We start from the raw sequence: 144,179 nt of genomic DNA, 5'->3' as shown, positions 1-144,179 counted from the left end.
CCAAGATGTGTGCTTGATCGCACGTACCCCCTTTGCCAAATCATATGTATACTGACCTTCCCTGCAACCTCTTCAGAGTAGCTCCTCAGAGCTTTCTGAGAGGCTGCCTCCCATGCTATAGTCCTCAGGAAGTCCCCAAATAAAACTGAACCCACAGATCTCACATGGTGTGTTTTTTTCAGTCGACTCTTCACATTTCCCAAAACGTTTCCTGTAGTTAGGAAATTGTTAAGGCAGTTCTCATAATGGCTTCAGCCTTCATTTTTTTCCTTATTCTCACTTTGAGATCCACTTACAGAGGTCTCCCAAGTCCCAGAAAGAACAATCTAGTTTTTTGTTTCTAAAACCATGTCATATTTATAAATGTGTTTATGTCTACACCTTATTGAAATATACAGAAATGTCTGCAAGGGACTGAATTTTACACATTTTATACAGGTGGTTGGCACCTACTCTACAAATCCATGAGGGAGGATTGTGTTTAAAATTATTCTGGTTCTTCTAAAAATGCTGTGGTAAATGTATACAAAATGTGTTTGTCTCAATAACAAATATTTTCATGTGTTTCAGTCCTTTTATGATTATCTTGTCTTTTTCTATTAGTTATTTTTGCTTGTTGTCCAAGGACCTACAATTCAATAGTTAGAAAACACAAATTATTACTGCTAAGAAAGCAGTATTTTTAGTTTACATTTCTCCAAAAATTTGTATTACCTCATTTAGGATACAAAACTTCTTTGACATTGTGCCTGAACTAGAGGGTTTTCAGTTTAGTTTGGAAGACAATACACACTAATGTTAAGCCATAAAGGTGATAACAAGAGTATCCAAGCAGGTTGTTAGGGCACAAGGAAAATACAAATGGATAAGGGAGTGTCCAGTGATCCCTTGTTTATTTTTTTAATTATTAAGTATTTCAGGTCTATTTACAGAGATAATGATATAACCAAAACCTATGTTTCTTCCCTTAAATTTTGTTAATTTGTAACATTTTTGTATCTTAAATTTAGATTACTCAAAATAATAAGAATACAATATTACAGATACATATTAAATCTGTTCTGTTAGTGTTTGCAATCTCTTTTCCTTACTTAGAAGTGACAACTATCCTAAATGTTTTGTGTATCATCCAAAAGCATATTTTTATAGTTTTACTATACAGGTATGTAGACACACACACACGCTCATACACAATGCATTACACACACAAACACATATACAGTACATATACATTTATATGAATATTGTACATATAATTGCATGTACATACATATTTATAAACTGCATAACATGCTACCATACTATACATCTTTCTACAACTCGCTTTTTTTCACTTAACATTTTGTTTAATCCCTATCCATATGTTTAAACTATACGTGAAGATCTAGCACAATAATTTTGTCTGCTATGTGGTATTCTAATAGATTATTAATATACAATCTATTTAGCCATTTTCTTTTTAATGTATATTTGAGCTTTTTTCATTTTTTCCTATTACAAACAAAATTACAATAAATATGTTTGTATATAATGTCCTTGTGCACATATGTGAGTTTCTCTAGGGTATATTCCCAGGATTAAGCAGAATTATGGAGTACTACCACATGTGCAGCTTAACTGTTATTCAATATTGCAAATTATGTTCTAAAGTTCTGTCAGTTTATAATTCTACTATTAGTATGTAAGTTATATTTTTTTAACAAAAAATATAATTGAAATTAATTAAGGAAATATCCAATTCAAGAATTTAGAGAATATACACCATCATAAACTCAAGGAAGTAGCAAAGAGAAATAATAAAGAAAAGAACAGAAATTAATAAATTAATAAAATAGAAAGCATGAAAATAATGTACATTGCCTAATCTTTTGGTGTCAGGTTTTGTATGTCTGTTAGCTAAATGTTAATAAGCATTATTCAGTGTTAATCAGCATTATTAGTTAATGGCATCATTTAAGTATTTTATAGCTTTTTTCTTTTTGTCTGCTTTGTTATTAAATATTGAAAGAGGTATTGAAAATATTTTATTGTGATTATGGGTCATCCAATTTGTCTTTGTAATTTCATTCATTTTTACATTCCTCTATTTACCTTTAACCAAGGTAACATAAGAAAAACTTTGTCTAAGACAACAGTAGATCCTGTAATTATGGAAATCAAAACTAGGTATACTATTATAGAAATCAAAACCACGTATACTATTAACTTTACGAGATTCTTTGAAACACATGGGTTACGTAAATAAAATTGAATTTGATTCTACGTGTGAAAATCTAAAAGGGCTCTTGTGTGTGGGTGCATGTAATCAAGTAATTGTTTACACCAACATCATTCATTGCATAGTTCTTCTTCACACTGATGTATCATAATTTATTTTTATTTTGTATTTATAAATTATTCTTGATACTTCACAAATATAACTAATGCCAAAATAAACAGTCTTTATGGCCAAATATTTATATAAGGATTGTTTATTTAAATTCTTAAAAAATATAGTACATAATCATGAAAACTTGTACAATGCTTGATACACATTGCGAAGTTGCCCCTACGAAATGTTGCATCGTTTTATATTTCCACCTCCAAATTTTGAAAGTATATAATTTTCCTACATACCCTCATCAGAACTAAGAATGGTAATTTTTAACCTTTGACTATGTAAGAAGTAAAAATTTATTTCTCATGGTTGTACCACTAAATATCAGTGGTATGTAAGTACTTCTTTTTAATTGTTTATCGACCATAAATTGTTTTCTTGACTGAAATTTTTGTTCATAGCCTGTCCTCTTTTTTTCTAATATGATGGCAATTATTTCTCAGTGATTTAATGTGTTTTTATTTATGATATTAACTCATGTAAAATTGTTTCCTTATTTTCTCACTTGGCTTTTAATTTTTCTATTATATAACTTGATACATGGAAGTCCCATACATCCAAATGAGTTCCATTCTGAGAGTGCATTCATAAGTCCAGTTTGTCCGTAAATCCAACAAAGTTAGCCTAGGTACCCAACTAACACAATCGGCTATATAGCACTGTACTCTGATAGATTTATACTACTTTTCATACAAATAATACATAAAAAATAAACAAACAAAAAATAAACATTTTTAATCTTACAGTACAGTACCTTGAAGAGTATAGTAGTACAGTACAACAGCTGACATACAGGGGCTGGTAGCAGTACCAGCTACATCTGCTGCTTTTACGCTTGCTTCAGACATACTGAGCTTGAAATAAAGATACTGTACTACTGTACTCTATACAGTACTCTACAGTAAAGTACAGAGAAGCCCAGACACTTGTAGAAGGACACACGCATGTGACAATGTATGCCAGACACATGAACTAACTTATGTGATTGGACATACAAACGTTCACATCTTTGAAAGTTCTAACTTGAAGGTTTGTATGCAGGGGACTTACGTATTTTAGCCTTTGATTGTGATGTTAAAACTCAAATCTTTTAAAAATTTCTTCAGTATTCCTCAACATTTAAAAAATATACATTAAGGTTTTTTTTTAAATTTTTATTGGAGTATAGTTGATCTACAATGTTGTGTTAGTTTCAGGTGTACAGCAAAGTGAATCAGTTATACGTATACATATATCCACTTTTTTAGATTCTTTTCCTATATAAGTCATTGCAGAGTATTGAGTAGAGTTCCCTGTGCTATACAGTAGGTCCTCATTAGTTATCTTTTTTATATATAGTAGTGTTTATATGTCAATCCCAATCTCCCAATTTATCCCTCCACCCCTTTACCCACCTGGTAACCATAAGTTTGTTTTCTACATCTGTAACTCTACTTCTGTTTTGTAGATAAGTTCATTTGTACCCTTTTTTGTAGATTACACATATAAGTGACATCATGTGATATTTGTTTTTCTCTGTTTGGCTTACTTCACTCTGTATAACAGTCTCTAGGTCCATCCGTGTTGCTGCAAATGGCATTATTTCGTTCTTCTTTATGGTTGAGTAATATTCCATTGTATATATGTACCACATCTTCTTTATCCATTCCTCTGTTGCTGGACATTTAGGTTGCTTCCATATCCTGATATTGTAAATAGTGCTGCAATGAACATTGGGGTGCATGTGTTTTTTTGAATTGTGATTTTCTCTGGATATATGCCCAGTAATGGGATTGCTGGATCACATGGTAGCTCTATTTTTCGTTTTTAAGGAACCTCCGTACTGTTCTCCATAGTGGCTATACCAATTTACATTCCCACCAAGACTATAGGAGAATTCCCTTTTCTCCACACCCTCTCCAGCATTTCTTGTTTGTAGATTTTTTGATGATGGCCATTCTGACAAGTATAAGGTGATACTTCATTGTAGTTTTGATTTGCATTTCTCTAATTAGTGATGTTGGGCATCTTTTCATGTGCTTTCTGGCCATCTGTATGTCTTCTTTGGAGAACTGTCTATTTAGATCTTCCACAAATTTTTCTGATTGGGTTTTTTTGTTTGTTTGTTTGTTTTTGCTATTGACCTGTGTGAGTTGTTTGTATATTTTGGAGATTAATGCCTTGTCAGTTGCTTCATTTGCAAATATTTTTTCCCATTCTGTGGGTTGTCTTTTAGTTTTGTTTATAGATTCCTTTGCTGTGCAAAAGATTTTAAGTTTTATTAGGTCCAATTTGGTTTTTTATTTTGTTTTGTTTTGTTTTTATTTTCATTATTCTAGGAGGTGGATCAAAGAACATCTTGCTGCAATTTATGTCTGAGAGTGTTCTGCCTATGTTTTCCTCTAAGAGTTTTATAGTATCCAGTCTTACACTTAGGTCTTTAATCCATTTTGAGTTTACTTTTGTGTATGGTGTTAGGGAATGTTCTAATTTCATTCCTTTACACATAGCTGTACAGGTTTCTCAGCACCACTTATTGAAGAGACTATCTTTTCTCCATTGTGTATTCTTGCATCCTTTGTCATAGATTAGTTGACCATAAGTGCATGGGTTTATCTCTGGACTTTCTATCCTGTTCCATTGATCTAGATTTCTGGTTTTGTGCCAGTATCACACTATTTTGATGACTGTAACTTTGTAGCATAGTCTGATGTCAGGGAGCCTGATTCGTCCATCTCCATTTTCCTTTCTCAAAATTGCTTTGGCTATTCAGGGTCTTTTGCGTTTTCATAGAAATTGTAAAATTTTTTGCTACCACATGCTGGGAACTCTTCTAGATACAAAAGACAAATAAAATAAATACAAGTCCTGCATTATTGGAGCTAACCTTCTATTCAATTATATTTCACTTATAATCACTACATCATGTCACATGACAATAAAAAATAGAAATAATTCACTATTTTTCTCGCTATTTTCTACTTTTAATTTTATTTTTAATTAATTGGGAATTTATGTTCTTATATATTGTGAAGATATTGCTTATTTTTTCTGTAAATATCTAAACAATTATTCCCAAAGCTCTTCATTTCCACATGGTTGAAAATGCTATATTTATCATACACAAAATGTTAGTTTTCCTAGAGTCTAGGACAGTTAGGTCTTATTGATCACTCTTTAACTATTTCTTATTTGTTTAGATTCATCTTTTTAGAAGATTTATATTGTTTTAGTACATTGCAGTGTTCATTTAATTTTATAATAATTTTCTGTTTACTATAATGAAGTTCATTTATTAAATGATCAGAATAAAATAGTCATTAAACATTTTAAAATGTGCAAAGAGTTTGATTATGAATATCATTGTGGGTTTTTATATGTCCCCAAAAAGGTGAGAGATGAAAAGTTTAGCTGTTTCTTGGTAACCTAGTTTGAAAACTTTTGCATTCTGCCTAACACCTTACTTGCAATGTGCTTCAGATAAAAATTTATTTAATGTTATATTACACTTGTTAACATGTTTGTATCTTAATTTTCTCATGCAAAAATGCTTAAGGTTACATTAGATATTTCCATGTCTTATGGTTTCAATTTTTCAACACTGTCACATTAAAAATACAATTAATCTCAACTAAAATACTTCTGGAATAATTATTATTACAGTAACAATAGTCATGCCAAGATGATTTATACTTTCCTTTTATCTGACACTTCCACATCATGTATCATACTCCTATGGCCTTCATATACATTAGACATTAATCACAAGTCATAAATGACTTCATATTATCTACACAAGAAAATTTAACATGCTTTTCAGAACTTTTGATGTCCTCCACGATTTTTTTCCCATTTTATTTCCCCAGCCTCACCCATTACTATTGTCTAAAATAAGTCATCTACTCTAGCCGGTGTGACACATATTGACTTATTCCAAGCTACCTAAATGTACCATGCCTATACCTGCCTTCTTTGAAGTTGTCTACCTTCCTCAAATCCATTGTTGATTGTGAAGGAATATTTTCTTCTACAAACCATCTAAACGTACCCCTGTTTTGAGACAGCCCAAACATCACCACTAACATGACACCTGCTCTGTAATTTCCAGTATAAACTAGATTCTTTCTCTTCCAGAATATCACCACCCTTCCACCCCACTTATTTAATGCCTAGCCACATGCTGCCTAATGATATACATATTTGTTAAATAAATTAATGATTGAATCATGCCATATATTGTCATCTTGTGTTGCTATGTCACAAGTATTTTGGAAATAAACTTTCATTTCTTACATTCATAAATATTTTTCAAGCTATACTATGAGGGAAGAGTGCGAATATTGTTGTAATTAGTCTCTGATAGTATCAATCAACTTTGTTAGATAATTGAATGAAGCAATGAATCAGTGACACTGATAGGCTGGATCTATGCTTTCTACTCATCAATATTTACTTTTCTTTGCCTGAAAGCCATGCTGTTTGTACTGTGCCTAAAATTTACTTTTATTTCTGAGGGTTAAAATGAAATTTTAAGTTCAGTAAAAACCTCTCTTGTAAGTCCCATTTCGCTTGTCAAATTGGATGAAAATTGTCTGCTTCTCTCTAAATTACCTGAGAAATCTAAACTCAGTTGACATGACCACACGATGGGCTTTTCCCTTGTAATTTTTAGTTTTCTTCTGGTCAAGAATGTTTATGGCTGCATTTTTATATATTCAGTAGTTATACAGATGAGTTTAAGTTCAGTTTGTTGTCCAATTTCATTTTAAATTTATTCTCCATTTTGTTTTCTTTCAGAAGAATCACCAATCTTTTTCAATTCGGTGATCCCAATTAGGAAGTTTCATGTTTGCTTAAAAGTGCATAGTGATATTTAGAACAGCAATAATAAAGCGGCTATTTACACTTTGTAAAAATATCACAAAGTGTTGAAAATGCATAGAGAGTAAATATTATATAATTTCTATACCAATGAGGTGATAACATATGAGAAGAAATTTCCACTTGTGATTTTTTTTTTGAATTTTTAAAATATATTTTATCAATTCTTTATAAATGAGAAATAACTGCAGGTCATTCTTCCTCTCAGTAATATTGTAAAAGTATTTTAAACCACTGAAATTTTATTTTCTCTTCATTGTTATTGATAATGCATGTGACAAACTGAGATTAAAGCTATGGACTAGAAACATGGATTTAAGAAAAGTAAATCTTCTTTGCTTTTAGCCAAGGAATGGAAAAAAAAACCCTCAAACTGTTCTATAGTACAGTCATATAAACAGATTGTTCAAAAACATGTTTGAAGATTTTGCTTCCTCTTCCCACATCCTTGTTTTAATTCTCTGTCAGTTGAGAGGACTCAAATGCCTTTGCTGACCAGTATTTGCTGATTAAATACAATTCCCCCTATTTTTATCTTCTAGTTAATATACCTTAATTGTGTTCCTCAAGCATTTAGAAAGTAATTTACCTAGTGTTGTACCCTGGGTGATCATGGATTCAGTAAGGGAAAGAGAGTTGAATATAGGAAGTTGCATTTCATTTAGCAAGTGTGTTAATATGAGTAGTAGTCTAGACATGGTGATTAGGAAATTAAGTACTATGCAAGGAATGTAATGGTTGGTCAGAGGACAAATTCAGGTTAAATCTGGGATAACTAGAGAAAGGAGAAGATCAATGAAATTCATCTTTTGACCATGTTGTTTACTTCTTGAGCTGGAACATTTTCCATCATGTTTCATTCTCCTTTTAATTATATTCTGATATTGAATTATATCTTTATTTATTTCCTATTCACTTTCTTTCTATTGAAATGCTTATACAAGGAAATCGTCTATCAACCACATTCTCTTTCAATGCAATCTATTTATGTAAAATTACTTTTAGTTATTACAAAGTAATAGTTTCATCATGTAATGTCTGGAAACAACATAACAATAGCAAGAAGAAAACAAATCACTCATACATAATCTCTGTTAACATTTTGTCATATTTTTTTTGTGTAATTTTTATGGAATTATGATCCTATATACATTTTTTGTCTTGCCTTCTCATTTAAAAAAACATTAGCTATTTCTCTATTTTACAAACTTTTTCTAAATACATTTCAATAATGGGATGATATACATTTGTAGATGTCTCATTAGGTAATCCAATTTGGAGAGTGTAGGGTATTCTATTTTTCATCCATCCTCATAATTATCTATACTTTAAATTTCTTATCTTCCCTCTTACATAATCTTCTCAATTCTCTCTCTGTACTAAAAGGTCAAATAATATTTAATCTTATAATGAACTAGTTAACATCAATGAGAAGATATTTATACATTCTTAACTCCTCTGTTTCTCCAAAACTTCATCCAATCTACCAACAAATTCTTTTGTCTTGATCTTCAAAATATATCCAGAGTCAGACTTCTAGTGTCTGATTAGGATGTAGAAAGTTGGAAAGAGTATTACTCTCACCATAAAATAAGAAAAAAAGGTAATCAAAAAGACTATAACTTTTGCTAAATCTTTCAGATAGCTGAGGTCACAGAATAATCAACTAGTCTGAAATCTAAGTAAAGTCAACTATCTCCATGGAGTGACAGGACACTGGCTTAGCTGGGCCAGAGAACAGGAGGCAGGTAACCCTGCCACGCTAAACTATTCAGCCAAGTATGTGCTAATGTTAAGAGTACAAAACCCCTGGGAGACTCAGACATAAGGAAAATAGTACCTCCTTGCATGTTCTACTTCCTGTACCTCACAGTGTACATCCAGAAAGGTGTTTTTTTTGGAGGGAAAAGGGTAGAAAACTACAGAAAGCCTCCTTTTCTGATGCAGATAAGATAGGAAGTCTATACAGTATCTTTCTCCCATATGGAACAAAGGAATTACCCCTCGAAGGAAAGGTAGGAAACCCTAAAAGCACAGGTAAAGAGCCATTGTGGTTCGAGTTAGGGGACAGAAAACACAATTAAACTCTAGGGGAAAGACAGGAAAAGGGCCTGGCTCCATCAACTATCTCCTACGAGTGAGGAGGAAAAATAAAGTAGAGAAAGCCAACATCAAGGCAGAGGAACACACAAACTGTCTAAGACTGTGAATGGATGAGGACAAAGAGAATGTCCCACATTCCTCACCATAAAGCCAGCAAGAAGAGGGCCACAAGTACTAGCCATTTACCTCCAGGGGAGGGGCAAATGCAAGGATATGCAGGATCAATACGGAAAGATGAACACTAAGAATGGAATATAAACCGTGTGAAAAATCCTCCAGGAATCCAGACTACACCTTAAGCACAAGGTGAAATTAGAATAATCTGAGGATATGGTACAACAAAAACCAAACTAAAATTAATTTCTAATTAGGTTAACTAAATTCCCAGAGTAAAGGTTTAGCAGAAGAGGCATGCTTATTTCCAAGCATAAATATAACTTCATCCTACGCACAGTGACAAACTTCCAATCACAAACTACAAGACATATCAAAGAGGAAAGGGATGGGGGCAGGGGTCAACTATCAAGAGAGAAAAAAATCAACAGAACAAGAATCAGATATGATTAGTGTAGAAACACTAACATAAATGAATCATGTCTTTGGCAGGCTTAGTAGTCTCAGCATTGACTACAGAGGGACAAAAGAAAATTTTGAGGTGGGGGGAGTGATGGAAGTGTTCATTGTGCAGTTACTTGTATGCATTGGTCAAAACTCTTAGAAATTTATGCTAAAAAGGGCAAATTTTACTGAATTTAAAGTGTGTATATGTGTCTGTATATATCTTCAAATTCTGACTATTTCTTAGCAGCTCTGCAGCTACCATCCTTGTCCAAACCACATCACTTCTTTCTGTAATATATAAATAACTGGACATTAATGTTACTGCTGACAAAAATAAAAATTCCAGTTCTAAACTGGGAGCTAATTTAGGTGGAATGGTTCTGAGTTTGTTTTAGACATCTTAAATTTGAAACATTTTCAGGCACTTATAACAAGACATCTGGCCTTTCTTCATCAAGTTCATGAAGAACTAGATCTTCTCACTTAAGTGTCTCTCAGCAGGAAAAAATTTCCTCCTATTGAATTAATAATAAATGAATTTTAAATATGTAAAATTGGTTAGGGGTAAAAAACTAAGCAGTTTTCTATTCTTTTCTATGCCTCTAAGTCTGAGAAACAACTTTACTGTAAACTGCTAAGACATACATTTGAATTGAGCAGTTGGGGACCTAGATATGGTGATGTTTTAATTAGATGAACAAGGGAGCCTTATGCACATTCAATGTGTTACCAATGTTAAAGGCAGAGAACCACAAATTGGATAAATTTGTTACAGTGTGCTTTCCATTTTTATAGCAACACCCACATTAGCATGGAAGATGTGAAGGCATTTATAGGCCACTTGCAACTCTATGTAAAACTTCTCATAATGCTCATATATTTCTGGCTAAGCACATTTTAAACTTAAAGAAGTTTTACATGAGATGCAAGTTGTGCAAATATTTCTAATGGGAGTTTTGTCACTTGGAATTCAAATTTCAAATTCAACTATTGCAAATTTAGTGACTCATTATATACAGAAAGAATTGTAGGTGTGTATTTACCACCTTGACAGAATAATTATGTATAATGAGAAAAAAAATCAAGTGCACAAATTAATGACCATTTTAAATCTTTTTGAGGAGAATGTAATTAGTTTATTTTCAGGTAACTTTTAAAATATCATTGTCAGATAAAATTGCAGCTTGTCAGTCGTAATGAAGATTTAGTTGAATGTACCTTCGGGATTTTAAATGAGTTTATCATGTTATCAAGAAATTATATGGGTCTATAAGCTAATGAGAAATATGGTTAATATCAAAATAAAGTTATAAAAACATGTGCCACTGATTTAAAGAAGCTTAGAAATCAATAAAGCCTAGTAAATTGAAATTTCTAAACTATATAATTTGAATAATTTGCAGAAAACTTTTTTTTCAAGTACTCCAAGGGTGCTGTCAAGCCTCCTCAGAATTAAGGCATCATCCACAACATCTTGAGTTAGCTGTAAAATTCATAAGTCTGTGCTCTTTTCCAAACACTATCAGTTAACACTGATACTCATTACTTTCTGCAGATTTTCTGTAACAGATTAGATTTCATTAAAAATCGTTTTGTACATTTCCCCCAAACAACTGTTATTGCCAAGCAAATGAGGTAAATGGCCACATTTGCCACTAGGATTCTGAGTCATTCAATACGATGTTTCTTTGAAGTGTCCTTCCTTATGATCTCAAGAACCACAATTCCTATAATGCACCAAATTCTCTTGCATTCCTCCTGACAGTAAACATCACTTGTCTTTGCCCTCGCATAACTGCAGGCCGTTTTCTACCTTTGGAGAACTTCTTTTCACACCTCTTTTAACCTAAGTCCTGGCCTGACACGTTCTTTCAATACTGGTCTCAAGATCTATTTCCTCTAGAAGCATTTACTATTTAAACTGTATTACTTTGTGGACATTCCAAATATTGTTTGAAACAACTTTTGGTAGAAAGTTTTAAAAAATCACCTGATATATGTATGTTCTCAATTCTGTTTGCATATATGTAAACCAATTATTTCAGATTAGAGTGCAGACGTATCTTACTTTTTTTTTTTTACCTTCTTAACAAATATAGACTTACTCTCTAAATAATTGAACACATAAAAATTAGCATAAGTATATAATGCATGTACAAAAATGTTTTAGGTAAATTTCAGAGAAGTGATGTTCCTTCTAAATGACATTGAAAATCATTAAATATGAATTTATATTGAATTTGACATGTTGGAAGTCATACAGAGGAAAGCTAGGTGATATATAATATGTTTTTAATAGATTACTATTGCTATATATATGAATACATTGAGTTGGAAAAATAAAGGATTAAAGTAATGACAGTTATTTGATTCTCCACTTGATCCATTCCAATATTTAGAGTAGTATTCCATGGCATAATTGTATAAATTATTAAACTATTCCAGCAAGGTCATATAATTCTCTTCCACCCTCCCAAACTCTCCTCCCACTCATACTTTTTCCCTTTTATGTACTTTAGCATATATATCGTCAGCATATTTTTTAATAGTGGTAAATAGAGCTTGCAAAAACTATTATACCCCCCAAAAATGATAACATATAGAAGGAATGGGAGAGATGAAATGCGAAAGATGTGAGAAAAAAACTTAATACTGAAAGATTAAAAAAAAATTTTAATTAATCTTCCGCTGTAATGAGTCTCCTTTAAGCTTGCAAAACCTTTGTTTTCTTCTTTTGTTCTTGCTAGTGTTTCTTCCATTGCTCCTCCGTGGTCTGGAGATGAGTTTGTTTGTGTAAGTTTTCTTGTGGACGCTAACTCTGTTTACATGTTCCTTCAGGGAATTTTCTTTAGATGGTCCCCATGGTTTCATCTTTCCTTTGTGCGTGGCTCATAGTTCAGGAAACTAGACAAACTTGCTTTGAGATCAAACACAGGTTTCCTATGGGAGACCAGAGTGTGCACTGCCTTGAATGTTTCAAAGATAGACTCAAAGTTAGATGCTCTTTTTTTTTTTTTTTTTAATTTTATTTATTTATTTTTGGCTGTGTTGGGTCTTCGTTTCTGTGCGAGGGCTTCCTCTAGTTGCAGAGAGTGGGAGCCACTCTTCATCGCGGTGCACGGACCTCTCACTCTTCATCGCGGACCTCTCACTCTTCATCGCGGTGCGCGGGCCTCTCACTATTGCAGCCTCTCTTGTTGCAGAGCACAGGCTCCAGACGCGCAGGCTCAGTAGTTATGGCTCGCTCAGTAGTTGTGGCTCACGGGCCTAGTTGCTCCGTGGCATGTGGGATCTTCCCAGACCAGGGCTTGAACCCGTGTCCCCTGCATTGGCAGGCAGATTCTCAACCACTGCGCCACCAGGGAAGCCCCAGATAGATGCTCTTGATTGTCTACATGATCTCTATTTCATCCTTCCTCTGCCACATTTGAATTCCTTTTTCTGCTTAAGTTCAATCTCTACCCCATGTGACTAATGGGAAAGTGATCTCCATTCCTAACCTCAGGGAGATTTTCTCATAAATCAAAGCTAATCCTAGAAATCTCATTTTCTTGACCACTGTGGTCTTACAATTGGACATTTTACCAAATTCTGGCCAGTGACCTGCAAGCAAAGTCTATGAGGAATTCTGGGAATAGTTCCCTCTATTTTTCCCTCTGGACTCATATCTGAATATGGTACCTGTAATGGCTGAAAATTCCCTAATACAGCCTGAAATAGCCCTCTGGTGAAGGGCAGAGCCAAGTAAACCACCACTCCTGGATACCACACTTCCTCTGGACTATTTTTATGCAAAAGACTATCCTTCTCACTCTTGAAATCATGTAAAAATAGTGTTTTTGTCTGTTACAAGCAGTAGAGGGCATTTTAACTGATACAAATGAACAACCCATTAATTCCAAACCTATATAGTAAATTTTCAGAGTTTTTATTCTTATCCAAATCGTAATGGCAAGAATTCCCAGGAATCTAATTTCTGAAAATTAGAACCTCTCAAAGTGTCCTTATTTTTTCTGGTTGTTCCCGAATAGCTTTCTCACATGATGGATTAACATGTCAGTCTTTCAACTACAGTCATGACACAGCCTTTGCTCAGGACTTATTCTTCTGCTCCCCTGTCTGCTTGTCTCATTCCTCTTCCTGCTAAGTTGCACAGAGAAGCATCCACATTGATGGTGCCCATCTGGAAATCAACAATATTCATGCAAAGCTTAGCATCATTGAATGTTGCCAAAGTTTTCAATTCTCCAGCTGCATGCTGTGTTCCATACAGAGAGGCAAAAAATCATTCTCCTCCTCAATTCTGTAACATACTTGGTTTCCTTGTTTCCATGCAGTTCTGATTTTGCCCAAAATTATTCTACATGTTTCTGCCTTTAACTTCTCCCTCAATCAGGGCTCAAAAGCTGACCACGTAGGGAAACAGAATGCATCACATCACTGCTGCCATGATCTCATTTCTCTCCTTTCCTTATTCAAAAGGAAAAGTTGCAATGGATTCAAGCAGATACCATGAGGAGGGAAAGGGTGCTGATGCTGGCTGTTGGTTGTAGTAACTGTGAATAGATCCCATCCAAACATGCTCTGTTACAATCAAAAATTAGAAAAATAGTCTTCATGGCTGAGTGTTTTTCCCATTAAAATAGCTATTTGCTTTTTCTTGTTTTTACAAATACTGCTCGCATAAGTACCTTAAGGCAATTTCCAAATCTGTCTTGAATTTAATTAGATTTTTAAAACACTCAAAATAGCAATACTTATGGAGATAATTTCAATTTTGGACACATTCTGAATTAAAAGCTGGCCACAAACTTCATGTTTATAGACCTAAAATGGTCATAACAACTGAAATATAGTCATTTCACTCATCCTACTCAATTTCTCTTTATGCCCTAAGTCAATTATTGTCATCTCAACACCATGGCAGTTGAACATCAGAATATTTATGGACTAAATCCAGATGAAAGTGTATATTGTCTAGGATGCTTGATGACAGGGAAGGTGAACATACTATTTACAGGAGCTACGAAAATATGAATGCACCATGTAGGGTGGCCTGGGAAAAAGTGATCTACTTGGTATAGGAAAGCATATGTCCTATCTAAAGGTGGCTACCATGTCTCAGCTCCAGCTCATAGCTGCTAGGTAGAACTGTTTATTATCACAACTTCTAGTTTTTCCAAAGAAGCTACAATCCTAGGTTTCCATGTAAAATCTTTAGATTTTTCAATGTTGGCTACTTTTTTAAATGTTTCAAAACATTATGTAGGAATGCAAGTCAAAACCACAATTAGATAAAACTTCAAATTCATTAGGATGGCTCTTATAAAAAAAATACAGAAAATAACAAGTGGTATATACATACAATGGCATATTACTCAGTCTTAAAAAGGAATGAAATTCTGATACATGCTACAACATGGATGAACCTTGAAAACATTATGCTAATTGACATAACCCAAGCACAAAAGGACAAATATTATATGATTTCACTTACATGAGGTATCTAGAGTAGTCAAATTCCTAGAGACAGAAAAGTAAATGGTGGTCTTCAGGGGCTGTGATGGGGATAATGGGGAATTATTGTTTAATGGGTAGACTTCCCTTGTGGGATAATGAAAAAGTTTTGGAGATGGATAGTGGTGATGGTTGTACAACAATGTGAATATACCTAATACCAGTGAATAGTACATTTTAAAATGATCTAAATGGTAAACTGTATGTTGCTATGTGTATTTTACCACACAGAAAAAGTTATGTGTACCTAACAAAACACATCTGCAAGTTGGATTTGGTCTAGGGTCTGTTCTTTTCAGAAACAGAATTGTAGCAAAAGATGTAACATATAACTATTTTTTTGTGGAAGATTAAACAGTGAAAGAATAATGAGGACATAAAGAACCAAATTGTCATATACCGAATATATGGAATATTTTCTCTATAGAAAATTTGCTTTTTTTAAGGTATTCAATACACATTTGCAGAAATTCACTCTCTAATATTATCGGATCTTGGACAAAGCTAGTTAAACTAGTTCAAAATCAGCTCCTAACTCTGATATAACATTCTTGAGGTGATATATATCATATATATATATATATATATATATATATATATATATATATATATATATATATCTCCTCTCTTGAGGGAAACGGAGATCTGATATATGGAGCAGACTCCAACTTCTGATGTTAGGCTCAGAATGTGCAGGGATGGGAAAGGAAACAGTAAGAGGATGGGACTCCAACTTCAAGGTAGTGCCGCTGGAGTTGGCACATCACTTCTTTCAACCTTTTCTGATGACGTGGGACCTGATCCTTTGACTTTCCTAGGGCAGGAGTCTTCATGGGGAACCCAAGAAGTTATGGTCTAAAAGGTGTCACTAATATTACATCTACAATATTAGTATCAGCTACATTGTTCCAGAGCTGGCATAATCAGAGAATCTCTTCTGGGAATCGGAAATTTGGAATCAGTTACAAGCCACAGAGTGGATGAGTCAAAATCTAATTAAAGCTTTGACTTACTTTCAGGATGGCAAGTCTGAATATCTTGAGGCTGACTTATCAACAGCTTTCCTGTGTCTTGATTGTCCAAAACTCTGAATTCTGAGAGAGACTCTACTCAACCATTAAATTATGCATATCTTTTTTTTTTTTCTATGAAACTCCTGTTTTTTTCCTTAAAATAGCTCAGTTCTGTTTTTGCTCCTTGGAACTGAAGAAAGACTGCTAACATTAAGTTAAAATAGAATTCTTAGCTGAATTGTTTTTCACCTTGACAATGACTTCAAAATTTATTAGGATTCAAAAAGGAGAAGTAGCATAATTTAGTATCTTTAATGTTACACAACTAAATACAATTGAGCCTCCACATCCATGGGTTCTGCATCCTCGAATTCAACCAACAACAGATCAAAAATAATTGGGAAAAAGAATCCAGAAAGTTTCAAAAGGCAAAAGTTGAATTTGCCATGTGCCAGCAACTATTTAATAGCATTTACATTGTATTAGGTATTGTAAGTAATCTAGAGATAATTTAAAGTATAAGGGGGGATATGTGTAGGTTATATGGAAATAACATGCCATTTTATATAAGGGACTTGAGCATTCTCAGATTTTGGTATCCTCAGGAGTCCTGGAATCTATCCCCCACAGACTCCAAGGGATGACTGTATTAACATTTGTTAGGTCACAGTAACTAAAACTTAAACAGATATTACAATTATTTTCAAATAGAATAAAAATATATGAAAATATAAATTTTATGATTAATCAGAGATACGAATATATGGTTTTTTCAAACATCTCAGACAGATGTCTAAACTTAGATATTTCATAGAATAAATTAAAATCAAGTAAAAGGCCCTTTTTTTCCTATTACATTAACGAAGATTTAAAATACGATAATACAAATCCACATAAATGTTCAAGGAAAGAAACATACTCAAATATGTTGTAACCAGCAGAACCCTTTTGGAAGCAATTGAACAACTCCTACACAGATTCTTTTAAAATGTCTGTAACTTCTACCCATCATGTCAATTTTAAGAACTCTATCTTAAGGATATAATATAAAGTATGAAAAAAGCTGCATTCCCAAGTATATTCATTCCCCAAACAATATAAAAATCATCAATAAGAAAACAATCTAACTAATCTCTTCCCAAAATGTGTTCCATGGTACGTTAATTAATGTTATTTGAACAAAGGGTTCTATGACCAAGAATATTTAACAGATTCTTTTAAACAGGCAACTTCACTCTAAGCCTTCTAAAACATTAAATGCTAATATGCACTATAAGTCCCCAAGAGAGACATGTCTTCAAAAATCTTATCCCTAGGGCATTAAAAGATGGTGTCTATGAAGAGTAACTAATTCTGTGGAAATTGCTTATAATTAATTTTCTATCGGAAAAAGGGATGATAGAGTTGGAAAGAGAAAATGTTAAAGGTTAGACAGGAATGTTTCAATAAGATAATGTTTTTCTGTTTTTCGGACTTTCTGTGTTTACAAAGCTATCTGAAGAAAGCAATAAATAAAAAATTTAAATGAACCTTTATTATGAATTTTAATAAAAAATGATAATTACTTAAAATGATCCTTCAATATAATCTTAATTCTGGAAATGGCTGAAAAAACATTCCAAATGAAACAATGTTAACCAGCACTATTTTCTGTATATACTGTGTGTGTTTTGTGTATGTGTATTGTGTGTGTGTGTGTTCATGTAAGTGTGAAAGAGAGAGAAGGTAAAATATATTCATATGCATGTATCAACTAAATAAAGGAAGACATGTGTTTTCCTGATCCTGACATATCCACCATTTTGATTCCTTCATGAGGCAGAAACTATTTGAATTTCATTAAGGATGGCAATGTACTATAATGAAAATAATGATTTTTTTTGCATCAAGATGTATGAAATTTACCACAATTTAGTCCTCTCCCCAGGAGAAAAGGTGTAAGACATTGCATATTTAAATAGATGCAAAGAAACATGTGTTCTGGAGTGCATGTGAGTAGACTGATTCTCAAACTGCTCATGAATCTAGACTCATTAATTGGCAGTCACACTTTCATGTTGTACTGATGACCCAGAGTTAGTTTTATCTTTTTGTTTTTGTCTCAGTTATAAACCCACTTTGTCTCAGACTGAGAAGGAGGTAAGTCACTGGAATAGAGGATATTTCGAACCACAAAGATTCCTCCTTCATCCATCTTTTAGGACAGTTGCAAGAGAAAAGCTGAGGTATCATTTGAACACATTAAAATTATTAAATTAATTGCTACATTAGTGAGTCATTAATTGTTATTAATTATTTAATCATTAAGTTAAATTAACCATTAAAACACATTAAAACCCATCAGGTTTCTTTTTAAGGTGATGAAACTGTTCTAAAATTGACTGTGGTGATAGTTGCAAATATCTGTGAATATACTAAAATCCATTGAATTGTACACTGTAAATGGGTGGATTTTATCTGAAAAAAGCTGTTTGAAAGAAAAAACATGATTAGAGCACTGAATCTTGAGAGTCATTCCTGAAGTTTTGTAAACAGAAAAATGTCAACCTTGGAAACAAAGGCACAGCAGCATTAAAACTATTTATTTTACTCACTGGCTTGTTTACTGAGAAGCTAACTCTAAAATCACCCACCAGTGAGACATCTGCTCGGAGTGGTCCTAAACAGTTTTGTCCAAGTTTGTTGGTCTTTTATTTGAAACCAAAGAACAATTTTGTGGGTACATGTAGGCAATCTTTAAATAAAACTTTGTCTTCTGCTCATACTAAAGTAACTTTATTATATTAAGGCATGAGATACTTTAAAAATCACTTTTAAGGGAGATTGTTTAAATTTTATAATTGGACTGTAGCATCATACTTCTCAGATACTTTTCTCTTATATCACATACCTAAAATGCTTCCAAAAATCTCATACTCTTAGTTATCTCATTTCATGTACAGCCTGCCCATCCAATCCTCAGCATACATGGAAACAGCTGCCCTGACAAATAAGTTATTATGTTGCTATCCTTCTTTTGTTATATTAAATATATCCATTTTATATATTTATTTTATATATATTTATTTACATATATATAAATATATATTTATAAAATATAAAATTTATTTAAATATATATAAATATATATTTATAAAATAAAATATATTTATTTTATATATAAAATATATAAATATATTTATATATATAAAAAATATATACATTTTTTTAACCTGTGTATTGATAATCTTATCAAGTAACAATTATGTACTTCTATTAGGAGAAAACAACTTCTTATTTGTAAGAAAACAACATTCTAAAATAAAGAAAATATATTTTATGATTTAAAAATATGAATCATAGTCTATAGTTTTTGAGACTCTGAGTATTCAAATCTACTTAATAGAGACAGTAGGCAGAAAATATGCTGAACTAAGATAAGTATTTTGGTTAAGAGATAGTTTGACCTCTCTAAGTCTGTTACTCCATATCCTAAATTTTATGAAATTACTACATAAAATCCTGGATTTCATAGTAATTAAATCAATCAATCTTAACTTTTTGTCAAAAGTAAGTGTCTTTATTAATAACTTGGTTCCCAAATTTAGCTGCATTTTACAACTTTTAGAAATCAAATCAATCATAGGGCTAAACCAATATATGAATGTATATTTTCAAAAGATTGTATGATTTAACACTGTTTTCTTAAAGAGATATATTCTGAATCTTTGCTAAAATAAAATATATATATATATATATAATTATTTATGATCTAACCTAGAGTTTTAAAATTACAGAAATGTGTGCTTTGCTGGTAGTAAAATGATTTTACAGTCAGAAGAATGTACAGCTGTCTTGATAATGGCAGTTCTCACCAAAGAAAACTTTGGGCCTCATAAATCCTAAGGAGTCATGATAGGTCTATTTCATGGATCTTCAAATGATGACAAATTAAGCTTGTTAATAACTAGACTTAACTTGAGTGTTCTAGATCCAGTCTATCCAGGGCTCACCCATTCTTTCTGTGTCTACATTCTTAGGTGGTCTTCAGCCCTACTTAGAATTTCATGCACACTTAGAAAAAATCCATTCTATTAGCAAAAAGTGTAACCACCTGTGATGGTTAATTTTTATGTGCCAACTTGACTGGGCTAAGCGATGCCCAGATAGCTGGTAAACCATAATTTCTGGGTATTTCTGTGAAGGTGTTTCTGGAAGAGATTAGCATTTGAATAGGTAGACTAAGAAATAAAGGTCAACTTCACCAATGAGATTTGCCATCACCCAATCTGTTGAGGGCCCGAATAGAACAAAAAGAGAAGACTGGGTGAATTTGTTCTCTTTGGTTGCGTTGGGGCATCCATCTTCTCTTGCCCTCAGACATCAACACTCGTGGTTCCTGGGCTTTCAGACTCAGACTGAGACTTACATTATTGGCTTCCCTTGTTCTTAGGCCTTCAGGCTTGGACTGGAACTACACCACCAATTTTCCTGGGCCTTCAGCTTGCAGACGGTAGATTACATAATCTCTGCCTTCCATAACTGTGTGAGCCAATCCCTCATAATAAATCTCTATCTATCTTTATCTCTTTCTCTATCTCTTTATCCCTTTGCTTCTGTTTCTCTGGAGAACCCTGATTAATACAGCACCTAACAGATACAAGGCATGCTAGCAGTAAACATGACCAATAGGACATCAGGAATCTTACATTCTGAGGTGGTGAAGCAAGGTGGACAAACAAGTAAACTAACACATGTACAACAGTGTGTCAGAAAACTTGAGGAAGTTATGTGTAATGGAAGAGGTTGTGTTTAGGTAAGGAAGGTTGCTTCAGCTAGGATGTCAGGGAAGACATTTCTGAATGAAGTAAAAGTGTTAAGTTAGGCAAGTCTGGGAGAATAGCTTTCCAAGCAAGAGGACAAACAGCAAAAGCTTTGAGGTAGTATTTTTTAAGAACAAGAACTGCAATCCAGGCAGAGAATAGTGAGCTAAACAGAGAGAGTGTAGGGAATGAGGCATATTATGGGCTGCATGTATCCTCCAAAATCCATATGTTGAAGTCCTAAACACTAGTACCACAAAATGTAATTGTTGTTGGCAGTAGAGTCTTGAAAAGGTAAGTAGTTAAAAGGAAGGAAACAAGGAAGGAAGGAAGGGAGAAAGGAAAGAAGAAAGGCAGGAAGGGAGAGAGAGAGGGAAGAAGGGAGGGAGAGAGGGAGGAAGGAAGGAAGGGAAAGAAAGAAGAAAAGAAAAGAAAAAAGATAAAGGGCAAAGCCATTAAAAGCATGACGTTCATACATATTTTTATGTATATTTTTAAGACATTTCAGTTTATTTTTAGTGATCCTAAATTGGGAAATCATCCTCTACTCAGTGTTTGAAATTACTACTAGAGAAATATGAACAATCTTTCTTAAGTAGTATTTTATTTAAACCTTTTGAATGCCATTTTCATGGAAATAGATAGTTAGAGATTGTTTACAAACATTTACTAGGCATAAAAAAGCAAAATATGATTTTATGTTATTTAATATGAGCTTTCATTAATAGGCAAATTTCTCAAAAATTACATAGAATTGGAAGTATTCTATTAAAGAAAATAAAATGACACTGAACAAAACATGCAAACAGAAGCTGATTTTATTTTGATACATTGACAGCAATAGGAGAGAAAGCTCAGATCAAGTTTGGATAGCCTGCTTTGTCTTGAGACAAAGAGCTTGGAGAGTTTTTGGGCTCTGGGATGGGCTAATAGAAAAGTACTAGAGAACAGAGGTTGTTAGATGTGAGGATAATCAATAGGATATGTTGAGTACATTGAGTTATTCTTGAGTTTGCAAATATTTGGGGGGGGGGGTGGTGATCCGGCCATTTGTGTTTGCTAATTGGTGTTCATGGAAGTTAGGCTCCTCCCCTCTCAAAGACACCAGGAGATAGGGGCTCTCTCTTCCTTGATGATTACATTTCAAAGGAATGATTCCTAGGTCCTTGAGGAAGAGGTTTCTGGGTTATAAAACTGGCAAGAGTCTGGGAGAAGATTTATATACATTTCAGAAAGGGCAGAGAAAGAGTTTACAATCACAAGTTTTCTAAAGTCAATATTCTAAGGAGAAGGAGGTCAGGGACATATAGTCAGTTAGAAACCTGTCTAAACTTAAGTCAAACTGATGGGAACATTAAGGCTGTCTTGGTCAATTGTAAGTTGAGTCAGATTAAGTGCTTTAATTGAACTTATTATTTAAAATATTCTATATTTAATATTCTATAACTGTATAATTTTAGGTTATGGTATGTAATTTTCCTAAAATTAGATATATCTGATAATTCTATATGTTTTTCAATTCTTATATAGAACTATTCGGAAGGGAGTATCTTCAGATAAGAGTCTTCAGGTAAGGGATTCATGGGCTTCGAAGCTCAGGCTGCTTGTGACCCAAATCTGACATTTAATAGCTATGTGACCTTAAGTGAATGACTTAGTTCTTTCTTGTAAAATGGAAATAAGAATAACCACCTTCTACAGTCTTTAGATAGATCTGACAAGGTACTACTATAAAACGTCGACCACAGTGACCAGCACACAGAAGACTGCCACCAAATACCAGTCCCCTCCTCTTAGTATCCATGAAACTATTGTAAATAAAGATTAGAATAGAAAATATAACAATTTTCTGACAAGGAAAAAACAGCTGTATTCTCCCCTCTTTTTCCCCTCAAACCCATATAATTATATCCTGTACAACTGAATGTTTAGAGCAAGGGCCTTGGGGTTGTCAGTTTGGGAATTCCATGTCTTAGCACACTTCTGTGACTGTGACTTCTTGTGACAAATGACTCCTCCATTTGTCAATTAGATATAATATTGGAAAACATCTCTCCTTCACAAGGGTGCTTTTAGCATTACTGAAAAAAAGAATCTTTTTAAAGCACACAAAATGAAAGTACCGTTGTTATTAAATATGTGATGAATTGTTGATAATTCGTAGTCTGTGATGTTGTAAGAGTCCATAGCTTTAGGAAGCAAAGACTCTCTTGAGAATCTTAGCCAGAAGAAACTGTTTAATGACAATTGAATTACCTGTAAAATTGAAAAAAATCATTACGAAAACTCAGTATCCCTATGGAGAGAGAAGAAGCTATTATATTACACCTTAATAAAATACATATAACACTGGAAGGGAATTTAGATACAATCTCATTTCTTAGCCATGTCTATAAGAGGTAAGCACTACATTGGGACATAGCCAAGACATTGCCTTGTCTGAGCAATACACTGTCAAAGAATATATTTTAAAAAGCATTTAATTTAGTGTTTGGAAAGTCAGGACCTTTACCCACATTAAGAAGTTAACACTTACTAATTAATTTGTGGCATGCATATTTTATACATTGATAACTTATGCAATCTATAAATGTTTTAAAATATACAAGTGGTCAACTGAATATTGAATAAAAGCTTTCCAACATTTACATGGTTCCCTTTTAAGCTATAAAATTTCAACTTGAGAAGATATGGACTTTTTGTCTAGGATGCAACAGGTTTTGATATGAAAATTCATGTTTTAAATAAGATCAATACTTACTGAAAAGAGAATGAAGTTTAAAATCTTTGTAGCAGGTTATAGTTCAAATACTGAAGGCATTAATTATAAATGATCCTTAAAAATTCTTCATGGTGTCATAAATTTTAAAAAGCTGGATACTTTCACCTAAAAGTGATAAGGACAGATTTTAATCAGTAATAAATATTTCGATAGAGAAAAGAGTACAACAGGAACTGAACTCAACTTCTATTTGTACAGAGTTGACTGGGTGTTCTACAGGGAGAATGTTTCTGCAGGAAAGGGGTTAAACAGAAACTTAGCAGAGTTAGGCCGATTCCGCCCTAATTTTTCACTTACCTATGTGAAACACATCTGGGTTTGCTAAGTGACATTTATTGAAGTTAGGCTCCTAACATCCCACAGAAATTGGGAGATAGGGTCCCTATCTTCAGATGTTGGCTGAAACAAACAGTTAAATTATGCTGGCAGCCTTGACTTTTCTCAGGCAAGCACCTTAAGGAGGATTAGGGGCATCCTATAGATTCAGCCTTGAGCTTTTAGATGTGGTTTTGCCTCTTGATCAAGGAGTCTACAGTCTAGATGAAAGTAAAAGCCATAAAGAAAGAGTTAAACTAATGTAGCTGCTATGATAGAAGTCTGTACAATGTAAAGTGCAAGCATAAATAGAAGTCAACTCTACCTGGGCAGTGAATATTAATAAAAGAGGTAATATTAGAGGCGAACTTTGATGATGAGGCAGATGTTCTTCAGGTAGACAGGGACAGGAACAGTAGTGCTTGTAAAGGAATCAGAATGAGAAAAACTACAGATGTATAAAACCTTCCAGCATATCTGAGAAATGAAAGTGGAAAAAAATAGAGTCCATGAGTGGAATGGAGGCTTAAAGGGAGGGGAGACAGTTTTTAAGTTAAGCAAATAAAAGTAGATGATGAAGAAAAAAATATGTCACTTGTGTCACAGTACCCAAACTGTGCACCAAGTCACCCCAGGGTGCCACAGAAAACTCACAGGAGTGTCATAGGACACTTTAAATTTCAGGAGGAAACACTGCAATATCTATATCATACCACACAGATTACCATTATTAAGTTGTCAGAATTAACTACTTAATAAATCATACTGTTGTATATTTATTTTACCTGAAGAGTGCTTTGAAGAAAATAACTGCGATATGAAGGGTTCCAAGAGTCAAGAAAGTTTAGGCAATAGCCATAATGACTTTTTTTTTTTAATTAATTAATTAATTTATTTATTTATTTTTGTCTGTGTTGGGTCTTCGTTTCTGTGCGAGGGCTTTCTCTAGTTGCGTCAAGTGGGGGCCACTCTTCATTGCGGTGCGCGGGCCTCTCACTGTCGCGGCCTCTCTTGTTGCGGAGCACAGGCTCCAGATGCGCAGGCTCAGCAGTTGTGGCTCACGGGCCCAGTTGCTCCGCGGCATGTGGGATCTTCCCAGACCAGGGCTCGAACCCGTGTCCCCTGCATTGGCAGGCAGACTCTCAACCACTGCGCCACCAGAGAAGCCCTTGACTTTTAATTTTATTTTATAAGAAACAGAAAACTAGAAGAATTTTAAGGGGAACCAAATGGACAAACTTGTATTTTGGGAAGATTGTTCTAATAGCTGTGGGAAGCATACATTAGAGAGTTGCCATTTTGGAGTCATGGAGACAATTTTGATATTATTGTAATTAGACAAGAAAGAGTCAGTGAGATGTCTAGTGAATGGGGGATCCATAACTAAAGGAATAACTACTATTACTTAGGCGACTGGCTCTTTGCTTCCTTGTTGTTCCTTTAAAATGTTAGAAGTCTTTGGCAACATTCTTGTAATCATTAAATTATATTAACTATTGCTTAGCTGTTCTTTTAGTCACATTTCTTTTTTATGTTTTTTTAAAATTTATATTTCATTCTCTGATAGATATTTGAACAAAATCATTTACAGTCTTACACAAAGCAGTGGTCTGACACAGAGGGACATTCTTACTTGCATGTCCTAGTAAATACGGTATATTTAAAATGCTTGGTTGACATCATACTACACCTTTAACTTACTTTACAAAGAAAGCTAATATTCTACTAATTAAGAACCACTGACCTTGGCTGATCAGCCAAATGGAAGCCAGTACCAGAAGTATTTCCTTAGTACATATGACTCATAAAATGTTTTCATTTCTGAGCACAATTCCTGGTTGCCTACACACTGAATCTTCCCTTCCCTCTGAGGACATTTTTTTGCAAGATCATTTTATGCCCTTAGTACTTGAGTCCTATTTTAAAAGAGAGAGTTCAAAATATGTTATGGCTGGTATTTATTGAGTGCTTTCCATGATCCAGGGACACTTTTCAACACCTAACATGCATTATTTTACTTAATTCCTACACCGACCCTACGATGAAGGTGTCATCATTATTATCCCCAGTTTACACACGAGGAAACTGAAACATAGATTCAAGTGTGCCAGGTCACATGGGTATCATGGTGGATCTAAGATACAAACTTAGATTTTATGACTTCACAGTCTATAGTCTTAACTACACTATAACTCTTCCATGTGGGAGCAATAATTACAGTTTTTGTTTCTTTGTATTGATTTTTAAAGAATATTTAGTTTTAGGTTCACAAGATAATTGAAGGGAAGGTGGAGTTTTACCACATACCCCTGCCCTGTCCTATGCATAGATTCCTTCATTATAACATCCCCCACAAGAGTGGTACATTTGTTATGACTGATGACCCCACATTGACCCATCCTAACTACCCAAAGTTCATAGTTTACCTTAGAGTTCACTCCTGGTGTTGAACATTCTATAAGTTTGGACAAACGTAGTGACGTGTATTTACCATTAGTATCTTACAGAGTTTCACAACCGTAAAAATCCTCTGTGGTCCTCTTCTTCATCCTTCCCTCCCCCTAAGCCCTGGCGAACAGTAATCTTTTTATTGTCTCCATGGTTTTGCCTTTTCCAGAATGTCATATAGTTGGAATCACACAGTATGTAGCTTTTTCAAATGGGCTTTTTTTCACTTAATAATATACATTTAAGGTTCCTCCATGTCTTTTCTTGGCTTGATAACTCATTTTGTTTTAGTTCTGAATGATACTCTGTTGTCTGGGTATACCAAGGTATATGTATTCATTCACCTATTGAAGGACATCTTGGTTGCTTCCAAGTTTTGTCACTTACTAATAAAGTGGCTATAAACACCCTTGTTCATGTTTTTTGTGGACATAAGTTTTCACCCCCTTTGGGTAAATACCAAGGAGCAGGATTGCTGGGTTGTATGATTAGAGTATGTTCAGTTTTACAAAAAAAAAAAAAAAAAAGCCAAACTCTTTCAAATTGGCTGTACCATTCTGAAATCCCACCAACAGTGTATGAGTGTTCTTGTTGTTCCACATCCTCACCAAAATTTGGTGTCATCAGTGTTCTGGATTTTGACCATTCTAATAGATGTATAGCAGTATCTCATTGTTACTTTAATTTGTATTTCCCTGATGATATATGACGTGGAATATCTTTCCATATGCTTATTTGCCATCTGTATATCTTCTTTGGTGAGGTGTCTGTTAAGGTCTTTGGACCCATTTTTTAATGGTGCTGTTTGTTTTCTTAGTCTTGAGTTTTAGAAATCTTCGTATATCTTGGATAACAGTCCTTTATCAGATATATCTTTGGCAAATGTTTTCTCCCCATCTCGTGATTTATCTTCTCATTCCCTTGAGTAATCATATATTTTAGCATCAAGTCATATGTATCAATTTACAAAGCTCTCTTTGGCCTAGGTTGATTGGATAAAACATTATTAGTTTTGTTTTAGAGAAAATATTGTTGTGACCGTGGAGAGATACATTAATAAAAACAAACTTGGTGACTGCAGTTAGAGGAAGATCACATTAGAAAGGCAGCCTCACTAGATGCAATGCTTTGGTGTCAGTTGCATAGTCCTTAGGTTTATGGATAAAAGAAACTTGAATTTCTCAGTTCTTTCATATTTATAAGGTCCTGTGGTGCTGACTGACATTAATAAAGTCATGAAACACTGATGTGAGCTTGGACTATTACTGCATAGACACTGATATACTAGCCTAGTCACCAGAACTCAAGTACCCACCATCTGGGTTCTTCTTTATTACATCAAGGTGCTCAGGACAAAGATTTGAAAAATAAATAAAAATTAAATTAGAAGATTACATGATGACCATATAATTAGATCGAAGAGAAACAGAGGGTCTTGGGATATAATTCATTCATGCCATGATAAGGCCTGAATAATTGTCACTGTCTTATAACAAAGTACATCCTTTAAGACTGAGGTGAACGGGGGTGGGGTGAGGTTCACGGTAATTGTAAACAAAGGAGAAAATGTGGCAAATATTCAGGGATAAGAGAAAATTACTTCTTGGAAGTACAAGTATTTTAAAATATCTATCTAGCTATGGTTAGTAGGTATACAAAGATGAGGAATGAGAAGTGTAAGAGAGGATGAAGCAGGGTCATATAATGAATGGACGTCTCACTAAAGAGTCTGGATGTTTTCCTGAAAACATCAATAGGTTTCATGTTTATTTAGCTTTATGACAGGATACAGGCCAGGAAATACAGAGCTATAGCATCTTCAACTCATCTTTTCTTTCAGCAACTCCATGTACATAGGTTCTTTTGTCTATCTCACCACAAGGATGTTTGGGTTCCACTAATGAGAGCCAAGGTGTATGTGGGTCTCCTTGTCACATAGAAGCTACAGGCTGTATTTTCTGCCAGTTCTTTATACTATTTCATCCCTGGGCCCCAAACCTGCCTGGCAACATGTTGTTCTCCCACACCAGGGCTGACTTCACACAACAAACAGAAGTACCATTTCTCATTTTTCTCAGCTCCACTCCTTCCAAGGAAAGAGTGCTGTGGGCAACTGAGATCGTTCTCTGAGAGGCTGCATCAGATCAGGCTGATGTTAAATTCTTTCTTGAAGTTTCACCCCCATATATGACCTCAAGTCCATATTTTCACAAAACGTAGTCCTTAAATGTTTCTGTGATATTTTTTCTGACAGACGCATCTAATGTTTTTTATGCAGGAAAAAGCAAGCTAGCACATCTGCAGCTGCTAAGATTTGTGCTATCCAATAAAGTGTAGGTACCATTTTCCTAAAACATGTTAGTCCTGATCAATGTGCTTCGTAAATCTTTAGATACCTTTTTATCAGTTGCATGTTGCCCTCACATTCACTAGCACTTGTATCTTTTAAAAATTGTTGGAGACATTTGTACGTGTATTTAGTCTCACTAAGGCCTAATTTACTCTTTTGTCTGGACAATCAGTTTCCAAGGGGGTAATGTCAATTGAGGGTTTTAAACCAGTTTCCCAAAATATCTTTTTACCCTGGGGGTCATCATCAGTATCCATTTCATTTTCTTGGATTTCCATATGTGAGCCCATAAAATACTTTATTATGCCAAATAGCAGTAGATGAGGCATTAAAGTAATGTTTAGCACGCAAACCACTTGTTAATATTACACCAAATAGTAGTCGATAAGATATTACAGTAATACTTAGCACACCAAACATTTGTTTTTAATGCAGTGTAATTTCCCCAGCCTTCCCAGCAGAATCATCTCTTACCCATAGACTATATATTTTCAGTGACAGGGATGGTCACTAGAGTGTTCAATAAATTCAGGATTCCTTCTGGCCTGGAGACCTAATCATACTCAGCTGTGAAGGAATAGGTTTTTATTGACAGTGATTCCCACATATTAACGTAGAGTACAACTCATTTACCCTATAGAGAGAATACAGTGTTGGTCTTTTATCTACTCAATACCCACTAACTGTATAGCAAGAAATGGCACCTCTTTTTAAATTCATGGCACACAGGCAACAAGGGAATGATAAAGAACACGTGTTCCAGTGACATCCTACTATAATTTAGATGGCCTTTAGCATTTCAGTAGGTGCAGCTCTCTGGCTTGGACTCTAAAACACCCTGGCATTGCCCTTGAAACACAATAGCCATCAATCACAGTAGAGAGCCCTTCCTGGGTGAGGATACAACCTCTTCCCAGAGTTGTTGCTACGCCTAACGTCCCAAGTGGCTTTTTCTTCCCTTCAGGTAACAGTAGAACCTCACCAGGTCCTTCTTTCCCCATTCCTGGAAGTAGATGGTAGGTTTGCAGAGATAAAAGATAACAGGTCAGTCTCTACCACTGGGCAATAAGGCTTTATTTAGGGTGAGTCTTAGCTTGGTCACATTAGGCAAATTGACCATCTAATCTAGGATTACCTTAGGAATAAATATAATTAAATTCAAAGGAATACAGTATCTTAAGGAGTAATGCTCCATTCAGCTGGAAGGATAAATGCAATCCTAATCTAAACCAGTAGATCAGATAAGCCGAAAGAAAGGAAAGCCTTATGAGGTGTGAAAAACAAAGATTAGTGCCACAGCTTCATTTCCCACCACCTTATCCCCAGTACATAGTAACCTTCCCTAAGGCCATTCTTCCCTCAATCCTTCTCATATTCCGATGAAGCGCACACCCACTGAGCTGCTAGCCATGCTTTCTCATCCTTCTTATCCTTTGCACCCTCTGTCATTCAAACCTAAATGTTTTAATTGCCTATTCTAATTTTCAGTTAAGCCACTCCTGTGCAACTGATAGGAATACATGTCCATTGTATATTGTACTTTTTGGTCCCATTTTGTTAAACTGGCTACGGTGAAGTGCATTCCCTATGAAACATAAGAAGGGTACGCCAAACACTTATCTATTCCTGAAAGACTCATTGGAATACTCCAGGAGCCATGAGCAGCGTTCTATGTAATCCATTTGTCACTGACGTCCTTGATCCCATGGAATTCTCCCAATGCCATTTTGGACATTTCTTTTTCTCTTGATATCATTTAGGACGGTCTGTCACCATACTAGTGACTTTTCTGGGTGACACTGGTATATGCCATTGTTTCATCCACCATGGCATTGCTTGAGCACTACTGTGCCAGCTCAGCTCATGTACCCAACTATTTTTCCCCAGGGGCAGACCAGGTCATCTGCCTTGGCTTTCCAGTGCCATAAATGGGTCCTCTTGGTGAGCATCTACAAAGGCAGTTCTCCCTAGGAGTTTCTGTAAGGTCATCCACAAATTCACCCTTTCACACCAGGCTTCTCTTATGTATGTGTTCATCAAGGAACCATTTGCCTGCCTGATTATGCAGTACAGCCCTGGGCTGTATATGCATCTATATAGTCAAACATGTCTCTGAGGCCGAGAACCCAGTTTTTCCTGCACTGTCACATATACAACTCTCAATTCAGCCCACTGTGTATACTTACTCTGCAACTAGGACTTTTATAGACCACTTTCAGATAGCAACAGCCTTCCATACAAAGTTCCACCAATCAGTAGGAGAACTCCCATCATTGAATCTGGCAGATGTTTTGCCTCAGCAGATTTCAGCCCCTATGGCAATGAGTGGGTAGAGCTTCAGGAGCTCCACCGTAGAGGCAGAAATACTACCTGCTTGTGAATGTAATGCACTTTGTATATCCCAAATTGTATATCCCAAATATACCATTTATATATTATCGGGAAGCTTGTACAGCTCCTTCTTTCTGGAATCTCTTTCTGATATCACCCATGGCATCATAGGTAACTCAAGCCTCAGTATAATCTGATGCTCTTCAGGTGTGAGGGCTGTTTCTGCTGGAGCCAAATAGTGTGCATTAGCTCATGTCTCTCACATGAGCTGGTTTTAGACATAGTATCAGGGAGTACTTTTGTCTGGAAGTCTAGCAATCACCTTTAAGCAGCGTTCTAAGGCTTTTGTCAGGAACTCGAGTCTGTGTGTGTTTTAGTAGTGGCCTTCTCTAAAAATCCTGGCACTTGTTATGACAGGATTATAAATCCCAGAGGGGCAGCTCGGGCTACCCTCTGCTTGGGACCACATTCAAACCCATTTCTTTCACTAGTCTCTTTGTATATCAAGGCCAACAGGATTCCCAAATATGGTATATGTGTCCTCCAGAATTCAAACAACCCTTTGAGGCTTTGCACCTCTCTCTGACTAGTAAAGACCAGAAGGGATAGCAGTTTGCTCTTTACTCTTTGTGAAATGCCACTGGTAGTCCTAGCCCAGATCATTCCTAGAAAAAGGACTGACTGACCTGGGCCCTGAATCTTAGCCAGATTATTCAGGCATTCTCGGCGAGTCTCATCGCAACTACAGCTTTTAAATTACCCTCCCTCCAGTCACAGCTTCCTTTCTGAGAAGGAAAATATACTATATTATCAACTTCATGAATCAACAGAGAGGGCAGTAACTGAATCCTGCAGAATGTGAGTAACCTTAAAGGAAGACAGTAAAAGTATATATAATGGAATCTCTCTGGTGGAGATACACACAGTGCTTGACATTTTTTTGGAGATTCTGAGTCTATGACCACATGCCATCACCATTGGCCTGCTTAACTTCCTGATAGTTTTTACCATGTCTGGCACAGTAGAAGCTTTGGGGAGAATTGTTTTCTTTTTTTCTGGATTTTCTCACAGGCCAGACAGGACTAAGCTGGCAAGAACTGGTGTTCAGTAAGGACACTTGATTTTAAGACTTCTTTAATCAGGACAGAGACTTCCTGTTGCTCTCCTGGAAGATAGTTTAGCCTTTACTACAAAACGTTAGGGGCATTGTAAAGGCTCCCAATTAGCTGGTCCAAATAAAACCTGGCAAAGGGCAGATGTCCCCAACATTCAGCTATAGACCAGTAAGGGCAAGACCTCTGTTCATGTATCACATCCTTTCTATTTATAGATTCAAGCAAAGGGGATGGCACTACTGGATATCTCTTCCTTTATCATGTTCCTATGCGGAGTTTACTAGGACCATGGTACCTCCTATCACAGCATCTTCATCTCCCCTTAGCTTATTTTTTGGCCTCTTAATATTGTCCTCTTGCTCCCTGGAGATTGACAGTACATTATGTAGCAATGCCCACTTATCTCAGAAAGTTTTACCAACCCTAGGATATTCTCCTTTAACCAAAGCACATGGCCTTGGAAATTCCACTGGGGGTAGGGCAAAATGTCCTTGGCTTCAAGTCAATCCTCTCTGGTTTCTACTGCTTCAACCTACAGAGTACATTTAGCAGCATGAGTCAAGACATTTTGTTATTGTTTCCTAACAGCATCATTGGATTTAAATTCATCCAGACTGGGTTAAAGAGAGCATATCTCATGGGATTTATTAAGGAAGGCAGCTGCCAGGTATGGAGCAGATTCTCCTCTTTCCAAATGCTGTTAATGAGCTAGTAAGTCTTTTGAAAGAATACCTTAAATTTCTTCACTTTTTATCCCTTATCCTAACTGCCACCTAATAATAGGTCTATCCAGTTTACCTTTCCTTAATTCTTTAGATGCTACTCTCTCAACCTGTCCCATTTTGCCTTTCTTGACTATTTTACCAGTAATCCAGGAGATAAATCTATGTAATTCAGCCACCCAGGCACCAAATTCTCAACAGAATCTCTTCCCCACTTGTACCCAGTTCTCTTTCCTGCATCACAGTGTTTTGACTCAAGGGTCTGAAAGCCAAACCTACTTCCAACACCATTCTCTAGCACCACAGTTGTGGTTGTGGGTATGAGTTGGCAACCAGACTCAAGAGACATAGGATTTAGCACAGTACCATGCTTGCTTGGTATTAAACAAGGAAATAAAGCAGCACATGCAGTAAGTTCAACATCTTTATCTCATGCTCATCTCATCTCAGCAGCTACTCAAGTACACAGAAGAAGGCGTTTCATCTGCAGCCTCAGCCACATGGACCTGCACAGGCCACAGATGTGAGCCAAGGTCCATGTGGGTTACCTTGACACTAGGAAACCTCAGCCTCTATTCCCACCAAACTTTAGATCATAGTTATCACATAGCCTTATACTAAATCACAGCCCCCCTAACCCAAGGCAGATGCGTGTTCCACACAACAAATGAGGAAGACAAAATATTCCTTATTTATCTTAACTCTACTGTTTCCAAGGAAACAGTGTTATGAGAATTAGAAATCTTTCTGAAACAGGCCTGATATTCAGGCCTGTTAGTAACCTTTATTCATAAAAATTACAAATACATATATGTGTGTATATATATATATATATATATATATAATAGATACTTATATATAATATATTGTCAATGTGTTATTCATATTTTCCTATTTCTGTGCCTACATTTAGTTTTCATTTATTACATTCATTTTATTTAAACTTTTCTAATTTGTAAAATGTAATTATCATACAAAAATACATAAAATAATAATCCACACTATAATAGATAGCAGTTATATAGAAATACTCATGCAACCACCTCCCAGATTGAGAAAAAAAACACTGTCAGCACCTCAAAAGCCTCCAGATTATCACTTCCCAAACCAACCTTCCTCAGTATTTATTTTCTGGCCCCATTGACTTCTATGGTAGTTACAACCGTGTGTTTCCCTATGATTTTACCACTATGTACACATCACTAAACAGTACAGTTAAGATTTCCCTGTTTTAAGTTTTATATAAATAAATAAATGCTGTATGTATTGTGTCTTACCTTTTTGTGTGTGAAGGGGCTCAATAATATCTTTCTAAGATTCAATCATGTTGAAGTGTGCAATTGTAGTTTCCTTATTTTCATTGCTATGTAGTCTATTACATGAAAATATCAATATTGCAATTTACTTAATTCAGTCTGTTATTAATGGTTGTTTGTGTTATTTTAAGTTGAGGATAATACAAAAAATGCTTCTCTTGTAATATTCTTTGCAATCCTCTAAGGTAAGCATGATCATTTTTGTTTTTCAGACTGAAAAAGTGATGGATAGAGAGAGGAAATGTAATTTAGCCAATATCATTCGCCAGGGAGAATTGAGGTTCTACCCAGCTCTCTGTGACCCTGTAGTTCATGTTCTTCGTTTCTTAACTAGGCTCTTGTAATTAGAGATATGGGATTAAACTAAGAGTGGCAACTGAGATGAAATTGAACACATTCAACCAATTCTAAGAACACAGATTCACTATGATTGGGTGATTAATTTGAAGTGGTCACTGTAGGAGATGGAAAAATCAATGATAACATCAATTAGTTTGGACTTGAACCTACTCTTTTTGGTAACTGGCAAGATAGCCTAGTGATTAATAGTAATAGCTAACATTTATTGAGAACTTACAATATGCTAAGAACTGTTGTAAATTCTTTACATGCATTAACTCATTTAATTCCCACACAAATCTACGAGGTAGACCCTATCCTTGTATCCATTTTGCAGATGAGGAAACTTAAACAAAGAGAGAGATTCGGGGTGGTATTGTTGCAGGAAGGGGGCCCAAGATTGGGCTCTTATCTAACACTCAAAAATGAATTATCTGAGGAGACACAAGTGCTGACATAGCAAGAGACTTTATTGGGAAGGGGCACCCGGGCAGAGAGCAGTAGGGTAGGGGACCCAGGAGAACTGCTCTGCCACGTGGCTCGCAGTCTCAAGTTTTATGGTAATCGTGTTAGTTTCCGGGTTGTCTCTGGCCAATCACTCTGACTCAGGGTCCTTCCTGGTGGCCCGCGCATTTCTTAGCCAAGATGGATTCCAGAGAGTAGGATTCTGGGAGGTTGGTAGGACGTATGGACTGGCGTCTCCTCTCTCCTTTTGACCTTTCCCGAATTCTTCCAGCTGGTGGTAGCTTGTTAGTTCCACTTTCCTTACCAGGACCTCATGTTTTAAGACAACTCATGCAGGTGGTTATTATCATGCCTGGCCAGGGTGGGCACTTTTGGTCAGTGGTTCCCTAACAGTATCCCAACATTACAAAGTGGCCAGGTGAGTCAAAGTACTTACATAAGCTGCTGCTTCCAGAGCTCATGTTCTTACACACAAAAATAAAATGTCTCCTGATAAAAGGATCCAGCCAATAGGCAGCTAATTATAGAGATTTGATGCTTAGCCAAGAGATCTGGGCTGGAAATATGAATCTGAAAGCTGTCGGTATATGCATGCCCATGAATGCTTAGAAATGAATGAGTTAACCCTGGAGGAGTGGGTAGCATGACCAGAGTTATGGGCATCATATGGAACTCAGTGGGATATGAGGAAGAAAGAATGACATGTTAGAGCTGTCCAGACAGAATTAGGATGAGTGGGTGAGGCTTTACACTCTTAGGTCAGTATTTTTTAGCCAGAGGTAATTTTGCCCCCTCCTGGCCCCCCACCCGAGGACATTTGGCAGTGTCTGGAGACAGTTTTGATTACCATGACTGAGGATACTACTGGTGACTAGTGGGTAGAAACCAGGAATGCTGCTAAACATCCTACAAAGCACAGAACAGACCTCCATGATAAAGAATTATCCTGTCCAAAAGGTCAATAATACATACCAAGGTTAAAAAACCCTGTGCTGGATCACAGATCAGTCATTGAATGTGGGCCAGCCTGGAAAGAGAGAGCCATGCAGGTGAGGAAACTCTTCAGCTAAGAGGTGTCTGCTGGCAGCACTTCCAGTAGCTGGGATAAGTCATTTATTTCTAACTAGGAATGCAGCAGTGCATCACAGCATCTGCGATGGCTGTGGAAGGGAGATAAGGAAGCCTGTTTTGGAGCACCTGCTGGGATCAGCAGTGTATTACTCATGCCTTTTTATTTTTTGTAGTTCCAGTGCTTTGACATCTTAGAGTCTTGCTGACCCTGAAGAGATTGCCCTTTCTAGGTACTAGCCAGTTCTTAGAGATGGTAAATGATTCGCCCAGGAGCACACCTTTCATAAGCAAACCAAGCAATCCAGAGCTCTCACACCTCACCACACCTCTTTCACTCTCAGGGACTATCCCCCAGCCCTAATCACCCCAGAGTTAAGTACTAGACAGTCTAGGACAGCCCCTACACAAAAGACCCTGCTGAAATTATTCAAACAAGCCAATCCTAAGCCTGCTTACCCTGCCATGCCCATTTCTTCCCACAGACACCAAAGTACAGGCTCTTGCCCAGGTTTTCCCCTTGTAACCTCTGCATCCAGACAAACCCTGGTGCTTCCCCATGTGGCCCTGTATGTCATGGCATGTGCCCTCTTCTTGGGAACCGAGAGTAACAAACTATCTTTTCCATGGTAATCATCTCTTTTTCTGTTGGCCTCAGCATAACTAAATAATAAAACCTACATTTTAAAACAAGCAGGTGATTAGAATGATTAATGTATTTTTATTCATTTTTTTGGCTTATTTTCTTTCTTTTCCTGTTTTATTTATTTTTTTGTAGTGAAAGCATTTAAAAAACAACTTGGCTTTGGCTGCAAACAGAGTATTACAGTTTTTACTATACCCATGCACATTTTTCTCTTTTAAAACCTGCTTATTCGCCATGATAAAAGAATATTCACACCTGGTTTTTGGCCATAAATATTATAGTTGAATTGCCCTAGTGTTACTGACTGCCTTTGTAGTTGCTAATACTTCCCATCTTCTGATTTTAAGCCAAAGAGTTTATGGACATAGAGCTTCTATCAAATAGTTAATAACATATACTGATTAGTATTGCCTTGTAAACAATCAGTAATCCCCCTTGATACATGTTAATGAGCCATGCATTTTTTTTCCAAATAATTAATTTTCAACATTTGTTATTAATGGCTATTTTTGTATTGTGATCTAATATCATAATATGAACAATTTCAGCTTTTCTGTAATTTAACTTTTTTGTGGCCTATTATATGTCCAGTTTTCTGTAAATGATACATTAGCTTTTAGAAGAAAGTGTATATGCTGCTTATTTGGAACATACTTGGTCTGTCATTTCAATAAATTATAAATTAAAGTATTATGTAGCCTTTATATTTTAAACTTTTTTTTCTACTTTGTTCTTTAAAACCTGGAAGCTGTTTCTCCAAAGCTGCATTATTTTTTTCTTTTCCAATTTTTCCTTATAAAGTTTTATTGCATAGTTTTTACTTTAAATATTTTGTAGCTATGTATTTGTCATATAAAAGTTTATGCCTCTAATATCTTCATGGTGAATGTATCATTTTCCAATATAAAATGGCAGTCAATTTTATCTGATCCTGTGATGATTTATTTGCCTCAAAATCTAATATAGCTGATTTTAATATTATACTCTTTCTTTTGTTTGTCTTTACACAGTATATCTTTGGCAGTTTTTTTTCCCTTTGTTCTTGTCTTTTTATTATTATTATTTTTACTTTCCTAAGTTATATTCCCTGAGGTATGTCTTTTGGAAATAACATCTAATTGGACTTTGGACTTTGTCTTTAATAGGAGAGTTTAACCCATCCAACTTCAAAACTTTTAAGCCTGTTTTACCTGAAAAGTTTGTCCACTTGCCCTTTCAGTTTCAATTAGTTTTGTTTTTTTTTTCTTTATCTTTCTCTCTCCTCCTTTTCTGATTCTTCACGGACTATAATTTTATTACCCTTTTTGCTAGTTTTTTGTAAAACATCTTAGTTTCAAATTGAACAGATACATACAAGTTAAAAAATAAATTCCAATAATCAATTTCATAAATAAAATAGTGTTTTGATACTACCTGATGTAATTCTGAATATTAGTATTATTTTACTTTGCTTCCTTCATCTCTCATTCACTTCTCAGATGGATAATAGGGGATTGTTATAATCTGGAATTTGAGACCTAGATTATTATTATTATTTTTACATGTTATATATTTTATTTCAATAATTACTTTTGTATGCTGTCTCATAACATATTTATAACATTTTATTCAACTTATTTTGTACCAATGTTTTTTATTGTTTTTTTTAATATCTTTATTGGAGTATAATTGCTTTACATTGTTGTGTTAGTTGCTGCTGTATAACAAAGTGAATCAGCTTTAGTCTTTTATTTGAATTCATCTCTTAGCTGGATTTATGCATATCTTTGAGTAATTTTTTTTCATGGAGACTCTTTGTTATTGCATTTTTATTTTAAATTCTACCTTCCTACTTTCCTCTAAGTATCCCTCCCTTGTCAATCTGTTGAATTTTCACCTCATATATATTTTTTTGCACCAGAGTTAATATTTTCTTAAGTTATATTAAGCACACAAAACAAATGCTTTAAAAGAAAGTGCTTTAAATTTCTGACAATAAACTTTTCCAAAAATACGTCCTTGCAGCTTAACTACTGTTATTTTTCTCTTATGTAGCATTTGTTACAATACCCACATATTTTTATATCTGCTTATCCTGATAAGGAAAATGTATCCAAACATGGTATTTGTCCATGAACACTGTGAACCATCTGACTCTATTACAGTCTCCCCTCAGATGGGTTTTGAGCCAGAGGAATTCTGTATGGGCAGAGCCCAGCCTCTATCAAAATTTCTTACGTCCAAAAGACATTTATCTTTTGTGGCTATCTTGTCTTTCGAAAAGGATCATTGAAAATATTCAATCTTCCCTTGGTAGACACAGTGCAAACAACAACAACAACAGCATGCAGCGTACAATGCTCCATGGCTTCTGATCACAATTCCTCCCCACTGGTACTTCCATATCCCTGAAGGGCACCAGCACCTTCCATGTCTGCCACTGGCTGGCATGGAATAATAATCATGTTATTTCTAGAATGAACAGAGAGAAAGAAAAATGGGAGAAATTGGAGGATTGAGTGGTCTTGTACGTTCTAGAAAGCAGCTCTTTCCTTCACATTACAGGAAAAGAAGTTTAGTGCTGTAGTTGGTACAGACATTGGGCATTGAGGACTAGAGGCTCTCTCTGGCAGAACAGCGAAGGCTAATGACCTTTAGGTTTCCACGTTAGTTATCCCTTGTGGTAGTTAATTATATGTGTCAACCTGCCTGGATCAGGGGATGCCCATTTATTTCTGGGTGTGTTTGTGAGGTTGTTTCCAGATATGATTAGCATTTGAATGTGTGAACTCAGTAGAGTAGATGGACTTCCCCACAGTGGGCATCATTCAATCCATAGAAGGCCTGAATAGAACATAAAATAGGAAAGAGAAATTTGCCCCTTCTTTTCTGACTCAGTGCTTGAGCTGGGATATCTCATCTCATCTTTTCCTACTCTTGGACTGGGATTTACATCACCAGCTTCCCTTGAGTCTTAGGTCTTCAGACTTAGACCAAATTACACCACTTACTTTGCTGGGTATCCACCTTGTAAGATGACTGATTGTGAGTTTTCTCCGCCTTTGCAATCTCCTGAGTTTCCTACAATCAATCTATGTATCTACATCTATCTAACCTACTGGTTCTATTTCTCTGGAGAATACTTCCCTCAAAAAGCTAAGTATCACTCATTAATTATATTTCCTATTTCAGTTCAAAGAAACCTGTAATTTGTGTAGGTAATACTGGTTGTCTTGATTTGGGGGGTTATGAATGCCCATATTTTAATATTTTTGTGGATATCATACTTGGAAGTTGGGAAGACTTGATCAAGTACTGCTAACAGAGGTGATTCTGATGCTTGTACTCATCACTTTTACGTGCAGCACAAATCCTAGGCATGTTTTAGGTTTCTATAGTAACACTTACTCCATAGTTCACATTGCACTATCATCATCCAGTGCTTTAAAATGGGATGTGTTTTCAAAAAGAAAATGTGGTATTTTCCCCAAATAAGACTACACGACCATTTTTTGCTTAGAGCATTTCACAGCGCTAGTATTATTAGGGACACAAGGGTAGATTTTGATAACAAATTTCCTAATGTGATCGTTTTTTCTTTACATCATATAACACATTTGCCTTTTGTAACTGATAAGTAACATCTTCTTAAATATAATTCCATTTTTAATTGGGCAATGATTTCTGTGTTCTGATTGCTCTGATACTTTTGTGGTCACATGAAACAACTGTGGTAAAGAACTTGAGAACTTTGAGATATAAGGTTTTTTGCTTTTTGGTTTCTAGTTGTAATAAAGTAGCATTTTACTGAAGTCATGAGTAAATTCCAACAATAAAAATAATGCAATATTAAAAAAAAAAAAAAAAAATGGGATGTGTTTTTTACCTATTGGTACCTACCAGCTTCTGGTCCCTGTTTTCCCACAGCTGGTGTTCCTTAACCCCCATCCACAGCACAGCAGATTCTAGGACAAGCTGGATCTAATGAATTCTAGCCCAACCTTCTGACAGTAAGCTTTGTCACCTGTGCCACTGGTCTTGCTATAGTTTTGAAAAATTTGCCTTTGTTTCATTCTCACATGTGAGTTATGGCAACTGGGCCTCTGCCTTTTCCTCTGTGGCTTCAAATCCCTCTCTTGGTTACCTACCCAGTACTTTAAATCCTCTGGGTTTACTTGTCTCCTAAAACAAGGAAGGGATTGTAATTCTGCTCTGTTCAAAGCCTGCTCCTTGGTCTAAGGAGGACATTCAGCTGCTGCCTGGTTGCCCCTCTTCCTCTGCCTTCCTGCTAGAACTTCTAAACCTGGCCCTCTCAGCAAGCTTCCTCTGACACCGCAGCATCTAAAACTACCGTCTATTATGATTTCTTTTCAACATTGTACTCTACTCCCAAAGTCCACTTTTCCTAATTTCTGGCAGCAAGCTCTATTTCAAGATTATGGTTAGACATGGGTCAAGGTCAAGATTTTTCCAGGATTATCCAAACCCTATTTCCTGGGCCATACCTGGTCATATTAAAAAATGAGAACATAAAAAAAATGAGAACATATGTGTCACATAAACAAGACATTCTTATCTCTGGGTTATGCTCGATGTTTCCTTCCGCCTCATTCCAACCAAATCCACAGCTAATCCATCCCTAACGTAGTGGTTGCACATCTAAAATATATTTCTAATTTCACTAGAAGACCCTAGATGAAGTCACCATTACCTTCTACCTAGAATAAAATAGCCTCTAATGTGCTCCCCAAGTCTACTATTGTCTGTGCCCCCATATCTTCTCCAGGGAGCAGCCAAGAGGATCCAGTCACTCCCCTGCTTCAAACTCTTCAGGCCTCCCCCAGCCCATTGTTTTAGCATATGCTTCTAAGCCTTTGCTTTGACTCATGTCTTCAGCTTCAACTTCTTTGCCAGTTTCTCTCCCTCTCTCATTCATTACGTTCCAGCCATACTGGACTGCTTTCTAGATTTTGAAGATATGATTTATATCTCTGTCTGGAACTCTTTCACCTTCACTCTTGTGGACAAATGGCAGCAAATTTATCATTTAGGCAACAGTACCTCCTCAAATAGGATGCCCTCAAAGACATCCTTACTGACCTCCCTGTTAGATTACTGTTATATTCCCTGAGAGCATCCTGTGGTTTTTGTTGGTAGTATTTCTAACTTTAAAAAAATGTATTAGTTTAAATACTTGTCTGATATTTGGTTCCTCCATTATCCTGTAAACTTCATGATGGTGTCTGTTTGGTTCATCACTCCCTGACTAAGGCCTAGCAGTATCTTGTACTAGTAGAGGCTCAAACATATTTGGTCAATCAATGAAGAAAAATAGGTGAACATGAAATGTAAATGAAATATTAGCAATTTGCCAATAATATTAACTGTTTCTTATTAATAAATTATATGCTTAGTGACAATGCTAGGTTAAAATGTTAGTCCACAAGGAAATCTAACAATATTTTCTTCATATGCAGAAAAAAGGGGGAGAGTGTTGGGGGTGCGATGTAGTTTAGAAACAATGATTTTTTTTTTGAATTTTTTTTTTTACATCTCTATCGGAGTATAATTGCTTTACAATGGTGTGTTACTTTCTGTTTTATAACAAAGTGACTCAGCTATACATACACATGTATCCCCATATCTCCTTCTTGTGTCTCTCTCCCACCCTCCATATCCCACCCCTCTAGGTGGTCACAAAGCACTGAGCTGATCTCCCTGTGCTATGCGGCTCTTCCCACTAGCTATCTGTTTTACATTTGGTAGTATATGTAAGTCCATGCTACTCTCTCACTTCGTGCCAGCTTACCCTTCCTCCTCCCCGTATCTTCAAGTCCATTCTCTACATCTGTGTCTTTGTTCCTGTCCTGCCTCTAGGTTCATAACCATTTTTTTAGATTCCATACATATGTGTTAGCATACGGTATTTGTTTTTCTCTTTCTGACTTACTTCACTCTGTATGACAGACTCTAGGTCCATCCACCTCACTACAAATAACTCAGTTTCGTTTCTTTTTATGGCTGAGTAATATTCCATTGTATATATATATGTGCCACATCTTCTTTATCCATTCATCTGTCAATGGACACTTAGGGTGCTTCCATGTCCTGGCTATTGTAAATAGAGCTGCAATGAACATTGTGGTACATGACTGTTTTTGAATTATGGTTTTCTCAGGGTATATGCCCAGTAGTGGGATTGCTGGGTCGTATGGTAGTTCTATTTTTAGTTTTTTAAGAAACCTCCATACTGTTCTCCATAGTGGCTATATCAATTTACCTTCCCACCAACAGTGCGAGAGGGTTCCCTTTTCTCCACACCCTCTCCAGCATTTATTGTTTGTAGATTTTTTGATGATGGCCATTCTGACTGGTGTGAGGTGATACCTCATTGCACTTTTGATTTGCATTTCTCTAATGATTAGTGATGTTGAGCACTCTTTCATGTGTTTGTTGCCTATCTGTATATCTTCTTTAGAAAAATGTCTATTTAGGTCTTCTGCCTAATTTTGGATTGGGTTGTTTGTGTTTTTGATATTGAGCTGCATGAGCTGCTTGTAAATTTTGGAGATAAATCCTTTGTCAGTTGCTTCATTGGCAAATATTTTCTCCCATTCTGAGGGTTGTCTTTTCATCTTGTTTGTAGTTTCCCTTGCTGTGCCAAAGCTTTTAAGTTTCATTAGGTCCCATTTGTTTATTTTTGTTTTTATTTCCATTTCTCTAGGAGGTGAGTCAAAAAGGATCTTGCTGTGATTTATGTCATAGAGTGTTCTGCCTATGTTTTCCTCTAAGAGTTTTATAGTGTCTGGCCTTACATTTAGGTCTTGAATCCATTTTGAGTTTATTTTTGTGTATGGTATTAGGGAGTGTTCTACTTTCATTCTTTAACATGTAGCTGTCCAGTTTTCTCAGCACCACTTATTGAAGAGGCTGTCTTTTCTCCATTGTATGTTCTTGCCTCCTTTATCAATAATAAGGTGACCGTATGTGTGTGGGTTTATCTCTGAGATTTCTATCCTGTTCCATTGGTCTATATTTGTTTTTGTGCCAGTACCATACTGTCTTGATTACTGTAGCTTTGTAGTATAGTCTGAAGTCAGGGAGCCTGATTCCTCCAGCTCCGTTTTTCTTTCTCAAGATTGCTTTGGCTATTCGGGGTCCTTTGTATTTCCATGCAATTGAATGATAAGTAGTGGGCCTAGTTAAGAGAGTATCAGCTCTGTAGACATACCAAAGATTCTTGAAACATTTAATTGGTCATATAAATGTTTTTCTGTGTTTGGAAGTGTGCAAACATCATTTTTATTCCTTTATACATGATGGTGAAATAGATGTAAAACTGTATTTTACCAAAATTCATATAGCAGGTAGGAAGATGCAGTTTCCAAAGAACCTATGGAGCTATGCATGATCGCTCATGAGACCTGTAAAGTCAGCTTCTCTCAGAGAACCAACTAGTGACTCCTGTTTGGCTCCCTGTGCTTTTCCTTTTCCCCTACCATAGATTCTTGCTTCTCATCCTGTAAACACTGGTTGAGACTTCTTGAAGGTATTAGTATGGTTTTGTCAAAATGCAAATTCCTGGGTTTTACCTCAGAAATTTGGATTTGGTCATTCTGAACCAGGGCCTAAATATCTGAATTCTTACAAAAATCACAGCAGGTCCTCCTTATGCTGATGACCTACAGAAAACACATTGAAGACTCATCAGCTACTTTTGTTGTTTTTCATCTGGCCACCTATTATCTGAAGTTAGCACAAGCATTCCTTTGCCTAAGGTCACCAGATTTTGTCACTGAAGCAGTTGCCTCTGTATAGTGTCAACCTTATTTTAAAAGAAAAAATGTTTTCCACAAATTATCATTCATTAATTTAGTATTACTTTTGAGAACTCATAATATATGCATTTTTTATTTAATTTTTAAAAGGCTTAAATTCTTTAATTCTTTTATTTATTTAGCTATTAATTTAATGAATATAGACAATATGGATTCAATTTTTGGATTTTTATATAAATTTTTTATCCTACCACTTTGATAGTACAGGTTAAAATGCTTCCAAAGAATGAAAAGAAAACATGACTTAATAGATTTTGAATGAATTTGGCAAGAAAAGTAAATGTCCATTAATTTGTTCTTTAAAATTGTTTTAATAGTTCAAATATACAGATAAAATTAGCATTATGTTACAGCTTCATGGCCATATTGTGCTGGATTACCTCCAAGAATCCCCTTTCCAATCAAAAATGATGATAGAAATGTGGTTTTACATCAGCCACTTGACTAAAATATCTTTACTCATCAGACTTCTAAGAGCCAAACTGCAGGTGGTCCTGAATTTACTTTAGATGTCTGCTACTATTCTCCATTTGAAATCTCTTTCAAGCAAAACAACTTAAAGGAATATCAGGAAGCAATTTGTTGGAGATTATGTCTTTATTTTAATCAACATAGAGAATTAACTCAATGACTGTAATACATCATCTGGATTCAGCTACATTCTGTGTGTTTTCTTTTTAGATGAAAGACTGAAATTTTTGGCAATTCATTATGTGGTATGTTTTATTCTGTTTTGAATTAAATTGAATCTAGATCAATTATTATTTTTCACATTAAGTACTATTCTTTACTCCAATTCAAGACATACAAATTTATGTTCTACCTCATAATCATGTACTGTCTGGTACAATTTTTCATACTTCTAAAAATCCTTATAAATTATTCTACATTTATGCTTTGCAAAAACAAAATTCAACCTATATTTCTTTAAATAAATTATCTATGTCAAAACTAAAGCAGTGTATATTTATTTACTTCCTTTCAAGATGAGGAAATAAATATAGTTTTGGCTCTCCCTTCCAATTTTTAATTGTATAATCTGCATGTTTGGAACAACTTATAACTTTTAAACATTGTCTGTCTTTTCTTTCAAAATGTTTTATGTCATTTTCCTTGTTTTACACCAAATTAGAATTATTTTTGCAGTTATATATTTAAATGTTTAATGATCCCAGACAAAATTAAATGACCTAATTCTCATTCATTTAAAATAAAATGTTTTTTTCTTGATTTTAATAGAACTAAAAGCTCATTGTTAAAAAAAAAAAAATCAAAAGATGTAATAACAAAATGAAAATTTTCTGTAGTCCAGAGAAAAATATCTTTGTGTTTTTCTTTTCAGACTTTTTTTTTTTTTTTTTTTTTACCATATATGTAAAAAGTGTTCTAGAGGTAACTGCAGCGTTTCACTCTCTTTGTAGTTACATAGCCTGCTTTTCACTTAGCAATGAATCAAGGCTATCTTTCCAGATCATTATATATCCTTACATAGCTTATGAATGTCTTTATATGTACATACAATATATCTAACATTCAATTAAAGCATAATATGCAATTATATAAATGTATCTTTCTGTTTATAATCAATAATTTTATGCACATTTAGATTTGCTGATGGTTTTTGCTATTATAACCAATACTGTGATAAACATCCTTAGTTTTACATATTGGTTCAATTAATTCCTATACCTTTAATTCTGGAGGAAAAATTGGACCAAAGTTATTCATTTTAAATTGTGGTATATGGCTCTAGAATGTTTGCCAATAGTTGAAAAAAAATGTAGGAGGGTGCTGCTTTGTCTACACTATGGATGTTGTATGATATAAAGTTTTTTATCTTTTTAAATCTGAAAACAATTTTTTAAATTTGGAGTTTGATTTGTATTTTGTTGATTATATGTGAAGATTAATTGGGATTGACTACATAATATGCAGGACTTGGTGCAGAATGAAAGTCCAGGGACTTTGTTGAAAAAAATATTAAGAATTTCAAGATTTTGACAGCAGAATATTATACCAAGCCTGGTGCCTTTATAAGCTTGGGGGTCTGTGTGATTCAGACTTATGAATCTGGCCGCAGCCTTAGCTTTTTAAATGCATGTTAGCCCTTTTAATTTGATTTTTGACTACTGTTTATGAGTGGTTTTCACCCAGTTTTAAAAATTCTAGTATATCTTTTTAGTGATTTGTAAGAACTTTTTATATAGCCCCATGCCCAAATTATTGAAGCATTATCTAATTTTTCTTATATGTTTATGATTTTTTGTTAACATTTAAATTACATTTAAATATTTAATCTTCTTATAATGTTTCTTACTTCAGGTCAGATTTTAACTATTTTCTTTTCACCAAACTGGTTATTCAATTGACTTGATATCATTTATCTTTTAATAGATATTTTACCCAGTGATTAGACTTGCCACATTTTTCATGTGCCAATAGGAACATAGGAAAAAATTTCTAGATTTTCTATTCAGTTTCATTGATCTAACAGACTGTACTTTGCTCCAAACCACACTATTTTAATTACTGTGGCTCTACGATTCTTTTCATTTGTCTTCCTTCAAAATTTTTCTCTTATTTTCTTACTGGTTAATTTTCTAACCTGTATTTTTTAATTGTTTCATCAAGTTGGGAAATGGAATCCTTGGGATTCTGATTGCAAAAACAATGAATATGTTGATCCAACTGAATAAATCAATGTTTTTAAACGTTAACTTTTCACACATGAAAAAGGTATAAACCTCCATTTATTTAAGTCTTTATTCATATACTTCAGTAAAATGTATCTTTTTTCTTATGGGCCCGGCACACTCTTAAGTTTATTCTGCTTTTAGATTTGATCTTTTCAAAGGGGAAAAAAAAAAACCAGGTCGTTTTGCCTTTTAATTTTGTCAGTGGTCACCATGCTGTTTGCTTCTGTAGGTCTGTTTTTCACCTTTACCCACATTATGCCAAACGGGAAAGTCCACTGTGGACCAGATCACATTCCCTTGTATTCTGGCTGCCAGTTGAGTTCATAAGGAAAGGATGGCTGCCAGTACTTTGACAGCCCAGAGAGAATGTCATTTACAATTTGCAGATGAGTGACTTATCTGCTACAAGAATTTGGTTGAATTCTCCTTAAATCTTCTTCTATTTAGTGGGTCGCATTTGATCATTCACTCAGAACCTAAATTTAAGGGATTGGCAGTGTGTAAGGTTTTATTACCTATTCAATTGTTTAACTGCCTGAAGAGAGAGAAGGAGAGCTACACTCAAAGACCACCAGAGCCTAGGGAATTTTATTTTTAATATTACTTCATCTGGTACTATATCCACTATCTACCGCAGAAATGTTTAATACAGGTTACTCTTTCATTTTTTTGTGAACTTGCCATATTGGTAAGAATTTTGAAAAGATTAAAAACAAAAACAAAAAAGAAGACAAAACAAAAACCTCTCTGCTGGCTCTCTCTTTGTTGCATGGATGCATATTTTCTCTGCACTTGTGCCTTTTTATCTGTAGGCCTTCATTTATGGACTCTGGTCTAAGCAATTTGGATGTACTCTTGCACTGAGGCTTTATATCCCTCTTCTAATGAAACTCCTTGCTATTAGCCAACTGCCAGATCAGAGAAGCATGACAGTGAGTGTCCCTTTGGGTACTTTCCTGTCTAGCTACTCTTAACTGTCTTAGGTCAGTAGTCTCTTGTTATTGACCTGTGGCAGGGAGTGAGGCCTCAATTATAACACACATCTTCAGCCCACATCTTTGAAACTAAGAGATAGTAAAGAGAGTATTATAGGATTTGAAATTAGTATTTTGATTATCATTCTGTCTTATTTTTTTTACTTCAAGAGTCCATCTGAATTTTTTGATAGCATAAGACAGACACTTTTATTTTTAAATTTCAGTTGACCAACAAATAGGGCGTACTATTTTAATTAATTCCCTAATGTCAAACTATTATTCCACTGTGAAGATGAATCTAAATGTGTTGTAGTGTATTTTTTTAGTGTACTAATGGGTTCTATTTGTGAATGTATTTATATTTATTTATCTATTTATCTATTTATTTACTTTACTGAGGTATAATTGACATATCATATCAGTTTCAGGTGTATAACATAATGATTTGATATTTGTATATATTACAAAGTGATTACCACAAGTCCAGTTAACATCTGTCACACACAAAAAAATTAAAACAGAATTTCTTTTTCTTGTGGTGAGAACTTTCGTGAATAGCTTCTCATTGACAAACATAACCCTCATCAATTTTTATTTGTCTGGAGTCCTTAATGGACTTTTTACTCACCTTATTTCAGGAGCACTGTGCTTTCACCTAAAAATAGATACAGGCATTCCCTAATGTTTTATTTTTAGTTCTCGTCTTTTTCTCTATATTTCCTATATACAATTTCATCTAGTTTTGTGGCTTCAATCATCTCTACTTTGTGCGTAACTCCCAGATCTTACTATCTACTTTTGCATTTGCTACAGGCTCTGGTTCATGATGATGCTTTTAAGTCAAAGCAACATGTCCAAAACTGAGCTCATTATCTTTTACCTTCCCAAATCTACTTCTCTATTTGTTCTTTCATCTGTTCATTTATACATTCCTTCATTGTTGTATTTATTGAATACTTTCTTTGTATCAGGTCCTGTTGCTGGATGTATGTTAGTGAAAATGGCAGACAAGCTCACTCATCTGAGGACGTTTTCACAGAATCAAGAGACATGCACACAGCAGCACACAAGTTAGCAGGTAAGTGTGGGATGGCATGATAAGTACCAAGTCATAATGAGTTTGTGATAGAATGAAAGAACAAAGGGAGAACCTAATCTTGACTTGGATGTCAAGCAAAGCTTCTTAAAGAAAGTAACACCTAAGTTAAGTGCTGAAGCTTGAGTAGTAATTTAGCCATGTAAAAGAGAGAAGAAGAGAGTGTTCCGGGTAAAGAGGGCAGTAAGTATAAAAGTAAGAAAGGTAGTGGCACACGAGCAAGCCTAGAAATAGAAAATAGTTTGTTATAGCTGAACTGCAGGGGGTATGAAGTAATGAGTTTTCACACTGGAAAGGTAATCAGGAGCCAAATCCTTAAGGGCTCTTTAAGTTGTGTTAAACAATTTGTACTTCATCCTGAAGGACAGAGAAAATATTAGAGGATTAAAAAGAAGAGAGTTATATGATCAAATTTGAACTTAGAAATATCATTTTGACTGCAGTGTGAAGGTTACATTGAAAGGCCAAAGGCAGAGGAAAGAACAATTAGAATCAAGTGAGAGGAGATTAAATCTTTGATTGAAGTAGTGACAATAGAGATGGAGAAAAGTTAAGGATCTTAAAATATATTTTGAAGGACATGGTGATTTCATTAATTTGGGCTTTAGGGGGAGAAAACAAAGATTTCTGGCTTGAGTAATGGAATGTATAAGGATATCTTTGTGTGTGTGTGTGTGTGTGTGTGTGTGTGTGTGTGTGTGTGTGTGTCTTCTCCTGACAGTTCTTCTGACCAGCTGGGTGTCCTACAATTCAGTTAAATTCTTTTTTTTTTTTTTTTTAATTATTTGTTTTTTTAATTTATTTATTTATGGCTGTGCTGGGTCTTCGTTTCTGTGCGAGGGCTTTCTCTAGTTGCGGCGAGCGGGGGCCACCCTTCATCGCGGTGCGCGGGCCTCTAACCATCGCGGCCTCTCTTGTGGCGGAGCACAGGCTCCAGACGCGCAGGCTCAGTAATTGTGGCTCACGGGCCTAGTTGCTCTGCGGCACGTGGGATCCTCCCAGACCAGGGCTCGAACCCGTGTCCCCTGCATTGGCAGGCAGACTCTCAACCACTGCGCCACCAGGGAAGCCCTCAGTTAAATTCTTAATACAACTACCCCGGAGGTAGAATCAGACTCCACTGGTTTAAGGGCTCAGTCCACAAATCTGCCCTCACTTCAGATTCCAGTTGCAAGTACTGAGTCACCAGATTATCCGGACTTCTGTCCCATTAAGCAGAAAGTCAGGGGTTTCCACAGTATGCCCCCTTCCATTTTCCAAGCTCAATAATTTCCTAGAATAACTCACGAGGATCAGGTAAACACTTTACTCACTATTACTGCTTTATTATAAAGGATGAGACTCAGGAATAGCCAATGGAAGAAAGGCATAAGGCATAAGGCATAAGGCATAAGGCATAAGGCAAGCTTTAGGGGAAGGGACACATAACCTCTCCAGGTGTACCACCCTTCTAGCCCCTTGACATGTTCACCAGCCCAGTAGCTCTCCAAACCCTTTGATAAGGGGGCTTTCTGAGGTTTCATCAGTCACTTCATTCGAATAAAAAATGCTCCTATAACCCTTATCACTCAGGAAATTTCAAGGATTTAAGGAGCTGTGTGTCAGGAATGGGGAACAAAGACCAAATATTTATTTTTTGTTATACTATAACCTTCTCCCGAGAAATGGAACAGGAGAAGAGGAGCAGGTTAGGGAGGAAATTTTGAGTTCAATCTTAGACATATTACATTTGAGTTTCCTAATGCATTTGTAAGCATAAACAATCAGTAGAAAGTTAATGGGTCTAGAGTTTAAGAGAAAAATCTGAACTGGAAACTTTGCCTTAGTGATCCTTAGCACAGTAATGGTGATTGAAGCCATGAAACTGAATGGAGAATGCCAACAGTGAGTACACTTCATGAGAAGAGAGAGGATCCAGATGTGTATTTAAGGGCTCAACCAAGAAAGGGAAACCTACAAAGAAGATGGTGGGGTTATCAGAAGAGTAACAGGAAGAATCACAGGACTAAGCTAACATATTTTGAGCATGTGTGTTCACTGAGCATTGAGTGCAGTTAGCACTTTGTATGGATTGGTTTTATATAAAACCAGAGACTGTGGAGTCAAGAAAGTCAAAAGAAGAAAGTGTTCAACACAGATGAAACAAACTATAGAGCTGAATGCAACCAAGACATTAACTATGGTAGAGACTGAAGTGTGTTTATTGTATTTAGTGCAAGGAAGTCATGGAGAACTTGAGAAAAGCAATTTCTGAGGAGTATTGGGAGCAATAACCATACTACAGTAGGTCTAGGAAGTAATAATGGAAGGCAAGGAAATGCTTCTCATGACTATTGCTAGGAACCCCATTATTCCAGCATCCAGAATTGAAAACTTGACTTAATCTTGGATCTGTTTCTTTCGTCTTCTGATGTGAATTCTAATTGCACAAGGACTTTTGTTTCTCTCTTGCTTCTCTTTGTCATTGCCTCTAAGAGGGCCACTCTTGTTCAATCCTGGGCTCATACTCCTGCACCTCAAATCTAGTTCCTGTTTAGGGAAAATCATACTATACTTATTATTTAAGGCCCAGTTCAGTTGCTGCTTATTTGATTAAATCTCCCAATAATTTCATACTCAAGCAATCTACTTTTCTCTAAACTCTTATAACACTTCATAGGTACCCTTTTATAATATTTATAACTTTCTGCCTTGAGTGTGACCACCCACATAATTGTCTTATCTTCCTTCCTACATGTTAACTTCATTAGAGCAGAAGTCATATTTATTTTTACTTTGTACATAGTTCCTAAAACAACATCTAAGTACTTATTTTGTTTCTGCATGATTTTGAGCTTTTGGACCTTGGACAACTCCCATCTAGGTCTTCTGAATATTATTCCCTCTGAAAAATGATGATAATATTATCTGTTCTGCCTATTTAATATTGTAGAATGATTTTCAGAATTTAAAAAAATTAATGTTTTTGAAAATGCTTTGAAAATGGTAGCATATATACCATAAAGATATAAACAATTTATTATTTACACTTATTATCAATGCAGTGTAATAGTGTTTTTATTATAGTAGTGATACTAATATGATTGTTCTGTGTTAAAAATTGCTAGTCTATTTAGTTATGCAGCAATTCAGCCAATTAGTAGTTTAAAGTTTAATTTCTTCAATTCATGGCATATAACACCTGGGGTGAAGTGTCTGCCAATTTACTTTGATGAATAATTCAAGAAACAAATATTTTACTCAGAGACCACTTTTTTCCCTAGGTGTTTATATTAGGAGATAGCGCTGGTGATTTTAATCGTGTCTTAAGCCCCATTCATCAATTTATTGCTATTTTACTTTTTTAAGTACAAAATTAATGTGTGTTTATTGTACAAATGCAAACCATTCTTAAGAGTATACGTAAAAACTAAAACTCCAATTCCCGGAAATAACCACTGTTAAAAATATTTGGTATGTTTATTTCTAGAAATTTGTTCTACATGCACACATATTTTTATTATTGTCAATGTTATTCTCTCTATATCTCTCTCTTTCCTCACCCCTGTGTTTGTACATATGTATGTATGTGCATATGTATGTATATACACACAAAGGTGTGTATATATATATGTTTGTGTGTGTGTGTATATATATATATATATATATATATATATATAAAGTGTACATATAGATTTTGTGGTAGGCATAATAAAGAGCCCCCAATGATGTCCACACCCTATTCCTCAGAACATGTGATTATGTTACCTTACGTGACAAAAGGGACTTTGCACATGCAATTAAGGTTAAGGATCTTGAGATGGGAAGATTATCCTGAATTATTTACTTGGGCCCAATACAATCTCATGAGTCTTTAAAAGTAGAAGAGGAAAGCAGAAAAGTGGGTCTGTGGAATCTAAAAAATATTATGAATGAATTTATTACAAAACAGAAACAGACTCACAGATATAGAAAATAAACTTATGGTTATCAAAGGGGAAAGGAAGGAGGGTAAATTAGAAGTGTGAGATTAAGAGATACACACCACTATATAAAATAGATAAACAATAAGTGTTTACTGTATAGCACAGGGAACTATATTCAATATATTGTAATAACCTATAATGGAAAAGAATCTGAAAAAATATATATGTATATAACTGAACCACTTTGCTGTACACCTGAAACTAACACAATCTTATAAATCAACTATACTTCAATAGAAAAAAAAAAAAGTGAGTCAGATGAATGTGACATGAGAAGGACTTGACCTGCCATTGCTGGCTTCAACGATGGAGGAAGGGGGCCATGAGCCTAATAATGCCGTGGCCTCTAGAAACTGGAACCTGCCCTCAGTTTATAGCAGGAAAATGCAGATCTCAGTCATGCAAATGTGAGGCACTGAATTCTGCCAACAGATTGAATAAGCAGGGAAAGGGAATCTCCCCTAGAGCCTCCAGTAAGAAAGGCAGCCCTGCTGATACTTTGACCCTAACCTAAAGAGACCTAAGTATGACTTCTACAGAACTGTCAGATAATAGATTTGTGTTGCTCAAGACACTAAATTTGTGATAATTTGATATGATAGTGATAGATGACACACAGATATAAATGTATTTCCGTAGCTATTTACATAGTTTTGCAACTTAATTTTTCTTAAAAAATATACACGGACACTTTTCATGTCATTTACAAAAAGGGCTCACTTATGTGCAGAGCTTTGCTCATTATGGGTGTAATTTTGTAGAAGAAATTGCTAAACATAGAATAGCTCACACAAAGAGTGGATATACCACTTTATCAGATGCAGCCAATTTGCCCTTCAAAAAGGTTCTTTCCACTAACATTTCCACCAGTAATATGTGAGAGTGCCCATATTCCACATCTTAGCCCAAACTGGATATTATCAGTTATTTTACTGCCATGGCCTTTACCTTTTCCAGGAATCAAAACTGCTTTTATGACTACTGAGTGTCATTATTCATTCTTTGAATCTCACATGTATTCTAATGTGACACATTAGAGCAGTGGTCCCCAACATTTTTGGCACCAGGGACCAGTTTCATTAAAGACAGTTTTTCCACTGACCGGAGTGGGGGGATGGTTTGGGGATGATTCAAGCACATTACATTTATTGTGCACTTTATTTCTATTATTATTACATTGTAATATATAATGAAATAATTATAAAACTCACCATAATGTTGACAGGAGCTCAGGTGGTAATGCGAGGGATGGGGAGCGGCTATAAATACAGATGAAGCTTCGCTCACTCGCCTGCCGTTTACTTCCTGCTGTGTGGCCCAGCTCCTAACAGGCCGTTGACTGGTACTGGTCTGTGGCCTGGGGGTTGGGGACCCCTGCGTTAGAGGGCCACACATGATTTTATGAGAATATCCTCTTGACCTAGTAGATTTTCTTGGTGTCTATGATGAATTAGCAGTAGAATATTAATTATTCACTCAGAAAATATTTAAATACAATTTTGAATAAAAGGTCCATATTTCTGAATCCCAAAGCTTTCTGCTAGGACTCAAGTGATGGGACAGCTAACTGTCCACATGCAATTGGATACTTCATGTACCACAGTTGATGATGTTACGTACGCTTGCCCTGATTCCTATTCCACTCTCCACCCTCTTCCTACCACCACTACCCTTCCCACCCCAAGTTCTGAGAGTATTAGTTCATAAGTAACTTAAATAAAAACATAAAAGGGGCCTTGGTATATTTTATGAACACATAACAGCTAATATGCAGTGAGTTAAGGTAAGTCCGCAGTCAATAGAGGACTCACAAAATAGAATAGCTTTCACAAAGAGTAGGTAAACTTTATGAGAGAAGCCTTTCATGGGGAATTTATTTAAAATTACATTTGCTTACCAGGTATCCCCAAATTTCTCCTTGATTCTTCTTAGGTTTTTAAAATCATGAAATATTTTGAAATCTACATTAAAATTTACTTTTGAAATATACTTTAAAATATGAAATACAAGTACCTACAATCCATTTAAAATTTAGTCATATTTGCCTGAGACTCTTTTTCTTGTTTATGTGAATATTTTTTGGTACCTCTTCTAAAACAGTCTGTACTTAATGAGTTGTTGCTATTATATATATTGTTGCCTCTGTTGTTTGGCTTTAAATTCTCTCTTTGTTTTTGACACTTAAAGTTCTCTCTTTCTTTCAGCTCTGTTGCATATTAAAACCAAACAGTTTGCAATTACATTTTACTCAGCATCTCTGTGTGGGGCAAGGGGAGCTATCCACATTGGTTAGTTCACCCAGTGTTACATTCATCAGAAGTTTTCTCTTGAAATTTAAAGTAAGGTTGATGTGAAGAATTGGTGCTTTTCCTTTCCTCCTGATGATGGCATCTCAGGCTACACTGACAGAAGAGCACTTTCGAAAATAGAGTGTATTCTGCACTGGCAACTCAGTCCTTTATTCTGGATGCAAAGTCATACAGAGAATTTTTAAAGAGTTAAAAATACTCCTTTCTAAAAACTTGGAATGAAAATTAGAAACATATTCATTTATTTTTAGGGCTTTCTTGTAGAAGTGGGGTTATAGTGTTTTCTGGAGTTCCACAAAGACTTAGGACCAGTGTACGGAAGGAATAGGGAAACTCATGTGGGTGCAGTTTGAAGAAAGCTTTGCATCAATTTGTCCTGACTTTATGAGAATCATTTGCCTATTCTTGGCTGTTTCAGAGCAAAGTCTAGCAACCGCATGTCTGGAGTGGAAGAAGAGATTGTTCTACTAAGAGAAATCTTGTCCAGCCACACGCTAAAATCCTGAGTGGCCATAACCCCAACAAAGCCCCAGTAGATGCAAACCTGATATAATCAAAGGGAGAGTTAATGAGCCTAAGCCAGGTACCTCCAGTCAGTTAGCATATTCAGACCTGCAGATGAGTATAAGCAGGGTTTATCGCTGAGCTGTTCACAGTAGAAGCTGGAGGGAAAAGAAATCTCAGGTCAGGAGGCAGAGATAGAACTAGGAAGAGGAATTGTGTGGGGACTTTGAACATATGTAGGAAGAAATCAAAATCAAAAGAAATTTTGGAGAAAAGTTTGGGAGAAGCCAAAATCTTCTATTCCTTGGTAAACCCAATCTAAAATTTCCTCATTTTACGTTTTTAATGCAATAAATATCACTGATACTCATCTGGAAAATACTTTTGAAGTCAATACTTTCTCATTCTTTTGATACCTCTTTCTGTACTTTTCATGAGCAAATTGTAGGGAATATAAAAGTTAATGTTGCAGAATGAAAATACTTCATATCTTGCAACACATTCTAAATCTATAAAAGCAGTTAAAATGTATGTATAAAGCTATGTTTTTAATACATCTTTTTGGGAGCACATTATATTTTTCTAATGAATCATAAAATATCATTGAGAGGTAGTACTTTACAGCATATATATGTATTTCTTTTCTCTTTTGTGAAATCATAAATGGTAATTTGGTAAGTTCTGCTTTTATTGTTGCACTTTTCTCATTTCAAAAGATGATTAAACATACTTAGAGAATTTATTCTGAAAGAAGCAGGAGTAAAAAAATATTACCACCAAGTTACGACATGCATGAATAAACACACACACACACACAGTGCTTTGTTTCTTATTCAATAAAGAATAAGTCAATAAAGGATGAATTTTTGGCCACTAGATAATTCAATTAAATATATTTGAAGACTTGCTACATGAAATGTATTGAACTAGGTGCTATAAAAATACATAAGTGAGTGAAAAAAGAGCCTGCCTTATAGGAGCACAAACTCTTTTGAACCTATGGACCATAAAATATTATTGAAGTAACCCAAGCAGTGTTAAGTAGATAATTAATATGATTACTGACAGTGTATAGCTCTGTATCTCTTGGTAGATGGCAAGCTCCTAGAAGACAGACATTTCTTACGAATTGAAGTAGTCTGTAGAAGTCACCCCCACCCCAAATTTTGAATAAATGCATAATCAAATAAAACCAATTAGCATAAAACTAACATATGGAGCAATCTCAACAAACCAAAACCAATCAAAACAACCAGAATGAGATTTGGTAAATAAAAACACCTGGTTAAGTCAATGTAATTAGTTTTAACTCTGTGGATATATTTGAAGAATGCTGTTTCACATCCCAAGAACCTTTTCAGGTCTATATTGAAAAAGAATATACAATATATCTACTGTCTTTCTCTTCACACACTATTTTTAGATCAACCTAGGCATCTTATAATTAATGTAATGTTTACTGAATCCCTCCTGTTCATTGCTTCAGTTATCCAACACATTCATTGAACACTATATTAGTTTCCTATGACTGCTGGAACAAATTACTACCAACTTGGTAGCGTAAAAAACATACCTTTATTTTTTTGCAGTTCTGGAAATCAGAAGTCTGAAGTCAATTTCACTGGGCTGAAATCAAGGTGTTGGCATGGTCACTCTCCCTTCAGAGACTTAGGGGAGAATCTGTTTTCTTGCCTTTTCCAGTGTCCAGAGCTGCATTCCTTGCATCTCTTTACTTGTGGCCCCTTTCTCAATCTTCAAAGTCAGCAGCATAGCATTTTGCTTCAATGATCACACTGCCTTTTTCTCTGTCAAATCTCCTTCTGTCTGCCACTTATAAGGACAGTTGTGATGACAGTTAGGACCCACCCAGGTAATCCTTATCTCCAGATCTTTAATCACATCTGCAAAGTCCCCTTTGCCATATGAAGTAACATTTATAGGTTCAGGGGAGATTAGGACCTAGATATCTTTGGGGGCCATTATTCATCCTACTACAAGCACCTACTATGTGTTGCATGTAGGAGACACAGCTGTGAGTCAGACATCTCTGTACCTGCACTCATGGAGCTTGATATGATGGAAGGTGGAAAAGATGTACAAGGCACAGACCTGCTTTTTAATTGGGTTCTCTAACAGAAAAATGTTTTATCAGAGAATAAATGCATGTCTTTTCTTCTTTAAGAGAAAGTGCCAGCTACTTCTTATAATAAGCAGGCACAGAAAATCCCCAGCTACTTCTTAGAATAAGCAGGCACAGAAGGATCACCTCACGGCAGATACTGTTGAGAAGAATTTCTTGTGGACTCTCATATATAAACAGAGGATGAGTGGGCTCATCTATCTTAGGAAATAGCAGCCTTTTTTTTTTTTTTTTTTCCAGTGACTTTGCAAACTGTTCCTTTTTTATGTCAGGAGAGGGTAGTGTTATGGCAGAAGAAAGGTTGGGTCAATTTGGTTAAGGAACCTAAAGCATCCTGGAAATGAAGAAACTCAAACACTAATGCCTTAGGAAATGAATCTGTAAAACCTGGGTTTAAGTGGTATAAAATTTTGAGTTTGGCAGATTAGGGTATGAAACTAACACACTACCACAATACATGACACTTCCTTCCCAAAACACCAAGAGGCTCTGGATCAACCTGTGGAGTAGTTTCCCCACTCAGGAAGTGTTGCATATCCCTGCTGGCCCAGCTTTCAACTAAAGGCATGCATCTGTCTCAACTGCCACCATGCCTGTGAAAGGAACAGGGTGTCCCTCATGAGAGATAGCCCATACCAGTCACTGGTGCATTTACATCTAGCAGCGCCAGTCAACCAGAGGTGAACATCCTGCCACCTCTGTATGGAAAGGTATGACACTGGAACTCTCTCCCATCTCCATCACTCAGGAGTGCCGTGATCCGGGCAAGTGCTTGAATCAGAGAATGAAAAGAGCCTTTGTCAAGACATTTGGCCAGTTTAGTTGCTGTCTTAGTTTGTCCAGGGATGCTATAACCAAATACTGTAGACCAGATGGCTTATAAACATCATTTATTTTTCACAGTTCTGGAGGCTGGAAGTCCAAGATTAAGGTGCCAGTATGGTGAGGTGAGGATCCTCTTCCGGGTCGCAGACTTCTAGTTTTATCCTCATATGGCAGAAATGGGCAAGTGATCTCTCTGAAGCCTCTTTTATGAAGGCACTAATCCCATTCATGAGAGCTCTGCTCTCATGGCCCCACCTTCTAATACCATCACCTGGGGAAGCTAAGGAGATACAGACATATAAACTGGGCTTAGCTAAGCAGATTATTCCAGCCCAAAATTTGAATCTTGAAGAAATGAGACAAATAATGCAGGCAGAATTGAGAAATTATTCATGGTAGTATCAACAACTTTGAGGGTTCAGTACATCCCTGAAAGTATCAGTGTCCTAATCTGTGCTGTTGTATGAAGCTGTGCTCCCAACTCCCAGCCCTTCTGGGTTCCTATCCATTGCCATTGCCTAAAGGACTAGCCTTCACCTTCATGCTGTACTCTATAGCTTTTCACATAAAGCCTATCTGTGTTTTAGCTGCCAGATTCAGTTTCTATCCCCTGCAAAAAATAACTCTGACTGATGGGAGTGGAGAGGATGTGGACAGGACCTGAGAAGACATCTCAGGTGAGTGGAGAGAGAATGGCATGATTTACCTAGGAGACTCTAATAAAACTTCCAAGACTGGAGGGGAAAAAAAAGACTTGAAATACAGCCGGCCCTCTGTATCTGCAGGTTCCACATCTGCAAATTCAAACTCAGGTCGAAAATTATTTTAAAATAATTAAAATTCCAGAAAGTTCCAAAAAGCAAAACTTGAATTTGCTGCACTCCAACAACTATTTACATAGCACTTACATTGTATTTACAACTATTTATATAGTGTTTACATTGAATTAGGTATTATAAATAATCTAGACATGATTTAAAGTATAAGGGAAGATGTTCCTGGGTTATATGCAAATCGTATGCCATCTTATATAAATTTCTTGAGCAGCCACAGATTTTAGTATGGGATGTTGGTTCTGGAACCAATGAATCCCCTGCAGATACCGAGGGACAACTGTATTCAGGAAACAGACAGTAAGGACAGTTTGGGGACTAGAACAAACATATAGGGAAGGAGGGTTAAATAATGACTAAGTAACCTAATTTTTCACTCTATTATCACCCCAAAAAATTGTTTGTTGAATTCTGGTTACATGACAACAATTTTTGTTGGCTCCGGACACATAAAGATAAAAATGGCAAAATCTATGTTGTCAAGGAGACACTAGTCTTTTCCAGTGCAGTAAGGAATTTCAGGACACAAACTCCTTTCAGCTTTTAATTGACCATTTAGATAACTCTCTCTCTCTAGGGCAAATTATTGTCACCCATTTATCAGTTTTAAAAATTGATAGAAATAGAAATTGAGTAATGTTTCCAATATCATAGAATCCTAGAAGAATGAAAGTAAGAGACTGTGGGTCCTGAGGGCTATATTCTCTATTTTAAGAACACATATCTATTTGCTAGTTATGGTTAATTATAAATTTATAAGTTTACTGTGAAAAAATATAGTACACAAAAGAGGGGATTGAAAATCCATATATGATAACAGAAAGGCTGGTGCCGCCAAAATCTGCCCTGCTAGTTACCACTTGACCCAGCTGCCCATAGGCACATATCAACTTGGACTCTCAGAAAACCCTTCTTCCTGGAATACACAGGCCTACATTAAAATTCTATTGCTACAATTCTAATATTCCTCTTGAAACTGTAATCAAATAGAATAGGGAGTTTAAAGCCTGAAGTGGTATAAACTCACTAGCCAATCAGAAAAGGAACATGACAAAATGTATCTCTCATGACCAGAAGGACACTGATATCTCACCTTTTTCCAAATCCCCTATTACTGCAAGAGAAGAAAAGAACTAGAAAGACATGCACTAAGTTATAAAACAAAACTACATGATGCAAAGCTGGGAAATAACACTAGTGCCTGGAAGACAAACAGGGGCTTACTTACATAGAGCACTGATGAGATTGTCCAAACCTAGTCCTTACTCATAGATGGATGCCGCAAATAGATGGTTTCCCAATCTGTCCACAAGCCACAGTGGCATACACTGTGGTTTTCAGTCATCTCCCAGCATAACTGCTGGAGCCCCAGTTTCCTGAAGACTCTATATAGTGGTGTGTTGTGGTGAAGTGAAATTAATTAGCTAGGGAAGAGCTTCTCATCTAGGGTGCCACTAATGTGTTACAGGTATGCCAATGTATCACTCTCTTGAACCCTAGGATTTACCACATAGGGTCTGGGATAGTCAGAGTCGCAGATCCACCACGTTCACTGCGAGTAGGCTGTTTGCCTCAATGTTTCATGAAAATATTATTTTCTCTGTTTGACAAAATGTGAACAAGGATGGGAAGCACTTGGCAGAACCACCACTCACTAGCCTCTCTACACCAGTAAGTCTGGGCAAGTCTGGGGACACAATTCAGTCAGCATCTACATTGACCTCAGTAGACCTCTGTCAATTCCATTCCAGTTAAATCCAAATAGGGTTTTTTATGGATCTTGGCTGACTCATCTTAAAGTTTATATGAAAAAATAAAGAGACAAGAATAGCTAAGGAAATTTTAGAGAAGGATCGTAAGGAAGAGGGGCTCGCAAAGTGTTTGAGACATAGAGTTGAGTGCATGGTTGTTCATTATGTTATCTGTACTTTTCTGTGTCTAAAATATTTTGTAATTAAGCCTTACAACTTTTAGAAGAAAATAAAAGAGAATAGCTTATGGCCTCTGGTTGGGAAGACCCTTGTAAACAAGAAAGCAAAAAGCCCAAAATTATAATCTAAAAAATTGTTAAATTCAACTAGCAGTACCTTACAATATACAGCTTTTGGTCAACAAAAGACATCGTAAAAAGTTGAAAGACAATCCACGAACTAAGAGAAGCTATTCGTAACACATATAACTGACAAGAGAGAAGTACTTAAACTTTAAAAATATATAAAGATTATCAACAAATTAATTTTCAGAAACAATCAAGCCGACAAAATGAGCCAAAATTGAGAACAGGCATGTCACAGAAACCCAAATAGCTACTAAGCATATAAAGATGCACAATCCTATTAGCAAGGGGGAAAATGCAAATTAAAAGATCAATCAGATGCTACCACCAGGCAAAAGTTTTAAAATCTAACAATAGCATGGGTGTTATGGGTAATGATATGCCAGATTAGTCCATGTGAAATGGATTTGTGTGTAGTTGAATCTCAAAACCTGAATGTGCAGTGAAAAAAGAAGTTAGAGGAAAAGATGTATAACTTACATAAAAATACAACACCAGGATAGCTATATTTTTAGGGACTTATACATATATAACTATTTTCAAAAAAGCAAGTAAAGGAGTAATATAAAACTTAGAATAATAATTATTTCTGGCTGGGAGGGAAAGAGACACTTTTAAAGAGGCCTCTTAGAAGGCTTCAAAAATGCTGGTACTTTTCTGAATCTTCAGGTATGTAGTGGGTACCTGGGTATTCTTTTTATTATTATTCTTTAAAATGTGCACATATGGGATACATTCACATATGTATATTTCACAATTAAAATTTGTTTAAAAAATCCAGTGAGATTTTAAGGAGAGCCCTTACAAAATTGTTCACATCAGCACCTTCTAGACTGTGAGGATTTCCTTGTTACTATGTAACCAAACAAAATAGAGAATTCTCTTGGCTTCTGAGGCTGATATAAGGTGAAAAACCTTCAGCTGCTAACCCCTATTTCAAAAGTTCTTGCTCTTCACAGCTGCCTCATTGTTCTCAATTATTTCTATAAGTATTCAACACACACGTGATTTTATAAATATGTTTGCAAATTAAAAATGTCATCTCTGTTTACTTTTTAGCTTCCAAGTAAAGTTTCATTTTTTTTTTTAAAGGGCAAGCAGTTCCTTAATTTTAAAAGTTTGAAAACAGCCAGTGTCCTCCAGTTAAAAGCAACTTTTGGACACGTCACATCAAATACAGTTGTCCTTTATTAGTGAAAGCTTCCCAGCAGAACCTTAGACCAGTTTCTAAGAGAGGAATGAGTCATCTCTAGTTGGGAAAAGAGTATGCGAGTCCAGCCCAACTCTACTCTGCCCCTTTGCTCCACTCCTATGAGACGCTCAGAAAATGCTCTCCCTTCTCTCACCCACAGCCCTTCCCGTCCCTCACAGACCCCAGGGGGCTTCTGCCGGGAAACCAGAGACCCGCCCACTCAGTGAGCCCCGCCCCATCCCGGCCCCGCCCCTTGGGGCTCCCGGAAAGCTCTGCGTGCGCCCTTCGGGAGGCGGGGCTGCTCGGGCTCGCAGCAGGGCAGGCGTGGGCTCTCAGTACTCCCAGCTTCAACGTCTCGGGCGGCCGAGTCTCTACTGGTGGCTGAATTCCTAGACCCTGGTGAGTGGCTGGAGGATTCTGGGCCCTGCAGACGAGGTTTTGGCCGGCACCAGGGCCACCCCCCAGCGCCTGCGCGCTCACCCGCCAGCCAATCTGCTCGCCTGCAGACGGCCTTTGACCTTGCGCTCCTCCGGCCCACGGCTGGCGGCTTCAAGCTGCGAGCTTTGGGACCTCAGGACACCCTACTCTGTCACTCTTACCCCTTATTTTGTCTGGGTTAGTTTTATTGCCTTCTATATACTACTTTATCTCGACCCTGCTGGCGTCGTCTCTGCCACTTCTTTGGAGCGGAACGCCCTGTCGCCTCGGTTTTCCCTTCCCTCCCCAGCAAGCTGGGTATTTCGGGAGTGATGGAAGCCTTTCAGAGCCTTGTCCTTTTGTCCCCAAACTCGGCCTTGAGCCTTGGGGGCAAGTGGGAAGGTCGAGGCCTACCGGGCTTGGGCTATAGCAGGAAGGTGGCGGGCTCCGGTCTCCAGCCGCCCGGGCGTCGGGAGAGGAGAGCGAGGGTGGGGAGGCCGAGGCAGAAATGGGTTTTGCATTCACCTGTTCACACGTTTGGGCACTATCATCTTAGACTGTTCTCGTTTGCTAAATCGCAGGGTGCAACTCTGCTGGAATAGTATCTTTTCCCATTTTCTAAAGGAGCAAATTGGAATTTAGGCAGTTAGGATAGTTTGTTTTCGTTTCAATGTTGCAAGACCCTGCGGATAAGAGTTAAGGGAAAATGCGGAAGTGCTTAAAAAAATAAATAAAACAAGGGAGGAAAATGTTAATTATATGACCTTAAAGGCAAATAGGACTGGAATGGGTTGATTATGGTAAAGTATTTAGACAATAGTTTGAAAGAAAAATACAAAATAAAATCTAGGTATTGGTAATATTAAGTTACGTTGTTTGCACATCGTTTTCATGACAATGTGTTACTCCCTTCATGTTGAGCTATATGTAAACCATGAAAAAATAGTGTTGTGTAGTGAATCTTGCGGATTTTCAGGCTTTATGCATAAAACATTACCAGAGCTGTTGGCTGTTAGTCACACAATGAATAGTAAGTGTCTGATAAGATAATAAGCTTTCTTCAGATTAAATTTGGACTACAGTTTATGAGTAGGTAACAGATAATCCTTGTTTTCTAAATCCATAATCTTTAAATGAAAACATGACCACATGTCAGCAGTTTTCATCTGTCACAAGATTTATGGTGTTATATTCTCTAAACTTGATTTGTCTAAAATGTAGGAAGGTGGAATAAGATGAGGACAAGAGCTTGAATTCTAGAGCCATACTTCTCTGTTCCTTGCTAGCTGCTTAACCTCAGACAGGTTACTTAGCCATTTGTTAGCCCAGAGACTTGGAAAAAGTTACTAAATGCTTTGTACCTTAGTTCAGTCATCTGTAAAATGGTATTAAAAAGAAGTTCTACATCATAGATTGTTGGGAAGATTAAAATGGAAAGATGAGATTATGCTTAACTGAATTTCTGTTAACGAAAGGGTCCAGGTGTTTACATTAAAACCGACCTAAGCAAGGAACTCGTGGTACAGAAATGGATTTTGAAAGTTCCAGGTGTGTCTTCTAGTGTTAGTTGTATTTCTCTACAGTGGCTTCTTAGAAAATAATATTAGGAAACAGCTGGAAAAAGAAAAAAGCAACCAGAAATCTGTATAATAATAAATAATTAAAAAGTGAAATCTTTTGGGCTTTTCTGAGTAACAGGGTAGGAGCTAATCCTTTTCGAAATCATAATTGATATCACACTAATTCTGAATCTCTTATATCTCACTAGACCTCCAAGTCAAAAACAATCATTTCAAAGATTAAAAGACCTCCAAATCACCAAACACAAAAATAGAAGTCATAGAGTTTCAAAAGAACGTATTATTTCTATGTATTATTATGTCATGTAAACTGCCCTTTGAAGATACTAGATTTTCATTACCCACTACCTTGAGTATTGAGTACATTGCTACTTTGGGAACCTTTACATCTGCAATTAACTTGGAATTTTTTTCTCTGAGGTGACTTCTGAAACTTCTTTCTTTTGTTGAAACCAAATAAGTAGTTCTACCACTCCTTTTCTACTAAAAATCGTTAGACCTGCTAGGCATCTCAAGTTTCATCATTTTGCTAAGTTGAACATGATAATTTTTATTAAAATAGATTTTTGAAATTATTAGGTCTATCTATCTATGATTCTTCCTATATAATATGTTTAGTATAGACTGAAGAATCTGTTTATACACATACTGCCCAAATAGACACCAATGTCAAAAACAAAAGGGCCAGACATTAAATTCTTTAAGCTGAACATTTAATGGCCACTGACTAAATGTAAAACATATTGGGTTCTACTAGAGTGTAAAGGTAAGGACTCCATTTCTGGACCTTATGGAACAATCTAGTAGGGGGTATAATACATTAAATAGCATGAAGCAATACATTAAAAAAGCCAATTTAAAAAGTAGGTAATGGTGTAATAATAGACTGTATGGGAAAGTGAGTACTTTTCACCCTGGAATCATTGGGAGAGGTATCAAGAAGAGGCAACAGTTCAGCCTTTTCTTGAAGGATTAGAGTAGTATTTCAAAAGTTAGCTATATGGAGAATAAGTAGAGAGAGTAAACTATGTGTTGGTTATTGATTGCTTGCCAGACACCCATCTTTAATAATAATCATCATGAGAATAAATAATTGTTCATATTTATTCAGTGTTACACTAAGCCAGAAATGATTCTAAGGGTTTTATAACATTAACTTATTTCATCCTCACAAAAATCCTCTGAGTGAGGTAGTAACTCATGAAGATGAGAAAAGAAGCAGGGAAAAGATCAAGCCACTTCTATAGGTGAAATGGCTAAAAAAAGGCACAGCTAGAATTTGAACCCAGGCATTTGAACTGCAGAGCCCATACTTTTAATCACAGTGGTGTGCTGCCTTTATTTAGGTTGAGATGCCTTATTGTTCACTGGGATCAGGAGGTTGGGGTAGAGCCAGTGGATCACCTATAATGATGTGATAAACATTTTAAGTGAATGAATTAAATAAAAGGAAAAGAGAAATTAGATTTAGAGGCAAAAGGGGGGGGGTGGAATTGCGGCTTTTATAAATAGATATTTTGTGTTTTGTGTTCATCCATAGCTCTGAGAAATGAATCTAACAAATAGAAAAATGTCTCAGAACTATTTGTTTCATATATTTCTTCACTTTTCTTTTTTTAAAGTCCGATCAGTATTTACATTTGATTAAAACATTACCCTTTTACATTTTATTTCACATACGTTATCTTGCATGATTTACAGAACAACTTTGTCAGAAAACAGAACAGTTAATTTTTTTCTTTTAGGACGATTAAAAAAAACTCAGGGTCACACAATTAGGTCAACATAGCTGATTTGAACTTAGATCTTCATATTTCAAAATCAATATTCTTTCCATTATGTATCCTGACTCTTCCATGCATTTCACCCATTCAGCTGATCAACATTTCAAAAATCAATGTCTTACTAATTTCTGAATCTAGTAGTCATTCCTCCCATTCTCTATGATTTGTCAATATTCATTACCATTGATTATTTCCTTATAAAATACCTACTCCAAACAAGCTTTTCTTCCTTATGAAATATTATGTTCTAATTTTAGAAGACAGCATAAGAAAATATCACTGAGTAAATGATTACCCAGAGGTAATCATTTTACATGTTTAAGTATACTTCCTTCCTCTCTGTAGTTGAGATCATATTATATCCATAATTTTTTTTTCTACTTAATGGCTTGTCAAAATTCTTACCTTCTTTAAGTAAAGGGAAGGATTTGTTTTTATCTTGACAACTTGGAAATTTTAGGACGGCAAATCATAGAAGCAGGTCAAAATGGTTATCTCATCCCTTTATTCCTATGCACAACGTTGTCACATTCCATACATAGGAATATCACTCCCTGGAGTCCTGCAGTGCAAAGCTTAAGGACTGCATGAGTTGGTCCTTCCCCGAAATAAGCAGGTATTATGTTAAGAGTTCATGTCCTCCAGTTTGCTGGTGATAGTCTTTTTTTTTTCTTTTCCATTTTCAAATAATTTTAGACTTAAAGAAAAGATTCAAAAATAATACAAACAACTCGACAATCCCTGTATATTTTTCCTGCAGCTTCACCAAATGGTAATATTTTGCCACATTTGCTTTATCATTACACACACACACACATACACACTTGTATATTACATTGTATATAATTTTACATACATATTATATGTAATATGTGTACATATGCATATATGTATACATATATATATATGTAGGTACATATCTGTGTATGTGAGTATCTTAATATGTTGTCTGATGTATCTTTGTGATCAGATCCGGACTAATACTGACAGAAATACCACAGCAGTGATTCTGTGTTCTTCTTAGAGCATCCACTCTGTAGACTCAAGATATCTACTTATTCAAAATTAACTGCTAAAGTTAATTTTGATCACTTGTTTAAGGTGGTGTCTGCTAGGTTCTGCACTGTTAAGTTACTATGTCTCTCTTTGTAGTTAATTGGATATCTTTTGGGGGGGAGATGCTTTGCCAATATGTAGATATCCTGTTTCTCATAAACCCTGCTTCTTTTAACCCCTCATTTAATATCCATTAATGATTCTTCCTTGATACAGTTATGGTAGTAGCCAAATAGTGATAGTCCAATTTCATTATTCCATCTAAATTTATTAGTTGGTATTCTAAAATGTCTTCTTTATTCCATTTATTTATTTTTACATTTTAAAAATGTCAGTATAGATTCATGAATTCTTATTTTAATGTCTATAACTTCTTATTCTTTGTCATTATTTTGATGCTGAAATTGTCCCAGATTTAGTCAGTAGTTGCCCCTTCAAGCTGACTCCTGTGTCCTATGGACGTGTCTCTACACTTTTTGACTACTTCCTGACTTTCTGGCAAGATGTCCCAAGCTCATCTTGTACTTTCTCAGCCACGTTCTTGGAATCAACCTGGTTCTATCAAGTAGACAGGGGTACATACAATTCAGAGTCTTGTCATCAGATGTGTTTATTGCTGCCAGGATTTCCTTGGTTCTATACTCTCTCAGTGGACAGAGCTAGGAAATAAATTGCATGTATTTATATGTGTACACACCCACCTACCCACACACACACTCCTATTTATTGATCTTTTAAAAGCCGTACATCCATACTGATACTGACAATTACAATCTGACAACACAAGTTTTGTTTTAGCCTCCCACTTCCTACATTTGTAACTCACTTTTTTTTTTTTGTCAGTGAAAAACCTGGACCCCATTTCACAGCATATATTGCTTATTTTTACAATACACATTAAGTATTTTAAGACTTGCTAACCTGTTTCATAGCAAAAAATAACCCACTTACTAACTGGAGTTTAACATTAAATATTTTTCGTTTGTTTTGAATATGTGAAATATAATGTGGCTCAAAAAGACAAAACTGCATAAAATGTTATACTCAGAGAAGAGTTACTTCCATTCCCCACCCTTCTACCCCATTTTCATCTCCCCTTATTTTCCACCCAGTTTCTAACTCTGTAGATAATCAACCTTATTAGATTCTTGTTTTCTGTGTTTCTTTTGCTCACTTGAGAAAATGTATTTCTTCTTACTTGCATTTTGCTTTTTTCATTTAGCCAGTATATCCAGAAAATCACTTTCCGTCATCTCAAAGAGCTCTTTCTCATTTTTTTCTGAATACTCAACATTTTACAATTACAAACAATGCTGTATATGAACTTATGTATTTACTGTTGGTTGTGTATTTTCAAGGTAAATTCCATGAAGTAGGATTGCTGAGTCAAAAGGAAAATGGATGTGTAATTTTGTTAGATATTGCCAGTTCCCAAAAAATGTTGTACAAATTTGTATTCACTAGCAATGCATAGGAGTGCTTCTCACTGTTTTGCCAACAGGATGTAGTTTCATACTTTTTATTTTTTGCCAATCTCATAGATAAGAAATGATACCTTTGTGAGGTTTTAATTTACATTTTTCTAGTTTTGAGTGACACAGAAGATCTTGCAAATATTTTCATTCAGTTTGTCAGTTGTCCTTTCACTTTATTTTATAGTGCTTTTCATATATATATTTAAAAATTAATGTAGTTAAGTTAATCTGTTTTTTATTTATTGCATCTGAATTTTGAGTCATAGGTATAGAAAGCCTTTCACTATACTAAGGATACAGGGGAATTCAGGTGGGATTATATAAGTATTTGAATGATTCTAGCCCTAAAACTTAATTTTTCTTTGAGAGATTAGGGTAGGAAATAGGGGGGTGGTATTTAAAACCTCTGATTCAAAAGTAGCTGCAGAGAAGCTGAGAATATAAGTAGAAAGTGGCGGCTGAGAAAATGAACAGAGCTTTTGGTACTTTCATGGCTCTTTGGGGACCAAAATTGGAATTCAGGGCCCTTCCAAAGCCCATCCTAGAGGAGGGATCTTGATAAATACCTGTGACTTTGATTTCAGAACCCATGAGTATAAAGGAGTAAAGATGAATCAGAAATACACCAAATCTTCGGAAGGACTTATACCTAGTTTTGAAGATTTCAGTCTGTGATTATATTAAGATAATCTTCCTCTACCCTAGAAGTCTTCAAGAAGCAAAAATAAGCTTTCTCTGAAGGAAAATAATATATAGAGCCTCACATTGTCTCTGAAAATTTTCATATGTGATGTCTGGCATTCAGTAAAAAAATAACCTAGCCTATAAAAAAAAGAGTTACTGTCCAGATATTAAGAGGAAAAAACCAAACAGGCAATAGAAACAGAATCCTAAGATTTCAGATTCAGGTTATTAGAGGTGGACTTTAAATAAATGGGATTAAAAAATTCAAGGAGTTAAAAAAGAAGATGGAAAATTTTAGCAGAGAACTGATATCTCTAAGAAGAGTCAAATGGAAATTCTAAGACTAAAATTATAACTGAAATTAATTAGTCACTGCTGAAGAGAATCAGGAAACTGAAAATAGTGCAGAAGTAAATACTCAGACAACCATGGAGAGACAAAAGGAGGAAAATTTTAAAGAATATTTAAGAAACACATGGGACATAAAATTCTGATGTGTGTAACGTATTCCATAATGAGAGATGAGAGAGCAATAATTGAGCAAAAGTGGTATTTGAAGAGATAATGTTCAAGAGTTTTACAAAACTAAGGAAAGATACCAACCCAGAGATTGAAGAGGCACTTTGAACCTCAAGCAAGATAAAAGTTAAGAGAACCGTACTCCTATATATTCCATAGGAAAACAGCTGAAAACCAAAGATGAAGAGAAAAAATATTAAAAGTAACCAGAGAAAAAGAAAATACATTATCCTTAAAGGAATAAAGAGAAAAAATAATAGTTGGATTTTCATCATAGACAATCAAAGACAGAAGATAAGGGCGGTGCTGAAAGAAAATAATTATGAATGTAGAAGTGTATACATAAAAAGTCCAAGTGAAGGCAAAATAAAGATACTTTCAAACAAACTAATATGAAAAAGAGTATCAACAGACCAACACCAAAGACCCTATTAAAGGGAATTATTTCTTCATCCTAAGGGAGATTATTTTAAATGGAAGTATGGAGATGGAGCAAGTGAAGAACAAAGGAAAGGGTAAATATAATGAACATTGACTGTACAGAACAATATAATATCTGGAGGGGTATAAGGTATGTGTAAAAAAATAAAATATACCAAAATGGGAGCCAAAAGTTGGGGCAGGGATAAAGGAAACAAAATCTTCTAAGAGTGCTTTCATTGTTTAAGAAACAGTAAAGTTCTAATTCATACTGGATTTTGACAAGTGAGGGTACATGCTTGTAATCACTAAGATAACTAAATTAATAGCAAAGAGATTGTATGATTAACAAGGAAATAGGGAAGAATGAAACAATTAAAAAGAAGATAAGAGAGAAAATAAGGCTGGTAAGAAGGAATCCAAAAGGAAAGCAAGTAGAAGGGTAAGGGTAGATTTAAGGATAAAAGTAGGAAGCAGATTTAAAGCTATAGTATCGATATTTGTAGAATTGTAAATGTGCTGAATACTATAATTATTGGACAGAGACTATCAGATTAGATTAAAACCAACAATAACAATAAAGCAATGTCATATTTCAAAAAAAAAAACTAGTCATTTAAGGTGATGATGAGGTGATAAAAATGATATACTGTGCCAACATGAACCCAATAAAATAAGTTACAGCTATATTAATATTAGAGTGGAATTTAAGTCGAAACCCATCAGTAGAGAAGGGAAGGAACATTTCATTATAAAACAATATTTAATACTTTAGGAAAATATAACTCCTAAATTTGTCTCCACATAATAACATCAGTGACAATTATATAATGTAAGCAGTTATAGACATGGCATAATGATGGTGGGGGATTTTCAACACAAGTAGAAGAAAGATGAGTGAGAATATGAAAAGTATAACCCACATGCTTAGTGTATTTGGTTTGGTAGACATATGTAGAACTCAGTAACCACTAGCTGCAGAATATATATTCCTTTCTGGTGCATATGGGATACTTAACAAAATTGTTCATAGGTTGAGCCTTAAAGCAAGTCTCAACATATTTCAAAGGATTGAAATCACACCGGGAATGTTTTCAGTTGACTCACACTAGAAATCAATAACAAAAAGATAAATTTATTTATTTATAAATTTTAAAAATAAATCTAAGTAGCTGAAACTCATTTTCAGGACAAAGCCTCATATTGAAGAGTAACTTCTGGAAATAACTTTCAAATTGAGCAGGTTAGGAACAAAATAAAAGTGAGGGAAATAACAAATTCCAGGTAAATGTGGGAATGGAGAAAACCCCAACTGATCTCGGAAAAAAATTCAAGGCCATATTAAAACTTCATAAAAACAACAGAAGAATGATTGCTAGAGTTGTGAAGCTAGAAAAATTATCATGATTGAACATTCATTTCAAACATTAAGGAAAAATTATTTCATGTAATATTTAGCAACAGAAAAAAGAATTTCAGTCAAATTCCATACAAAGTCACTATGGGCAAAAAAGTTAAACTTGTAAATACTTGAAGCATGCCAGAGAACCATGTTCATAAATATATAACAACTGTAACCTAATATTTAAATAGAAGTAAACAAAGTATGTGAGATATGAATGAACAAGTAAATTACAATTATGAAACCTCAGAAATGAGAGAATATTAAAATAATTAAAATTGACAAAATTCATATTCCTAACTGAAGACTAGAAGACAAACATAACAGATAATGCCATATGAGAAATAGAGGATAACAAGACACTTAAAAATCAAAATTAAATGAAGAAAGAGGTGAAAAAGAAGGTGCAGTTGTAAAAATTCAGCAAAGATTCAATAAAAGTAATAGCACTTCTTGAAGAAGGAAAACAAAGCAGTGAAACAATACTAAAGTTAAAATTGGAAATATTTGCTGACATAAAACAGTAGATGTTACTAGGTTAATTTCTTAATAGGAAGATAAAGGATTTCTTATGTGATTGATTCTGTTTTCTCTACAAAGTATAAGACATGGCTATCTGAAGAGAATAAAGGAAATTGGTGATGTAGTAGCACGTTTGATGAAAAATGAGAAGGAATGAAATAATTCTTTTGAGGTTAGAAAAGTGAAAGTACTGGGGTATAGTAATAGGCTTGTTAAGCCATCTTGAATGTCCGAAATTTATGGTCATAAATTCAGAGTGAAAAGTCAACATGGTGTGTGTTTTTCTCCAATATCATTATGTAATTCTGGATCAAGGTCAAGCCAGGCATCATTTATTTGAGGTTCTACCAGATAAGTATTAAGGAAGGAGAGAAGTAAAGGAAGTTAAGGGTACAGTTGTCCTTTGGTATCCGTGAGGGGGCTGGGATTGGTTCCAGGACCCACGTGGATACCAAAATCTGTGGATGCTCAAATTCCTTATGTAAAGTGGCATAGTACAGTTTGCCCTCTGTGGGTTCCTCATCCGTGGATTCAAACAACCTGTGGATATGGAGGGCCTATTGTTTTGCAAGTGAGGAATTTCAGTGCTGGACTATGGGCTATAAACTGCTTCACTAGAGACAAAACATGAAGAAAAAAAGTGATAGTGAAAAAGTGGTAGAGTCAGTGGATTAGACATCTCAAAAAGGTAAAGGAATTGACTGAGTGGGAGTACTGAAGTAGAGAGGCTCAAAGCATGGAAGGTTATGTGTAGAAAATGGAAAAAAATGAAATAACAATTTTGATTGAAAATGACGAGATCAAGATTATGAGTATGACACCTGAGTTGGTGAAATGCGGTGGAAGAACAGGTCATTAGAAGTGAGGTAGTCAAAGAATAAGTTTTTGAAATTCCATTTAATGACTAGGTTTTTAATATACTCATAAATATTTTGTTTTTAAATATGAACTTTTCATTTTATATTTATATTTAGAAAATTTTAGTCTCTCTATATGGAATGTTTCCTTTCTATAGTCAGTATATGTAGAATCTGTCCAAATGATGAATGTATTCATTTTCTTAAATTCTTAAAATCTTTGTCTGACAAAAATGTAATTGTGATATTTCCAAATACATACTGCTGTTCAGTCTAGCCATGTGTAGATTCTTTTGTAGATATTAATATTTGATTATATAGTTAATGTCATAATGCACTTTAAAATTTTGCAGTGTAACACTTTATGGTTTTAGTTTTCCTTTTGAATATATTGGAAAATATTGTTAATACCACTTATTAATTACCGGTTTTCAATAAATTACAGCTAAACATTTACCATTTTGGAATTTAAAGTATGACATCATGGCAAAGTTTCGAAGAAGGACTTGCATCACTTTGTCACTTTTTATTCTATTTATTTTCTCTCTGATGATGGGTTTAAAAATGCTGAGACCACATAAAGCTGCTTTTGGAGATCCTTTTGGACTTGACCTTCTTCCAGAAATTCGGCAACAAACTCCTCATTTGGTAAAAACTTTTGATTCCCAAAAGAGTGACAAAATCGACAGTGAAACAAACGTCAAGAATTTAAAAAGTGTTGAAATCACTGTGAAACCTTCCAAAGCCTCTGAACCTTACCTGGAAGAACTGCCACCTCGGAATTATTATTTACATATATTTTATTACAGCTGGTATGGAAATCCACAATTTGATGGTAAATATGTACATTGGAACCATCCAATCCTCTCACATTGGGACCTTAGAATAGCCAAGAAATATCCACAAGGGAAACACAACCCCCCAGATGACATTGGCTCCAGCTTTTACCCTGAATTGGGAAGTTACAGCTCTCGGGATCCTTCTGTCATTGAAACTCACATGAAACAAATGTACTCAGCTTCAATTGGTAATTATTTTATGTGTGTGTTTAGATATGTGTGTGTATGTATGTGAGTGTGTATGTATATGTGAGTTTGTGTGTATAAATAATTTTTTGTAGAACATTAATTACTAATTAGTCTTCACATTGTTGTTAATTATAATTTTAAGCTTACACACTGTAAATTAAACTGTTGTTAAGCATCTTTTAGCATGTTAACACATTTCTGGATATAATATTTTTATTCATTTCTAATTTAGTACTCCTTCTGAATTTTATTAAATTATGATTGACATAAGCTGCAATGAATTCTCTCACTTTGATGTACATCTGTTTAAATATCACCCCAATCGTGAAGTGAAATATTCTATAGCTTCCCTTATTCAGCCCTCCCTACATTCCAGGAAACTATGTATCTTATTTTTATCACTGTAGAGTAGTAGTTGTAAATGCTCTATTATTATATAAAAATAGAATCATCCAACACTTATGTGTGTGTGTGGGGGGGTGGGGGGGAGTCTTTTGCTCAGTATGCTGTTCTGAAATTTACCCATGTTGTTAACTCTATCAGTAGTTTAGTCATTATTATTGCTTAATAGTATTCCATCGTATGATTATAGCAATTTGTTTCTGCATTCGTCTTGATGCACATTTGTGATATTTCATACTTTAGGCATGTAGCATAGAATTTGGTCTTTTTTTGTTTGTTTGTTTTTTAAACTAGTCTGACAAACTTATATTTTAACTCCTGTTTATTTCATTTATATTTAATGTAATACTGATATGGGTGATTTTAAATGTTTCATTTTGCTATTTGTTTTCTTTTTCTCTCTGTTCTATTCCTTTTCCTCCTTTTTTCTGCCTTGTATTGAAAATGTTTATTCCATCTTATATTCTCTTCTGGCTTATTAGCTATATTCCTTCATTTTATTTATTTTATGATTGCTCTGATGTTTACAACATGCCTCTTTAACTTAATTGTTGAGAAGTCACAAATTATTCTTATTGTTGTCCCCACTTCCTCTCAACTTTCTCTTCCCTCTAACTTCTGGCACTCCAATTACACATATTTACATAGAGTCATGTTGTCCCACAAGTAAATAATATGAAAAAAATGTGTAATTGGGTGTCTAAAAATTCTTCAATTTATTAATATACCCTTTATAAAACTCTCCCTGTTTTGGTTCCCTCTGTCTTGTTAGTGTCTCTAGCACTAGGGCCACAAGAAGAAATTGGGTATTCTCACATTTTTCTGACTCTTCAGAAGGTGCCAACTCACTGTTGAGCTGATATGGGTATAGAAACATGCAAGACTTTTTCGTGAACAAAACAATATAGAGTTCTGTGAATCTATATCAACTATATGCAAGATGACTTGTTTTTCTTTTGTGGAGTAATTGGTTACTTTTCAACTATTTTTTGAAAATCTAACATTCTAGTATATATTTATAGCTCTAGTTTCTATGTTGTATGACAAAATATGACACAAAATAGGATTGGTAAATTGAGAGAGCATTGACTGCTGTGTGTGTATGTGTCTGCCTCTATTTACAATTTACTTTTGGAGGGAGAATCTTTCAAAAGACTTCTTTCCTATTTTCTACAAAGTATTTGTATCACATTCAAGTCATTTTTGTTATTTCAAGATTGATTTGTTTATGGCTATAAAAGTATACAAAGAGGGTTTTTTAAAATCTCAGATGTATAACTTACATATGTATATATACTCATAACACATATAACTATTATATATAAATATATAAATGACATACTGCATATTTTATAATTTTAATTGTGATTAGGAAGTTTCAGTTCATATTTAGATTTATGCCTAACATTTATAAAGATCTTCCCTATATATTATTTACTACTATATAATTTTTTGAACATGAAATGTTTCAGAACATTGTCAACAGTACAATTTTAATTTTAAGTGTTGGCAGTCACACTATTGATGCAAATATTTTATTTCTTTGGTTGATTTTCTACTGGGGAACACCTAAAACTTGTGAGTAATAAAAGTGACATTACAGTCCATCTGTAAATAAATTATTTCCTTCTCCGTTAAACATTGAATTATACTCATTGAGAAATAACTGACATATAATGTTATATAGGTTTAAGATGTGTAAGATATTGAATTTATATATTTATATTTCAGTATGATTGCCATTATAGCGTTAGCTAAAACCTCTATCACATCCCCTAATTATCATTTCTTTAGTGATGGGAATAATTAACACATAGGCTCTTAGCAGGTTTCATGTTTATGATTCAGTTTTGTTGTCTATAATCATTGTACTGGGTATTATATCTCCAGGTCTTAATTTATATACTAGTTGCAAGTGTGTACCTTAAACAGTATATCTCCCATTTCCTCACTCCTGATCCCCTAGTAACCACCCTTCCATTCTGTTTCCTTGTGTTCAATATTTTTTTTATATTCCACATATAAGAGATAATTTGTAATATTTGTTTTTCTGTGTCTGACTTATCTCACTTAGCATAAATCCTCACTATCCATCATGTTGTTGCAAATGGTAGGATTTCCTTTTTGCTTGTGGCTGAGTAGTATTCCATTTCCATATATATTTTATATATATACATATATATTTCATATATATAATGGAATATATATATACACACACACCACATTTATTCATTGGTGGACACTTAGGTTGTTTTTGTACGTTGGTTATTGTGAATAATGCTGCATTAAACTTGGTAGTGCACGTATCACTTTGATAACCTGTTTTCATTTCCTTTGGATATATGCCCAGAAGTCAGATTGCTACATCATGTGGTAGTTCTGTTTGTAATTTTTTGAGGAATTCCTATACTCTTCTCCGTAGTGGCTAAACTGTTTATAGTCCCAACAGCTGTGCACAAGAGTTCCCTTTTTTTCCCATATCTTCACCAACACTTGTCACTCTTTTTTTCTTGGTGATAGATCTCACTGTGGTTTTGATCTGATCTTTATGATTTCTTTCCTTCTGCTAACTTTGGGGTTTTTTTGTTCTTCTTTCTCTAATTGCTTTAGGTGTAAGGTTAGGTTGTTTATTTGAGATGTTTCTTGTTTCTTGAGGTAGGATTGTATTGCTATAAACTTCCCTGTTAGAACTGCTTTTACTGCATCCCATAGGTTTTGGGTCATTGTGGTTTCATTGTCATTTGTTTCTAGGTATTTTTTGATGTTCTCTTTGATTTCTTCAGTGATCTCTTGGTTATTAAGTAGTGTATTGTTTAGCCTCCATGTGTTTGTATTTTTTCCTATAATTGATATCTAGTATCATAGTGTTGTGGTCAGAAAAGATACTTGATACAATTTCAAGTTTCTTACATTTACCAAGGCTTGATTTGTGACCCAAGTTATGATCTATCCTGGAGAATGTCCCATGAGCACTTGAGAAGAAAGTGTATTCTGTTGTTTTTGGATGGAATGTCCTATAAATATCAATTAAGTCCACTTGTTTAATGTATCATTTACAGTTTGTGTTTCCTTATTTATTTTCATTTTGGATGATCTGACCATCAGTGAAAGTGGGGTGTTAAAAGTTCCCTACTATTATTGTGTTACTGTCGATTTCCCCTTTTATGGCTGTTAGTATTTGCCTTATGTATTGAGGTGCTTCTATGTTGGGTTCATAAATATTTACAATTGTTATATCTTCTTCTTGGATTGATCCCTTGATTATTATGTAGTGTCCTTCTTTGTCTCTTGTAATAGTCTTTATTTTAAAGTTTATTTTGTCTGATATGAGAATTGCTACTCCAGCTTTCTTTTGATTTCCATTTGCATGGAATATCTTTTTCCGTCCCCTCACTTTCAGTCTCTATGTGTCCCTAGGTCTGAAGTGGGTCTCTTGTAGACAGCATATATGCCAGTCTTGTTTTTGTATCCATTCAGCCAGTCTGTGTCTTTTGGTTGGAGCAATTAATCCATTTACATTTAAGGTAATTATCAATATGTATGTTCCTATTACCATTTTCTTAATTATTTTGGGTTTGTTATTGTAGGTGTTTTCCTTCTCTTGTGTTTCCTGCCTAGAGAAGTTCCTTTAGCATCTGTTGTAAAGCTGGTTTGGTGGTGCTGAATTCTCTTAGCTTTTGCTTGTCTGTAAAGGTTTTCATTTCTCCATTGAATCTGAATGAGATCCTTGCTGGGTATAGTAATCTTGGTTGTAGGTTTTTTCCTTTCATCACTTTAAATATGTCCTGCCTCTCCCTTCTGGCTTGCAGAGTTCCTGCTGAAAGATCAGCTGTTAACCTTATGGGGATTTCCTTGTATATTATTTGTTGTTTTTCCCTTGCTGCTTTTAATATTTTTTCTTTGTATTTAATTTTTGATAGTTTGATTAATATGTGTCTTGGCATGTTTCTCCTTGGATTTATCCTGTATGGGATTCTCTGTGCTTCCTGGACTTGATTGACTATCTCCTTTTCCATATTAGGGAAGTTTTCAACTATAATCTCTTCAAATATTTTCTCAGTCCCTTTCTTTTTCTTTTCTTCTTCTGGGACCCCTATAATTCGAATGTTGGTACGTTTAATGTTGTCCCAGAGATCGCTAAGACTGCCTTCAATTCTTTTCATTCTTTTTTTCTTTTTTCTGCTCTGCAGTAGTTATTTCCACTATTTTATCTTCCAGGTCACTTATCCATTCTTCTGCCTTAGTTATTCTGCCATTGATTCCTTCTAGAGAATTTTAAATTTCATTTATTGTGTTGTTCATCATTGTTTGTTTGCTCTTTAGTTCTTTTAGGTCCTTGTTAAACGATTCTTGTATTTTCTCCATTCTATTTCCAAGGTTTTGGATCATCTTTACTATCATTATTCTGAATTCTTTTTCAGGTAGACTGCCTATTTCCTCTTCATTTGTTAGGTCTGGTGGGTTTTTACCTTGCACCTTCATCTGCTGCGTGTTTCTCTGTCTTCTCATTTTGCTTCACTTACAGTGTTTGGGGTCTCCTTTTCACAGGCTGCAGGTTCGTAGTTCCTGTTGTTTTTGGTGTCTGCCCCCAGTGGCTAAGGCTGGTTCAGTGGGTTGTGTAGGCTTCCTGGTGCAGGGGACTAGTGCCTGTGTTCTGGTGGATGAGGCTGGATTTTGTCTTTCTGGTGGCAGGACCGTGTCCAGTGGTGTGTTCTAGGGTGTCTGTGACCTTATTATGATTTTAGTCAGCCTGTCTGCTAATGGGTGTGGTTGTGTTCCTGTCTTGCTAGTTGTTTGGCATAGGGTGTCCAGCATTGTAGCTTGCTGGTTGTTGAGTGGAGCTGGGTTTTATGTTGAGATGGAGATCTCTGGGAGAGCTTTTGCCTTTTGATTTTACGTGGAGCTGGGTGGTCTCCGGTGGACCAATGTCCTGAACTCGGCTCTCCCACCTCAGAGGCACAGGCCTGACACCCGGCTGGAGCACCATGATCCTGTCAGCCACAAGGCTGCTAGTGTTGGCGGGTCTCCTGCAGAGGCGGGGGGTGGCTGTGGCTCACCGTGGGGACAAGGGCACTGGCAGCAGAAGTTCTGGGAAGTACGCCTTGCCGTGAGCCCTCCCAGCGTCTCCTCACTGTGGTTTTGATTTGTATTTTCCAGGTGATTCGTAATTTTTTCATGTACCTGTTGGCCATTTGCATGTCTTCCTTGGAAAAATGCCTCTTCGGTTCCTCTGCCCATTTTAAAATTGGATTATTTGCTTGTTTGTTTGGTTTTTGTTACTGAGTTATATGAATTTTTTGTAAATGATGGATATTAATCCCCTATTCATTACATGGTTTGCAAATAATTTCTCCCATTCTGTAGGTGCCTTTTAATTGTGCTATTGTTGCTTTTGCTGTGTAGAAGCTTTTAAGATTGATATAGTTCCACTTGTTGATTTTTTCTTTTGTTATTTGTGCTTTCAGTGTCATGCAAAATATCAGTGCCAAGACCAATATCAAAGATCTTCCATCCTATGTTTACTTCAGGGCGTTTTATATCAGGTCTTATGTTTACTGTTTGATCCCTTTCAAGGTGATTTTTGTGAGTAGTGTAGGATAGGCCCAACTTTCTTTTCTGTGTATGGTTATCTAGTTTTCCCAGCATCACTTGTTGAAGAGACTGTCCTTTCCCCATAGGCTGTACTTGGTTCTCTTGTCATGTATTGATTTCTCAAGGTGTAAAGTTAGATTGTTTCTTTGCAATTTTTCCCATTTCTTAATATCTGCATTTATTACTATAAACTTTCCTCTCATCTGCTTTTGCAGCATCCTATAGGTTTACATATGTGTTTTTATTTTCATTTGTTTTAAGATAATCTTTGATTCCCATTTTGATTTCTTCGTTCACCCATTGGTTGTTCACGAGTTTGTTGTTTAGTTTCCATATATTTGTAGATTTTCCAGCTATTTTGATTGTTATAAGTATAGCTGTCCCAGCTTCCTTTTGGTTTCCACTTGCATGGAATATCTTTTCATCCTTTCACTTTGAGTTTATGTGCATCCTTAAAGTTTTCTTGTTGGCACCATACAGTTGGGTCTTGTTTTTCATCCATCCAGCCACTTATGTGCCTTTTGATTGGTGAATTCAATCCATTTATATTTAGAGTAATTATTAATATGTGAGGACTTATTAATGACACTTTATTAATTGTATTTTGGTTTTGTATTTCCATTATTTTTCTCTTTCTGCCTGCATTTGTATATTGGTTATTTTCCATGGTGGTATGCTCTTTTTCCCCCTTTTTTGTCTTTTGTGGATCTCCTCCAGATTTTTGTTTTATTGTTACCAAGGGGGTTATGTGTAAAACATCTTACACATAAAAAAGTCCAATTCAGGCTGAAAGCAACTTATTTTTACTCCCTAATGTGTCTACCATTTTGCTCCTCCCTTTATATTATTGATGTCACAATTTACCTCTTTTTTGTTGTATATTTATTAACAACTTATAGCATCTATAGTTACTTTTCCTTCTCTTTCATTTCACCTTTATACTATTGTTGAATAGTTAACACACCATCCTACTACAGAGTTATAGTTTTCGAAGTCTGACTGTATATTTCTCAATTTGGCCAGTGTATTGTGTAATTTTGTATGTTTTCATTTGGCTGATTAGCCTGTTTTCATTTCAGCTTGAAGAACTCCTTTAAGCATTTCTTGCAAGGCAGATGTAGTCGTGGTGAACTCCCTTAGATTTTGTTTGTCTGGGAAAGCCTTTACTTTACTTCTCCTTCATATATGAAGGATAATTTTGCTAGATAAAGCATTCTTGGCTGACCATTTTTATCTTTCAGCCCTTCAAATATGTCATTCTGTTGTCCCCTGGCCTGAAGAGTTTCTGCAAAGAAATCTGCTGATAGCCTAATGGCAGTCCATTGTAGATTTAATTCGTTTTTTATTTTTTCCCTGCCTGCCTTTAAAGTCTCAGAGAATGTCTTTTTGCATTGAGATAATAGGATTGTCTATTAGCTTTGTAGACTTGTATATCCAAGTATTTCCTCAAATTTTGGAAGTTCTCAGCTATTATTTCTTTAAATTAACTCCCTGTCCTCCCCCTTCTCTGTCTGGAACCCTGATTATTCTGATATTTGCCTTTTTGATGGATATTCATAGATCACGTTGGCTTTCTTTGCTCTTTTTTAATCTAAATTCCCTCTTCTGTCATTTCAAAATTCCTGTCCTCCAAGTTACATTTTTTTTTTCTTCCATATAGTCAGGCCTGCTGCAGATTTTCTCTATTGCGTAATACTTCAGGTCTTTCATTGAATTTTCAGTTTCAGAATTTTGTTTGGTTCTTTATAATAATTTTAATAGTTTCCTTTTCTTTAATAAAGAAAAGGAAATAAAGAAATCATTTTATTCCTGATTTCATTGAATTGTCTTTCTGAGTTTTCTTGTAACTTGTTGAGTTCCTTCAGAACAGCTAATTTGAATTCTTTATTAGTTAGATCATATATTCTGCACCTTGTAGCTTGGTTGCTGGAAAATACTGTTTTCTTTTTGTGATGCTGTATTTCCTTGGTTTTATTTATAGTTCATGTGGATATGGGTTGATGCTGTCACATTTGAAGTAGTAGATACCTCCTTAACTCTGCTCATGCCCTCTGCATATGACATATTATCTTTATAGTGTTGATATTTGAGTTTTTTCCCCTGTGAAGCTATATCTGCTCCAGTATACTTCTTATCCCCTGTGGGCAGACTTTTAAGCTTTTATGTCTACTTGGCTTTTAACATTTCACCAGGTTGGCTGTTGGAAACCTCTTTTGTTTCTTAGAATGTGGCCACTATAGCTCAGATTTGTGGTTTCTCACTTACTGTGAGAAACCACTGACTGTGGTGGCTTGTTTTCTTAGTGGGCTCCCTGTTTACCAGCACACATTTCCGGAGGTTCACTCTGGAGTGAGCACAGGAGCCAGCAGCACAGTGGGAGGAGGTGTGGGTGATAGCACTGAGGTGTATTGAGAGTGCCCACATACCTAGTTGAGCAATCTCAATGGGTGGTGTTCCAACAGGCTCATGGCTGGAGTGCTACCCCTTTAATGCTATTCGAAATTCTTTTCTTCTCTTTGCCATCATCCTCCCTTCCCTCAGTTGTGAAGCTCCCACCTTAGTACTCCAGGTGCTGGTGAAGAGAAATGGGTTTCTCCAGCCATATCCTGCCCAGCCTGTTACCCCCTGCTTTCTTTTTCCCATGAAGGAGAGGTTACCTCCACTGGATAAATCAGCCTTGTTCAGTGTTTCCTTGGGGGAGGAGCAGCACCAGTAAAGTTTCTCATAATTCCTTCTGTTTGACCAAATTCAAGTCCTTTTGTGAAGGCTGGACTTCTGCAAGTTTTCTTTCATGCATGAGTGCCTGCCAGGGTTAGCACGTACTCAATTTTTGCCTGATAGCAGCCAGTGGGGGTCTAAGCAGATTTGCTGGCCCTGCTGGTTTGGCAGCCCTTAGAGAGGTTTGTCTGTTTCTTACTTGCTACACTGTTGGGGGAGATTCCTCACAGGTCCCTTGGAGTGAGGTGCTAGGTCCCAAAATACCCACAGAGGTGATTCATTTATGTAAGGATATCTAATTAAAAAGGGGGATATAAAGGAGGACCATCTTATGCCACCATGTTGCTGATGTCACTTCCTATTATACTTATCATTATTAGGCAAAGAATAATTTAACTATAAAAATAGTGAACACAAAACACTATTTTGGTCCATGGAACTATCATGCTGACCCTGGCATTTTTTTAATTGAAGAAGACAGTCAGTGAAGGCTATTTGAATTGCTATATGGTTGAATGTGCTTTGACTTCTTTAACCTTCATATTTTTCCTTTGATATAAATGGCCTCATTTCTATTTTTATTGAATTGCTCTGTGAGGTAATGATACTTTTGTATCTCACAGTACAAGCTGGGTAATTATTTGCTTTACCATTAAAGTGTCATGTGTATAAATATTAGCAGTTTAACCTTTTTTTTTCCTGGAAAAGAATGACGAAATTAAAATGAAGTATTAATGTTATATTTAAATTCCAACCATTATATTATAATAATGTGTCAGATAGCAGATAGAAGCCACTGATAGATATGTATCCTTTTCAAGTCTTTAAAGTATCACAGATGAGTACCTTTTTTTTTAAATAAAATTTTCAAAAAACATAGTGGGGTATTCAGAGTAATGGCCCCAAAGATGTACACATTCTAATGGCCAGAATCTCTGAATATATTGTCTTACAAGGCAAAAGGAATTAAGGATGCAGATGCATAATTAAGGTTGCTAATCAGTTCACCTTGAGGTGGGACTAATCTAATCATTGGAGTCCCTAAAAGTAGAAGAGGGAAAAGAGAGAGTCAGAGATAAGTGATCTTAAAAGGACTCAGCTTGCTCTGCCTGCTTTTGAAATGGGGTTAGAAAAGTCATGAGCCAAACAATGTGGTGTCTTCCACAAGCTCAGAACAGCAAGGAAACAGCTTCTTCCTTGGAGCCTCTAAAAAGGAATGTAGTTCAGTGCAACCCCTTGATATTAGCCTAGTGAGACCCATGTCAAATTCTGACCTATAAAACTGTAAGATAATACATTTTCATTGTGTTAAGCCGTTAAATTTGTGTTCATTCGTTGTGGTAGTAATAGAAAACTAATACACTTAGCAAAACATAATTCATTCTATGTCTTTAAAATTATCTTCCCTTTCCTTCAGTTTAGCACTAAATACTTACTGCGTTTCTACCGTGTCCCAACCTTATGTTAGATTCTAGGGACAAGAAGAAGAAGAAGTCGCATATCTTGGACTTCCCTTTGTTTTCTTCACTGGTACTTCAAAAGCACTAGATGGAAACTAATATTAGAATATTTTCTGAAGGTGGAAATTATCAGTTTTTACAAGGCCACAATTATCTCTGTATCTCCTGCCTTTAAAATTTGTACATAAAAGTAGAAGAAATAGAACTTACAGTAAGATGAATTAGATTTTTGACCTTTAAATTAACATCTAACACAATGTCATAAATTTTCCTTTTAGAGTAATTGTATTAAGTTTAAAATGCATATTTATAAATGCAGATTGGTGATAGTTTCATATTGCTATAGATAACTGAGTTTAGTTCTACTGATTGCTTTATCTCTTGGGAGTGTGCTGGGTTTTTCTTGTTTTTACGTATGCCTTGTAATTTTTTCTTGAAAGCTTGTTGTCTTTTGTAGGTCCATAGAGACTGTAGCATGTAGCTTTCATCTCTGGAAAATGGACATGCCTCTCTTTCTGCTAAGAACGTAATATGGGCATTTCTCACTTCATTTGTTACGAAGACTGTACTATCGCCATTGACACGTTCTTCTACTTTTATCAAAAATCCAATGACTATGTATATTTGTTTGGGTTTATTTCAGGACTGTATTCTGATCTGTTGATTTAATATGTCTATCCTTTCATCAGTACCACACTGTCTTGATTGCTTTAGCTTCCTGAAGTCAGGTAGTATGATTCCTCTTTGTTCTCTTTCAAAATTGCATTGGCTATTTAATTCCTTTGCCTATTCATATCAACTAGTCCGTATCTTTAAAATATCCTGGTGGAATTTAGAGTGGGATTGCCTTGAATATATAGATCAATTTGAGGAAAGTTGACATTTTAAAAATAATAAGTTACCACTATTGAACAATAACAAGTTAAATATTCCATTCCATAAACGTGATGTATTTTTCCATTTATACAGGACTTTAAATTTTTTTTAACTTTCTTTAGATTTTTATAATTTTCAGTGTACAGATTCTGTACATATATTTTTACATTTATTTTAAGTATATTTTTGGGGGGTGTTATTATAAATGATACTGTTTCTTAAATTTTTATTTTTTTGCCCATCAAAAGTGTATAGAAATACTATATATTTATATCTATATCTTGTATCTTGTGATTTTGATAAACTCAGCTTATTAACTCTAGGAGCATTTTTGTGGATTCTTTGTGTTTATAGACAATTGAATGCAAATAAAGACATGTTTGTATCTTCCTTTCTAATCTGTATACCTTTGTTTCTTTTTCTTGCCTTATTGCACTGGTTTGGACTTCCGATGTTATGTAGATATAAGTGGTAAGAGAAGAGGATATACTTGACTTGATTTTGATCTTAGGGGAAAAGAAGTCTTTCTTCATTAAGTATTATATGAGTTCTAGGGTTTTTTTAATGTCATTTATCAAGTCAAAAAAGTTCACTTCTATTACTAGTGCTGAGAGTTTTACCATGCTGAGTTTTATCAAATGCTTTCTTTCTGTACCCATTGATAAGATCTTAAATTTTTTTTTTTCAAATTCTTTTTATTCTGGTAAAATACACATAACATACAATTTACCATTTTAACCATATTTAAGTGTACAGTTCAGTGATATTAAATACATACATAACACTGTAAACCATCACCCCCATCCATCTTCATAACTCATGTTCATAACTGAAACTTTACCTATTAAATGATAACTCCCTATTCCCCTCACCCCACCTTTGGCAACAATCATTATACTTTCTGTCTCTATTATTTTGTATCTAAGCACCTCATATAAGTAGAATCATACAGTATTTATCTTTCTGTGACTGTTTTATTTCACTTAGCATCATATGGGTTCATCCATGTTGTAGCATATTGCAGAATTTCATTCTTTTTAAAGATTGAATAATATTCCATTGTATGTAGATACCACATTTTGCTTATATATTCATCTGTTGATGGACACTTGAGTTGCTCCCACATTTTAGGCATGTGAATAATGCTACTATGAACATGTGTACAAATATAAATATCTCTTCAATAACCAGACTTCAACTTCAATTTTTTTAGTTATATACTTAGATTGGAATTACTAGATTATGTGGTAATCCTGTGTTTAATTTTTTGAGGAACTGCTCTACTGTTTTCCACAGCAACTGTACCTTTTTACATACTTAACAACAGTGCACAAGGATTTCAATCTTTCCACATCCTTGCCAACAATTGTTTTCTGGTATTGTTTTTTTTTTTTTAATAGGAGCAAGCCTTATGGGTGTGAGGTAGTATCTCATTATAATTTTGATTTGCATTTCCCTAATGATTAGTGATGTTGAACATCTTTTCATGTGCTCATTGGTCATTGAAAATTTTCTTTGGAGAAATTTCTGTAAGTCCTTTGCTCATTTTTAGTCTGGTGGTTTATTTTTTTTATTGTTGAGTTTTAAGAGCTCTCTCTATACTCTGGATGTATTAATCCCTTGTCAGATAAATGATTTGCAAATATTTTCTCCCATCCTGTGGGTTGCATTTTCACTCTGTTGATAGTGTCTTTTGATGCACAAAATTTTTAAATCTTCATAAAGTCCAGTTTATTTATTCTCTATTTTGTTACCTGTGCTTTTGGTGTCATATCCAAATAATCATTACCATATCTGCTGTCAGGAAGATTTTCCCCTATGTTTTCTTCTAAAAGTTTTGTAGTTTTAGGTCTTACATTTAGATCTGTGGTCCATTTTGAGTTAATTTTTGTGTATGGTGTTAAATAAGGGTCCAACTTAATTCTTTTGCATGTGAACATCCAGTTTTCCCAGCACCGTTTGTTAAAAAGACCGTCCTTGCCCCATTGAATGGTCTTGGCATCTCTGTCAAAAAAGATTTGAACATATATGCAAGGGTGTATTTCTGGTCTTTATTCTACTCCATTAGTCTATATGTTTGTCTTTATGCCAGTACCACACTATGTTGATTACTGTTGCTTTGTAATAAGTTTTGAAATCAAGAGGTATGAATCTTCCAATTTTGTCCTTTTTCAAGATTATTTTGGCTCTTCAGGATCACATGAAATTCCATATGAATTTCAGGATGGGTTTTTCTATTTATGCAAAAAATGTCATTGAGATTTTGATAGGGATCACATTGAATATGTAGATCACTTTGAATAGTCGTGACATTTTAACAAAATTAATTCTTTCAATCCATGAACATGGGACATGCTTGCATTTTTCGTGTTGTCTTTAATTTCTTTTAGCAATGTTCTGTAGTTTTCATTGTACAAGTCTTTCATCTCCTTAAGTTACTTCATAAGTATATTTTCCTTTTTGATGCTATTGTGTTTGAATTGTTTTTGAAATTTTCAGATTGTTTGTTGTTATTGTATAGAAATGAAACTAATTTCTGTGTGTTAATTTTGTATTCTGCAATTAGGATTAATTCACTTATTCTAATTATTTTGTGTATGTGGAATCTTTAGAGTTTTCTGCATATAAGATCATGTCATCTGCAGAGAAAATTTTACTTCTTTCTTTCCAGTTTGGATGCCTTTTATTTCTTTTTTTTCCCTAATTGCTGTCTAGAACTTCCAGTACTGTGTTAAATGGAAGTGGTGAAAGTAGACATCATTGCCTTGTTCTTGATGTTAGAGGAAAAGCTTTTAGTCTTTCACTGTTGAGTATGCTGTTCACTGTAGCTGTTTCATCAAAAGCTTTTGTTATGTTGTGGTATTTTTTTTTTCTATTCCTAGTTGTTGAGTGCTTTTATGAAAGAGTGTTGAATTTTGTCAGATGCTTTTTCTGCATCAATTGAGATGACCATTTATTTATTTTTCCCTTCATTCTGTTAATGTGGTATATTACATTGATCAACTTCCATTTGTTGTATCATCCTAACATTCCAGGAATAAACCCTACCTAGTCATGATGTGTAACCCTTTTAGTATGCTGCTAAATTCAGTTCGCTTATATTTTTTTGAGGAGTTTTGCATCAGTATTCATAAGGGATAGTAGTTTGTACTTTTCTTGTGTCTTTGTCTGACTTTGGTATTAAGGTAGTGCTGACCTTATAGAATGAGTTGGGAATTTTCTCTTCTCTTTGGTTTTTGGAACAGTTTGAAAAGAATTGCTTCAGTTCTTCTTTAAATATTTGGTAGAATTCACCCATGAAGCCATCTGGTCTAGGGCTTTTTTTATGGTCAGGAGATGTTTGTTTATTGATTCAATTTCCTTAATAGTGATAAGTCTATTCAAATTGTTTATTTCTTCATAATTCAGTCTGGGTAGGTTTTGTGCTTCTAGGAATTTGTCCATTTCATCTAGGCTATCAAATTTGCTGTGTAAAATTGTTCCTAGTACTCTTTAGTTATCATTTTGCTTCTGTAGAATCAGTAGTAATATCCTCACTTTCATCTTTGATTTTAGTAATTTGTGTCTTCTCTCTTCTCCTCTTAGTTCATCCAGCTAAAGATTTGTTGATTTTGTGATCTCTTCCAAAAAACAAATTTTGATTTCATTGATTTTCTCTATTGTTTTTCTGTTTTGTGTTGCATTTATATCTGAGCTAATCTTTTATTATCTCTTTCCTCTGCTAGCTTTAGAATTAGTTTGTTCTTTTTCTAGTTCCTTAAGTTGTAAAGTTGTTTATTTGAGATTTTCCTTGTTTGTTAAATGTAAACATTTACAGCTATTTGTTTACCCTTTAGCATCACTTTGGCCACATCCCATAAGTTTTGGTATGTCATGTTTTTGTTTTATTCATCTCTTAAGTGTTTTCCAATTTCCCTTGTGATTTTTTCTTTGATCCATTGACTGTTTAATCTTTAGTGTCTAATATAGTTACTTATATGGATTGATTTTCAAATGTTGAATCTCATTTTTTATTCCTAGAATAAACCCCATTTGGTGATGATTTATTATCCTGCTTCTATATTGCTAAATCCTGTTTGCTCATCTTTTTAAAGGATTTTGTGTCCTTTTTCATGTGAGATGTTTGTCTGTGGTTTTTCTATTCTTGATGTCTTTGTCTTTTGTCATTAGAGTAGGTTATGACCTCATAAAATTAGTCAAGATGTCTTCCCTCTTGCATTTTCTGGAAGAGATTGAGTAGAGTTGTTTTTTTTTTTTTTTTCTTACCTATTTGATAGAATTCACCTGCGAAATCCTCTTGGGCTGGTGATTTCATTATTTTTTTAACTACAAAATAAATTTTATTAATAGACATAGGTCTGTTCATGTTATCTATTTATTCTACAGTGAGTTTGGGTACTTTTATGTCTGAAAGAACTGGTCCATTTCATCTAATTTGTTAGTTTTATGGGCAAAGAGCTGTGTGTATTATTTTTCTTATGCTTTTAAAGTATATGGCATCTATATAGATGCTGCCAAAAGATTTCTGTTTCTTTTCTCCTTTTTTTCCTGTCAGTATTTATAGAGTTTGATTATTATTGTTGACTCTTTCAGGGAACCAACTTTTGGTTTCATTGATTCTCTGGAAAAAGAATGTGTTCTGCTGCTGTTGAATGGGCTATCTTATAAATGTCAATTAGTTCAAGTTCTTGATAGTATTGTTCAGATCTTCTTTATCCTTTCTGATTTTCTGCTTGTTTTATCAGTTACTGATAAAGCAGTTTTGAAGTCTCCAGGTAGAATTGTGGATTCATCTATTTCTCCTTTCAGGTTTGTCAGTTTTTGCTTCATATATTTTGAAGGTCTTTTTTTAAGTACATAGACATTTAGGACTATTATATCTTTGGGGATAACTGAGTCCTTTGTTATGAAATAATCCCTCTTTATTGCTGGTAATATTCTTTGTTTTGAAGTCTACGTTGTCTCACATTGCTATAACAACTCCAGCTCTCTTTGATTAATGTTTGCCTTGTATATCCTTTTTCATTCTTTTACCTTTAACTTATTTTTGTCTTTATACTTAAAGTGGTTTTCTTGGACACAACATATGGTTAGGTCTTGCTTTTTTAAAATCCAATCTGAAAATTCTGTCTTTAAATCAGTATGATTAGACTCTTTGCACCTAATATGATTTATTTATATAGTTGGATTGAAATCTACTATCTTTTCAGTCTCTTCCTATTTCTTTTTTTTTTTGATGAAAGTTCCTAATAATGCAATTGACAAGGAAATTTAGTTATTTCTGAGATATACATTTTAAAGTAATAACTGGAATTATGACTTATAACACTATACCAGAACATATAAGATTTTTAGGAATTTCATACTTTTTATGATTACATTTAGTGTCTACTATTTGCTTAGTATTTTTTTTTTTCTTTTTTAGTTGATAACCTAAGGTTTACAAAATATACCTTTATGTGTAATGAGTCTACTTGCAAATAATACATGCTTCATATGTAGTATAAGGACCTCACCACAGTATATTCCCAGTTCTTCCTTCCCATACTTTTTGCTAATGTTGTCATAATTCTTCTATTAGAAAAGGCACTATACACTACTCCTATTATAGACCAGAGCTTGGCAAACATTTTCTGTGAAGGACCAGGTAACAATAAATATTTTTTATTTTTATGTACCACATTGTTTTTGCTGCCGCTCAATTCTGCCACTGTAGTGTAAAGGTAGCCATAAGCAAAGTGTAAACAAAGGTGCAGAACACTTGCCTTGCAGAGGTCAAGATTTGGTTCATGGGCAATGTGTTGCTGACCACAGCTTCAAACATTTGGTCATGTTATAAAGCAATTAAAAGTAAAAGAAAAAGAGTGTTTATTTTACCTTCATTTATTACATTTCCAATGTTCCTCATTTTTTAGAGTAAATCCAAGTGGATGTTTGGTATCACATTCATTCTCCCTCAAAAATTTCCTTTACCATTTCTTGTAGTACTGATCTGCTTGCAATGAAGTTTTTTACATTTTGTTTGTATCTTTTATCTGAATGATACTTCATCTGCTACAGAATTCTCAATGGGCAGATTTGGGGATATTTTATTTGTTTTTTTTTTGGAACTTTAAAAATATTATGCCGTTGTCTTCTGTCTTTCATGGTTTCTGATGAGAAGTATGCTGTAATTTTTAAACCTCTTTTTATATCTTAATTTTCCTGCATGTATCTGTCTTTTTTCTCTGACTTTCTATGCAATGTTTTTTTCTTGGTTTTTGATTTTTAGCAGTTTTAATATATTTTTGGTTGTTTTTTTGGTATTTAGCCTTCTTCATGTTCTCTGAGCTTCTTGAATTTCTTGCTTTGTGTCATTAACTTTGCAAAATTCTTAGCTGTTATTTCTCTTTATATACCTTTTACTTCTGAGCTTTCAATTACATATATGTTAGAACTTTGATATTTATCCCAGAGGTATTGGATGCATTGTTTATTGTTTTTTGCCCCCAATCATTTTTTCTAATTACATTTCTGTTACGATAATTTCTTGTGACATACTTAATTACCTGACTCTTTCCTCAGCTCTGCTGTGTCTGTTCATAGTCTGTTGAAGGCATTCTTCATCTCTTTTAATGTTTTTTTCATTTCCAGCATTTCTATTTGATTCTTTTAGTTTTCATCTCTCTGCTGATACTTTCCACCTGACCTTACATGTTGACTATCTTTCCTATTAGATCTTTTAACATTTAATCATAATAGTAATTTTAAATTCCTTGTTTAGTGATTTCAACATCTATTTCAGATCTGAGTCGGGCTCTATTGATTGCTTTGAATGTGCATTATTTTTCTTGCTTTTTTATATGTCTTATAATTTGTTTTGAAATTGTCATCCTGCATAATTGTGTTTATGCCTGGAAATGGGCTTGCTTTCTTTCTATTAAATCTTTAGTTTGAAAGAATGTTTGAGATGTTTGAAAGAAGCACTAAGTTCCCTATATATAAAAGAAGCTATCACAAGCTCTGTTGAGGTAAACATAAACAAATTTACTTACTGTTTTACTGTCTTCTTGTTATTAAATGTCTTTTGTAATCACTTTTTGGGGGAGGTCTTACTCTTCATAATTCATTCTCTCGTGTATACTTTTTAAAACAGCCTTTTAGGTTATGAACTGAATTTATTCCCATTTTACAAATGTGAAAACTTAAGTAGACAAACTTACCTAAAGTTAAACATCTATTAGATGGCAGAATTGGGACTGGATTCTCCAGGTCTATCTGATTTCCTACCTGTGTTTTTAACTATTACCCTGTTCAAAAGCATTTAGCTTAACAAAAATATCGTTGGGTATCAGTTATATTGAAGATCCTGTGGTAAGTGCTGTGGAGGGAGGATGTGATCATTATGAAGTGTTCTGCATTTAATATGCTAATATTCTAAGAATGGACTTTAAAGAGTATCCCTTTTCCCTTAGCAATTGGAGTGGTAGAAATACACAGTAATAGATTCTATTTATAAATGATACTTGGTTGACATATTTTAGAGAAACCTTTTGGGTTACTGTGAAGGATTCATTAACATTTAAATGGGCCAGTTCTCCTTAGGAGTAGGACCATCATTGGCTTGATTCCCAGGCCATTACTTATTCAAAGCTCATGAGTGATACAGCCCAAAAGACACTGTACAAAGATAAATTGGATTGTAGAGCACAATATGGGGGTATAATTCAACATGTAGAAGTGACAATTGACTGAAACACAATAATAGGATAAGGAAGAACAGGGAACATTCTCCCCAAGCCTTAGAGTATACCTTCAGCAAGGATAGGGAGGAAGAAAAAATCACTGGATAAGAACAAGTTGGTAAGGTGTTTAGAGAATCAGAATACTGGCAATGCTGTACAATAGAACTTTCTGTGATAATGAAAATATTCTATATCTGTGCTTGCCAATACAGTAGGAAATATTACCCATCTTAAATTCACTTTCAAGCTAAAGGACTTCCCAAGCATTGTCCACCTGGGATTTAATCCACTGATTTTGAGGGCTGGTTTACTTCTCCTAATTATGAGTAGGGCAGACTGACTTCCTTTCTCAGTTACTTCTCTGACTTCACATTTTCACTTTATTTTAGACAGGTAATTCTTTACTCTTTTCAGCTCTTTGGCTTTTGGAAGTTTTTTGTTCCCATATCTTATTTAAGAATTTGTTTTCGTTGGGAATGTTGGTCTAAGTAACCTAATCTACTATTAGAAACAGGAATCTTGTTTTTAATTTCCTCGAAGCATGCCGTGTTCATAATTTTCCTGAGCTCTATGGCATAATCTTTCTTTTGTATGTTTCTCCTTTATGTTTTCCCATGTTCTTTTTCACCATTTTTTTTTGCAGGATTTTTTCTTAGGTCCCATGTTGAGAAAATTTTTATTGTCACTTTTCATTGGTGATGTTCTTCTTATACGCTGGAGAAATAGGCAGCTTGAGTGTTTGATCAGTTGTCTTCAGACACTTTTCTCATCAACATTGTTTTTCCATATGACTGCTTTCTTAGGTAGCCAAAATCTCCCCTGAAGCCCCATATATTATAGATTCTTTTTTCTATCTCTTTGTGTTCTTGTTGCTATTTTTATTTTCAGATTGTATAGGGGACAGATATCTTTTTTTTTTTCTGTTAACTTAACCTAGAAGTTCTGTTTTGTCTTTAGATGGGACTGCTGTTTGTACATGACATAGTTAACACAAAGTTTAAGTCTTAAAATTTAGTTCTCTGCCAGTTTCTAACCTTGCCTTTTCTGTATTTCCACATGCTTGTCTTTTGATAACATTGCATTTTCCTCCTTGTCTGAAAGAGTCTGTTAAATGATTTAGAAATTAGTACCATACTTTTTAGTGTCCTCTTGCTGCCTTATATATGTAATGAGGCTTTGGATTAGTTGATTTCAAAGATTTCCCTCTCCAGTTAGTAATTTCTTTGCAGGCTTATTGTTTCTAAAACTTTCTTTTTGTAGTTTATCAGTTTAAAAGTAAGTAGGTACTACAGGGATAAACTGTAATTTAAAAAATGTCTTGAATCTTCTGTTAAGTGATATTGATCCACACAAAAATCTGCACATAAATGTTTATAGCAGCTTTATTTATAATTGCCAAAAATTGTAAGAAACCAAGATGTCTTCAATAGGTAAGTGGACAAACTGTGGCACACTGATACAATGGAACATTATTCAGCAATAAAAAGAATGAGTTGTCAAGTCTTAAAAAGACGTGAATGAAACTTAAATGCATATTTCAGAGTATAAGAAATGTCTGAAAGTGTTACTTTATGATTCCACCTACATAACATTCTGGAAAAGGCAAAGTATGTAGAGATAGTAAAAGGATCAGTTATTTTCTGGGTGATTGAGGAAGGAGAAGGAGGAGGGATTAATAAGAGGAGTACAAAGGGTTTTGAGGGCTGTAAAACTATTCTGTGTGATATTTAATAGTCGGTTCATGACATTATACATCTGGCAAAAGCCATAGAACTGTACAATACAAAGAGGGAACCCTAGTGTAAACTGTGGACTTTAGTTAATGATATATACCTACATTGGTTCATCAGTTGTAACAAATTTACCACACTAATGTAAAATGTTAATACTAACAGAAACTATGTGGCATGGGAGGACGGTGAGTAGGAGAGGAGAAGATAGAAACTCTACTTTCTGTACAATTTTTCTGTAAATCTAAAACTTATTCTAGAAAGTAAAATCTACTAATTAATTAAAAGACACCGATGCCTGATAAAAAGTTTAAAGTATTGAGTATACAAAGTAATCAAATAACCATAAGTGGTATCTAAGTAAATAACAAAACAACATTATTTGAGAGTATGTTTCTTTTTATTGTTAACAATTTGGTCCTTACTCTGCCGTATTGTTTTTTTTAACAATACCTATATTTTTTACCAATACCTTTATTTTTTTACCAATACCTCATTTCTGTTCCTGTGTTTATTTTTCTTTTCTTTTTGGTTGTTTCTATTAGGTGTACTAGCCCTATCTTGGTACCCACCTGACTCAAATGATGAGAATGGAGAACCTACTGATAACTTGGTACCAGCTATTTTGGATAAAGCTCATAAATATAATCTGAAGGTATTTTATTTAATTTATTTTATTGAGATGTAATTGACATATAACATTAGATTGGTTTGTGTTCAACATAATGATTTGATATATGTATATATTGTGAAATGATTATCACAGGTAGTCTAGTTAACTTCCATCACCACACATAGTTACAATTTTTTTTCCTATGATGAGAATTTTTAAGTTCTATTCTTTTAGCATCTTTTAAATATACAATACAGTATTATTAACTATAGTTATCAAGCTGTACTTTACATCCTGGAGGCTTACTTATTTTATAACTGGAAGTTTGTGCCTTTTTTAACTATCTTCACCTACTTCACCCACCCCCTATCTCAGGCAACTACAAATCTGTTCTCTGTATCTATGAATTGGTTGTTTTATGTTTTATGTTTTACTTTTTGTGGGGTTTTTTTGTTGTTGTTGCTTTGTTTTGTTTTTGATTCCATATATAAGTGAGATCATATGGTATTTGTCTTCCTCTGACAGACTTATTTCACTTAGCATAATGCCCTCAAGGTCTGTTCATGTTGTCACGAGTGTTTTGTTTTTTTTCCTGTTTTTGTTTTTTATTTTGTTTTTTGGCTGAGTAGTATTCTTGTGTGTGTGTGTGTGTATCCACCAGTTTTCTGTATTCATTCATCGTTATGGATACTTATGTTGTTTCCATTTCCTGGGTATTATGAATAATGATGCAGTGAACATTAGAGTGGGTATCCTTGAGTTGTTGCTGATCATGGAGGAAAAACAGTCGACTCTTCTCCCTTGAGTATGATTTTAGCTGGAGGCTTGTGATACATGGCCATTATTTTGTTGAAGTACTTTTTCTCTATACACACTTTGTTGAGAGTTTGTATCATGAATGGGTGTTAAATTTTGTTGAATGCTTTTTTCTGCTTTTTTGAGATGATCACATGACTTTTATCCTTTATTTTGTGAATGTTGTGTATCACATTGATTGATTTGAGGGTGTTAAACCATCCTTGCACCCCTGGAATAAATTCCACTTGATAACAGCATATGATACTTTTGTTGTATTGTTGAATTCAGCTTATTAATATTTTGTTGAGGAGTTTTGCATTTCTGTTCATCAGGGATATTGGCCTGTAATTTACTGTGGTGTCTTGACTGGTTTTGGTGTCAGGGTAATGCTTGTCCCATAAAATGAGTTTGGACGTGTTCCCTTCTCTTCTAATTTTTGGAAGAATTTGAGAAGATTGGTATTAATTAATTCTTCTTTGAATCAGAAGCTGTCTGATTCTGGATTTTGTTTGTTGGAGGTTTTTGATTACTGATTATCTCCTTTCTAGTAATCAGTCTGTTCAGATTTTGTTTCTTCATGATTCAGCCTTGGAAGGTTGTATGTTTCTAAGAATATATCCATTTGCGATGTCAGTGGAGTATTAAAGTTCCCTATTATTATTGTATGGCTGTTTTACCCTTTAGGTCTGTTAATATTTGCTTTTATATTTGGATGCTTCTATGTAGGGTGCATAAATATTTACAAATGTCATATCCTCTTATTGTATTGATCCCTTTATCATTATGTAATGACCTACTTTGTTCTTTGTTTCTTATTACAGTCTTTGTTTTATGTTCTTCTTTGTCTTATGTAAGTATTGCCACCCCAGCTTTCTTTTGGTTTCCAAGAGCATGGGATATATTTTTCCATCGCTTCGTTTTCAGACTGTGTGTGTTTGTACATCTAAGTGAGACTCTTGTGGGTAAGATATAGATGACTTTTAAAAAATCTGTTTAGCTACTCTCTGGGTTTTTTGTTTGCTTGTTTGTTTGTTTTCCCAGAATTTGTCCATGTACACTTAATTATTGATAGATATGGAGTTATTGCCATTTTGTTTATTGTTTTATAGCCGTTTTGTAATTTCTTTTTTCCTCTCTACTTCTCTTGATCTCCTACTTTGTGATTTGATGATTTTCTGTAGTGGCAGTCAGATTCCATTCTCTTTATCTTTTGTGTACTTAATCTAGGTTTTTTCTCTGTAGTTACCATAATGCTGACATAAAACAATTTATATTTATAATAGTCTGTTTTAAGTCAATAACAAATTTGGTAACAGCCTAAAGCTCTACATTTTTACTTACCCCCATTTTATATTTTTGAAGTCACCATTTACATCATCTTATCTTGCATATTCTCTATCAAATTATTGCAGTTATAGTTATTTTTACTGTTTGTCTTTTAACTTTCATACTAGTGCTTTGTATAAGTGATTAATCTATCACGTTTACAACATTAGGTTTTTCTAAATTTTACTGTGTGTTAATTTTTACCAGGGGGATTTATATATTTGTATTTTTTTCCTGTTACTAACTAGCACCCTTTTGTTTCAGCTTAAAAAGTCCCTTTAACATTTCTTATAGGACTGGGCTATTGGTCATTACCCTATGTTTTATTTTTCTGGAAAACTCTTTATATCTCCTTTAATTCTGAAGGATAACTTTGCCATATAGAGTATTCTTGGTTGGCTGTTTAATTTTTTCAGAGCTTTAAATATATCATGCCACACCCTTCTACAATTTTTCTGCTGGAAAATATGCTAATAGTCTTTTGGGGATTCCCTTGTATATAAGAAGTTGTTTTTCTCTTGCTTCTTCATACAGTCTGTCCTTGCCTTTAACTTTTGATGATTTATTTATATTATATATATAAATAAATCTGGATGCTGTTTCCTTCCCCTGATTAGGGAAGTGTTCGGCCATTATTTCTTCACATAAATTTTCTGCCCTTTTTCTCTCCTCATTCCGGGAACCTGATGCGAATAATGGTCCTCTTGATGTTTTCCCATAAATTCCTTAAACTATCTTTGCTCTTTTTTATTCCTTTTTCTTTTTGCTGCTCTAATTGGAGGAGTTAAACTGCCCTGTCTTTGAGTTCACTGATCTTTTGTTTTGCTCTTAGTCTGCTTTTGAACCCTCATATTTGTCAGTACAGTTGTTGTATTCTTCAACTTCATCATTTCTGTAGGGTACTTTCCTTTATTTTTTGTTTGTTGAAATTCTCACTTTCATGTTTTTTTCTGACGTTGGTGAGCATATTTATTACTTATTTTGAATTTTTTGTCATGTAAATCATTTATCTCTTTTTCATTAAGTATTTTCCTGAAGTTTTTATCTTGTCCTTTTATTTGGAACATATTCCTTTGTTTCTTCAGTTTCCCTGACATTCTGTGTTGGTTTCTATGTATTAGATGAAACAGCCTCTTCTCCCAGTCTTGAAGGCGTTGCCTCATGTAGGAGATGAACCTTAATGTTTAACCCTGTCCTATTTCTTGGTTGTCTCTCATATCCTTGTGATTGTCCAAACAACCTACTTGGTTCTTAGTGGCTCCCAGCCGTTGAGGGTTTCCCAAGACCTGCCAGTGTCCTAAAAGGGAGGATCTCAGTCAGCACCTAAATTCAGGCTGATTGGAAGCCAGACTTTGGGCAGCAGCTTTTAAGTTATACATATATACCTCTTTCCATGGAAGCCTGGGAGATGGACATTTCATTCTGCTTCCTCTGTACTGAGCCCTGCATGATAGTTAAGAACCATTTCTTCCTTTGTGCCATCCCATTAGACCCATGAACACAATACCCACTAGCCACGAGAGCCAGGCTATCAAGGGTTATTTCTTGTGTGCAGCAACCACAAAAGCTGGTGCACCAAATGTGGGCAGAAGCTCCTTTCTCAAAGATTCCCACGACCTGGGGCTGGGCGGAGGGTGTTTTTGAAGTAGGTGCCCACTTCTTTCCCTGGTCTCTGCACAAGATTGCAGTTGGCCCCTAGATGTGTGTTTAATTTGATGTCTTCCCCTCAGGCCAAAGCTATGAAAATAGGATATTAGTCCTCTTTCACAGAAAGATTGGGTGCCTGTCTGTTACCTCTCTGCTTTGTCCTGTGGGTTGTTGCTGGTTACGAACTCTTTCTCTCTTTGTTTCGGTCCTATGGGACTCATAAATGTCCACCACTCTGGCCACCAGAGCCAGGTGGTCGAGTTAGTGCCCCCTTACTTAGCAGCAGCCACAAAAACCAGGCCATCAGTTGTATATACAAGCTTCTTTCTGGAAGATAAGGTGACCTGGAGTGAGACGGGGGAGGCTCCTTGGTCTTTGGAGAGTATTAAGCTTCTAGGTATGCCTTAAATTAGGTGCCTGCCACTTAAGCCAAAGCTTTAAGATAAGCATATAAGTCTCTTTTACAGAAAGACTAGGCATTTTAATTGGCTGCCTTTGTGCTGGGCCCTGGGGTGTAGGCATAGTGAATCCTCATGAGCCTTTTAAGTATGTTTCTCAGTTCACTATAGCCTTGTGTGTCTCATGGACACCAGCCCTGTTAACTTTCAAAAGTAAATGTTTTGGGTGCTTGTCTCTCAGGTGCAGGTCTTAAAAGTTGGGGTGCGAGATGTAGATTTCAAATCCTGTGCTCCTCAGGAAGAAGCTCAGAGTTGTGGGTTCCCTCCTGATTATGGGTCTCCATGCCAGGCTTGGAGTTTATGGTTAGATTGTGTCTCAGCCTCTCCTACCCATTTCAACATCAGTCTTTTTTTGTTTACCCAATATGTAGGAGTTTATTTCAGAGAAAATTGTTCCTTATATAGTTGTAGATTTGGTGTGTCCCTGGGAGGAGGTAAGTTAAGGCTCCCCCTACATTGCCATCTTGAACTAGAACCTCTAAAGGTATTTTATTTTATTATCGATTATTGATAATAAAATAAAATACTCGTGAACTATTCTTTTGGGCATGAGGATAGTAATTACAATTTTTGGAATAGTCGTTTTCATTAAAACTTGATGTGAAAATGACTTAGAATCTTTTTTAATAATACATTTTTTCATAAAAAATTTATGAGTTCCAAACCTCATCTAGATCATAGCTTATTAAAGTTTCCTTACTATTATTCTGTATATGTTTTATATTCATATACTTACTGTTTTAGCAGAAAAGAAAGAGAATTGCAGTGTTCTTTTATGAAGATAATACAGTAATTAGTGAGATTAACATGTCTAAGTATCTTGGATGTCAAAGATTTACTAAAAACAAGTTTTGTTAACCATATGAATTTAAATATTTCTGAAGTAGTTAGAAAACAAACTGCTGCTTAAAAATTTGTCAAAATCTGTATTTCATTTAAACCTTGTATAACACATACACACACAAACACATACACACCCAGGTACATAAAAAATGCAGGTGAAAGTCTGAAGACAGTTGTAAGACCAAGTATATTCTACCCAGATAGTAAGGCGTGTTACAAATGTGGGAAATTTTCTCACAGTATAAACTTTTATTTATTTCTTTCAGAAATTAATGAATCATGGAAACAAATAGAAGTAATGATGAAAAGGATTTTGAATAGCACCGCAAAGGAAATTTTATAATGAATAGCAAGAGAATAAGAATCGTTTTTAAAATCCAAGGATACTTTTCAAATATTGGTTATGTGGTAGTTAGCAACATTAATCTTAATAAATTCACAAAAAATATAACCATATGGTCTGCATTCTCTGACCATATTCAGTATAACTGAACATTAAAAATAAGACCAAAATGAACATTTAAAAAGTATAAAATTGTCTAAAATTTTAATTATAACATTATAACTAAAAATAACACTTCTTTTAAGTAAAGATCAAAAGTGAAAATTTAGGAGGATTAAAAATAAATAGCACTGAGATTATCAATACCAGTAGGACATGGATAATGAAATAAACTAAAATTAGAAGGAGGGATTAATAAGGATGAAGTAAGCAGTTAATTAAATAAAATACAAAACCTTCAAAATCAGTAGCCTGGGTAAATTATTTTTCCATTGTGGGGAAGAAAAAAACAGACAAACCACTGGCAAGATTAAAAAAGAAAAACATAGAGAAGACATAATATCAAAAATTGGAAGGGAATAGATCTATAGGGATAGAAGAGCGTTTAAGATTTTATATCACCATATTTAAAATATATAAAAAATAGGCAGCATTCTTGGAAAATACAAAAAAGTTTTATTTTTTGTGCAGAGAGAAGTTTAAAAAATCTAAATTGACTTATATCCTAGAAAAAAATTCTGAAGTTTTATTGAGTGTATATCTTTCTCAAAGCACCAGATCTTACCTATCAGTTCTGTTCAACCTTTGAGAACTGGTTGATTTTTGTGAGAGTGAAATACAGTGGAAAGTTTACTCATTATCTATTTCTGTATAACATATTACCCCAAAACTTGGCAGTTTAACACAACAAACATTTTATATCTCACGCAAGTTCTAAAGGTCAGGAATCTGGAAGTGGTTTAGCCTGGTGAGTCTGGTTCAAGATTTCTCAGAAGGTTATAATCAAGTTGTTGGCTGGTACTATAGTCATCTGAAGCCTAGAGGATCCACTTCTAAGCATTCTTTTGTGGTGGTTGTCAGACCTCAGTTTCTTTTAGCTGTTGGAATGCGACTTAGTACTTTTTTTTTTTTTAATTGAAGTATTGTTGATTTACAGTGTTTCAGATATACAGGACTTAGTTTGCAGGCAGCCTCTCCACAGGACTGTCTCCTTAATACATGGCAGCTGGCTTCCCCATAATGAATGATTAGAGAGAGTTCAGTATAGAAGGTGCAGTGTTTTGAACTAATTTAGGAAGTGACTGTCACTTATGCCCTATTTTATTGGTTTATCTGCTGGTAAACCAACCCTGGTACAATGTGGGAGGCAACTGCACAGGTTATGAATATCAGGAGATGGGGAGCATTGGTGGCCATCTCGGAGACTGGCTACCAGAGAAGACTTGCAACTTTATTCTATAATGATAACACAATTCTGATTCAAACACTAAAGAAGGATAGCACAAAAAAGAGATTTATACATTAATATAAATATATTAATGAAAATATATGCAAAATTCCTAAAGAAAACTTATATGAGAAGTGTCTATTAGCAAGAATCTAAGAGGGGGTTCAAGAGTATGAAATCTGAATCCAAATCTCCCACATTCAGTCCTGGCTCAAGCACTTAGTAGCTGTATATTTAACTCTTATGCCTTAGTTTCCTCATCTCTCAATGGAGAAAGTAACAAAATCTACCTTACAGAATGGTTATAAAGATTACATGCGGTAATATATGTAAAGCCCTTAGTGTCTGGCACATGGTAAACACTATGTAAGTGTTAAGTAAATAAAACTTAATTGATTATTTAAAGGAGATAAAACATCATCTTGATACTAATCTTCTGAGGAAATAAAAACTCATTACTAATAAAACTCTTAATAAAACATGTTTTTAACTTGATAGAGGGTATCTTTTATTTTTATTTTGTTGATTTTTCTATTAATTTTTATTGGAGTGTAGTTGCTTTACAATGTTGAGTTAGTTTCTGCTGTACAGTAAAGTGAATCAGTTATACAGATACATATATCCATTCTTTTTTAGATTTCCTTCCCATTTAGGTCACCACAGAGCACTGAGTAGAATTCCCTGTGCTATACAGTAGGTTCTTGTTACTTATCTATTTTATATACAGTAGTGTATATATTTCAATCCCAGTCTCCCAATTCATCCCACCCCCTCCTTCCCCTTGGTAACCATAAGTTTGTTTTCTACATCTGTGACTTTATTTCTGCTTTGCAAATAAGTTCATCTATACCATTTTTCTAGATTCCAAATATAAGCGCTATTATACGATATTTGTCTTTCTCCTTCTGACTTACTTCACTCTGTATGACAATCTCTAGGTCCATCCATGTCTCTGCAAATGGCATTATTTCATTCCTTTTTATGGCTGAGTAATATTCCACTGTATATATGTACCACGTCTTCTTTATCCATTCCTCTGTTGATGGACATTTGGATTGCTTACATTTCCTGGCTATTGTAAATAGTGCTGCAGTGAACATTGAGATGCATGCATCCACTCGAATTATGGTTTTCTACAGGTATGTGCCCAGTAGTGGGATTGCTGGGTCATATGGTAGCTCTATTTTTAGTTTTTTAAGGAATCTCCATACTCTTCTCCATAGTGGCTGTACCAATTTACATTCCCACCAACAGTGTAGGAGGGTTCCCTTTTCTCCACACCCTATCCAGCATTTATTGTTTGTAGATTTCTGATGATGGCCATTCTGACCGGTGTGAGGTGATACCTCATTGTAGTTTTGATTTACATTTCTCTAATAATTAGTGATGTTGAGCATCTTTTCATGTGTTTTTTGTTCACCTGTATGTCTTCTTTAGAGAAATGTCTATTTAGATCTTCTGTCCATTTTTTCATTGGGTTGTTTTTTTTTTTGTTATTGAGCTGCATGAGCTGTTTGTATATTTTGGAGATTAATCCCTTGTCAGTTGCTTCATTTGCAAATGTTTTCTGCCATTCTGAGAGTTGTCTTTTCGTTTTGTTTATAGTTTCCCTTGCTGTGCAAAAGCTTTTAAGTTTCATTAGGTCCCATTTGTTTATATTTTCATTACTCTAGGAGGTGGATCAAAAAAGATACTGCTGTGATGTATGTCAAAGAGTGTTCTGCCTGTGTTTTCCTCTAAGAGTTTTATAGTGTCCGGTCTTACATTTAGGTCTTTAATCCATTTTGAGTATATTTTTGTGTATGGTGTTACGGAGTGTTGTAATTTCATTCTTTTACGTGTACCTGTCCAGTTTTCCTAGCATCACTTAATGAAGAGACTGTCTTTTCTTCATTGTATATTCTTGCTTCCTTTGTCATAGATTAGGTGGCCATAGGTGTGTGGGTTTATCTCTGGACTTTGTATCCTAATCCATTGATTTGTATTTCTGGTTTTGTGCCAGTACCATACTGTTTTGGTTACTGTAGCTTTGTACTTAGTCTGAAGTCAGGGAGCTTTATCCTCCAGCTCCGCTCTTCTTTCTCAAGATTGCTTGTGCTCTTCGGGGTCTTTTGTGTTTCCATACAAACTGTAAAATTTTTTTGTTCTAATTCTATGAAAAATGCCCTTGGTAATTTGATAGGGATTGCATTGAATATGTAGATTGCTTTGAGTAGTGTACTCATTTTCACAATATTGGTTCTTCTGATCCAAGAACATGGTATATCTCTCCATCTGTTTGTGTCATCTTTGATTTCTTTTATCAGCATCTGATAGTTTTCTGAGTTCAGGTCTTTTGCCTCCTTAGGTAGGTTTATTCCTAGGTATTTCATTCTTTTTGATGCAGTGGTAAATGGGATTGTTTCCTTAATATCTCTTTCTTATCTTTCTTTGTTAACATATAGGAATGCAAGAGATTTCTATGTATTGATTTTGTATCTTGCAACTTTACCAATTTCCTTGATGAGCTCTAGTGGTTTTCTGGTAGCATCTTTAGGAATCTCAGTGTATAGTATCATGTCATCTGCAAACAGTGACAGTTTTACTTCTTCTTTTCCAATTTGGATTACTTTCATTTTTTTTTCTTCTCTGATAGCCATGACTAGGACTTCCAATAGTATGTTGAATAAAAGTGGTGAGAGTAGACATCCTTGTCTTGTACCTGATCTTAGAGGAAATGTTTCAGATCTTCACCATTGAGTATGATGTTTGCTGTAGGTTTGTCAGATATGGCCTTTATTATGTTGAGGTAGATTCTCTCTATGCCCACTTTCTGGAGAGTTTTTATCATAAATGTGTTGAACTTTGTCAGAAGCTTTTTCTGCATCTATTGAGATGATCATATGGTTTTTAGTCTTCAATTTGTTAATGTGCTGTATCACATTGATTGATTTGCATATACTGTATTGAAGAATCCTTGCCTCCCTGGGATAAATCCCACTTGATCAGGGTGTATAACCCTTTTAATGTGTTGTTGGATTCGGTTTGCTAGTATTTTGTTGAGAACTTTTGTGTCTGTGTTCATCAGTGATATTCGCCTGTAATTTTCTTTTTTTTTTGTGATATCTTTGTCTGGTTTTGGTATCAGGGTGATGTTGGCCTCATAGAATGAGCTTGGAAGTGTTCCTTCCTCTGCAATTTTTGGGAAGAGTTTCATAAGGGTAGGTGTCAGCTCTTCTCTAAATGTTGGATAGAATTCATCTGTGAAGCCATCTGGTCCTGGACTTTTGTTTTTGGGGAGTTTTTTAATCCACTTTCAATTTCAGTACTTGTGATTGGTCTGTTCATATTTTCTCTCTCTTCCTGGTTCAGTCTTGGAAGGTTGTACGTTTCTAGGAATTTGTCCATTTCTTCAAGGTTGTACATTTTATTGGCATATAGTTGACTGTAGTAGTCTCTTATGATCCTTTGTATTTCCGTGGTGTTCATTGTAACTTCTCCTTTTTCATTTCTAATTTTATTGATTCAAGTCCTCTCCCTTTATGTCTTGGTGAGTCTGGCTAAAGGTTTATCAATTTTGTTTATCCTCTCAAAGAACCAGCTTTTAGTTTCATTGATCTTTACTGTTTTCTTTGTTTCTATTTCATTTATTTCTGCTCTTTCTTTCCTTCTACTAAGTCTGGGTTTTCTTCTTCTTTCTCTAGTTGTTTTAGGTATAACTTTAGGTTATTTGAGATTTTTCTTGTTTCTTGAGTAAGATTGTATTGCTGTAAACTTCCCTCTTAGAACTGCTTTTGCTGCATTCCATAGTTTTTGGATCAGCCTGTTTTTGTTCTCATTTGTCTCTAGGTATTTTTGATTTCCTCTTTGATTTCTTCAGTGACCTTTTGGTTATTTAGTAACATATTGTTTAGCATCCATGTGTATTTTACAGTTTTTTTCCTGTAATTGATTTCTAATCTCATAGCATTGTGGTCAGAAAAGATGCTTGATATGATTTCAATTTTCTTAAATTTATCAAGGCTTGACTTGTGACCCAAGATGTGCTCTATCCTGGAGAATGTTCCGTGTGCACTTGAGAAGAAAGTGTATTCTGCTGCTTTCCGATGGAATTCCTTATAAATATCAATTAAGTCTATTTGGACTAATGTGTCCTTTAAAGCTTGTGTTGCCTTATTAATTTTCTGTCTGGGTTATCTGTCCATTGTTGTAAGTGGGGTGTTAAAGTCCCCCACTATTATTTCTCCTTTTATGGCTCTCAGCATTTGCTTTGTATATTGAGGTGCTCCTATCTTGGCTGCATATATATTTACAATTGTTATATCATCTTCTTATACTGATCCCTTGATCATTATGTGGTGACCTTCCTTGTTTCTTGTAACAGTCTTTATTTTAAAGTCTATTTTGTCTGATTGAATATTGCCACTCCAGCTTTCTTTTGATTTCCATTTGCATGGAACATTTTTTTCCATTCCCTCACTTTCAGTTTGTATGTGTCCCTAGGTCTGAAGTGGTTCTCTTATAGACAGCATATATACAGGTCTTGTTTTTGAATCCATTCAGCCAGTCTGTGTCTTTTGGTTGGAGCATTTAATCCATTTACATTTAAGGTAATTATTGATATGTATGTTCCTATTGTCATTTTATTAATTATTTTGGGTTTGTTTTTGTAGGTCTTTTTTCTTCCCTTCCTCTTTTTTTCTCTTCTCTTGTGTTTCCTGCCTAGAGAAGTTCCTTTAGCATTTGTCATAAAGCTGGTTTGGTGGTGCTAAATCCTCTTAGCTTTTGCTTCTCTGTAAAGCTTTTGATTTCTCCATCAAGTCTAAATGAGAGCCTTGCTAGGTAGAGTATTCTTGGTTGTAGGTTTTTCCCTTTTATTACTTTAAGTATATCATGCCACTCACTTCTTGCCTGCAAAGTTTCTGCTAAAAAATCAGCTGATAACCTATGGATTCCCTTGTATGTTTTTTGTTGTTTTTGCCTTGTTGCTTGTAATATTTTTTCTTTGTATTTAATTTTTGTTAGTTTGATTAACATGTGTCTTGGTGTGTTCCTCCTTGTGTTTATCCTGTATGGGACTCTCTGCACTTCCTGGCCTAGGTGACTATTTCCTTTACCATGTTAGGGAAGTTTGAGACTGTTATCTCGTCAAATATTTTCTCAGGCCCTTTCTCTCTCTTTTCTTCTTCTGGGACCCTTATAATTCGAATGTTGGTATGTTTAATGTTGTCCCAGAAGTCTCTGAGACTGTCTTCATTTCTTTTCATTCTTTTTTCTTTATTCTGTTCCACGGCAGTGATTTCCACCATTCTGTCTTCCAGCTCATTTATCCATTCTTCTGCCTCAGTTATTCTGTTACTGATTCCTTCTAGAGTATTTTTCATTTCAGTTATTGTATTGTTCATCTCTGTTTGTTCTTTAGTTCTTCTAGGTCTCTGTTAATCATCTCTTGCATCTTCTCAATCCATGCCTCCATTCTCTTTCTGAGATCTCGGATCATCTTTACTATCATTATTCTGATTCTTTTTCATTATTTCTTCATTTAGTTGTTCTTGTAGGTTTTTATCTTGCTCCTTCATCTGCAGCAGATTCTTCTGTCATCTCATTTTGGCTAACTTATTGTGTTTGTGGTCTCCTTTATGCAGGCTGCAGGATCATAGCTCCTTTTGCTTCTGATGTCTGTGTGTGAGGTGGCTATTGAGTGGGGCCTCCCCTTTGCTCTGTGGTTGTCACTGCCCTGTCAGGGGCATGGTATCCTCCTTAGTTTTTGAAGTAGAGGCCCAAAGATCTGTTTCTTAGCTGTGTTTCTGATCTGCAGTGAGAGGTAGGCGGGACTGAAGCACTTCCACTTGGAGAGAAGCCTCTGAGTATTCCTCCTCTGGAGATGTTCACCTGTGAGTGTGCTCTGTAATGTCACCTTTTGCCCGTTGTGCGGGCTCACAAAGTACACTGTTGTTGGCACTGCTCTCGGTCCCATCATAACCGTGGGTATGCCAGCAAATGGCCCTGGTGACTCACAGGTGTAGTTTTCACCAGACCATTGGTGCAGATCCACTGAGGTCAGGTCCCAGCATGTGCAGTAGTTGTTCACCTGGACCTGCTGTGGGAGCTATGGAGGCTGCTCAGACTCTGGCCTGGCCCAACCCTCATGTGAATGTGCCCACAAAGCCCACAGCTGCTAAAGCCAGACCTGTCTCAGTTGCAGGAGCACTTGTCCGTTTGGATGTTCCATAGGTGCTGCATTTAGGAAGCCATCAGCACAGGTATTCACCGTTTTGTTCCACTACCTTCTGCTGTTTTTCAGGCAACTTCATAATTCCATCTTCCCAAGTCTTTTTATCTTCTTGAGCAAAGAACTGTTCCAGGTGCCTTTTACAGTCTTCCAGGTGCCTTTTACAGTCTTCCAGGGAATTAGAATTTTTTCCATTAAGAGAATTTTATTACTGTAGGTTTGTAGTATAGTTTGAAGTTGGGGAGCCTGATTCCTCCAGCTCCATTTTTCTTTCTCAAGACTGCTTTGGCTATTCAGAGTCTTTCGTGTTTCCATACAAATTGTAAAATTTTTTGTTCTAATTCCGTGAAGAATGCCGTTGGTAGTTTGATAGGGATTGCATTGAATCTGTAGATTGCTTTGGGTAATATAGTCATTTTCACAATATTGATTCTTCCAATCCAAGAACATGGTATATTTCTCTATCTGCTTATGTCAGCTTTGATTTCTTTCATCGGTGTTTTATAGTTTTCTGAGTACAAGTCTTTCACCTCCTTAGGTAGGTTTATTCCTAGGTATTTTATTCTTTTTGTTGTGATGGTAAATGGGATTGTTTCCTTAATTTTTCTTTCTGATTTTTCATTGTTAGTGTTAGAGGAATGCCAGAGATTTCTGTGCATTAATTTTGTATCCTACAACCCTACTTCAAACTATACTACAAAGCTACAAAAATCAAGACAATATGGCACTGGCACAAAAACAGAAATATAGATCAATGGAACAGGATAGAAAGCCCAGAGACAAACCCACACATGTATGGTCACCTAATTTACGACAAAGGAGGCAAGAACATACAATGGCAAAAAGACAGTCTCTTCAATAAGTGGTGCTGGGAAAACTGGACAGCTACATGTAAAAGAATGAAATTAGAACACTCCCTAACACCATACACAAAAATAAACTCAAAATGGATTAAAGACCTAAATGTAAGACTGGACACTATACCTAGAGGGGTGGGATAGGGAGGGTGGGAGGGAGATTCAAGAGGGAGGAGATATGGGGATATATGTATATTATAGCTGATTCACTTTGTTATAAAGCAGAAACTAACCCACCATTCTAAAGCAATTATACTCCAATAAAGATGTTAAAAAAAAAAAAAACCTTTAGAGGAAAACATAGGCAGATCACTCTTTGACATAAAACACAGCAAGATCTCTTTCAATCCACCTCCTAGAGTAATGAAAATAAAAAGAAAAAATAAACAAATGGGACCTAATTAAACTTAAAGCTTTCACACAGCAAAGGAAACCATAAACAAGACTAAAAGACAACCCTCAGAATGGGAGAAAATATTTGCAAATGAAACAACGGATAAAGGATTAATCTCCAGAATATACAAACAGCTCATGGAGTTCAATATCAAAAAAAAAACCCAATTAAAAAATGGGCCGAAAACCTAAATAGACATTTCACCAAAGAAGACATACAGGTGGCCAAGAGGCACATGAAAATCTGCTCTACATCACTAATTATTAGAGAAATGCAAATCAAAACTTGCATGAGGTATCACTTCACACTGGTCAGAATGGCCATTATCAAAAAATCTAGAAACAAATGCTGGAGGGGGTGTGTGAAAAGGGAACCCTCCTGCACTGTTGGTGGGAATGTAAACTGATACAGCCACTATGGAGAACAGTATGGAGGTTCCTTAAAAAACTAAAAATAGAACTACCATATGACCCAGCAATCCCACTACTGATCATATACCCTGAGAAAACCATAATTCAAAAAGAGACATGTACCACAATGTTCACTGCAGCACTATTTACAATAGTCAGGACATGGAAGCAACCTAAATGTCCATCAACAGATGAATGGATAAAGAAGATGTGGCACACATATACAATGGAATATTACTCAACTATAAAAAGAAACAAACGAAACTCAGTTATTTGTAGTGAGGTGGGTGGACCTAGAGTCTGTCATACAAAGTGAGGTTAGTCAGAAAAAGGAAAACAAATACTGTGTGCTAATGCATATATATGGAATCTAATAAAAATGGTACTGATGAACCTAGTGGCAGGGCAGGAATAAAGACGCAGACATAGAGAATGGACTTGAGGACATGGGGGTGAGGGGAAGGGGAATATGGAGCGAAGTGAGAGTAAAGTTGACATATATACACTACAAAATGTAAAATAGATAGCTAGTGGGAAGCAGCAGCATAGCATAGGGAGGTCAGCTTGGTGCTTTGTGACGACCTAGAATTGTGGGATGGGGTGGGGGTAGGGAGGCTCAGGAGGGAGGCGATATGGGGATATATGTATGCACATGGCTGATTTACTTTGTTGTACAACAGAAACTAACACAACATTGTGAAGCAATTATACTCCAATAAAAATGTATTTAAAAAAAAGAATTTTATAAAGATCAAAATAAATGGAAATCTGAAGGTGCAATGTCTGGTGAATATGGCGGGTGAATCAGAACTTCCCAGCCAAGCTGTAACAGTTTTTGCCTGGTCATCAAAGAAACATATGGTCCTGTGTTATCCTGATGGAAGATTATGTGTTTTCTATTGCCTAATTCTGGACGCTTTTCGTGAGTGCTGCTTTCAGTTGGTTTAATTGAGGGCAGTACTTGTTGGAATTGTTTGGTTTTCCAGAAGAAGCTCATAATAGAGGACTCCCTTCAAATTCCACCATATACACAACATCAGCTTCTTTGGATGAAGACCAGCCTTTGGTGTGGTTGGTGGTGGTTCATTTCACTTGCCCCACGATCTCTTCCATTTCACATTATTGTACAGTATCCACTTTTCATTGCCCATCACAATTGATTTTAAAAACGGAATGATTTGGTTATGTTTAAGTAGAGAATTTTGTGCGGAAACATGATCAAGACGGTGTTTTTTGCTTAACTTATGTGGAGCCCAAACATCAAAGCGATTAACATAACCAAGCTGGTGCAAATGATTTTCAACACTTGATTTGGATATTTTGAGTATGTCAGCTGTCTCCCACATGATGTAACATTGATTGTTCTCAATTAATGTCTTGCTTTGATCACTTTCAACTTCAACTGGTCTACCCACCTGTGGAGCATCATCCAACAAGAAATCTCTAGCACAAAACTTCACAGACCACTTTTGACACGTTGGATCAGTCACAGCACCTTCTCCATACACTGCACAAGTCTTTTTTTGCGTTTCAGTTGTGTTTTTACCGTTCTTGAAATAGTAAAGCATAATGTGCTGAAAATGTTGCTTTTTTTCTTGCATCTTCAATATTAAAATGGCTACACAAAAATTCACCAATTTTTATACTTTTTTTTTAATGCACATTGATATGACAGCTGTCGCAACACAATCTAACAAAATTATTTCGAATGAAGTTAAAGACAACTAATCACTACTAGAGCCATCTTTCGGAAAAAACTGAACGAACCTTTTGCCCAACCCAATATATAAGCCAATAGGATTCCTATATTACAGGAGAAAATATGGGAAAAACTACATTGAAAATAACATTAGCAGTAGATACAGGGATATCTTTGGCATTTTATTGAAGGAAATGAAAGACTTACATAAATGGAGAAACATGAATTTTATGGGAAGATCCAAAATTGCACAAGTGGCCATTCTCTAATATTTGTTTTTTATTTTCAATATACTTTATAAATTTAATGCAATCCCAGTTAAAAGTTTCAGTGAAGTTTTAAATGAAGAATTTGACAGGCTATCCCTAAAGTTTATAAATGTGTAAGAAAAACGTTAGACTTTTTAAAAAATGTTTAATTAAACATTTAAAACGTGTCTTCGCAGATACTAAGATGTATTTAAAAATGGCAGATATTAAGAGTATCACGTTAGCATCAGTATCCACAAAGAGATCAGTGAAACATAATACAGAGTCTAGAAACAAGGCACTTTATATGAGAATCTAATATGTAATACAAGAATCATTTAGAGTGAAGTGTAAAAGGAATGTTTATTCATGATCTTCGTTTCATGATACTGGTTTAGTTTTTCGCATTATCCACTCTGCTGTTCTGTGTCCTTGCACATTAATTTTCATGTCTAACAATTCTACTTCTCAGATTGTTCATTCTTCTTCAAGTTTATTCTTTTTCAATGCAAATGTGTTTTCAAATCTTATTGAAAACATGAATTAGAATATCTTTTAACTAGAGACTATTTACCCTGAGTTCTCAGGTTGCTATCACTTTTAAAAATTGCTGAAGGTTTTCATTTACTCTGAGACTTCTTGCAGTTTGTATAGCCTAATGGAATTTGTCCAGTACAAGCAACTGAGTAAGCTTTTTAAGAGATAATGTGGATCACAGTTGAAATATTTATTTCCAAATAAAAATATGAAAAATTAGTTTTATCTTAATATTCCTTTTGCAGCTTAAAGACTCTGTAGTTATTGGGGAATAGAAATGGGACTCTAGGGAAAGAGAAATAGCTAAATACGCAAGAATTGTTTTTGTTTTTTTTTTTATTCCTGTCAGTCAATGAAGCCTTCTCCTTCTACTTTACAATCCTGAAGCTAAGGCAGCATCTCTTAAATTAGCTGACTGGCAAGAGCTGTCATCTGCCATGTCCCTCAGTTTCATTCAGTGAGCTCTTATTGGTACTTGAAATCTGCAAGTAGACAGACCTGCAGGTTCTGGCATCAGGTCTGAGACTGGATAAATACGATTTATTTTCCACAGAACAGGTCCAAAGGCCACTCTTTTGTCCAGGGCCTACTAGAATCCTGGAAGATGGGAAGTAAGAGGCCTTCACAACTCAGGAGAACTGGCAATTTTAGTACTTTCAGGAGGTTTTTTAAAGGTAAAGTAAAATGTTCTGATGCAGGAAGATAGCTTGGTTTTTCTGCTTAAAGCTTCTATATAGAAGGAGAATGTGGCCAAGAGGTCTAGTCACCAACTTACCTGATCTCTCTGTGCTTCAGATTGTATACATGATGATCAGAAAAATTTGGAACCAGACAGAGTAATAGTTACCAAAATTTTTAAAACAATTTCTTGGCCTTGTGCTAAAAAAAATAGACCAGGAACCATGAGACTGGAGTTCTTGTCCCAGTTGAGTAGCTCTGGAATCTTATATTAACTACTTCTTCTTCTTGGTTTATCTGCTTCATTTATAGAATTACAGGATGAAACCATAAGATGGTTTTATTTATAGTATTTTTGTGTGATTTCTGTTGTATTGATGTTCTGCATCGATTTTTTTTCATAATTAGATGAGGTATAATAAATTCTGTTTTTGTAAAGAATGGAAAACTTTGTTTCCTAATATAAGGACAAGTTAATGTTTAATTAATGATAATTACTAGAATTAGTGAAACTTTTAAGGCAGTGTGATATAAATAGGTGAATAATAGTATTGTGAGTTCTGTGCTGATAAACTGGAGTCTGTAGTGTACATAACTGATCACACCTGAAACCTTAAATGTAAAATAAGTGGGTCCATTATTAACAACTCTTTTTGCTTGCTAATCTTCAAACCAAGGAAATAATCTGCGCTTTCCCCCAATTTGATTAGTATAGATTTACTTAGCCCCTTTCCCCAAAAACAGTCCTTCAATTTATTGATGATTTTACTTTTAAAATATTCTAATGATTATAATTATTAATTCTATTTCATTCTTGATTAATGTGTTTCTCATTCTTTGCTTGGGTTTGTTTTTTCTTTCTACTTTTTGAGGTGAAAATGTTTTTTATTTTCATTCTCTTTTTAGGAAGAGAGAGTTTTTAAGGAATTAATTTGTCTCACGGTTAAGCTTTTTTCATAGCTCATTAGTTTTGATTACATAATGTTTTAACTAATATTCATTACTAAGTACGTTGTAATTGTGATTTTGATTTATTAACTTCAACTAAAAGTCATTTAGGTGGGTGCTTTTTAAGTCATAAACATGCAGGAATAACAAATATGTTTGACACTTTAGTTACTTGTTCTACATTATCTTTAGCAAATGTAATTTTTTTTTTTTTGGAAAAGTAAAACTAAAATGTAAGTCATTTTTCGAAAAGATTTAAATATTTGCTCTTTTATACAATACTTGTCTGCATATTCACTAGAGCAAACACTGTAGCACTTTTGACTGTCATTGAGTAGGCTGGTTTTGTAGAGACTATAAATATCAGAGCTGGATATTTACCACTATATCATTAATAACAGCAGAGAAATAATTTTTTGTGTGAAACATGATAGATATGTTTTGATAGATTGTATCATTTTTAGCAAATATTCCTGTTTTCCTTCCCCTCTATGGAAAGAGCAAGTATACCTCATGCCCCATTGTTGTCGGGCTTGGCCTCATGGCTTGCTTTGACTAATGAGATGTAAGAAAATGTCATGTCTGAAAACTGTAAGAAAACCATGTCTGAGCAGAAGTATTATATGTGCTTCAATGGTTGTGTTCCTCTTCCACGAGAACCGCATGCCCCAGGTGCTCCTTCTGTCTAGGACCCAGATTGACAGACATGCAGAGCAGAATTGAACTTGATCCACAGTCGAGCAGAGCCAGCATAGCCAGTCCATAGACCTGTGTGCAATAAACAAGTGTTTGTCTTTGAAAGCCACTCAGATTGTGGATTACTGTAAAACATCATCACATCAAACCTGACTGAATTAAACCATCCATCTAGGTTAAAGAAAATCAGGATTTTAAGGGAAAGAACTAACTCAGTCACTGGTGGTATTCTTGCATTTTAATAAGTTTAGTATCATATTTTAAAAGAGCAAGTTTTTTCTACTTTATATATAAATCACATTTCTCGTAGTATTGATTTCACCAGCCATTATTTATTTGGCCTATTACTCTAGAGTCATAATATCTGCTTCTCAGGCTTCTGCAGATTTTCGACCATGTGAAATTTGCATGTAGTATGTCTGTGGTTCTTTTCTAAATGATCTTTCAGCTCCATTTGGAAAAATGTTTTACTGTCTATGAGCTTTTTTTCCTTTTTGCCTTATTGTTCTTAAATTAATAATATGAATTTATGGTGAAAACTTGGTGAATATTACCTAAATGAGGTATATAAATGGCAGACCTAGAGTTTAATTTGACTGTTGCCTATTGCATGGAAATCATTCATTCATTCCTGCATGCATTCAGGGTCTGCTATGTGGCAGGTACTGTTGGAGATGCTGGTAGTACTATGAAGGATAAGATATTTTCTATGCACTTGAGACCTTGCAATCTACTGGAGGTCAGAGACAAACGCAAGTATTTGCAGGAGGAGTATGATGGCACCACCTAGGAAGATGGTAGGTAGGAAGATCTGCCTCAGTCTAATTGTAGTGGGGAATGGAGGGTGTGCAGGAGTGAAGGAGTGAGTGGAGGACTTAGAGAAGGAGAAAAGCATCATCAGATTTTTGCTGAATTTTTCATTTTATTGAAGTATAATTGACATAAAATTATGTAAGTTTAAGGTATATAACATGGATTTGATACATTTATATTGCAATATTACTGTCATTGATAGCTAATACCTCTATCATGATACACAGTTACCATTTCTTCTAGTGATGGGTACAGTTAAGATACAGTTTATTAGCAAATTTAATGTAATACAGTTTTGTTGTTTATAATCACTGTTAGATTAGATCTAGATCTCCGTAACTTAATTATTTATCTACTAGTTGCAAGTATATATTCTTAAACAACATCTCTTTCATTTCCCTACCTCCTAGCCTTTGGTAACCACCATTCCTTTCTGTTTTTTCAAGTTTATTTTATTTTGGATTCCACTATAAGAGATATCATACAATATTTGTCTTTCATTGTCCGATCCATCTCACTTGGCATAATGACCTCAAGGTCCATCCATGTTGTAAACAAATGGCAGCATTTCCTTTTTTCTCATGACTGAATAGCTTTTCATCGTGTGTGTGTGTGTATGCGCCACATTTTCTTTATCCATAGATGACTCTTAACATTGTTTCCATGTATTGGCTATTGTAACTAATGCTGCAATGAACATGGGGGTGCAGGTGATTTCATTTCTTTGAAGGAACTACCCAAGGCAAGAAAAGGGGTTGCCTTTTCTCCATATCCTCGCCCAACACTTATTTCTTATCTTTTTGATGATAGCACCTCACATCTGTTATTATGACTATGTCATTTTAGTTTTGATTTGCATTTCCCTTATGATTAGTGATGTTGAGCCCCTTTTCATGTAACTGTTGGCCATTTTGTTGTCTTTTTTGGAAAAAAATGTCTCTACAGGTCCTCTGCCCATTTTTTAATCAGATTTTTAAAAAGTGAGTTGTATGAGTTCTTTATAAATTTTGGACATTAACCGCTATCCAACACATGGTTTGCAAATGTTTTCTACCATTCTGTAGTTGCCTTTTCATTTCGTTAGTTGTTTCATTAGCATTGCAGAAGCTTTGGGGTTTGATCTAGTTCCACTTACTGATTTTTAATTTTGTTGTTTGTGCTTTGAGTGTCATATGCAAAATATCATTAATAAGACCAATGTCATGGAGCTGTTTTCTTCTAAGAGTTTTGCAGTTTCAGGTCTTATGTTTAAATCTTTAACCTATTTCGAGGCAATTTTTGTGAGTAGTGTAAGGGTAGGGGTCCAGTTTTCTTTTTCTCCATGTGGTTATCCAGTTTTCCCAACACCATTTATTGAAGAGACTGTCCTTTACTCATTATATATTGTTGGTTTCTTTGTCATAGAATAATTGACCATCTGTGTTGGTTTATTTCAGGGCTCTCTACTTCGTTTCATTGATCTCTGTGTCTGTTTTTATGTCAATACCATACAGTTTTGATTACAATAGATTTGTAATATAGTTTGAAAATGGAGTGTGATGCCTCCAGCTTTGTTCTTTTGTCTCAAGATTACTCTGGCTATTCAAGGTCTTTTGTGGTTCCATACAAGTCTGAGGATTGTTTTTTCTATTTCTATGAAAAATGCCATTGGATTTTGATAGAGATTGTGTTGAATCTATAATTGGCTTTGGGCAGTTAATTTTAACTATATTAACTCTTCCAATTCATGAATATGGCATTTCTTTACATTATATTGTGTCATCTTTGATTTCTTCAGGCAAAGTCTTGTAGCTTTCATTGTACAGGTCTTTCACTTCCTTGGTTAAATTTATTACTAAGTATTTTATCGTTTTTGAAGCTACTGTGAATGCGATAGTGTTTTTTTTTTTTAATTTTTCAGATGTTTCATTTTTAGTGCAATGGAAATGCAACTGATTTCTGTGTACTGATTTTATGTCCTGTAATGTTGAGTCTTTGGGATTTTCAATATGTAAGATCATATCATCTGACAATAGTAACTTCCTTTACTATTTGGATGCCTTTTATTTCTTTGGCCTGATTGCTCTAGATAGGATCCTTAAGTACTAAGGTTGAATAAGAATAGTAAAAGTGAGCACCTTGTTCCTGATCTTAGAGGAAAAGCTTTCACTTTTTCTTCACTGAGTACAATATTAGCTGTGGGTTTAGTGTATATTGCTTTCAATATAATTAGGTGTGTTTCTTCTACACAGTCTGTTGAGTTTTTATCAAGAAAGAATGCTGTGTTTTGTCAGACGCTGTTTCTGCATTTATTGAGATGCTCATATGATTTTAATCTTTCATTCTGTTAATGTGCTGTATCATTTATTGATTTGCATATGTTGAACCATCCTTGAATCCCAGTAATAAATCCAACTTGGTCATGGTACATAATCCTTTTAATGAATTCTTGAATTTGCTAGTATTTTGTTGAGAATTTTTGCATCTATGTTTTATAGGGATATTGGTCTATAGTTTTCTATTTTTGTAGGGTTATTTTCTGGCTTTGGTATCAGGGTAATACTGGCATATAGAATGAGTTCAGAAATATTCCCTCCTCTCCAGTTTTTGAGAGAAGTGAAAAAGATTGGCATTAATTCTTCTTGAAATGTTTGGTAGAATTCACCAGTGAAGCCATCTGGTCTTGGGGTTTTCAGGTTTGGGATGCTTTTGATTACTGATTCAATCTCCTTAAATGTTATTGGTCTGTTCTTACTTTCCATTTCCTGGTTCAGTCTTGGATGGTTAAATTATTCTAGGAAAATATCCATTTCTTCTAGGTTATCTAATTTTTTGGCTTATAATTGTTCATAGTAGTCTTTTATCATCACATATATTTCTGTAGTGTCAGTTGTAATTTCTTCTCTTTCATTTCTGACTTTATTTCAGTCTTTTGTTTTCTTAGTTATGCTTGAGGCTTTTCCTTTTCCTTTTTTTTTTTCCTGAAAAACCACCTCTTGATCTTTTATATAATTTTTCTGGTCTCTATTTATTTCTGCTAGGATCTTTATTATTCCCTTCCTTCTGCTAACTTTGGGACTAGTTTGCTACTTTTCTAGCTCCATGAGGTGCAAAGTTAGGTTGTTTATTTGTGATCTTTTTCATTTCTTAATGTATGCATTTTTCACTCTAAGAACTGCTTTTGTAACACTATAGGATTGTGTGTTGTTTCCATTTTCATTTGAGATATTTAATTTTTTTTACTTTTTTAAAAATTAAAGTATAATTGACATGTAACATATTAGTTTAAGGTATACAAGGTAAAGATATGACATTTAAGTATACTGTGAAATGATTAACCACAATGAATCTAGTTCACATCCATCACCATATATGGTTCCAAATTTTTTTTTCTTGTGATGAGAACTTTTAAGATCTACTCTCTCAAGGACTTTCAAATATGCAATACAGTATTATGAATTATAGCCATTATTCAGTACATTACATCCCCATGCTATATTCATCTTTTAACTGGAAATTTGTATGTTTTGCGCACATTCCACCTCCATGCTCTGGCAACCACCAATCTGTTCTCTGTATCTGTGAGCTTGGTTTTTTTGTTGTTGTTTTGTCTTTTCCACATATAATTGAGATCGTATGGTATTTGTATTTCTCTGACTTACTTCAGTTAGCATAATGCCCTTAAGGTTAATTCATGTTGTTGCAAATGGCAAGATTTCATTCATTTTTATGGTGGGATATATTTTATATACATATCCTTTTTTTAATCCATTCATACATTGATGGACATTGGGTTGTTTCCTTTCCTTATCTTGGCTATGTAAATAATGCTGCAGTGACCATGAGGGTGCATGTATCTTTTTGACGTAGTGTTTTTGTCTTTCTCAAATACCCCGTAATGGAATTGCCTGACCATATGATAGTTCAATTTTTAACTTTTTAAGTAACTCCCTACTGTTTTCCATAGTGGCTGTACCAATTTACATTCCCAAAAATAAATAGTGCACAAGGGTTTCCTTTTCTCTACATGCATGCCAACACTTTTTATTTCTTTTTGATAATAGTCATTCTGATATGCATGCAGTGGTATCTTATCGTGGTTTTAGTTTGCATTGTCCTGATGAGTAGTGATTTTGAGCATCTTTTTGTGTGTTTGTTGGTCCTCTGTATGTCTTCTTTGGAAAAATATCCTTTCAGAACCTTTGCCCATTTTTTAATAGGTTTTTTTTTGTTGTTATTGTTGTTTGCTTTTTGCTACTGAGTTGGAGGACTTTATATATTTTGGATAATAACCCCTTATCAGATACATGATATGCAAATATTTTCTTCCATTGCCTCTTTATTTGTTGATATTTTCCTCTCCCGTACAGAAACTTTTTAGTTTGATGTAGTCCCACTTGTTTATTTTTGCTTTTGTTGCCTTTGGTTTTGGTGTCAAATCCAAAAAATTGCAGCCAAGACCTATGTCATTGAGCTTACTGCCTATATTTTCTTCTAGTTTTATGGTTTCCATTCTTACATTCAAGTTAATCCACTTTTAGTTCTTTTTTCTATATGATGTAAGGTAGTGATCCAGTTTTCCTAACACCATTTATTGAAGAGGCTGTCCTTTACCCATTGTATATTTTGGCTCCTTTATCATAGATTACTTGACTATATATGTGTGGGTTCTTATGTTTAATTTTGACATTTTTAAGTATAATATGTCTAGGTGTGGTTCTCTTTGGGTTCATTTTATTTGGCACTCTCTGGGCTTCCTTGATCTGGATGTATTTTCTTCCTTAGGTTAGGGAATTTTTCAGTCACTGCTTCTCCCAATAAGTTTACTGCCCCTTTCTCTCTCTCTGCTTCTTATAGGACAACATCAAGCCAACTAACTTTCACACAAGTGTCCCAGAAGTCCCTTAATTTATCTTCACTGTTTTTCATTCTTTTTGCTGCTCAGATTAGGTGAGTGTCTCTTGCCCTGTCTTCAAGTTCAGTGATCCTTTCTTCTGCTTCTTCTAGTCTGATATTGAACCTCCCTAGTGTATTTTTCAGCTCTGTGACCTCTTTGTTACATTTTCTCTTTGTTGACATTTTCACTGTGTTCAACCATTCTCTCCTTGAATTTGGTTACATCTTTATTAATTACCATTACTTTTCAACTCTTATCAGGTTACTTACTTATCTCTGTTTCTTTAAGGGTTTTTCCCCCTGAGGTTTTATCTTGTTCTTTCATTTGGAACATATTCCTCTATTTCTTCATTTTGCTTGACTCTCTGTGTTGGTTTCTGTGCATTTGATGATACATTCACCTCTCTCTGTCTTAAAGCATTGGCCTTGCATATGAGATGAACTTTATCATTCAGCCCTTCCCTAGCTCTTGGTTGTCTCAAACCTTTGTAGTTGTCTAAGCAGCCTATTTTATTTTTAATAGCTTCTAGTAGTTGAAGATGTGCTGAGAGCAGTCACTGTCCTTAAGGAGAGGATTTCAGGTAGCACCTAGATTCAGGCTGATTGATTAGAATTTAGACCCTCAGCCAGCAGATTTTAACAAGTGCAAATATATTCAGTCCTGTAGAACCACAGTGTAAGCCCTGCTGGCCACCAGAGCCAGGTGATCTGGGGGTGTTTGCTGGGTGGCAGTCATAAAAATTGGGGCTCCAGTTAAGTGTCTGTTCTTTTCTGGGAGATAACAGTGAGCTATAGCGAGGTAGAGGGAGAGCAAAAAGATGGCATTCTCTGACCTCCATACCCTGAGCACCTCTGTAGATTCTGGAACTGTGCCAAACCTGAAGCTCCCCCTGACCACCAGAGCCAAGTGATATAGAGACATCCCCTGACAAGCTGCAAAAATCAGGGCACCAGCCAAGGATATAAGAATATAACTCCTTTTCTGAAGATAACAGTGATCTGGAGCAAGGCAGAGAGTGCAAAGATTGTGCCCACTGTCTCCATTCCCTGAGAGTACCTCTATAGGCTCTTATAAGTGTGCAAAACCAGAAACCTGCCCCACAGGCCAAAGGTGCTACAGAAGGAAATAGGCGTGTTTCTCAGAAAGACTGTGGGTATGTTTCAGTTGGATATCTGTGCAATGCCGTAGGAGTGGTACTCTACCAAAAACTGTCTGTTGTTACAGTGCCATGGGACCCAGGACACACGCTCCCCTGGCCTCCAAGTCCAGGTGATCAAGAGGTGTCCCTTCGTGGCAGCTGCAAAATCTAGGTCACCAGACATGTAGAAGCTCCCCTCTGGGAAATACTGGTGCTCTGGAGCATGACAGAGGGAGAGCTCAACGGTGACACCCACTACATGGAGTGAGGCAGATGGGGAGTGCAGGGACAGCACCTGCTGAAAGAAGAAAAAGATACAAAGGAAAAGAAAGTAAAAAAATGGCACCTGCTGGCTTTAGCAAGCAGAGGGTGAACAGGAAGATAGAGCCCTCCAGCCTCTTTCCCCATAAAATATCCCAGCAGACCCTTGCCTCTCAGACCAATGCTTTTAAAACTAGCAAATGAGTTTCCCTTACATAAAATTGGGGTGCTTTTTGAAGGGCTGCTTCTGCACTGGTCCCTGGGATGGATGAGTCTGCATCCAAGCTCTTTAAGAGCTACATCCCTTTGGCTATTCAAAGCCAGATATTTTGGGGACTCATCTTTCAGGGGCTGGTCATAGAAACTGGTATGCCAGATGTGGAATACAAACTATTTGTTCTACAGGGAGAAGCTCTGGGTTTTGAGTTCTCTCCTGATTGTATGGCACTGCTGGGATGGGGTTTATGGTGAGATCGTATCTCAGCCTTTCCTACCTGCTTTGATGTGGTTTCCCTCTTGTTTGCCAGATGTGATGGGGTCACTCCACCAGGTTCTTTTTGGAGGAGATTGTGCCATGTTTAGCTGTAGATTTGGTGTGTCTATGGGAGGAGGTAAGTTCAGGATCTTCCTACATCACCCTTATCACCAGAACCATTTATTTTTCCTACTAGAACAGAGATATATTTATGTCAATAAAATTATAAAGTAAAACTACAAAGAAACAAAAATATTTGACAATCGCTGAGACACAATTTTGTAAAGAAAGTTAACAGTAATCAGCTTAAGTACAGTGAATTATAAAGATCTGTTGATATGGAGGAAAATAACCAGAAGAAACACAAAAATAATTGTCACAACACATGGAAACATTTCCATAAAAAGTTAGCTTCTACTTGGTCATTTAATTTTTCAGCCCTGTTTAAATTTACATTCTGAAATTTATGTTCCACTGCAGTTTCTACCTTGCATGTAATATCTTTTCCACCCCTTCACTTTGAGTCTGTGTGCATCCTTAAAGCTTAATGGGATCTCTTAACACCATACAGTTTGGTCTTGTTTCTTTATCCATCCAGTCACTATGTGCCTTTTCATTGGTGAATTCAATCCATTTACATTCAGAGCAATTATTAATATGTAATCTTATCAACTACAGTGTGGTTTTGTATTTCCATTATTTTTCTCTCTTTCTGCCTAGATTTGTAAATTGGTTATTTTTCATGGTGGTATGCTCTTTTTCCCCCTCTTTTGTGCGTCTGCTCTAGATTTGTGCTTTGTGGTTATCAAGAGGGGGTTCCATAAAACATCTCATAGATAAAACAGTCCATTTTAGGTTTATAGAAACTTATCTTTAACCCCCTAAGTTATCCATTATTTTGCTCCTCCCTTTTGCATATTGATGCCACAATTTACCTTTTTTATTGTATATTTATTAACTTAGGTATAGTTATTTTTCCTACTTTCATTTAACCTTTATACTATAGTTGAGTAGTTAACACACCATCCTCCTACAGAATTATAGTTCTCTAAGTCTGGCTGTATATTTCTCATCTTTACCAGAATATTTTGTAATTTTGTATGTTTTCATTTCAGCTTGAAGAACTCCTTTCAGCATTTCTTGCAAGGCAGATCTAATAGTGGTGAACTCCCTCAGATTTTGTTTGTCTGGGAGAGGCTTTACTTCTTCATATCTAAAGGATAACTTTGCTAGATAAAGTAGTCTTGGCTGGCCATTTTTATCTTTCAACTCTTCAAATATGTCAGTCCTCTGGCCTATTGAATTTCTACAGAGAAATCTGCTGATAGCCTATTGGCAGTCCTTTGTAAGTTCTCTTCTTTTTTTTTCCTTGCCTGCCTTTAATGTCTTGGAGAATGTCTTTTTGCATTGAGATACTAGGATGATCTACTAGCTTTGTGGACTTGTATGTCCAAGTCTTTCCTCAGATTTTGGAAGTTCTCAGCTATTATTCTTTAAGTTTACTTCCTGCCCCTGCCTTCTGTCTGGAATTCCGACATTTGTCAGGATATATGGGTATCCATAGATCATGTAGGAATTCTTTGCTCTTTTTCTAAGTTCCCTCTTCTTTTGTGTTATTTCAAAATTTCTATCCTCCAAGTCAGTTTTTCTATCTTCATATGCTCTGCCTTGCTGCATATTCTCTGCATTGCATGCTATCCAGCTCCAGAATTTTTGTTTGGTTCTTTCTTAAAATGTCTTCCTCTTTAATAAAGGGTCATTTTGTTCACATATTTTATTCCTGATTTTATTGAATTGTCTTTCTGAGTTTTCTTGTAACCTATTGAGTTTCTTCATAACATCTGTTTTCACCTCTTTATCAGATAGGTTGCAATATTCTGTGCCTTTGAGTTTGATTGCCAGAAATAGATAATTTTTATGTGATGCCATGTTTCCTTGATGTTTCATAATCCCTTTAGATTTGCATTGTTGTTTTTGCATATGAAGTAGTAGATACCTTCTTAACTCTTTTCTTGTTGCCTTCAGCAGATGGTATGTTATATTCTGTAGTGTTGATATTATCCAAGTTTTTACTCTGTTTTTGTGAATTTATACCTGCTCCAGTCTTCTTGTTCCCTCTTTTGGGTGAGTTTTTAAACATTTATGCCCTCTCTGTTTCTTACAGTTCACCAGGCTGGCTATTGGAAACCTCTCTTGTTTTCCAAAAGGTTGCTATAGCTCAAGTTCATGGTTTCTGAGCATGCTCTCAGTCTACTGGAGCTTTCTCTTGCAGTGGCACTTGGGAGCCCACACAAGGAGCCAACATAGAGTGGGGGGAAAGTGTGGGTTTAGCACTGTGTACACTGGGGGCACCTGCAGATCCAGTAGGGTGATCCCAGTGGCTCCTAGGTGGACTTCTGCTAAGAGTAATCCCTTTCCCACCAATTGAAGTTCTAATTTGCATCGTTCCTAATATCCTCCATACCCCCAGTTATAAAGCTCCCATCTTAGTACTCCAGTTGCTGGTGGAGAAATGATTTTTCCAGCCACTTCCAGTCTAGCTGGGATAGCTGGGTACTCACTCACTGCTTTCCTTTTCCCCTTTCAGTGTTTCTTTGGGCAGAGGCATGGTGCCAGGAAAGCTTCTCTACTGCCTTCTGTTGCAACCAAACTAGTTTTTTTTTTTTTGTCTCCAGTTAGTTATGTGCTGGAGTCTCCCGTTGGGAGGACTAGACTTCTGCAAGTTCTCTGTCTCATATGTGAGTGCCTGCCTGGGTCTTTATCGACACAGTTTTTGCCTGGCAAGAACAAAAGGGGTCTAGGCAGTTTGGCTGGCTCCTCTGGTTCCCCAGCTCGAACAGACATTTGTCTCTTACCATCTTTGTGGTGGGTGAGACAACTCCTGGGTTCCTTGGAATAAGACACTAGGTTCCAGAACACCACAAAGGCACTTTTGCTCATGTATGAATGTCCAATTTGTTGATTTTAAAAGGACTATATAGTAGGAAGATTTTATGTCATCATGTTGCTAATATCACTCTCCAGGATCACCAGATTTTCACTTTAGAAAGTTCACTTTGGGTGCATGGTCAAAATTAGAAGCATGAAATGAGGGAACATTTATAGGACCCTTACTTCCCCATCTAAAGATAATGCAAACGTTTGATTTTATATATAGCATTCTATCATTTTTAAAGTCATTGTAGTATTGGTCTAATAGATTTTTCCAAATGGAACAGTGGAATGGTGATACATCACATTATTAATTCACTAAACCTACAAGGTAATATTATTGCAATTAATATTTTCCCTCGTATTTCTAACTTATTAAGTATTGTATAAAATAATGGCTTTTTGAATTACTATAAATGTATTGATCTGCACTTTACAAAAAAGAAGGAAGCTATGTAGAGTTTGCAACTTTAAAAGCAAATTCATTATAATATAGGATATTTGCTTAAATTTGGTGTCCTTTATATATAAAATGGAAACTTACTTAGGAAATGTTACAGCTAAAGGGAGATTACCCAAGGTTACATTATATAAGAGTATGAAAATACCTATACCCTTGCCACTTTTCTTTCAATTGAAGTTAAAAAGCACATACATACCAGAGCTACTGCAAAATCTAACCACCCTCGCCATACTTACAATATACTGCACAAATGAAATTGACTTTACTTTGTTACTAATAAAAACTTTCTTTGTATAATATTACTGAAATCTTATTTTATTAAAAGTAGAGAATTATAGTTTCACTAAATGCTGTTTGACTTTATAATTATGTGAAAACTAGTAGCACTGATTAAAATAAAATAATATAAAATATATTTCACTTGAATTAGGTGGTTGAAAACAAAGGCATTTTATATTGCAGTAGCATAGAAGTCTCTAATTCCATACATGCTTCATAGAAACCAAACTAAAAATATTGTCAATAAGTTTATTATATTGCCATAAAGTACTCATAGTTGTTTTTGCAGATCATAAGTAGACAGTACACATGATATTTCCCTTAATCTACTCCACTAGTTATAAATGACATATAAAATGGTTTTGGTAGCCATAATTTTTTAGTTTTTCTTGATTTATATATAACTAACCTTTTTTGGTTACTGCTTTCTGCTATCATGGTAGAAATATATAAATGACATCAATAACAAGCATTCTGAAAATTATTGTCCATTATAGTACTAGTTTTTGATGTTTTAAAGTAATTTTGTTATAAATTATTTGAATAAGAGTACACATTAAATGTAGATTATTTTGTAAAATGCTATTTCAATGGTATAGGAGAATCTGTCATTTTTGCTCAGCAAAGGAAACCGTAAACAAAACGAAAAGACAGGACTTCACTGGTGGCGCAGTGGTTAGGAATACACCTGCCAATGCAGGGGACACGGGTTCAAACCCTGGCCTGGGAAGATCCCACATATGGCAGAGCAACTAAGCCTGTGCAGCACAATTACTGAGCCTGTGCTCTAGAGCCCACAAGCCACAACTACTGAAGCCCGTGCTCCGCAACAAGAGAAGCCACCACAGTGAGAAGCCCACGCACCACAACGAAGAGTAGCCCCTGCTCACCAAGAAAGCCCACACACAGCAACAAAGACCCAATGCAGCCATAAATAAATAAATAAATTTATAAAAAAAATAAAGACAACCTAAAGAATGGGAGAACATATTTGCAAACAATGCAACTGACAAGTGCTTAATTTCCAAAATACACAGACAGCTCATACAACTCAACAAGAAAAACAAACAACCCAATCCAAAAATGGGCAGAAGACCTAAGTAGACATTTCTCCAAAGAAGAAATACAGATGGCCAGTAGGCACATGAAAAGATGCTCAGCATCGCTAATTATTAGAGAAATGCAAATCAAAACTACAATGAGGTACCACTTCACACCTGTCAGAATGGCAATCATTAAAAAGTCTACAAATAACAAATGCTGGAGAGGGTGTGGAGAAAAGGGAACCCTCCTACACTGTTGGTGGGAATGTAAGTTGGTGCAGCCACTTTTGAAAACACTATGGAGGTTCCTCAGAAAACTAAAAATAGAATTACCATATGATCCAGCAGTCCCATTCCTGGGCATATATCCAGACAAAACTATAATTCAAAAAGATACATGCACCCCAATGTTCATAGCAGCACTAGTCACAATAGTCAAGACATGGAAGCAACCTAAATGTCTATCAACAGATGAATGGATAAAGATGTGGTACATATATACAATGGAATACTACTCAGCCATTAAAAAAAAGAATGAAATAATGCCAGTTGCAGCAACATGGATGCAGCTAGAGATTATCATACTAAATGAAGTCAGAAAGACAAATATCATATGATATCACTTACATGTGGAATCTAAAATAAGACACAAATGAACCTATCTATGAAACAGAATCACGGACTGGTAGTTGCCAGGGGAGGGGTTGGTAGATGTAAGCTTTTATATACAGAATGGATAAACAACAAAGTATTACTGTAGAGCACAGGGAAGTATATTCAATATCCTATGATAAGCCATAATGGAAAAGAATATGAATATAAAAAAAGAATGTGTATATATGTATAACTGAATCACTTCACTGTATGGCAGTAATTAACACAACATTGTAAATCAACTATACTTCAATTGAAAAAGCATTCATCTTAAATTAAGGTTATTAAGTCAGTTTATTAAAAATATGGGATATGATTTCCTTTTTATTTTTACATCATAATTTTTTCTCTAATCAATATTTTTTGTTTTAGGTCACTTTTCACATTGAACCATATAAGAATCGAGATGATAAAAACATGTACCGAAATGTCAAATACATTATAGACAAGTGAGTTTCTTCTGTCCTATAATTACTGTTATATGATCCAATGATAATTACTGTTATAAGAAAAGTATATTTAAATTATATTTGAGAGATTTGAATGACTTATAGTATGACATATTATTAGTTTAAACTAATTTTGTAATGAATACTGCAATCATTTTAAAGAACATTTCTGAATTTCCTTATAATTCACTTTCTGTATGAATAGTTACAGGTTCCTGTTTTTACTGTTTTATGTGTATATTAGACTATGATTTCTGTCATCTGACATTTAAATTGGTATTCTGTAAATCTTATGAATATAGAGTTGTCTTTTTAAAAGAAAGTTCAGAGTATGAAATGTGAATTATTTTTTGCAATTTTGAATTGCTATTAGATATGGTAGATCCACATCTAATATTTTCATTTAGTATGATTACAAGGAAAGAATTTATTAATACAGTTTCATTTTGTTTAAGGGTTTACTGATAATAGTCTGTGACAGATGCCATACTCTTACAAAATCATGTCAGCAACAGTGGGACATATATCACTTATACAAAAAAAAAAAGTATTTTCATGTAGAAAATGGGCTTTTTATTGTGTTAGTCATCATTTCTAAACCTCAGTATAATTTCTTGTTTGTTAATGTCTTAATGTATCCAGTATCTCATTTTTCAATGTGTAAAATTAAAAATGCATTTTTAATGTTTACACTTACATAGCTAATTCCCCAAAGGTGAACAATGTGCTTAAACTCACTGATTACCTTCATTTTCAATACATAAATAATTATTGTCTATTGCAAATGAGTTATGAATATTCATTTTGCTTTCATATATGTTTGTATTCTAGATATGGAAATCATCCTGCCTTTTACAGGTACAAGACTAAGAACGGCAGTGCTCTTCCAATGTTTTATGTCTATGATTCCTATATCACAACAGCTGAAAAATGGGCCAATCTGTTAACCAGCTCAGGGTCTCAGAGCATTCGCAACTCTCCTTATGATGCATTGTTTATTGCACTTCTAGTAGAAAAAAAACATAGATATGAAATTCTTCGAGGTGGTTTTGATGGAATTTATACGTATTTTGCCACAAATGGCTTTACTTATGGCTCATCCTATGAGAACTGGGCTAAGCTAAAATTTTTTTGTGATCAGTTCGACCTAATGTTCATCCCAAGTGTGGGCCCAGGATACATAGATACCAGCATCCGTCCATGGAACACTCAAAACACTCGCAACCGAGTCAATGGGAAATATTATGAGGAGGCTCTGAGTGCTGCACTCCAAGCCCACCCCAGTATAATTTCCATCACCTCTTTTAATGAGTGGCATGAAGGAACTCAGATTGAAAAAGCTATTCCCAAAAGAACCAGTAATACCGTGTACCTGGATTACCGGCCTCATAAACCAAGTCTTTATCTAGATCTAACTCGTAAGTGGTCTGAAAAATACAGTAAGGAAAGAGCAACTTATGCATTAGATCACCAGCTACCTGTTTCTTAATGCATTGATTAAAGTTTAATAATTATAGAAATCACCTAATTTCAATACATTCCTTTTGTTTTGAGTTATGGAAAGAAAACTGTCAAAGTCAGTATGTACTATTATCTCTAATAAAAATAATTTGTACATTTTTAAAGGTAGTAACATTATCATTGCCACCTTTCACGATGGCGATGTTGCACTGAGAAAAGTTGTGCAAATAACATTCCTTGTGGCATAATTTGCTGAATTTCTGACTGGAATTGAAATCCTGCTTTATAGCTATTTTTGTTTCACAATAGGTAATTGCTTGTGTTATATAGAGTAGTTAGCACACAATTAAATCCTACTTGTATTATGGGCCCAAAGAAATAGGACTGTGTATATATTTGATATGTCTATTGAAGAACAAAGACCTAAAAGATAATGTACATGGTTCCTTTTTCATTTTGTTTAATGATCCAGTCAACTTCGTCATATTAGCATTTAGACTGGATAACTCTCCAATAACAATTCTTCAGAAAAAAATCATATGCCTTAAGCCTTCCTGTGAACCATATTGTGTTAGGAAGGTCTGCTTTCTACAGCACAATATGTATCATCATTTGCAGATTTTTGGTTTCCTAGAGCTTGCTAGGTGTTTTGCATGTCTAATGTTTCTACATTATAATGCTGAATTTCAGGCTTTAGAAGTAAGGAAAATCTTTTCATAAAGGTTAAGGATTGCTTCTCAGTTATTAAAAAAAAATAGCTGCTCTACAATTATTATGAAAATACAATGCCTCAAATGCTATTTTAGGATACCTTGTCAATCTTTAACTTATTTTATTATTCATATTTTTAAATTTAATGTTAATCAGAGACCAACTGTTAGATAAGAAAAAGTTGATACTATCATTGGATTGCCTTCTTTTAAGATTTTAAGCTATTTTTACTAAAACTAACAGAGAAAATTTACTTACCATTTCAGATTTTAAGGATATGGAGATGAAAGTTCATTACTAAGTTTGACTTTTTATTAGGTATAACACTTAATGACGGAAATATTTAAGACTTTATTGTCTATAATATAACATCCCCATCTAAAAACAATATACTTTTATGTTACCTAACAGGTTAAAGAGTTGTGATCAGTTGTCATATTGTGACAAATTAATCATCTGTAAAAATGAATCTCTTTATTTTAAAAACTAGAGAATAAAATACACTCTATTATTATAGTTAATATTTGTAACTAGAACTATAGTAAAAAATCTAATATATATGCTATTACATGAATTTTTTTTAGATATTTAATTTATTAAATGTAAGCAATAGGGAAATACTGAACAACAATACATATAAATATTCTGAATATATGGACATTCATTCAGAAACAAATTAGCGTGGAATTTATCATAAAATAACTCATTAGACAAATTTAATTTTAAGCCGTGCTTTTGAAGTTAACTATCATGTCTTTGAAAAGAAGCATGATTAATGTTAAACTTATTTATAACTGAGAATTTGCCATTTCTCAGAATGTTCAGACATGGGAAATCAGTATAATAGTAATTAGTATTTCACCTTCTAGAGGAAATTACAAGAATAAATCACTATAATGTTACAACTAAGCATCTTCATAGGAACACTCATACAGATATAACCTGTGGATTTTTTTTTTTTCTTACATCCAGTTAGCCACTATATGTTATCTTAAGGATAACTCTAAATATGTTATACCTAATAATATTTATAACATACCATATTTTATTAAAGTTTAGTTAGATCTCTAACACACAGGAATTTTTGTCATTGCTTATGTTGTATGTTTGAACCCATAATGACAGACAATTTTATGAAATAGTTCTGAGATTAAGAGAAAGTGTATAAAAACAAGGTCAGCAAATCCTCAACACGGACACCACCATTTCTCTCCTGCTCCCATTGCAGACATATAGATAGATCATCTAGGACTGCAGAATTTCCCTCTGAGCTTTGTTCTAATGCACTACCCCAACCAGCCACTGACAGTCGGTTTCAAAGTAAGATAAAATAGATTCTGTCTTCATTGCAGAAAGCTAATTAATTCTCAAGGGAAGAATGTTTGGAATCAGCTCTAATGATAGTTTACTGATTTATAACTATTTATAAAACTATTTATTTTTTATGAATATCGTGTTTCTTTTCTCCTGTTCTTAAAAAAAACAGTTATTAGAAGGAATTATCTCTAATAATTTTGTTATTCTTAGGGAAGAACGCTTTCAAAATCTTCCTCAGGTATTCATTACAGCTGCCTTTACCATTTGACTTATAACAAGTTTAGATTGCATAATCACAAGAAATCAATTCTTTGCTTTTATTTAATTCAATAAACTAAAGTAACTGTTAAAGAAAAAAACAGTGTAATATATGCAATGCATGAATCAAAATGAATTATTTTATGGTTTAATCAGTCTAATTGTTTTGACTATATAGAAACCAAATCTTTCTTTTACTACTCTCTTTAAGGACTGATATTGTCAAAAACTGCTGTAATTAATGTTGATCTCAGCTGTATATTAACTTTTTTGTTTTAAGAGTAATTTAAAAATGACTACTTTGTTACATGAAGTAGTTAACTTTCACCTAATAAAAGCATACACGGAATAAATTGTACATTAGATATAAAAATCTGTTTCTTTTTTTATGAAATGTTTTAATTTCTGATTAACAGTTCAAAAGTAGTATTCAGTCGCCACTCTATATATCTTCTCTATTTGAAATATACAGCATTTAAAAAGTAGATATCTTTTAACTGTACTTTTAAAATCTGTGAATTTGTGTTATACACACAAAAATATGAATTTTTTAAATTTGGAAGATGGTTTCTTATTTTTTTATTCTTTGGGCATAATCATATATGAGCTCCAACATCCTTCAGAAAATTGATCTTCCCCTAAGACAGCAAGAGTAACAAGCCACTAGAGAACCTACCAAGTTCATAACCAAGCCCTTTTTGAAACTGATCACAGTTATTCAATTCAAACACAGTGACTGCTCCTAAACTCTATAGTGCCTACAGAAGCAGTCTTTATCTAAATTTTGAATTAAGGTCGAACACTCTCATGTCCCATAGTGTAGAAGCAATACTTTATTTACGACCAGCAAAATTTAAGTTATTTTTATAAATATTTACAATTTCAAAAGGAAAAATTGAGCCAAAAAGAGTTTTTTGGCTCAGCTATTCCTTTTTTTAAAAAAAGTACTGTAAATTTAAATGTACTTTAAATTTAAATTATATACTGACTGTTATATATCCACATAAAGGCTAAACATTATAGTATGCTTAATATAGGATTATTATCCTTGAGAATGCAGGTACTACTTTGGCTTACTTACAGAGTCATGCTTAGTCAAGTCAAAGAACTTAGCGGTAGTGCTATTATATTCCAACTATCACTGAAGGGGGGAACATTTTTCAATGTTATTAGATTTTGTTGTTATAATTACCATTTATTATATCAAAAGACAAAATAATTTAAGACCTAATAAGCAAATAGTCATAGATCTAAAATTTACTGAAGTCAAAACATAGTGGCAGTATGTTCTAAACTTCATTTAAAGCATCTTATATATTGAAGTTCAAATTTCTCATTTATATAACCTTAAATGTAACCATAAAGTTAAAAAGCCTTTTAGAGTCTATCTCATTGAAATAATTATTTCATGAAACAAAGTAATGATGTACCATGGTAGTGATAATTCTGTATACAATTCAACTTATAGTATATGATTGTATTGTCATGCTTTTGTGTTTTTACTTTAGATTTTTTTAATTAATTTTTATTGGAGTATGGTTGCTTTACAATGTTGTGTTAGCCTCCACTGCACAACAGAATGAATCAGCCATACATATACAGATATCTCCTACTTTAGATTTTTAACCTATTCTTTTAAAAAGTCAAAACAACAGTCATTATAAACAACACAAAGTGGCAGTCTTCTGCTACTCAGTAGCATTTAAAATACATTAATTATGTCCATGCATAAAAGTATTTTTCAGTCCGTTTTATAAAAGCCATTTTCAAAGCACTATATATCACCATGTTAATTTGATTATAGTATCTAACAATGTGACTTTTATACGGATCTTGAAAATATCATATGCAAAAGAGAAAAATACTTAGAAGAAATTCAATTGTAATATATGCAGTACATTTTAGAAATGTATATGTTTGAACACAGTCACCTAAGAATAGCAGCCACACTTTTTTTAGTTTATACATACTAAATTTATATTTGAGTACTGCTGTTCTATATATTGTTTTTAATTACCCAAACATATTATCTATATGGCAGACTATTAAGCCATTACTATTAAAATTGTGCAGTCCAATCTGACTTCATGTAAAAAGTCAACTGCAAATCTGATAGCTAAATTCTTACTTGAAAATTTGCTGCATTGTTATATTTAAAGTACGTTCTTGAAAATTATGCTCTTGGCTTTTTAGGTTCTTGGAAGAACAATATTTAGTGACAGTCATTATATGAACAGTAGTTGAGCTGAAATTCTGTTTTATTTTTCCTCATGAGTGTTTGTAGCTAAAGGCTTAATTTAATCCTCAAATAAAATATTCCATTAATGCACATTATTTTCTCATTTCATTTTTTTACTTGAGTCATTCTTAAATAAAATTTAGGTAGTGTTTCCTCCTATAAGAATATGTGCATGCTGATTCTTTGCAAAAAGGATTTGACATATTTTTCATAAGAAACTGTTAAAAAATTTATATAAACGAATGACGGAATTTTAAAAAGGAACATACATATATGATACTAGCATATATGGTTGACTACACATTTGGTATTGAGAGCTTCTGAGTAGTTAATGCAAGATGTTATATGGCTCTTGTTGCCAGAAAAGAAGCACCTCCTTTCATATGCAAGGCAAACTTTGCCTTGTCAATACATTTTAAAATACATTTCTCAAATAGGCATCAGGTTTAAACCCTATAGAGTCATAGTTTAAAACCTATAGGAGACTGGTAGGCAATATAAATGCATCAGGTTTAAACCCTGTAGAGTCATAGCGACTGTGGACAACTGTCATCTAATAAGAGTAGTTGCTAACAGCTCCTGTCAGCATTGCCCCTTCTGTAGCTGTGGGTCCCTAAAACGAGGAAGTATGTATGCCTGCGTGTTTGTAAATTTTTCTAATTATAACATGCTGGCAGATACTGCAAAAGATTTTTAAAATATTCGCTGGTTGGCTCTAGTTCATTGGTCACTAGTTTGTGACTGCTGATGTAAAGAATGTAAAACTGGATTATGAAAAAATGTCCTGAACGTTTTTTAACACTCAAGGGGATTTCATATGACTAGTTATTGTGATGATTATTGGATATATTCCAAGTATAAAACAATAAAACACAAGTCAGTGAAAGTGAATCCATGTGGCTCTGATGATGTGATGATAGCTTTCCCCAGGTCTTATCTCATCAGAAATTAAAGCACCAAAAAAGTGAGTTAGGTGCATATCTCTCAGCCAATCTTCTCTATTATTCCTCCTAATTTGACTTTTGAATAGCTGATTTGAATTAATACTCACTGAGAGGGACTTGGAATGCTTTTTATTCTGTTGCTTTTTAAATATGGATCCATTGTTGAAGCCTGGCAAGTAGGTAGAAAAAAAACTGTAGGTAATTGTGTTTAATTCTAGTCTCCACTTCTGCAACCTACTTTCTGTCCTTTTGCTGCCTGCCTGCCTGCCTCTGCCTACCTGCCCGCTATTCAGCCTTCCTTTCTTAGTCTCAACTCACCTGCCTTTCTTATCTTCTTTGTTTCAAAAAGGATGTTAGTGATTTGTTAGAATACATAACATGTAACGATATAGTCTCAAAAGGAGAGCAAGAATAAAAATACACTTATTGAGCCCAGCATTAAATAAAAACTGATTAATGTGGTAAATACACTGCTAAACTGGTGGTCACAAATTTAACTCCAAGCTTTGAGTAGCCAGTATGAAAAAGAACATCTCTTCATGTACACATTGTGCATTGTCCATAGTATAAGATAGAAATTAATTTCTCAAGAAAAGTATAGCTGCTTTGCTATTAAGAGAGGAATTTCTTCTGAGGAGTCTCATAAAGAGGATACTAATAATATAATACAATAAAGATTATATTAATCTTAATAATGAGTGTAGTGGTGAAGGGGATATACACTTAAGTCAGGTGCTAGCTTTTTTCAAGTACTTACACTTTTTAACTAATAAAGCATTATGTTTTAGGTGATGCAGTTTACATTTTTGGATTCCTTATGTCTAATCAGCTATATCCATGACAGAGCTTTTCTCATAAATAATCAAAATGAAAGGCAACTGAGTCAAATATAGATTAGTTCCAGAAGGGAAAATGAAATTAACTATATAGCTCAGAATTTTATATAGAAAAAGATTTATATTCGCTGAATTGGTAGTATATTAACCATAGCTCACCATTCATTAACAAAAAATAAACCAAAATGTTTACTATAAACTGATCTGTCCAGTTTCTGTATCTTTAAAAGGAGGGGATTGGGTTGGATGATGGCTCAGATTGCTAATCAGCACTAAAATTATTTTTATATTAATGTTATTAACAGCATCAAAAGAAAAAGAAAAAAGTGTGCATTTCTATAATTAAGACAAAAATCTGCCGGGTGGTGGGGGGAAGAATTCTATAAGATTATACCAACCTTAAAATTAACATTTGTCATCCAATCTATATTTTATTACTCTAATCTTTTCCTTTCATATAACATTGTTGTGGATATTAAATATGTTCATACAAATAAAGTGCCTAAAACAGCCCTGAAACATGGTAATGTTCAACAAATGTTGGCCATTACTGTCATTTTTATACTCAAAAGAGGAACAACCCAAATGTCCTTCAGTGGGTAAAAGGATAAATTAACCTGGTACATTCATACAGTATTGCTTGGCAATAATAAGTAACAAAACACTGATACATACAACCACATGGATGAATCTCAAATGCATTATGTTAAGTAAAAGAAGTCAGCCTCCAAGGATTATGTACTTTATGATTCTATTTATATGACATTCTGGAAAAGACAGAACTACAGACAGATTAGTAGCCACTAAGGTTTAGGAGTGAGGGAACTATTCTGTATCCTGACTGAGGTAGTGATTACCTGAGTCTGTACATCTCCCAAAATTCAAAGCTATACAACTCCCCCACCAGCATACCCAAAACAACAAATGAATTTTCTGTATATTAATATTTTTAAAAACCCACAATGTGATATTACTATACACTGATACAAATGGCTAAAATTAAAAGGACTGACGATGCTAAAGCTCTCATACTTTTCTGGTGTTAGTACAAAACATTTCACCTACTTTCAAAAACCATTTGACATTTTCTTGTTAAGTTAATCACTATCTTTACCATATGACCAACAATTCCTCTTCCACTAGTAGTAGACTTTCTCATCTTCCCTCCTCATTCTCTCCATTCATGACACTGTCATTCATGCCACACAACCAGAAACCTAGGGTCATTCTTTGCCTTATCACACTTTCTCATGCTCTAAATTCCATCAACCATTAAGTACTACTTCCTTTTTTCCCTAGCTATTTCCTAAATATTTATGCTATTCTGTGTGCTGTTTCTGATCATATCCAGGACATCATCATTTTTCATGTGGCCATTATATCTTCTCAATTAGTTTATATACCTACTGTCTAACTCAAATCAACCTCTAGACTCAGAGTCTAGGCCATTCTCTTGCTTCAAATTATGTAAGTGACTCCCAATTGCCTGCCTATGGAAGAAAGCACAAACTTCTTCACAAGGTATACAAGATGTCCCATTAATGTCCTATACCTACAATGACAGTCTTCTCTCCTCTTTTTTTTCCCTCAGAATTTCTGCTACAGTAATATTATCCCTCAGATTATACTTCAGAGGGATAACCAAAACTTATAACCTCATGAAGACTGGGGTTTTTTGTGGGTTTTTTTTTTCAAGTGATGTCTTTCCCATTGTTCCTTACTTAGTTTACTCCTACTGGAAAGAGGATGAGAATGGGACAGAAAAGTAAAGGAAAAAAAGGAAATAAATATTTCTAACAAGAATCTAATGTGTATCAAACACTGTGTTAAGTGCTGTCCATGTTATTTCCGGAATACTCATCCAACATTCTGAGGTAACTTTTGTTTATTTTACAGTTAAGAAAACTATATGTACCGAAATTGCCGGTGTCCCACAGTTGAGTAGAAACAGAGCTGAGAAAACTATGCCATTCTACTATAGTGTCAACTTATGTGGTAATATTTCCCTACACCCAAGGTTTTTCCTACACTCATACAGGTTAGGCAGAGTACACTTCTATTCTAGCACCTGCTACTTTGTTTTGAGATAAGTTTCATACATGAGTATCTTTCTTTCTACTATAAGCACATTGAGGGTAGGAAATATGTTTGTTTTAATTTCTTTTAAGAACATAAAATACACATAGAAAAGAGAACATAATATAGACGTTTCTTTAAAAAATACAGTCATAGATCCAACACTAAATTTAATGAAATGCAGCATTCCCTGGAACTTTGAAACCTGGCCCTAATTAGTGAGTGTGTCTTTTCCACCTTTATATTCCCAGTGCCCAGCACAGAGTAGGTATGAATTAAACATTTGTTGAACTGAAGATAGATTCATATGAAGCTTTGCATATACAAAACAATGTGTTACACAAGATTTCTGTTCATGAACATTTCTTATTGTTATTCTATTCCCCTTGGGCTACTTGCAAGAAAACTGTAGACGTCTTCCATGATTTCATGGTTGTAGCCAAATAATATTGGCATATATAATTTCATTTTATCTGCATTAACTAACATTAAAAATGCAGCTGTAGGAGACCTTCAAGATGGCAGAGGAGTAAGACGTGGAGATCACCTCTCTCCCCACAAACACATCAGAAATACATCTACATGCAGAACACCTCCTACAGAACACTTTCTGAACGCTGGCAAAAGACCTCAGACTTCCCAAAAGGCAAGAAACTCCCAATGTACCTGGCCGTGTGGCTGACAGAGTCTTGGTGCTCCAGCTGGGTGTCAGGCCTGAGCCTCTGAGGTGAGAGAGTGAGTTCAGGACATTGGTCCACCAGAAACCACCCAGCTCCACATAATATCAAATGGCAAAAGATCTCCCAGAGATCTCCATCTCAACGCCAAGACCCAGCTCCACTCAACGACCAGCAAGCTACAGTGCTGGACACCCTGTGCCAAACAACTAGCAAGACAGGAACACAACCACACCCATTAGCAGAGAGGCTGCCTAAAATCATACTAAGTTCACAGACACCCCAAAACACACCACCAGATGCGGTCCTACCCAACAGAAAGATGAGATCCAGCCTCATCCACCAGAACACAGGCACCAGTCCCCTCCACCAGGAAGCCTACACAACCCACTGAACCAAACGTACTCACTGGGGGCAGGCAACAAAAACAACGGAAACTACGAACCTGCAGCCTGTGAAAAGGAGACCCCAAACACAGTAAGTTAAGCAAAATGAGAAAACAGAGAAATACACAGCAGATGAAGGAGCAAGGTAAAAACCCACCAGACCAAACAACTGAAGAGGAAATAGGCAGCCTACCTGAAAAAGAATTCAGAATAATGGTAGTAAAAATGATCCAAAATCTTGGAAGTAGAATGGAGAAGATACAAGAAACTTTTAACAAGGACCCAGAAGAACTAAAGAGCAACAAACAATGATGAACAACACAATAAATGAAATTAAAAATTCTCTAGAAGGAATCAATAGCAGAATATCTGAGGCAGGAAGAATGGATAAGTGACCTGGAAGATAAAATAGTGGAAATAACTACCGCAGAGCAGAATAAAGAAAAAAGAATGAAAAGAATTGAAGATACTCTTAGAGACCTCTAGGACAACATTAAACACACTAAGATTTGAATTATAGGGGTCACAGAAGAAGAAGAGAAAAAGAAAGGGACTGAGAAAATATTTGAAGAGATTATAGTTGAAAATTTCCATAATATGGGAAAGGAAATAGTCAATCAAGTCCAGGAAGCACACAGAGTCCCATACAGGATAAATCCAAGGAGAAAAACACCAAGACACATGCTAATCAAGCTATCAAAAATTAAATACAAAGGAAAAATTTTAAAAGCAGCAAGGGAAAAGCAGCAAATAACATACAAAGGAATTCCCGTAAGGTTAACAGCTGATCTTTCATCAGAAACTCTGCAAGCCAAAAGGGAGTGGCAGGACATATTTAATGTGATGAAAGAGAAAAACCTACAACCAAGATTACTCTACCCAGCAAGGATCTCATTCAGATTCGACGGAGAAATTAAAACCTTTACAGACAAGCAAAAGCTAAGAGAATTCAGCACCACCAAACCAGCTTTACAACAAATGCTAAAGGAACTTCTCTAGGCAGAAAACGTAAGAGAAGGAAAAGACCTACAATAACAAACCCCCCAAAATTAAGAAAATTGTAATAGGAACATACATATCAATAATTACCTTAAATGTAAATGGATTAAATGCTCCCACCAAAAGACACAGACTGGCTGAATGGATACAAAAATAAGACCCATATATATGCTGTCTACAGGAGACCCATTTCAGACCTAGGCACACATACAGACTGAAAGTGAGGGAATGGAAAAAGCTATTCCTTGCAAATGGAAATCAAATGAAAGCTGGAGTAGCAATTCTCATATCAGACAAAATGGACTTTAAAATAAAGACTATTACAAGAGACAAAGAAGGACACTACATAATGACCAAGGGATCAATCCAAGAAGAAGATATAACAATTGTAAATATTTATGCACCCAACATAGGAGCACCTCAATACATAAGGCAAATGCTAACAGCCATAAAAGTGGAAATCAACAGCAACACAATCATAGTAGGGGATGTTAACACCCCACTTTCACCAATGGACAGATTATCCAAAATGAAAATAAATAAGGAAACACAAGCTTTAAATGACACATTAAACAAGACGGACTTAACTGATATGTATAGGACATTCCATCCAAAAACAACAGAATACACTTTCTTCTCAAATGATCATGGAACATTCTCCATGACAGATCATATCTTGGGTCACAAATCAAGTCTTGGTAAATTTAAGAAAACTGAAATCGTATCAAGTATCTTTTCTGACCATAATGCTATGAGACTAGATATCAATTATAGGAAAAACACTGTAAAAAATACAAACACATTGAGGCTAAACAATACACTACTTAATAACCAAGAGATCACTGAAGAAATCAAAGAGGAAATCAAAAAATACCTAGAAACAAATGACAATGAAAACAGGATGACCCAAAACCTATGGGATGCAGCAAAGGCAGTTCTAAGAGGGAAGTTTACAGCAATACAATCCTACTTCAAGAAACAAGAAAAATCTCAAATAAACAACATAACCTTACACCTAAAGCAATTAGAGAAAGAAGAACAAAAATACCCCAAAGTTAGCAGAAGGGAAGAAATCATAAAGATCAGATCAGAAATAAATGGAAAAGAAATGAAGGAAACAATAGAAAAGATCAATAAAACTAAAAGCTGGTTCTTTGAGAAGATAAACAAAATTGACAAACCATTAGCAAGACTCATCAAGAAAAAAAGGGAGAAGACTCAAATCAATAGAATTAGAAATGAAAAAGGAGAAGTAACAACTGACACTGCAGAAATACAAAGGATCATGAGAGATTACTACAAGCAACTATATGCCAATACAATGGACAACCTGGAAGAAATGGACAAATTCTTAGAAAAGCACAACCAGGAAGAAATAGAAAATATAAACAGACCAATCACAAGCACCGAAATTGAGACTGTGATTAAAAATCTTCCAACAAACAAAAGCCCAGGTCCAGATGGCTTCACAGGCAATTCTATCAAACATTTAGAGAAGACAAACATTTAGAGAAGAGCTAACACCTATCCTTCTCAAACTCTTCCAAGATATAGCAGAGGGAGGAACACTCCCAAACTCATTCTACGAGGCCACCATCACCCTGATACCAAAACCAGACAAAGATGTCACAAAGAAAGAAAACTACAGGCCAATATCACTGATGAACACAGATGCAAAAATCCTCAAAAAAATACTAGTAAACAGAATCCAACAGCACATTAAAAGGATCATACCCCATGTTCAAGTGGGGTTTATCCCAGGAATGCAAGGATTCTTCAATATATGCAAATCCATCAATGTGATACACCATATTAACAAACTGAAGGAGAAAAAACATATGATCATCTCAATAGATGCAGAAAAAACTTTTGACAAAATTGAACACCCATTTCTGATAAAAACCTTGCAGAAAGTAGGCATACAGTGACCGTACCTCAACATAATAAAGGCCACATAGGACAAACCCACAGCCAACATTATTCTCAATGGTGAAAAATTGAAACCATTTCCTCTAAGATCAAGAACAAGACAATGATGTCCTCTCTCACCAGTATTATTCAACATACTGGTGGGAGTTTTAGACCCAGCAATCAGAGAAGAAAAAGAAATAAAAGGAATACAAATTGGAAAAGAAGAAGTAAAGCTGTCACTGTTTTCAGATGACATCATACTATACATAGAGAATCCTAAAGATGCTACCAGAAAACGACTAGAACTAATCAATGAATTTGGTAAAGTAGCAGGATACAAAATTAATGCACAGAAATCTCTGGCATTCCTATACACTAGTGATGAAAATTCTGAAAGGGAAATTAAGGGAACACTCCCATTTACCATTGCAACAAGAAGAATCAAATACCTAGGAATAAACCTACCTAAGGAGACAAAAGGCCTGTATGCAGAAAACTATAAGACACTGATGAAAGAAATTAAAGGTGATACAAACGGATGGAGAGATATACCATGTTCTTGGATTGGAAGAATCAACATTGTGAAAATGACTATACTACCCAAAGCAATCTATAGATTCAATGCAATCCCTATCAAAATACCACTGGCATTTTTCACAGAACTAGTACAAAACATTTCACAATTTGTATGGAAACACAAAAGATCCCAAATAGCCAAAGCAGTCTTGAGAAAGAAAAACGGAGCTGGAGGAATCAGGCTCCTAGACTTCAGACTATACCTCAAAGCTACAATAATCAAGACAGTATGGTACTGGCACAAAAACAGAAATATAGATCAATGGAACAGGATAGAAAGCCCAGAGATAAACCCACGCACATATGGTCACCTTATTTTTGATAAAGGAGGCAAGAATATACAATAAGTGGTGCTGGGAAAACTGGACAGCTACGTGTAAAAGAATGAAATTAGAACACTCCCTCACACCATACATATAAATAAACTGAAAATGGATTAAAGACCTAAATGTAAGGCCAGACACTATAAAACTCTTAGAGGAAAACATAGGCAGAAGACTCTATGACATAAATCACAGCAAGATCCT

The 144,179-nt window shown here is 34.9% G+C and overlaps 1 protein-coding gene across 3 annotated transcripts; it reads left to right on the top strand.

Moving 5' to 3' along the window:
- The first annotated feature begins 63,790 nt into the window (after positions 1-63,790).
- Positions 63,791-133,366, top strand: MANEA (mannosidase endo-alpha). Of its 3 annotated transcripts, XM_082475434.1 has the most exons (5): positions 63,802-63,939; positions 74,702-75,283; positions 96,332-96,441; positions 129,185-129,261; positions 130,093-133,366. In XM_082475434.1, exons 2-5 carry the CDS (start codon positions 74,740-74,742, stop codon positions 130,748-130,750), a joined length of 1,389 nt encoding a protein of 462 aa, XP_082331560.1. In that variant the 5' UTR covers positions 63,802-63,939; positions 74,702-74,739; the 3' UTR covers positions 130,751-133,366. The 3 variants fall into 3 exon arrangements, with proteins under 3 accessions (XP_082331561.1, XP_082331560.1, XP_082331562.1); XM_082475435.1 differs by lacking the exons at positions 129,185-129,261; positions 130,093-133,366 and adding an exon at positions 123,495-123,578 and having other exon boundaries at positions 63,791-63,939; XM_082475436.1 differs by lacking the exon at positions 74,702-75,283 and having other exon boundaries at positions 63,808-63,939.
- The last annotated feature ends 10,813 nt before the right edge of the window (positions 133,367-144,179 follow it).

Source organism: Balaenoptera physalus, assembly GCF_965194825.1.
Source record: "Balaenoptera physalus genome assembly, chromosome: 9".
NCBI classification, from domain to species: domain Eukaryota; kingdom Metazoa; phylum Chordata; class Mammalia; order Artiodactyla; family Balaenopteridae; genus Balaenoptera; species Balaenoptera physalus.
This window is presented reverse-complemented; position numbering and strand designations above follow the sequence as displayed.

Excerpts from the sequence above, each read along its gene's own strand:
- MANEA (XM_082475434.1), top strand. The coding sequence starts at position 74,740 with ATGGCAAAGTTTCGAAGAAGGACTTGCATCACTTTGTCACTTTTTATT. Across the intron at positions 96,442-129,184 it reads CTCATAAATATAATCTGAAG|GTCACTTTTCACATTGAACC; the intron begins GTATTTTATTTA and ends TTTTTGTTTTAG. Across the intron at positions 129,262-130,092 it reads GTCAAATACATTATAGACAA|ATATGGAAATCATCCTGCCT; the intron begins GTGAGTTTCTTC and ends TTTGTATTCTAG.